Source organism: Bos mutus, chromosome 8 (genome assembly GCF_027580195.1).
Source record: "Bos mutus isolate GX-2022 chromosome 8, NWIPB_WYAK_1.1, whole genome shotgun sequence".
Taxonomy (NCBI): Eukaryota; Metazoa; Chordata; class Mammalia; order Artiodactyla; family Bovidae; genus Bos; species Bos mutus.
The window spans coordinates 42,600,902-42,745,080 of record NC_091624.1 but is presented as its reverse complement, the minus strand read 5'-3'; the positions used below and the strand labels follow the sequence as shown (position 1 = coordinate 42,745,080).

Below are 144,179 nucleotides of genomic sequence, written 5' to 3'. Positions count from 1 at the left end.
AGAGTAGCCTGGTGGGCTACATCCACGGGGTCATAACAGAGTCAGACATGACTGAGTGACTAAACAACAACATTATTATTTAGATATGACAAGGCCAACAGAGCCAGAGATGACTGCCATTGAAAAGAGAGTTTGTTATTCCCAGATCCCAAGAGAAGGGGCATGTGACACCGTGGATGGACACAGGGGTGAACACAGTCAGTCGGAAGGCAGAATGAGTAGGGAGGATGTGGGCCAGAGCCTCGACGGTGTGTCAGAGTTTTCTCTGTACCTCCTGTAAAGACATTTGTCACTGGATTTAGAGCCACCCAGATAATCCATGATGACCTCGTTGTCTCAAGATTCTTACAGTAACTGCATCTGCAAAGACTCTTTGTAAATAAGGTAACACTCACAGATTCAGGGACTTGATGTGGACATATCTTTTTTGGGGGGAGGGAGGGGGTCCATCATTTTGATCCACTACAATTGCCTTTTAAATACATTGCAGAGTGGGTATATGTGTGCATCTAGCTGATTCACTTTGTAAAGCAACTATACTCCAACAAATTAAAAAAAAAAATAAACTAAAAATAAACACATCACAATTCTGACCCAATCTCACCATCTTCACTGTTACCACTGTGGGCCCAGATGTCCTCACCTCTCCATAGGACCAGTGCAAATTCTCCTTACTGGGCTCTGCTTCCAATCTTGCCTCTTCACAACCTGTTCTGCAAAATATAGCCAAGATTATCCTTTAAAAAGTCAAATCAGTCATGATACTACTTGGCTCAGAACCTCCATAGGCCTCCTTCCTGTGTATAATAAAAGGAAACAGCCTTGGTCTGGGTTATGTAATTGTGCCTCTGGATTCCTCTCCAACTTTTATCTTCTGCAGTTTCCTCCTGTGACCCAACCTCTCCCAGCAAGGAAAGAGTGTTCCAAAATGCTCTCTTCTCCAGTGGGACCTCTTTCTTTCATATGTACCCCTGGCTCATTCCCTCACTTCATCCAGGTCCCTACTCACTCACATCTCACCTCCTTACAGAGGCTTCCCCTGAACACTCATCTGAAATAACACCGATTCTAATTCTCTATCCTGTAACTCTTCTTAGCACTTACGACACGTGGTGTTGGCATAAACATTCATTGTTTATTCCCTGAAGACAAGGGCTTCTTTACTCTGTAATAATGCCTGGCAAGGTAGACAATTAAGGAATATATTTATTGGGATGAATAAATGAATGGATAAATCTGCTGAGGATTTTCCTAACTAAGATCACCTTATTATATTTTCAAATTACTCCCAGTGGCTGCCCCATAAGAGCACTTTTGGACCCAAAGCCCACATAACTACTATCTGTGTTATAGGGAGAAACAAGCACATTAAAAAAAATTATTGAAGTAAAATTTTATTGTTTTTACTTATTTTTTTAAACAGAATAACAGGGCTTATGTTGAATGAACTGTGCTACGGGAATTGCATGATTTATTGCTCAAGAAATTGTTGAGCTGATACTATCGTATTCCCACAAAGACAAGGAAGAAACAGTCACAGGGATAACTCTCACTTTCCAGGGATAGAGAAATGGCCATTTCTGACAATTGCTTTGAGTTCTTCATAATGGCTAGCCTTGTTAAAACGAATTATTAACAATTTCCTGGGACTTCCCTACTGGTCCAGTGACTGGGACTCTGCACTCCCAATGCAGGGAGCCTGGGTTCAATTCCTGATCAGGGAACTAGATCCCACATGCTGCAACTAAGACCTGGCACAGCCAAGTAAATTAATATATATTTTTTTAATTCCTGAGCATTTAGGGGGCTTCTGCTGTAGCTCAGCGGGTAAAGAATGCCTGCAATGCAAGAGACACCAAAGATGTGGGTTCAAGCCCTGGGTTGGGAAGATCCCCTGAAGGAGGAAATGACCCACTCCAGTATTCTTGCCTGGGAAATCCGATGGACAGAGCAGCCTGGCAGGCTACAGTCCATGGGGTTGCAAAAGTCAAACACGACTGAGCACAAGCACACACCCCTGAGCATTTACTGAAAGGGGTGTGTATGTGTGTGGGGGGGTGTCTTGCTAGACAAATAGTTATATAAATAGCATGCAAATTAAAGTAATAAAACTAAGTGATAGAGTCGGAATAATTAAGGGAAGCAGCTGGAGGTCAGCTGCTCAGATCCAGGTAAAAGTGTTGAATATTATGGAATGAAGGACCCAGTGGCTTGCCTGAGACCCAGATCCTGCCCTGCCATTCTCCTCTGTTAGGGCCCTGCATCCTTGTTCACATTACCCCAGCTCCCAGGGTCTGACCAAGAATAGGCACAATTGTTAGTCACAAGGTACTTCCACTTTTCGGCTCTCTTAATCATCCACTGCTTGGAGTCCCGAGCCAGCTTCCCCACTGGCTGGACTGGCTTCCTGAGGTGCTTTTCTGAGCCATGCCTGAGCTTGACATCCACCTGGATGAGGCCTGGGGCTCTGACTGCCTATGCTGGGACTGGCCTCTCAATCATATCCTCTCCCTGGCTCTTCTACGTTCCCTGCTCCCCAACAGGAGGGGTTCTGTCTCCATCTGCCTTTGTCCTCCTCCTCCCAGGTCCCTCCACTTCTCCTACGGGTGTCACGTTCCTGACTCTGAGCAGAGCCAAACTCCCTCTTGGCTGTGGACCCAGCCAGTCTCATGTGTTTCCAGGAACTTGGCCAAGCCCTGGAAGTCCCTCTTCTCCATGTATCCAAGACAGACCCACAGGCAGACTGCAAGCTGGCCATGCCCTGGGGCATGTGGGGTATGTGTGTGCTCAGTCGCTCAGTCGTGTCCAGCTCTTTTTCGACCCCATGGACTGTAGCCCGCCAGGCTCTTCTGTCCTTGAAATTTTCCAGGCAAGAATACTGGAATGGATTGCCATTTACGACTCCAGGGGATCTTCCCCACCCAGGGATCGAACCCGTGTCTCTTGAATCTTCTTCATTGGCAGGTGGATTCTTTACCACTGAGCCACATGGGAAGCCCCTAGAAGTTTCTATTCATAGCATGGATTGATGTGTGAGTGACTCAGGGCAGGAATAGACATAGAATTTCCACTTGCTCACTTCCTTTTCACTTCTTAAACCTCTCCTCTGGAATACCCCTTGCTAAGACCTCTAATGAACTAAAAAAAAACAAAACAAAACAATAACTCAGTGAGTCAAACAAGAAATCTTCAGAATTTACAAATTTTTTTAACAGTTTATGAGACCCCAGATCTGAAATCAAGGTATCAGCAGGGTGACTTCCTTCAGGAAATCTGAGGGAGAGTCTATTCTACGCCTCTCTCCTCACCTCTGGTGGTTGCCAGGAACATGAATCCTTGGAGTTTCTTGGTGTGAGCAGCACCCTCTGATCTCTGCTTCTGTCTCCACGTGGACTTTATCTCTCTGAGACTCTTTATGTCCTTCCCTTTTCCCATAGGAACACTAGTCATTGGTTTTAGGTTTCATTTTAACCCCATACGATCTCATCTTAATCTTTGACTAAATGTACGTGCAAAGACTCTGTTTCCAAATAAGATCTCCTTCCGAGGTTCTGGGTAGATGTGAATCCGTGGGGCATGGGGGAACACTCTTCAACTAACTACATCTTCTTAATCTGTTAAATGTTTTTGCTGTTGTTCAGTTGCTAAGTTGTGTCTGACTCTTTGAGACCCTGTAAACGGTAACCCACCAGGCTCCTCTGTCCACGGGATTTTCCAGGGAAGGATACTGGAGCAGGTACCATTTCCTTCTCCAGGGCATCTTCCTGACTCAGGGATCAAACCTGCATACCCTACATTGGCAGGCAGATTCTTTACCACTAAGCCATTAGGGAAGCACATTTTAAACTTTGTTAAAAACACACTTTCCCCATTCCTTTCCCTCATCTTTTTGGACAGTCCTTTCAGTATTTCCTCTATCAATAAAAATCACTTTAAAAATTCACACATACATTTCTCTGAAAAATCACTGAGCATATATTTTCTGTAGCTGCTCCCTTCAGATGATGGCTTCCCCCTTATGTACAGTACCTGCCTGGTCCTAGAAGATTTTGAATTTGTGATTCCATCACATGTAGAAGGTTTTCTGTGGTCAGAATAAAATTGACTGAAATAGTAGTAACCTATTGTAATTGTAATTTCTACCATGCTGGGCAAATCTACTTATTGATTTCTTTCATCTATCAGACAACACTTGAAAAATGAATGCCCAGACCCCTCTGGTGGTGCAGCGGATAGGAATCTGCCTGCCAATGCGGGGGACATGGATTTAATCTCTGGTCGGGAAGATTCCACATGGCTTGGAGCAACTAAGCCCGTGGGCCACTGCTACTGAGCCTGTGTGCTGCAACTACCGAAGCCCCAGTGCCTAGAGCCTGTGCACCATGAGAAGATAAGCCACCTCAGTGAGAAGCCCACAACTAGGGAGAAGCCTTTCATAGCTAGAGAGAGTCCAAGCAAAGCATGAAGACCCAGTGCAGCCCAAAACAAATACACAAATAAATAAAAATTTTAAAAAAAGAATGCCGACTCTAGGTTAGGCAGTATTCTTAGCAATGGGAATACAATTTTGAACAAATACACCTGCTGTTATGGATATTACTGACTAGTAAGAAGAAAAAAAAAAAAGATGTGACTCACACAACTAAATGAAAAAGATAATTATGCTAAATCTTACAAATGAAAGGTCCATGGTACTGAGAAGACAGAAGGGGAGTTAGGGAAGGCCAAGATATAAAGGATGACGGATTTAACTGGACAAGGGAAAGGAACAACCTATGCATAGGAACAGTATGTGCAAAGGTCCTATGGCTGGAGGCATCATTATATATTATAAGACTAAAGGAAGAATCATGTAGTTGAATGCGAGGAAAGTTTGATAGAAAAAGAGGGAGAGGGGCAGCAGCCAGACCAAGCAGAAGCTTGTCAACTGTGCCGAGTTTGTCTTTATCCTAAGAGCAATGGGACATATTAACATGTTTTAAGAGACAAAGTGTTCCCAACCCAGGGATCAAACCCAGTCTCCTGCATTGCAGGCAGATTCTTTATCATCTGAGCTACAAGGGAAGCCCTATTAAAGTCATTACCCTGGATGTAATTTGCAAAATAGATTTAAGCGGTGTAAGAATAGACAGGAGCAGACCTATTAGGAGGCTTTTGCTAAAATCTAAGTGAGAAATGATAGTATTTTGGATGAGGATAATTTGATAGAGATGGAAAAATATGGAAAGATCTGAGAGAGGAGGTAGAATGTTGGTGATGGATGGAATGTGGGGAGCTAGGAGAGCTGCGGAGAAGAGTCAAGGGTAAGTTCTCGGTCCAGGAAGTGTAAATACATGCTGTTGTCTGAGGCAGGGAGCTGCTGCACTTCCCAGGTGGCGCTAGTGGTAAAGAACACACCTGCCAATGGAGGAGTCATGAGTGACACGGATTCGATCTGTGGGTCAGGAAGATCCCCTGGAGAAGGGCATGGCAACCCACTCCAGTATTCTATCGAAAGAATCCCATGGACAGAGGAGCCTGTTGGGCTATAGTCCATAGTCCAACTCGCAAACAACTGGACACGACTGAACCAACTTAGCACACACACACACACACACACACAAGGCAAGGAGTATGCATCTGAAATGGAGGGGAAGAGGTAAATAGGTAATTTGCTTTAGGAGTCAAGGTGCTGCTGAAATACTCAAGAGGAGATGTTGAAGTGGGGGATGGTAATCTGAGTCTGGAGCTCAGAGAAGTTTGGTTAAATTACAGCACATTATAAAATGCTTCGAAGAAGGCAATGGCACCCCACTCCAGTACTCTTGCCTGGAAAATCCCATGGACAGAGGAGCCTGGTAGGCTGCAGTCCATGGGGTCACTAAGAGTCAGACAGGACTGAGTGACTGACTTCACTTTCCCTTTTCACTTTCATGCATTGGAGAAGGAAATGGCAACCCACTCCAGTGTTCTTGCCTGGAGAATCCCAGGGACGGGGGAGCCTGGTGGGCTGCGGTCCATTGGGTCGCATAGAGTTGGACACGACTGAAGTGACTTAGCAGCAGCAGCAGCATAAAATGCTTAACTCAGCATCTGTTCGTAAGTGCTAGCTAATGCTTATTATTTTCCAACAATATTGTTAATGTGGTAGAAATTGACATGATAAAATTTATAGGATTAAATGTGTTAACACATTTTAAAGTACTTAAAACAATGCCTAGCATATAGGGAAAGCTTAATAAAAAATTAAGGAAGAAATAAAAGACCTTATCTCTGAAAACACTTTTTCTGGTTTTTTATTAAATTTATTTATTTTAATTGGAAGATAGTTATTTTACAATATTGTGAAGTTTTTGCCATACATCGGTATGAATCAGCCTTAGGTATACAGGTGTCCCTTCCCTCTTGAACCTCCCTCCCAGCTTCTTCCCCACCTCGTCCCTCCAGATTGTCACAGAGCACCGGCTTCGATTGCCCTGCATCATACATCAAACTTACACTGGTCATGTATTTTACATATGGTAATGTATATGTTTCAATGCTATTCTCTCAAATCATCCTTCTCCCACTGAGTCCAAAAGTCTGTTCTTTACATCTGTGTCTCTTTTGTATACCCTGAGGAAACCAGAATTGAAAACACTTCTGATTTCTGTGTATCAGTCAGTATAAGAGATTACGATGTACTCAAAGTCTGACCCAGGGTTTTAGAATTTCACAGAAAAGGAATGGATATCTGCACCTATTACTTTGAAAACCTGACTTCACTTTTCAGAAATGTCACATTTCTGAAAACGGCCCTTCACACTGTTGCCAGTGAAAGCACTGAACAGAGACAAGCGACCTGTTCTAATTCTTGGTCCCAACTTCCCTACTTGTGTGACCTCCCTTGGGCTTCCTGAAGGGATTGAATCAAATGACCCCTCTCCATTTTAAGATTTCAGAGCTGATGTCTAAACCTCTTTGCAAAAGACAGCCTCTCACCCCTGGAATGAGAAGCCCACAGGAGGGTCACAGAGAGGCTGGAGTCCAGCAGAGAGCCTGACCTGCATGCTCTGTTACTACATCTGAAGCTGGACGGTCACACAGAGCAGGCATGATCATCGAATTCACAGGAGTCTTGGAAGCCTCACTCAGTATTTCCATTTAAGTCAAAGGTCAGTGATTTCCCCACTTTCTGCCTCTGAGACTTGGGAAGATGAGAAACACAGAAGCAACAGGGTTTGGGACACTGGCTCCTGGGAGCGAATCCGTTTAGGGAGCAAGGAAGTGGGCGTATTGAGTTTGGGTTTCTAAACCCTTGGGACCCTTCAGCCCTGAGAAACAGATGAGAAAGCTGAGTAAACTGATGAATGCATATTCCACCATAAAACCCCTTCTAAGAGGAAGCACACACTTAGAAAGATGCTTGGGGACATGTATTGCTCAGAGCAACTACTGTGTTTCAGAGCAAAGCTATAAGTCACAGAACGTAGGAGGGAGGAAAAGTCTGTTTGGGGAAGTATGAGTGTTAGTTGCTCAGTCGCGTCCAACTCTTTGTGACCCCATGGACTGTAGGCCTCCAGGCTCCTCTGCCCATGGGATTCTCCAGGCAAGAACACTAGAATGGGTTGCCCTTCCCTTCTCCAGTGGATTTTCCCAACCTAGGGATCAAACCCAGGTCTTCCACATTGCAGGCAGATTCTTTACTGTCTGAGCTACCAGAAAAGCCCTTCCCTGTTTGGGGAGGAGATGAGTATAAACTCCAGCTCTGGGACTTCTCTGGTAGTCCAGTGGCTAAAACTCCTACACGCTCAATTCAGGAGACTTGGGTTTGATCCCTGGTCAGAAAACTAGATCCCACATGCTACAACCAAGACCCACTGCAGCCAAATAAATAATTATATAAAATAAATATTAACATTTTTTTAAATTAGATAGAAATTAAACCCCAGCTCTGCCACCAACTCTGCAGCCATAGACAAGTCACTTTCTGAGCCTTAACTCCCTCATCTTTAAAATCTTCATTTCTTCCCTGACTTACCTCATGGGATTGTCATAAAAATATTACAATGAAGAAAGCAAAGCACAGTACCTAGGACATAGTAAGGACTAATTTCTCAACATGCCTACCAGATTCTTTCCAAAGCAGACATAAACTAGGTTTTGTCCCATTGCATGCAGCAAGAAAGTTCACCATGCAAGGAACTCATCAGGGAGAAGGTAGGACATGTTCTTCTCACGGTCCTCATTCCCCTGAAGTGATCCTCTCCCGGAATCAACTATGGGATCAATTATGGAAAAGAAGTAAAGCAAAGAGGCAGAGAGAGACAGGCTCTGAACCAGTAAACACTCAACCCAGGGGAACTCGAAATATCTGAGCTCAGTGGAAAGTTTCTTTGTGTGCTCTGCCTGTGCTTTCAACCAAGTTGTTATTCAGTTGCTCAGTTGTGTCCAACTCTGTGCAACCGCATGGACTGAGGCATGCCAGGCTTCCCTGTCCTTCACTGTCTCCTGGAGTTTGCCCAAACTTATGTCCATTGAGTCAGTGATATCATCCAATCATCTCATCCTCTGTTGGCCCCTTCTCCTCCTGCCAAGCAGGGTCCCAGAAATGTTTTCTGGATCATGGGTCTTTTGGAATGTATCTGTAGGAAACTTGTTGCTCCACACAGAGCTAGTCTGAGAGGGTGCCAGATCACAGAATCTGACCAGGGCCCCAAGAGATCCAGGAAAACATATCTGATCGATAAACAAAGTGATTTTGTCAATTGCGTATAATCTTTGAAGACAATTTCTTTCATTGATACACAGAAGGGAAAAAAAGTTGTTTTCAGAGACATCATTTAAAAAAATTTCTCCTTAACCTTGACTAAGCTCTTGCTACATGTAAGGTATTATTTTAAGTACTTTAAAAGTGTTATGTATTTATCAAGTACATTAAATCATGTTTCCATAACCACACTCCCTTGTCCACTATTATTAGAGTAAAAGGGCAAAATGTTTCCCCTTTCTGACAGAAAGCTCCCTGTATTTCCTGTGCCAACCTCACAGCTGTGAGAGTGGCTGAGGGAAAGATCCAGAGAGCTCCGTGAGCCTCTGTCAGGACCCCTGCCCCAGCACCCACAGCTAATCTCCTCACGGCCCATAAGGTCAGCTTGCAAAAACTCAAAACCACTTACTACCATACCCTGTGCCCAGATGACCCTCACCCCTGCAACCTGGCCCAGTGCCCTCTGCAGCAGCTGCTGCTCGTCGGGAAAATGCCACTTCAGCTCATCCTGAACTTTACTCTCCCTTTCTTGATTTTACTTAGTGGGTTTCATCCCTGGTTGCACATTAGAATTGCCTGCAAAGCATGCATTTTTGTTTTTAATTTAAAAATACATACTCTGTTCTCAAATAATTAAATCAGAATTGGTGCAGGGTAGGGTGGAATGGAGTTAAGACTTTTTTAAGGTCAAACAGAAAGAGGATTATTAACAAGTTTTAGGTAGTGTATAGGGCCTCTAGGAGAGTAATACGATATTACTTACATGTGGAATCTAAAAACAAAAAATGATACAAATATGTGTGTGTGTGTGTGTGTGTGTGTGTGTGTGTGTGTGTGTGCACGCGCATGCACGTGCTCAGTTGCTGTGCTCAGTCATGCCCAACTCTTTGCTACCCTTTGGACTGTAGCCCTCCAGGCTCCTCTGTTCATGGAATTTTCCAGGCAAGAATACTGGAATGGCTTGTCATTTCCTCTTCCAGGGGTTCTTCCCAACCCAAGGATTAAAACTGCATCTCCTTCGTCTCCTGTATTGCAGGCAGATTCTTTACCACTGAGCCATCAGGGAAGCCATATACATATACATATACATATATATATACACAAACATATATGCTATGCTATGCTAAGTCACTTCAGTCGTGTCCGACTGTGCAACCCCATAGACAGCAGCCCACCAGGCTTCCCCGTCCCTGGGATTCTCCAGGCAAGAACACTGGAGTGGGCTGCCATTTCCTTCTCCAATGCATGAAAGTGAAAAGTCAAAGTGAAGTCACTCAGTCGTGTCCAACTCTTAGCGACCCCACGGATTGCAGCCTAACAGGCTCCTCCGTCCATGGGGTTTTCCAAGCAAGAGTACTGGAGTGGGGTGCCATTGCCTTCTCCGACACAAACATATATAGATAGATAGATTTACATAAAACTGAATCACTTTGCAGCTCACCAGAAACTAACACAATATCGTAAATCAACTACACCAATTTTTTAAAAAAGGTCTCCCCCCAAAAAATCCATATTCTCTTCCCAAATATTTAAGTCAGAATCGGGGAGGATAGAGTTAAGGCCTTTATTTTAAGATCAAACAGGAAGGGGTTTGTTAACAAATATTAGGCCATGTACAGGGTCTTGAAAACAGCCAGAACTCCAGCTGGGTCAGCGGGGAGGCCAGAACAAAGCTCAGCCCTCCTTCCTGGGGGCTGCCCTGGGTAGAGGGAGGTATCCACTGCGACTTTCACCAGGCATTGGAGTCTGTTCACCACACATTCCCTATGTGGTCCTCATTGCCAGAAGGAAGTTTGGGTTTTGTTTCTGATAATTACCACACAGTAAAATTTACTTTTTCACTTTTTATTTATTTATTTATTCTTGGCTGTGCCGGGTCTTCATTGCTGGGCAGGCTTTCTCTAGTTGCAGCAAGCAGAGGCTACTCTTCTAGTTGCAGTGCATGGGCTTTTCATCGCATTATGTTCCTCTTGGTGCAGAGAATGGCTCTAGGACACTCAGGCTTCAATAGTCGCAGTTCCTGGACTTTTAAGCACAGGTTCAACAGTTGTGGCATACAGGCTTAGTTGCTCCACAGTATGTGGGATCGTCCCACACCAGGGATTGAACTCATGTCTCCTGCATTGGCAGTCAAATTCTTTAACACTGAGCCACCAGGGAAGCCCAAAAATTTACTTTTTTTTTTTTTATTATGTACGATTTTGTGTTTTAACACACATAACTGAACAGCTCCATTGTCCTGAATAACTCAGGTACCCCTCTCTAGTTAAACCCTCCTCCCATGACCAGTCATCAGTTTTCCATCACTGTAAATTTGCCTTTGGGGCAACGTGATATAAATGAAATAATACAGTTCGTAACCTCTTCAGACTGGATTCTTTCACTCAGCATAAGACCCTTGAAATCAATCCAAGTTGCTGTATTTACAGTTTGTTCCTTTTCATTGTTGAGTCCTGTTCCGTTGTACAGATGGACCAATTTATTTACCTGCTGAAGAGATATTTAAATTGTTTCTGGTCTTCAGGTACCAGTAACGGAACTGCTGTGTCTAGGTTTCGCTGTGAACATAAGTTTTCTTTTTCCTGGGTCAATACCTTGGAAAGGGATTGCCAGGTCTGACAGGAAACAAACTGTTTTTCCAAAGAGGCCATCCAGCCTCCCCGTCAGTGCATGCTAGTTTCTGTTGCTCCATATCCTTGCCAGAATTTGGTATTGCCATTATATTTCATCTTAGCCATTTTCACAGGTGTGTGGTTGGTTTTTTGATTTTTTTTTTTAATGTTTTGGCCACCCCATGCTGCTTGTGGTATCTTCCCTGACCAGGGATCGAACCCAGACCCCATATGTTGGAATCATGAAGTCTTAACCACTGGACCACAGGGAAGACTCTGTATCTTCCATTTTTTAATTTTTATTAGAGTATAGTTTCTTTGCTGTAGTTGCATCTTACTGTGGGGTTTTTTTATATGCATTTCTCATTGGTATTTTTTTAATGTCTTCACGTGACTCTTATTACAGTTGCTAATAGGTAGCTAGAGTTGCAAACCATTGAAAAAACTAAAGCATGGCTGTCCAATGAGGCCGAGCCTCTACCGCTAAATCTACTAAAGTACCTTCATATTTATGCTGTGTTCCTACCTGTTACAGGGGGTGAGCCTCCTTGTTCTCACCAGCAGTTCTACCTGAGTTCTGTTTCCACATTGAATTTTGTCCCCTCTTCCCAGGCCAGTGGAACTGTTTGTGGAATTGTTTATTCTCTTTCATCATTTTTCCTTCCCCTGGATATTATTGTCAACACCATATTGTAGTAAAAAAAAAAAAATTCTTTAGCCTACATCCTTCTCTGGCAATCACCATTTCTCTGCTCTTCCTTCAATTATTAAAAAAAGCTGTCTAGTTTAGTATCTCCACATCCTTCCCCGACTCCAGCTTTTGCCCTCCCATCTTCTTTTATATTTACTCCAATCAGACTTTCACCTCCATCAGTCCATGAAAACTGTCCTTACAAGTTCACCAATTGCCTTCAAAAGTCAAATCCAAAGTTTAGACACTCTCAGTCCTTAACTTCTTCAACTATAATCCGCAGGCTTGATCAGTACTTCGCTTTCTTAATTTTCCTTTGGCCTAGCCTCAAGGTTATCCTCCCATCTCAGTAGCTCATTTGTCTCAACTTCCTGGCTGGTTCCTCCTCATCTTTCTGATTCTACAACTTGGAGTGGTCCTGGGCTTGGTCTTCAGATAGCTTCTCTTTATACTCACTTCCTGGATGATCTTATTCTATCCCATAGCCCCAGATACCATCTACATAGTAAGTGACTTTCAACTTTCTATCTCTGATCTAGACCTCCCCACTAAATCCAGAGTCCTATAGCAAACTTTCCACTTGGCCTTAGCATTTGCAATTCTAATAGGCATTGAAAACTGCATGTGCATAACTGAATAAATTCCAGATTATCTATTACCCATCTGATCTTCCTCATCTCAGAAAACACCAATTCCATTCTTCCAGCTGTTCAGGCTAAAAACCTTGAAATTATGCTTGATTTCTCTTTCTCTCCGATGCTACATCCACTCAACCAGCAAATCTTTTTGGCTATTTCTTTGAATATATCCAGAAGGCAAATAATGCCTTCAATTCCTCCTGCTGCATCCTAGTACAAGTTACAATCAGCTCTCACTGAATTATTGCAATACCCTATAAATGTCTCCCTGCTCCCACCTTCCGCCATCAGTTTATTCTGCATACAGCTCAAGAGTAAACATTCAAAATGTTCAAACCAAATTAATCGAGAGATATCACTCCATTTAACCAGCTGCAGTGCCTCTCCCACCTCACTGTGAAAGTAAACTGAGTCTATGCTGGTATTTCCAGAATCTTTCCCTGGCTGCCTAGCTGACCGCATTTCTTGTTTCTTTTCATTTTAATGAAATATAGTTGATTTACAATGTTGCATTGAATTTCTGCTGTACAGCAAAGTGACTCAGTTACCCACATTTGTACATTGTTTTCCATATTCTTTTCCATTATGGTTTATCATAGGTTATTGAATATAGTTCCTGTGCTATACAGTGGGACCTTGTTGTTTCTCCATCCTACATATAATAGCTTGCATCTGCTAATCTCAGATTCCCACACCATCCCTCCCCCACACCTTGCTTTGGAAACCACAAGTCTGTTTTCTATTGTCTGTGAGTGTATTTCTGTTTGGTAGATATTCTCATGTGTGTCATATTTTAGATTCCACATCTAAGTGATATCATATGGTATGTGTCTTTGTCTTTCTGACCAAACTTCACTTTAGTATGATAATATCTAGGTCCATTCATGTTGCTCCAAATGGCATTATTTCATTCTTTTTATGGCTGAGTAATATTCCATTGTATATATACTACATCATATTTATTCATTCATCTGCCTTCTGACCTCATTTCTACCCCTCATCCACCTTGGGCTCATCCTGCTTCAAGCATGTATGCTAAGTTGCTTCAGTCCTGTCTAACCCTTTGCACCCTATGGACTATAGCCCTCCAGGCTCCTCTGTCCAGGGGATTCTCCAGGCAAGAATACTGGAGGGGGTCTCCATGCCCTTATATCTCCTGTACTGACAGGCAGGCTCTTTACCACTAGTGCCACCTAGGAAGCCCCTCTCCTCTCATAAGTATTTACTATGGCTGGTGGCTTACAACACACAGAACTGCAGTTGTGTTCTCAGTGGTATGATTTGGGAGAACGGACATGAGAGAGTAGTGTAATCACTGGTGATTTGGAGCAAGCTTCCACTTTGGAGCCCTTCTCCTTGCTCTTCCCTCTGCCCAGATACCCTTCCTCTGAACATCTGCCTGATTCTTCCCTCCCTTTATTCAGGTCTCTGCTGGAGGCCGTCTTGCCCACTGTCTAAAACAGGATTTCTCCCTTGTCATTCTTACTCTGCTTAATTTTTCTTCAAGGCACATATCACAAGATCACCTAGAATTAACTCATTTATTTATCGTAGGTCCCCCTCCGCATCCCCCTGGAACATGAGCTTTGTGTGTCAGGATCTTTCTACTGAATTCCTTGCTGTATTCATGTGTCTGCAACAGTGCCTACAGCACACTGAAGCAGTTCACTAGGGGTTGGATGAATAAGTAAATGAATCTTCCCTTACACAACCATTAGTGACATTTTTCCTTTCTAAAGCTTCCCTAAATATCTTTTGAGCTGGGTTTCCTCTGGATAATAACTCCTGGAGGGCCCCAGTACATGTTTTTTTTTCCTAACCACATTTCCTAGCGATGACTCTGAGACTCTGAAGGCCTCTGGTGATGTCCTGCTCTAAATCAGTTTATAATAGTATCACACACTATTTGGAAATGTCATATGAGTGGAAATTAACCATAAATGGAGTGCCCTGGAACAAGGGTTCACATACACAATCTATATATAAATATTCACACATACTTTCTTGAGTGCATGCATAATCACACACACATACACAAACAAACTGGCTGCTTTGGTATATTTTCTCACCAAGTCGAAAATATGTTCTGTTTATCCTCTGGAACATGCCTTTTAGCTTTTAAAATGTTTTAAATAAAAACCAAGAAGTTCAATTCCATAGAGTTCCTTACAAAAACTAATTGTCAGCCTCAGTCTCTAAAACTAGCTCATTCACAATGTAGAAATGACTAAGCACAAAGTAAAACAGAATAAGACCCAAAATTTGTGCATTTGTATAACAAATCTGCACTTTTAGGGTATAACTTGATACAATTTTAATTACCTTGATTTTTAAAATTTTCGAAGTTCTAAGATGGTATCATAACAAGCTAAAAGTTAGCTGCCTGCAAACGCATGGTATGTAGGTAACAATGCCATCATTCAACTGATGCTATCATTTTGACATATTCCTACATGGAGTTAAATTTTATAAATTAAGCGCATCTTGGAACTCCACATTTACACCATCACTCAGCAAACTTATTCTAGATATAATTACAGTTGTGTCTACAGTATTTACGTTTTAGAAGAATGAAGGTAAAAGTAAATTTGCCTGAATATTTGCACCTTTCTCTTGTTTGAGGTTTTTTTTTTCTTTTTTTTTTTTTTTTTGCTAAATTGTTCAAGTATCCTTAATCAAGACTGAAGCCTTTCCAACAGCCTTATTTCTTCCTGCATCCACTCCATAAATACCTGTTCTAGGAGTTTGGGATATATCAGAGAACATAATCAGATGAGATCTCCGGCCTCATGGAACTTGTTTTTTATTAAGGAGAGACACATAATAAAATGTATACATTTTCTACTGTTGCCTAAAAAATATCTCAAATTAGCAGCTTAAACCAAGCACATTTACTCTCACAGCTTCTGTATCTCATGAGTCAGTGCATAGTCTTTGTTTTCTAGGAATTTTCAATGTAGCTACAGAAAAGAAACATGTGAAAAGATTACTAATGATTTGAGACATTAGATACTGAAATCATCAACTGAAGAAAACCCCCAAAAAACTTAAAAAATAGTTATGTCAACTTAAGGTCATTTAGTTTTAGTCTAGGGACAAAAAGATAATCTCCATTTTCTAGGAGTTCCATTAATTATCCAGTATCCATTGGACCTCCCTGATTTCTTCAGTATCCCTCTTATTTTCTTTCTCTCTTTTTTGTTGTATAAAAAAACAACAAAAAAAGCTATTGGATTTGATTTGTTAGCTATTGAATTTGACTTTTAAAAATTCATTCTAATTGAATAATAATTTGTGATGGTTTTTGCCATACATCAAAATAGAAGGAATTTATCAGATCTAAAGGATATGAGCATCAAGCATAATCAACGAAATTAGGAACAATCAATAGACAGTTCATTAGGAAATTTCAAAATGTCAAGGATAAAAAGAATCTCTTTGATCTTTTAAAGCAGAAGTAGGCAAATTACGACTCATGTACTGAGTCTGGCCTGCTGTTTGTTTTTGTAAGTATAGTTTTATTGGAAAAGAAAAAAGAAAAGTCATCTCTGTAATTTCAACACCCTTCCTTAGTCCCTGACTGGAATCAGTCTTGACACAGCAACCTAAAAGGAATCCTATTTCTGGTGATGACTCTTAGTCATGGGGGAAGACTTGAGTGTGTTCCATGTAGTCTGTACAAAAGACTGCAAATATGATATATTTTAAGCTGATTTCTATCCAAAACCAGGCAGCTCAGTGGCAAAAGAATCCACCTGCCAATCTAGGAGTTGAAGGAGACATGGGTTCGATCCCTGGGTCAGGAAGACCACCCTGGAGTAGGAATTACAACCCACTCTGGTATTCTTGCCTGGAGAATCCCATGGACAAAGGAACCTGGCAGGCTACAGTCCATAGGGTGACAAAGAGTTGGACATGACTGAGCACACACGCATGCATAAATACATACATCCAAAACAGGTAGAATGTGTTCATATTTTGGTGTTTAAAGGCATAGATCCTCAGGTATTAAAATACAATTAGGTAATAAAATAAAATGGTTAATTTCCAGAGGGGAAAGATAAATTAGGAAGTTGGGATTAACAGATACATACTACTACATATATAAAAAAGATAACCAACAAAGACTTAATATATATTAATATATTATATATCTATATATTATATATTATAATATAATATATATTATATATTATAATATATATTATCTTATATAAGATTATTATAAGATACTGAGATACATACTACTGTATGTAGTATGTATATAAGATACATACTACTATATATATAAAAAAGATAACCAACAAAGACTTACTATATAGTACAGGAACTAGACTCAGAATCTTATAATATATATATTATATATAATATATTATATATTATATATAATATATAACTCAGTATCTTATAATATATATATTATATATTATATATATATAACTCACTATCTTATAATATATATATTATATATACTATATAATATATAGATATATAATATATTAATATATATAATATATAATAATATAAATATATAATGAATAAATATATAATATAATATATAATATAATTATATTATATATTATATTATACAATTATATAATATATAATAATATAAATATATAATATATAATATAAATATATAATATAATATATTATTATGTATAATAATATATTATATAATGTAATATACATTATATATAATTATACATGTATTAATATATAATAATATACTATAATAATCTTATAATAAGACTCAGTATCTTATAATAAAAAGAATCTGAAAAATACATACATATAAAACATATATATTTATATATATACATACATATAAAGATATATAAATTTATATATATACACACACTGTGTGTGTGTGTGTGTGTGTATATATATATATATATACATACAAAAACTGAATCACTTTGCTGTACACCTGAAACTAAACAACATTGTAAATCAGCTATACTTTAATTTAAAAAAATGCTTAAATTAAAAAAAAGAAATGGCTAATTTCCGAAGATTCTTAGGAAATATTAAATACTTAAGTATTAAGTATGGCTCAGACAGTAAAGAATCTGCCTGCAATGTAGGAGACCTGTGTTCCATCCCTGGGTTGGAAAGATCCCCTGGAAAAGAGAATGGCAATGCACTACAGTATTCTTGTCTGGAGCGTTCCATGGACAGGGGAACCTGGTGGGCTACAGTCCGTGGGGTCACAAAGAGTCCAACACAACTGAGTGATTAACACTTTCACTTTCATTTTTCTTCACTGCAATTGGGAAGGAAAGGTCCAGAAAGGGTCCTTGGAGAAATGAATAGTGAGGAGTTTCCTTCAGTCCAAGTAATCAAGTTTAGCCTGTAACCTCTCTCTCCCAATTTCTGACTGACACATGTAGGTTTGAGGCACTACTTCCTCTTTTCTCCTTATATTATTTGTTTTTGTCCATTAGCCTTGGCAGCATGATTCATGCAAGTACTTCCCCCTCCTACTATGCCTTAGAAAAGGTCTTCTAGATGAGAAAAAATGCTTCCTACAGCAATTAAGTGATAGGCCAAAATTAGCTTATTGACTTGCAAAACTTTCCCCTTCCCTTTTCATTCCGTATTTTTATTCTAAAATGGGAAGAGCTGGGTGGAATTTATGTAAGCATTTATATTCTGCTCCATATCCACCCCCAGTTGATTTCCTCCCTCATGACTTAAAGAATGGGCTTGTACACAGTGGTACAGTTATTAGTGGCAACTTTAATTAGGATTCAAATAGTTTCCTTTCTAATTGCAGAAGTGAATAATGATCATGAGTTAGATTATGAAAGAGATAAAGATATATTATTAGTAAAATAAATGTTGGGAACTTCCCTGGTGGTCCAGTGGCTAAGACTCCGCCCTCTCAATGCAGGGGTCCTAGGATCAATCCATAGCTGGGGAACCAGATCCCACATGCCTCAATTAAAGATCTCACTTGCCACAACAAAGATCAAAGATCCTGTATGCCAAAAGTAAGACCCAGCACAGCCAAAATAAATAAAATTTTTAAAAAGGAGTGGATGTTCATCAACAGGTGAATGGATAAAGAAGATGTGGTATATATACCAATGGAATATTACTCAGCCATAAAAAGAATGAGATAATGCCATTTGCAGCAACATGGATAGACCAAGGGATTATCATACCAAGTGGAGTAAGTCAGCTAGAGAAAGACAAATACCATATGATATCACTTGTATGTGGAATCTTAAAAAATGATACAAATGAATTTACTTACAAAACAAAAATTGACTCACAGATATAAAAAACAGACTTGTGGCTGCCAAGAGTGAAAGATGGGGGAAGCAATAAACTAGGAGTTTGGGATTAAAATATACATATTGTGCATATGTGCTAAGTCGCTTCAGTTGTGTCTGACTCTTTGCCACCCTATGGGCTGTAGCCCACCAGGCTCCTCTGTCTATGAAGTTCTCCAGGCAAGAATATTGGAGTGGGTTGCCATGCCCTCCTCCAGGGGATCTTCCTGATCCAAGATTCCAATCCACATCTCTTATGTTTCCTGCATTAACAGGCAGGTTCTCTACTAGCACTACCTGGGAAGCTGAAAATATACATACTACCATATATAAAATAGATAGCCAACAAAGACCTACTACATAGCAGAGGACACTGTATTTCATATCCTATAATGGAAAAGAATTTTTTAAAGAATATATACCTGTATATATAATTCCTTGGAAGAAAAATTATGACTAACCTAGACAACATATTAAAAAGCAGAGACATTACTTTGCCAACAAAAGTCCATCTAGTCAAAGCTATGGTTTTTCCAGTAGTCATGTATGGATGTGAGACTTGGACTATAAAAAAAGCTGAGCACCAAGGAATTGATGGTTTTGAACTGTAGTGTTGGAGAAGACTCTTAAGAGTTCCTTGGACTGCAAGGAGATCCAACCTGTCAATCCTAAAGGAAATCAGTCCTGAATATTCATTGGAAGGACTGATGCTGACACTGAAACTTCAATACTTTGGCCATCTGATGCGAAGAATTGACTCATTGGAAAAGACCCTGATGCTGGGAAAGATTGAAGGTGGGAGGAGAAGGGAATGACAGAGGATGAGATGGTTGGATGTCATCACCGACTCAATGCACATGAGTTTGAGCAAGCTGCTGGAGTTGGTGTTGGATAGGGAAACCTGGAATGCTGCAGTCCATGGGGTCACAAAGAGTCAGACATGACTGAGCAACTGAACTGAACTGATGTATAATTGAATCACTTTGCAGTACACCTGAGATTAACACAACATTGTAAATCAACTATATTTCAATAAAAAAATTTAAAAGACATAATGTCCCCCCAATAAACAATATTCAACAATGAAAAGAAATGTTGGAGCTCAGAAATATCACTCTGTGGTTAAGGGACAGTCACCTAAATTCAGTGAGGCTCAGGTTCATCACCCATAAATATTTTACAAGCTTACTTTGAGGGTGAAGTGAACAGGATTTTGTAAGAATTCTTAATTACAAGAATTACTTGAGTTGCTTATTTAAAAAAAAATTGTGATTATCCAGATTCCTATTCTTTTCAGAGAATTATGTAATTCTTATCATGAGATAAGTTTGGGAGACAGTGAGATAACAGAAGTAGAAGTACTTATGAGCTGAGGAAAATGAAAGAAATAGAAGATTGCTTTTCTATTAGTACCTTACAGCTGTACCAAAAAAAAAAAATCCTTTTAAAGCTATTTTGTTACTTATTACTTTTAAATTATTTGTCTTCATCTTCTTGAAGTAGAGATTGGTTTGCTATAGCTAATGTTGTGGTTTGAGACCTGGTTCCTAGTCTCAATCCTACCACTAATTAGTTGAGTAAATTGGGGTGACTCATTTCTTTCTCTGGGGCTCATATTTTTATCTGCAAAGTGATGAGATGGAAACTGTGTGGAAATAAAAATCACTCTTAAAAAAGTGATGACTCTCCTATATTCAATACAGATAACCAATAAGGACGAATTGTATAGCACATGGATCTCTACTCAATGTGATGTGCCAGCCTAGATGGGAGGGTATTTGAGGGAGATACGTGCATGGCTGAGTTCCTTCACTGTTCACCTGGAACTACTACAGCATTGTCAATCATATATACCTTAATACAAAATAAAATGTTTAAAGTCTGAAAAAAAGTGACTAGATGTTTTCCATGACTGTTATTCTATCTTTCTTTGATAATCTACTTTTCAGTTCCAAGTACCTAGTACTGTAAAGTATTTGACTATCTAAACCTCTCATGTGAGGAATTATTTTTAAGACTCTACATCAGTATTGTAGAGAATGGAAAGGAATTAAAGACATCCAACAGTTTACTAGGGGACAATAGAGATGTATAAGTAATTATATGTGAAGTCACCAAAGGACTCTTTTTCTTTTTTCAACTATCATGACTATTTTTATTTATTTATTTTTAATTAATTTATTTATTTTAATTGGAGGCTAATTACTTTACAATATTGTAGTGGTTTTGCCATACACTGACATGAATCCGGGAGAAATATCAATAACCTCAGATATGCAGATGACACCACCCTTATGGCAGAAAGTGAAGAGGAACTAAAAAGCCTCTTGATGAAAGTGAAAGAGGAGAGTGAAAAAGTTGGCTTAAAGCTCAACATTCAGAGAACTAAGATCATGGCATCTGGTCTCATTGCTTCATGGGAAATAGATGGGGAAACAGTGGAAACAGTGTCAGACTTGATTTTTGGGGGCTCCAAAACCGCTGCAGATGGTGACTGCAGCCATGAAATTAAAAGACGTTTACTCCTTCGAAGAAAAGTATGACCAACCTAGATAGCATATTGAAAAGCAGAGACATTATTTTGCCAACAAAGGTCTGTCTAGTCAAGGCTATGGTTTTTCCAGTGGTCATGTATGGATGTGAGAGTTGAACAGTGAAGAAAGCTGAGAGCTGAAGAATTGATGCTTTTGAACTGTGGTGTTGGAGAAGACTCCTGAGAGTCCCTTGGACTGCAAGGAGATCCAACCAGTCCATTCTGAAGGAGATCAGCCCTGGGATTTGTTTGGAAGGACTGATGCTAAAGCTCAAACTCCAGTACTCTGGCCACCTCATGCGAAGAGCTGACTCATTGGAAAAGACTCTTCTGCTGGGAGGGATTGGGGGCAGGAGGAAAAGGGGACGACAGAGGATGAGATGGCTGGATGGCATCACTGACTCGATGGACGTGAGTCTGAGTGAACTCCGGGAGTTGGTGATGGACAGGGAGGCCTGGCGTGCTGTGATTCATGGGGTCGCAAAGAGTCGGACACGACTGAGTGACTGAACTGGACTGGACATGAAAGCGCCATGGGTATACATGTGTCCCCCATCCTGAACCCCCCTTCCACCTCCCTCCCCATCCCATCCCTCAAGGTCATCCAAGTGCACCGCCCTGAGTGCCCTGTCTCATGCATCAAACCTGGACTGGCGATCTATTCCACAAATGGTAATATACGTGTTTCAATGCTAGTTTCTCAAATCATCCCACCCTCGCCTTCTCCCACAGAGTCCAACAGTCTGTTCTTTACATCTGTGTCTCTCTTGCTGTCTCTCATCGTTAGGGCCATCATTACCATCTTTCTAAATTCCATATATATGCATTAATATACTGTATTGGTGTTTTTCTTTATGACTTACTTCACTCTGTATAATAGGCTCCAGTTTCATCCACCTCATTAGAACTGATTCAAATGCATTCTTTTTAATAGCTGAGTAATACTCCATTGTGTGTATGTACCACAACATTCTTATCCATTCATCTGCTGATGGAAATCTAGGTTGCTTCCATGTCCTGGCTATTGTAAACAGTGCTGCAATGAACACTGGGGTACACATGTCTCTTTCAATTCTGGTTTCCTCAGTGTGTATGCCCAGCAGTGGGATTGCTGGGTCATATGGCAGTTCTATTTCCAGTTTTTTAAGGGATCTCCATACTGTTATCCACAGTGGCTGTACTAGTTTGCATTCCCACCAACAGTGTAAGAGGGTTCCCTTTTCTCCAAACCTTCTCCAGCATTTATTGTTTGTAGACTTTTTGATAGCAGCCATTCTGATAGGCGTGAGATGGTACCACAAGAGGACTCTTGATTATTAAAATTGAGAGATAGAAGTGAATGTGCCATGAACAAAATATTCAGCAAAAAGAAATCTCAGAGATGAAAAGAGTGTGCTGTGGGCAAGAGCAGTCACAAAAAGTTTTATCAAAGCTTTATTTTTCTTCTTTTTTAGTTTTGTCTGATGAGAAAAATTTTATTATTTTAAAGAGACTCAGGAGTCACAGGTTCAATTCCTGGGTTAGGAAGAGGAAGATCTCCTGGAGGAGGAAATGGCAACCCACTCCAGTATTCTTGCCTGGAGAATCATGGACAGAGTAGCCTGGCAGGCTATTGTCCATGGGGTGGCAAAAATGGGACATGACTGAGTGCACACACACACACACACACAGTCCTTCAGAGACTATCCTTGCACAGATGTCTTTGCATGTGTCATATGCATTATCTGTAGGATAAGTTTCTGTAAATGGAAGGACTGGATATGTGCATGAAATTTTGAAAGATGTTTCTAAATTGTTCTTCCTTGAAGTTGTATCGGTATTAAAGTGTGCTAGTTCCCTACACTCCAGAAATTCCATTTATTAACAATTTTTGACCTTTGACATTTTGATAGATAAAAACGGAGTCTCATTGTTCTTCTTCATTTTTTTTGTAATAAAGCTGATTTTGAAACTATTCTGAGGTTTTTACTTCCTTGTGTTCTCCAATTCATGCCTATTTGTCATTTTTCTATTTGATTCAATTCTTATTTAATCATAAACTCTTCATTATAAGAAATTAATTCCTGTTGATGTATGGCAGAAACCAACACAATATTGTAAAACAATTATCCCTCAATTAAAAGTAAATAAATTTTTTAGAAAAGAAATTAACTCTGTTCAACCACATGTCTTACAAATATCACAGCTGGTTATTTTTATCTTTTTCTTTAATGATGATTTTGGTGATGCACAGCTTTTAGTAAGTATAGTTATCAATCAATATTTTTCTCTCATGGTCCTTGGGTTTTGCTTCTTACTTACAAATTCCTAACAAACGATCCCGTTTTTTCTTAGATGTCTATAGGTTTTTCCATGTTTACATTTATGGACTACCTGGGAAATAATTTCAGGTAAAAATTAATGTAGGGATTTATTTTTTTCCAGATGGCTAGCTTGTTTATGGAATAATCCATCATTCAATGATTTGAAATGCCCTCTTTATCATATGTTAAATTCATGCTTATATTTAGTCATATTTTTGGAATATCTACTTTATTTTATTATTTTATTAATTCATCTGTAATTATACAACACCATCATGATTCTTTTTTAATGATTTTATTTTATATTTTAATAACTAGTAGAATTTGTACCTCAATATTCTCAAAAATTTTCTAGTTGTTCTCACATGTTTATTTTCTATACTAACATTTGGAAAAAACTAGCCTAACTTTTCAAAATAATTCCTTTACCAGGATCATATTAATTATAAATTATTTAAAAGAGACCTGATCTATTTACAATATTGAATCTTCCTACCCCAAACCAGGTTACATCTTTCCACTTATTCAAATATTCTTTCAGTGGTTGGAGAGGAGAGAAATGGAAATTTAAGACAGAAAAGTGGTGAGACTGAAGAGCTGTGAAGCACTCTGGGAACCTGGGCAGATCCATTGTTTGGAGTCCAAGGCAGAGTAAGTAAGACTGGGGGTTACAGAAGGAATCAGGTTGTTGAAGAGTCTTGAAAACCAAGAATGTGCACTCTTTTCACTCTGGCGAAAGGCTTGCTTCAAGAAGATTCTTTAGGGCTATCAGTGGTCCTCAGCCAGGGGTGATTTTGCCCCCAGGGGACATTGACAACTTCTGGAGACATTTTTGTTTGTCCGAGGGGAGAGGAAGGTGCTCCTGGCATCTAGTGAGTACTGGCCAAGCGTGGTACAAGGCATGCCCTGCAAGACACAGGAAGCTCCCACAATAAAGAATGATCTGACCCCAAATATCAGTAGTGCCAAGGCTGAAAATCCTTTCATTAAAAGGTTTGAAAGGCAAAAAGGCTACAAACAGGGAAACAATTTAGGAGCCCAGTGAGGGCACAGTGAGCTCTGAGTGTGCCCTTAATGTAGCTCCAGTTGGCCTCCCCTCTCAGCATCAGCTGTACAAAAGCAGAACAGAGTCAGTGAAGCCTACAGCCTCTTGGGTTGGCTCTCATACCACTACCTTGCAAAGGAATCATTATTCAGTGGTTTGCACACATCATACTGGGCTTCCATCATAACTCAGCTGGTAAAGAACCTGCCTGCAATGCAGGAGACTCCAGTTCGATTCCTAGGGCAGGAAGATCCCCTTGAGAAGGGAGAGGCTTCCCACTCCAGTATTCCTGGGCTTCCCTGGTGGCTCAGATGGGGAAGAATCTGCCTACAATGCTGCGTTCAATCTCTGAATTAGAAAGATCCCCTGGAGGAGGGCATGGCAACCCACTCCAGTATTCTTGCCTGGAGAATCCCCATGGACAGAGGAGCCTGTCAGGCTACAGTCCATGGGGGTCACAAAGAGTCCAACACAACTGAGTGACTAGCATACACATACAGCACAGCTTACATCGTACTACAAACAAATTAAAACAAACACAGAAAGACCTCAATCCTGTCATCCAGAAAGTGTTTTGAGAAACACTTCTGCAAAAATTTCTTTGAAAATTAAAGTTTGTTTTGAGTTTTAAATGCTCAGAATTAGGGAAACCACATTGGGTTGATTTTAGAAAGGCCATAATTCAAGTAAATACTGGTGGCTTTTCTTCTCTTGAGAAAAATGAATAGCATTTCCTTCCAGGGAACCACATCCCTGAAAACATTATACCTCCCACTTCTCTGAGTGGTCTCTATCCCTGGCCCCTAAAGCAACACTCAACATAATGCCTGCAGATAGTAGGCACTTGATAAATAAAAGTAAGTGAATACATAATAAGGGGGAAATAAACATGTAAGTGTTTATATGAGGGCTTCCCCGGTGGCTCAGACGGTAAAGAATTTGTTTGCCAATGCAGGAGACACAGGTTTGATCCTTGTCAAGAAGATTCCATGGAGAAGAAAATGGCAACCCACTCTAGTATTCTTGCATGGGAAATCCCATGGACAGAGAAGTTGGCAGGCTACAGTCCATGGGGTCGCAAAAGAGTCAGACACAGCTCAGCAATTAAACATTTTATTTGAAGTAACTGTAAAAATATGAGTAAATAGCAGCAACATTTATTTTGCACTTAATGTGTGCAAACACTCTGAGTGTATCATCTCATTGACTCCTCAAGATAATGGGGTGATGAGGTAGCTGTCATCATTACACATAAGGAGACAGAGCTCAGAGGTAAGTGGATTACCCATGATCACCCAGCTGGTGAGTGGACCGCAGGGATTGAGGCAGTCCATCACAGAACCCATCATTTAAACCCATCATGTGAATGTTGCTTTCACTCTTTTTTACTAATAACACATTCCTACCCTCTATCTTATTTAATCCTCACATTGACCTTGGGGTATGAGTATATAGGATCCCATTCTGTAGTCATGGAATTTGAGGCTTGGAGATGGAAACATGCCTGGCGCCCCATATCTAGTCAGTCACAGAGCTGGGTCTAGAGCCCCATGCTTCTTGTAACATGCCAAGGTCTGTGTCAGTTATCAACTTATACCCTTGGCTCAAAATCCACCCTCATTTCTCTGTGTAAATGGACCTAGATCCTATAAATATTTCTCCTCCACCAGCTGGCACAACATTAACCTTTGTTAGTAGAGGATGCTAGAGGTATGCTGACAGAGGAAGGAGTTTTTCTCTCCTTGGTTCCGGAGCACTCCCTTTTCCAGGCACAGTTACTGCGTGGTCTGTCCAACATCCGACTCCCACAGTGAGCATGCGTGCTCTGCTGCCTCCAGCTCCTGGAGGGCTCAGTGACCAACTGTGGTCTTCAGAAAGCTTTGCAGTGAGTTTTGAGACGTGGCACACCCCAGTGGCTCACCCTAGTGGCTCAGTGGTAAAGAACTCATCTGCAATGCAGGATATCCCTGGGTTAAAGTTTCGACTCCCTGGGTTCAATACCCTGGAGAAGGGTGTGGCTTCTCCATTCCAGTTTTCTGGCCTGGAGAATTCCGTGACAGAGGAGCCTGGTGGGCTACAGTCCATGGGGTCAGTAAAGACTGCCTGCAATGTAGGAGACACAAATTCAATCCCTGGAGGGAAGATCCCCTGGAGAAGAAAACAGCAACCCATTCTTTATGCTCTTAAAACAAGTCAAAAGATTTTTTGAAATAATTTTTTCTTTCTCTTTTTATTTTATTTTTATATTTTCAGTTGAACTGAGTCTCATGTCTCGCGTCTCCTGCATTGGCAGGTTCTTTACCACTAGCACCACCTTTGTTGTTGTTCAGTCACCCAGTTGTATCAGACTCTTTGCGACCCCACAGACTGTAGCACATGAAGCTTCCCCATCCTTCACCATCTCCCAGAGCTTGCTCAAACTTACGTCCATTGAGCTGGTGATGCCATCTAATCATCTTGTCCTCTGTGGTCCCTTTCTCTTCCTGCCTTCAATCTTTCCCAGCAGCAGGGTCTTTTCCAGTGAGTCAGCCCTTCACATCAGGTGGCCAAAGCACTGGAGTTTCAGCTTCAGCATCAGTCCTTCCAATGAATATTCATGGTTGATTTCCTTTGGGATTGACTCATTTGATCTCCTTGCAGTCCAAGGAACTCTCAAGAGTCTTCTCCAACATCACAGTTTAAAAGCATTAATTCTTTGGCACTCAGCCTTCTTTATTGTCCAGCTCTCACATCCATACATGACTACTGGAAAAACCATAGCTTTGACTATAGGGACCTGTGAAGGTAAAGTAATGTTTCTGCTTTTTAATATGCCATCTAGGTTTGTCATAGCTTTTCTTCCAAGGAGCAAGTGTCTTTTAATTTCGTGGCTGCAGTTACTGTCTGCAGTGATTTTGGAGCCCAAGAAAATAGTCTGTCACTGTTTCCATTGTTTATCTATTTGCCATGAAGTGATGGAATCAGATGCCATGATCTTAGTTTTTTGAATATGGAGTTTTAAGCCAGCTTTCTCACTCTCCTCTTTCACCTTCATGAAGAGACTCTTTAGTTCCTCTTCACTTTCTGTGATAAGGGTGCATATCTGAGGTTATTGATATTTCTTCCAGCAACCTTGATTCCATCTTGGCAGCCTTGTCAATGCTTGACATCCAGCCCAGCATTTCTCATGATGTATTCTGCAGATAAGTTAAATAAGTGCCACCTGGGAAGCCCCCCCAAAATAGACATTCCCCCCTCTCCAAATAAAGTGTTATTGTGATGATCTAGAATATCCATGGTTTGTTTGCTAGAATTCATTCTAAAGTATGTGTTGCTAGAATTGTATTTCCAGGCTGGAGATGGAACAGAGCCTCTCTGCAGAGAACTGGTAAAAGAAACAAATCCTATGAACTCAGTGTGCATGCTTAGTTGGTTAGTCATGTCCTACTCTTTTCGACCCCATGGATGAGCCTGCCAGGCTCTTCTGTGCATGGGATTTCCCAGGCAAGAATACTGGAGTGGGTTGCCATTTCCTACACCAGGGGTCATTTCCATCCCAGGGATTGAACCCACGTCTCCTGTGGCTCCTGCGTTGGTGGGCAGATTCTTTACCACTGAGCCCACGAGAAGCCTAATAAGAGAAATGAAAACATGTCTTCACATTCTGCCCACCAGCCCCTTCTTCCTCTGGACAGTGCAGTCTTGAGGGGGCATGTAAGTCAGCTTTATTCAGGCAAATGATTTCAGAATGGTTCCAGGTATGTTTTGAATATCTAGGATAAACATACAGGAGTTGATGGATAATTTTGATAGCAAGTAGAAGAGTGAAGGAACAAATGAGCTTAGCTACAGTTTAGCACAGTATTTCTCTTTTTTCCTCCTTCACCAGCCTGCATTGGAAAGAGCAGAAAATCTGGTGTTTATTGGCTTTAGACATAAATGATGATTGTCAACCAGATAAAAATCAGGTAAAACATTTATTATGAGTGATTATTATTACCACTATTGTTACAGATCACCTGCTCAGAAAATGCACCAGGTTCATTTTTCAGAGCCTTTTTTTTTTTTTTACTGTTCAAGAAGTCCTGTGACAAGGACTTCCCTGGTGTTGCAGTGGTTAAGAATCTGAGTTCTAACGCAAGGGACATCTGTCCGATCCCTGGTCGGGGACTAAGATCCCACACGCCTCAGGGCAACTAAGCCCACCAGTCACAACTACTGAGCACGCTTACTCCAGAGAAAGAGAAGCCTATGCCCGCCACAACTAGAGAAAGCCCTGTGCCCCAACAAAAAGCCCACAATGAAGACCCAGCACAGCCAAAATAAAAACAAAGAAAGTCCTGTGGGCAGAAGTCAGGAGACCCGTGTTTCTGTTCTGACTCTGCCATCCACTCGTTAAATGACGTGGGCATTACATTGAACCTCACAGGTTTGTGTCTCCACCTACAAAGTAGAGTGAATAATACCCATCTTGTTCATAGAGGATCAAATGAGAGTTCTATACGCTGCAAGGTGCCACATAAATTTAAGATGATACTATTATTATTAGTGACCACTAAAGGCTTTCACTTATATATCCTACACTAAATTTTCATCTCTCCCAAGACCAGAGGAGAACATTCTGTGGTATAATGTTGTCTCAGACCCACAAGGAGGTAAGTGGTGGCCAGAATGTGCCCCTTCTCTCTCCTCAAGACGTGCTGTGTGGATCAAGATGCTTCAGCAGAGATGGCCAGAAACGGAACCCTCTGATTGTCTGCACGCAACTTGACACATATTATAACGTTATTGGTCTGACAGACACAGTTTCCAGCCAGGTGGCTTGCCAGCCAATTTCTGGTCCTATGGCCTTGCAGTTCAACCATAGATCTCACTCTCCAGGAACCGCTGGACTCAGAGGCAGGAATGACGGCATCTGGACCACACCTAAGCTCTGAAGTAACAGCCTTGTTGGATCAGTCAAAGCAGGTACTGCTTGCTGTTGGCTTGGACTTTTTCTAGATTCGGGCTTACGGAATGGTGTACAGAGTCTGGCTGATACAATTTTTATCATGTCCTCTTTCACCTAAAAGGATTTATCTGTAGCTTCATGAAATTCCTTTACCAGGGCTCTCAGGGGAGGAATGGTCATATACTCGAGGAGCATTTGGCCCAGCAATGTGAATTGTGAAATGATTTCCAGAGAACTATCCAGTAATATCTGGTTTGGGTAGAAAATGAATATCTGTTATTATTGTTGGGTTTTTTCCATTGTTTGTTTTTTTTTTATAGTGGAAAAGTGAGTCTTACAAAACCAGACCTATTCCCTATTCTGTCTCTAGTTCACTGCCAATGTGGATACGGGAGAAGGCATAGGAATACCATTGTGTCTTTGTGCTTCCTAATAGACAGGAGAAAATAGATTTTTACCAGTGAGTGCTTTGATTTTGTGATCCCATAGTAATCCCTCTTATTCAGTCTTATTCAGTCCCTCCCATCCAGAGGATGGCGTGTCTCTAACACCTTGAGGTGTTCACTCGTGGTGTCTCTGAGCTGGAAGATTCTTCTTGGCACTGCTCCTGAGGCTCTAGTATTTCCTTAGTCCAAATAAGACAAAGATTTTTAAAGAGTCCCTTGAGCATCTGCACACTCCACTGCATTGTGCAAGCTTCTAACTCTGAGCCAGGAATCGCCAGTGGCAACATGGCAAGAGAAATGCCTGGTTCAGGCTCCGGATCTCTCAAGTTCAGGGCAGTCCTGCAGCCTCCTCACCTCCCTGCCTCCCACCTGCTGCCCCTGCCATCAGTCCTACAGAGCTGGGACAAAATATTCTTCCTGGATCTGCATTTGCATTGGGCCTCTCTCCCTACTACCAGGAAGTATGAAAGGCAGCTCCCCCGACACAGTCTTTGAGATTTCTCATAACACAGGCCAAGTGGGTCTCTCTTTCTTAGGTCCCACTTCTGCTCAGCATGAAATGAACTTCCAGTCCCCCTGCCACCTGTTGCTTTGCTCAAGGTGCTGGTTTATGAGCTTCTCTGCAGTTAGACATTAGTTCTTTCTTGGGAGTGCTTCAGGAATTTTCTGTATTTTTCATTTTAATCAGTTAATCTCCCACAATTGCAACCTTCAATAATGTTATGGATTGAATGTTTTGTGTCCTTCCAAAATTCAGATGTTGGAGATTTAACCCTGTGTGATGGTATGTGCAGATGGAGCCTTGGGGAAATAATCAAGGTTTGATGGGTTCATGAAGGCAGGTGCCCTGGTCTGATAAGATATAAGAGAAGACACCAGAGCATTCTCTCTTTCTCTCTCTCTCTCTCCCTGCAGACAGACAGGCACCAAGGAAAGGCCATGTGAGAACAAGGAGAGATAGCAAGAGATAGCAAGCCAACCATCAGAACCCAACCATGCTGGCACCCTGATCTCATACTTCCAGCCTCTAGAACCATGAGAAAATAAACATCTGCTATTTAAGACACCTGGTTTAGAGTATTTTGTTATGGCAACTTGAGTTGACTAAGACAGATAACATTTCAAGTCTTTTGCTGAATAATTTTTTTCTCTTATGTTACTTTCTACCTTTCCAACAGGATAGCTCACTGTCCTGGAGATTAACATCTTAAACAACTCAGCATCCCCAAGGGGTTCAACATTCAAAATATGAATGATTCTCATTTAAATTCAACTTCACTTTTCAGGCCACTTGAAGAAAGATTTATCTACATTTACAGAAGTATACCTTTTGAAAATAGTTGAAAATTTCCCATTTTTTAATAATTTTATGTATTTATTTTTGGCTGTGCTGGGTCTTCACTGCTGCATGGGCTTTTCTACAGTTTTGGGGAGTGGGGTCTCCTTTCTAGTTGTGTTACTAGGGCTTCTCACTGTGGTGGCTTCTCCTGTTGCAGAGCACAGGCTCATGGGTGATGGGATTACAAACCTAGAAAGCATATTAAAAAGTGGAGATGTCACTTTGCCAACAAAGGTCCATCTAGTCAAACCTATGGTTTTTCCAGTAGTCATGTATGGATATGAGAGTTGGACCATAAAGAAGGCTGAGCACCAAAGAATTCATGTTTTCAAACTGGTGCTGGAGAAGACTCTTGAGAGTCCCTTGGGCTTCAAAGAGATCAAACCAGTCAATCCTAAAGGAAATCAACCCTGAATATTTATTGGAAGGACTGATGCTGAAGTTGAAACTCCAATATTTTGGCCACCTGATGCAAAGAACCAACTCACTGGAAAAGACCCTGATGCTCAGAAAGATTGAGGGCAGGAGGAGAAGGGGGCAACAGAGGATGAGGTGGTTGGATGACATCAATGACTCAATGGACATGAGTTTGAGCAAACTCTGGGAGATACTGAAGGACAGGGAAGTCTGGCATGCTGCCATTCATGGGGTCACAAATAGTCAGACATGATTGAGCGAGTGAACAATAGCAAAACAAAATATGCATTTCATAAAATAAAAAATATACATTTTATAAAATAAGGTCTATCCCCCAATCAGTCCACATTTTGCGAAGGCTTTATCTTTTCTTAGTACATTCAGTATTATATGGGAAAGGAAAAAAAGCCAGAAAATGTTTCTGAGAACTGATTTCCCAGTCCTCCCGTACATCTGAGATGGGCTTCTGGCTCTTTATCTGAAATGTGTCCTGATTAGCTCTAAGAAGAACAAGAAGGAGGGACCAGCTTCGGGACCTCACTCCACCTCCGCCTAGAAATTCAGCAGCTGATGAAGGGAAGTGTGTGGACGTGTTAGATAAGTGATGTGTTCAGTGAGGCTGCTGTATCCTCATTAGGAAACAGGATCACAGTTCATTTCCTGCCCTCAGGTGGACGTTAGTTTGTCAGATATTATTCACAGAAAGTGTATTATTAACATGCAGTTTATTATCCCAGAGGACCTCAGCTGGGTTGGAGTGCTTGCTTATTCTTCCAGGTCCCTTGCAGTGGGTGCCTTCTGGTGATTCTGTCTCTTGCTTCATTCTCTCCGACTAGTGCTCCCTCCTTCCCCTCAAGTAACTGGCCCCAAAGACTGTGCTCAGAAGCATTTGATGGTCCTTTAAGTACCAACAATAAATACTATTGTATTTCAGGATAGTATAGAAAGCCCTCCACAATCTCTCCGCTTTCTAAACTTTTCAGTTCTCTCTATCTTATTACCATTTCTCATACATGATATTTATAATTTCTCCCCCCACTCCCACCACCCACCCCACCTGCCTTGGATCTGAACATACTTTGGTGCCTCCTGCCTTTGCTCAGATATGCAGATGACACCACCCTTATGGCAGAATGTGAAGAAGAACTAAAGAGCCTCTTGATGAAAGTGAAAGGGGAGAGTGAAAAAGTTGGCTTAAAGCTCAACATTTAGAAAACTAAGATGATGGCATCCCATCACTTCATGGCAAATAGATGGGGAAACAGTGGAAACAGTGGCTGACTTTATTTCTGGGGGGACTCCAAAATCACTGCAGATGGTGACTGCAGCCATGAAGTTAAAAGACTCTTGCTACTTGAAAGAAAAGTTATGACCAACCTAGACAGCATATTAAAAAGCAGAGACATTACTTTGCCAACAAAGTTCCGTCTAGTCAAAGCTATGGTTTTTCCAGTAGTCATGTATGTATGTGAGAGTTGGACTTTAAGAAAGCTGAGCACTGAAGAATTGATGCTTTTGAACTGTGGTATTGGAGAAGACTCTTGAGAGTCCCTTGGACTGCAAGGAGATCAAACCAGTCCATCCTAGAGGAGATCAGTCCTGAATATTCATTGTAAGAACTGATGTTGAAGCTGAAACTCCAATACTTTGGCCTCCTGATGTGAAGAGCTGACTCATTTGAAAAGACCCTGATGCTGGGAAAGATTGAGGGCAGGAGGAGAAAGGGACAACAGAGGATGAGATGGTTGGATGGCATCACCGACTCAATAGACATAAGTTTGGGTAAACTCGAGGAGTTGGTGATGGACAGGGAGGCCTGGAGTGTTGCGGTTCATGGGGTCGCAAAGAGTCAGACACGACTGAGGAACTGAGCTGAACTGAGCCTTTGCTCAAGCTCTTCCTTGTCCATACGTCCTCCCTTCCTTCCCAACCTGGCCAGGGCTGTGCTGTGGCAAGCCATATTGGAGCTGAAGCAAAAGGAAAACTACATGCCCCCATGTATACTTATCAAAATATGCTGTCATATTTGGAATCACATATAAAGTTAACAAAAATCTCCCAGTTTAAAAAAAAAAAATGACTGTCTATAAAGGTTGATAGGGACTTCCCTGGTGGTCTAGTGGTTAACACTCCATGCTTTCAATTCAGGAGACACAGGTTTGATCCCTAGTTGAGGAACTAAGATTCCACATGCCTCACAGCCCTGCCAAAAGATTAAAAAATCATAATAATAATTCTTTTTAAACTGTGTGCTGCTCAGTGTATTCTCAGCTCGCTGTCAACCCTCAGAAGCTTTCCTGATAGGAGACTAGGAACAGAGAAGTGATTAAAAACAACTGTTCAGGGCTTCCCTGGTGGTTCAGTGGTAAAGAGTGCTTCTGCAAATTCAGGAGACAACGTTGGATCCTTGATCCAGGAAGATCCCACATGCTGCAGAGCACTACAACTACTGACCCCGTGCTCTAGATCTCGGGAGCCACAACTACTGAGTCCTCGTGCTGCAACTACTGAAGCCCGGGTGCCCGAGAGCCTGTGCTCAACTAGAGAAGCCTTGGCAATGAGAAGCCTGCATACCTCAACTAGAGTGTACCCCCACTCGCTGTGACTAGAGAAACGACTACACAGCCACAAAGACCCAGCACAGCCAAAACTAAATAAATAAGCTTAAAAAAAAAAAGAAAACTGTTCCCATTCTATAAGAATGCAGGGTCACAAAACAAACATTGTGTCTCTATTAAAATTCTATGTTCTGCTCATTGTATGTTTTTGTGAGTCAATTTTTATAGCTATTTTGTTTAAATATTAATATTTATATCAATATGATTAATATTAGTGTATGAACCTAAATGTATCCATATTAATCATATTAACATAAACATTATTTATTGTATTAATATTAATGTCTTGATTATGGGGTGTTTTTTTTAGCACTTCTTTACATTTTGCACCTTAGTCAAAAGCCTCACTTGCCTCACCCTCACCTCCACCTTAAATCTGGCGAAACAGGGAGTTGAGAATCCTGTTGAGATGCTATTTCCTCTAAGCCTCAGGGTTTCTCTGGTAGCTCAGTCAGCAAAGAATCTGCCTGCAATGCAAGAGACCTGGGTTCAATCCCTATGTTGGGAAGATCCCCTAGGGAAGAAAATGGCACCCCACTCCAGTATTCTTGCCTGGAGAATCCCTGGACAGAGGAGCCTGGTGGGCTACAGTCCATGGGGTCGCAAGAGTTGGACACAACTTAGCGCCTAAACCACCCAACCACCACTGAGCCTAAGCAGGTATATCCCTCCATGTCTCCACCATCCACAGCATGCTGTTTGGGCCCAGATCTTGGTCTCACTGCTCTGTTCTTTACTGGGTTAGTGATGAGTGTGTCTTCCTCTCTTCCCAGGGAAGGGCTCTTGGGGAGCAAGGAAGGCTCACACCTCTTTTCTCTCCATGCCCCTTACTGTGCCCAGCACCGTGCTCTGCATCCACGAATGTGCTATAGGTATTGATTCAGTGGGTCTTGGCTTGACTGGATAACAATTCCAAGCCCCTGCCTTGGAATCTCAGTTGTTATTTGTTGTAAAATAGAATTTAATGTAAGTCTTTCTCTTGCAGATGAGGGAGATTTGGTTCTTGAAGACCTGAGGACACTAGATATAAAGTAACCCCACTATACAGAGGCTGGAGTGGAAATGGATAGCACTGAAATGCCTCACGGTGGCCTCCTGATCTTCTTCTTCAGTGTCTCTTTCAAATGAACCTCTTTGTATCTCCCTGCTAAATCAGCCAGCACTTCCCCTACAATGTGGGCTGCCAAAATTCCTTACTCTGGGGACTTCCCTGGTGGTTCAGTGGCTAAGACTCTATGCTCCCAATGTAGAGGGGCCCAGATTTGATTCCTGGTCAAGGAGAAGGAAATGGCAACCCACTTCAGTATTCTTGCCTGGAGAATCCCATGGACAGAGGAACCTGGCAGACTACAGTCCATGGGGTCGCAAGAGTTGGACACGACTTAGTGACTAAACCACCACCACCACCACCAAGGAATTAGATCCCACATGCTACAACTGAGAGTTCACATGCTGCAAGCAAGACCCAGAACTAATACAATAATATAAAGCAATTATACTCCAGTAATAATTTTTAAAAAAGACCGAGGGGGCTATGCTGGTGACTCAGTGGTAGAGCATCCACCTGCCAATGCAGGAGACATCAGTTTGATCCCTCATCCAGGAAGATCCCATGTTACAGAGCAGCTAAGCTCGTGAGCCACAACTGCTGGGCCCACGTGTCCTAGAGCCCGTGCTCTGCAGCAAAAGAAACCACTGCAATGACAAGCCTGCACACTGCAACTACTACTCTCTAAGTAGTCCATGCACAGTAACAAAGACCCAGCATTAAAAAACTAAATAAAAAAAATAATCCTTACTCTCCTTGATATAGGACCAGGTATGGGATTCAATGCTTCAAATATTTCTCATATTCATACTTATGCCTGACTCTCCCAATAAATCTCTCTCTTTCTGGGCTCTACCTCTCATGTGGGCTGGCCCACTGTCTTTACAAACCACTGGGGAAGAAAGAAGTTTTCATCTTTCTTGCTGAGGCTTATTGAGCTTCTTCTTGGAATTCACTCTGCTACAGAACAGGCTCTGGGATGGAGAACATAAGGCCCCCAAGACCCAACTATTCCTTGGGTCTACTGGCATTTTTCCTTTGGTAATTTGAAGACATGTCCTCATGCATTTAATGGCATACTTTTACATGCTTAAATGAAGTTGCTATGTATAAGAATTAAAGCAACTCATAACAGTGAAAGCGTATTTCTAAACTAAGAAAATGATTTAGCAGCTTAGAAAGCCAAAGCTAAGAAACCTCAGTGACTTCTTTACCTCCTTGAAGGTAAAATATCCTAGACTCTCGGAGGCAAAAGAAAGGGAATGTGGGCCCAGTTCTTTCCAGGGTATGAGGTTTTGCAGGCTACTTCTGAAAAACCTCATTGGTCAAAGCTACAGAAGAATAAAATTGAGGACGAATTCCCCAAAATCAGTAATGCCGATTGGCCTGATTCTCCTGGGAGCCCAAGAAGCCCACTAGCTGTTTGAGGCTCCTTCTAAACTCTGTGACCTGTTTGGGCCAGACACCCATTACCAACTCTCTTGGCTGTGTGACACAGCTTCTTGCCGGCCTTCAGCCACCAGACACACAGCCCAGTCCACTGAGCAGAGCCTGGAACTGTCTCAGGGGAAACAAACCACAGCCCCATAAACGGATTATGGTAGCTTTTAACTTGAGTTAACACCATGCTTGTTCTATTCAAACTTCGCAACAGTCAGTTCTGCAGACTCCCAGAGAATGTCACAAGGATGCTCTCATTCTCATTCTAGGTTTAAGTGTCCCAGTTGAGCAAGCCCCAGGGGTGGTTTTGGTAGAATAATTCCCTATTGGCCTCTCCAAGCCAGAGACAGGAGCTGCAAAAATTCTCTCTAGGAAATGATTTTCCCAGCATTCTAAAATCCACTTTTCCTGCATTGCATTAATGGGTGTGGAATGAAAGCGACACAAGGGGACTTCCCTGGTGATCCAGTAGCTAAGAACCCACCTTGCAATGCAGGGGACACAGGTTCAGTTCCTGGTCTGGGAAGACACCACATGCCACAGAGAAACAAAGCCCAAGGGTCTCAACTGCTGAAGCCCATACGCCTAGAGCCTGTGCTCCAAAACTAGAGAAGCCGCCACAATGAGAAGCCTGCGCACCACTACAGAGAGTAGCCTCTGCTCGCTGCAGCTAAAAAGCAAGCCCGAGCATAACGATAAAGACCCAGTGCAGCCAAAAGTAAATACAGAAGAAAGTGAAGTGAAGTCGCTCAGTCGTGTCCGACTCTTTGCATCCCCATGGACTGTAGCCTATCACACTCCTCCGTCCATGGGATTTTCCAGGCAAGAGGAGTACTGGAGTGGATTGCCATTTTCTTCTCCAGAGGATCTCCCCAACCCAGGGATTGGACCCAGGTCTCCCGCATTGTAGGCAGACGCTTTACCATATGAGCCACCGGGGACATAAGTAAATACAATTTAAAAAAAGAATGCCCACTCTAGGTTAGGCACCGCTAGAGAGTCCATGTGCCACAGTGGAAGATCTGACGTGTCACAAGTAAGACCAGATGCAGCCATATAAATAAATAAATAAAAATAAATAAATAATGGACATGAGTTTGAGCAAGTTCTGGGAGTTGGTGATGGACAGGGAAGCCTGGCGTGCTGTAGTCCGTGGGGTTGCAAAGAGTCAGACACGACTGAGCAACTGAACTGAACTGAAGAACAAAAATTATGCAACAGAGACCTTGTTTTAAAAACAGAAAAAGAAAGAAAGTGACACAGGCATTTGGAATGCTATGAAGTTGTGGCTGCCAGCTTCCAAGGCTGGAAGGTGCTTTAAGGACACAATGAAACATACAAGCTGGTCCACGTGCTCGCCCTGCCCCCAACACTGTGTGATCTACTGGTTTACCTCTTCCCAGGACCATTTGCACTGCTACCCCACGTTCATTTCAACCTCTTGAGTAAATGAGCCAAATCCATTCATTCATACTCTCCTGTGTGTCATTTACTCATCAGATGCTTTTTGAGCACCTCCTAAGTCCAAAGTACTGGCCAGGCGCAGTGAGGAACTCAGGGTGACCCCCCAAGCACCAGAGAGTCCTGCCAGCTTCACCATCTCCTCCCTATTGGGCTGCAACACAGCCAGCACCATACCCCCGCTACAGTCCACAATTCCCTGCCTGGATTAAGTTTATCTTTGATAGGAGTTTTAGAGACTTTATCCTTTCCAGAAGGGTAAAAGGGGGATTCCTAAAATCAGCAGAGTGCTGTTCTAGGAAAATAAAAGTCCAAGTTAGCTAAATGCTGCTAGGTGTCAGGAACTGTGCAGGTAGAGAAATTACCTGGAGGGGAATATGCTCCTCCGCTGTTCACAGGAGGTCAATAGAGGCCCATGTGCTGACTTACCAGGTGGGCTTTCCCTTTTTTTAAAAAAAATATTTATTTAATTGGCTGTGCCGGGTCTTAGGCTTCCCAGGTAGCACTAGTGATAAAGAACTCACCTACCAATGCAGGAGATGTAAGAGACTCAGGTTCGATCCCTGAATCGGAAGATCCCCTGGAGAAGGGCATGGAAACCCACTGCAGTATTCTTGCCTGAAGAATCCCATAGACAGAGAAGCTTGGCAGGCTATAGTCCATGGGGTCACAAAGAGTTGGACACAATTGAAGTGTCTTAGCATGCACGCATGCCAGGTTGCAGCATGTGGGATCTAGTTCCCTGACTGGGGATTGAACCCATGGCCTCTACATTGGCAGCACAGAGTTCTAGCCACTGGACCACCAGGGACCTCCTTAGAATGGGCTTCCTAAGAAAGATGGTGGGGCCAGGAATTTTCAAATCGGACGCATGCTGTTTGTTCCAGACCTGACTTCCCCAGCTCCTTCTCCTGAGCCCACTGGATGACAGAGCTATTTGACTGTTTTGGGTTTTTTTTTTTTTTTCTTTTAATTGGAGGATATTTGCTTTATAAAATTGTGTTGGTTTCTGCCACACATCAACATGAATCAGCCAGAAGCATACATATGCCCCCTTTCTCTTGAACCTCCCTGCCACCTCCCACCCCATCCCACCCCTAAAGGTGGTCACAGAGCACCAGTTTGAGTTCCCTGCATCATACAGCAAAGTTCTATTGGCTATCTAATTTTACACATGGTAATGTGTGTGTTTCAGTGCCGCTCTTTCAATTCACCCCAGTCTATCCTTCCCCCACTGTGTCCATGTGTCTGTGTCTCCACTGCCACCCTGCAAACAGGTTCATCAGTATTGTCTCTCTAGATTCCATATATATGCATTAAGATATGATACTTGTCTTTCTCTTTTTTACTTCACTCTTCATAATAGGCTCTAGGTTCATCTACCTCATCAGAACTGAGTCGAATGTTCCCTTTATATTATTTTTTATGGCTGAGCAATATTCCATTGTGCATATGTACTACAACTTGTTTATCCATTTATCTGTCGATGGACATAGAGGCTGCTTCCATGCCCTAGCTATTGTAAATAGTGCTTCGATGAACATTCGGTTACATGTGTCTTTTTCAAATATGGTTTTCCCAGAGTTTATGCCCAGTAGTGGGATTGCTGGGTCATATGGTGGTTTTATTCTTAGCTTTTTAAGGAATCCCCATACTGTTCTCCATAGTGGCTGTACCAGTTTGCATTCCCATCAACAGTGCAAGAGAGTTCCCTTTCCTCCACACTCTCTCCATTGGCTGGATTTTTGAGTGCTCAGGTTATCTAGCTCTAAGCTAAATACCAAGAAAACGTCAGCAATTAGAAGTCCCATTTCCAGGCTGGGAAGAGCCCAGACAGTGATGTGTGCAGAGAAGATCCACAGGTACATATAAATTTACAGTCAAACACGGGGGCTGCCAGCAACCCCAAGAAGAAGGAAATCTCATTGTCAGGAACCCTTTATTAAGAGTAACTGCAAATAAAAAACTTAGAATTCACTTGGGACCGCTGAGGCAACACCTTGGGTGTTTTTGCATGTATGATACCATTAAACCCCATCACATGGCCTGAAGGAAGATGTTACCCCTTTTCCTCAGGAGAAAACTGAGGTGCAGGGGACTTCCCTGGTGGCCCAGTGGTTAAGAATCCACCTTGCAATGCTGGGGATGTGGGTTCAATCCCTGGTCAGGAAGCTAGGATCCCACATGCCGCAGGGCAACTAATCACACACACCGCAACTGCAGAGCCTGTGTGTTGAAAATAAGATTCGACACAGTCAAATAAATTAAAAACAGAAAAACCTACAAACTGAGGATTAGAGGTGATCTCACTTGCCTAGTGTGATAACTGGCGGGACACGGGTGGGGGCCTAGTTCTGTCTAATTGCTCCTCTCAGGCCTTTCCCAGAAATCAACGCCCCACAATTCTCTCCTCTGAGACATACAAGAGGCAGGGCTGCCCATTCGGGCAAGGGGGAGACCGAGGCCAACTGAGTAGAGCTTTGCAATGCTGCCAACTGAAAAGTTCCCCTCAAAATCTACCCAGCAGTGCCTGAAATTCAGACCAAAATTGTTTCCCTGGTTTGAATTGTTAAGTACATTTATCTATATTTGCTCTCTCCCTTTTTGCTGACTTCCCCTCAGCCACCACAAAACATTCAACTCTAAAATTTCTCAAAACCTTTGACACAGACGGGGAAGGAGAGGGTGCGACAAATGGAGAGAGTAGCACTGAAACATATACATTACCATATGTAAAATTAGATGGCCAGTGGAAATGTGCTAAATTGACATGGCAAGCTTAAATCCGGTGCTCTGTGACAGCCTAAAAGGGTGGGAAAGGGTGGGAGGTAGGAGGGAAACTCAAGAGAGAGCAGACACACATATACCTATGGCTGATTCAAGTTGATGTTCGTCAGAAACCAACATAATATTGTAAAGCAATTATCCTCCAATTAAAAATAAATTTAAATTAAAAAAAAAAGTTTGCACATTTCTGTCTCCATACTTATAGCCTTCTCTTCAACAGTCCAGCCCTGAAAGAGAAGCATCAAGATGCTGATGAGTTTCTTCATCATCCTGTAGCCCGTCCCCATGTCCACTAAACCAAGCCGTCATACGGTCCTGGTGACCCCAACATGTCCCTATAATGATATCCTTTGGCTCTTCTTCCTGCCTGGCCTTTCCATGACATCCGATGTCCCGACTACCACTTCCTTAAACTGTCTTCTTTCTCAGCTTCAGGCAAACTCCATTTTTTCAGGGCTCACTTATGCTGTTCTATTTCTCCCTCTTCTTTGCCTGTACGACTGACTGGCCACTAAGGTAAAATTCACACCGCCCCCTCATCCTGCTCCTCCTTTATTTTCACTCTTGGTCAAAGGCTTCACCATAGAAACCATCTTCCAAATTGAAGACACACAGCCACATTTTGGGACACCTCCTTCTATTCCTCACTAACGGTGTTCATCTTAACAAAGTCCCATAATTCTCCTTTCACTCATCCCATCTCCTCTGTTATCTTTGCTTCTTCCCCCTTTCAGGTCCTTTCCCTTTCTCAAATGTAATGAAGAGATTCCAAGCAGGTATTCCTGCTCAGAGGGTCTCCCCACCTCATAGAACCTCCACATGTTTGTCAGAGAGATCTTTTAAAAATGTAAACATGGCCATGTCAGGATATGTATAAAACCCCTAAATAATCCCAACTGACCTGAGCAATTTCACTTTCACTTTTCACTTTCATGCACTGCAGAAGGAAATGGCAACCCACTCCAGTGTTCTTGCCTGGAGGATGCCAGGGACGGGGAAGCCTGGTGGGCTGCAGTCCATGGGGTTGCTAGAGTCAGACACGACTGAGTGTTTTCACTTTCATGCATTGGAGAAGGAAATGGCAGCCCACTCCAGTGTTCTTGCCTGGAGAATCCCAGGGACAGGGAAGCCTGATGGGCTGCCGTCTATGGGGTCTCAGAGAGTTGGACACGACTGAAGCGACTTAGCAGCAGCAGCAGCAGGCCATGGATTATGTCCAAACTCCCTGGTCTGGCCTTTCAGCCTCTTGACAAAGGAATCCCCCTGTGCTTTGCTGGCTGCCTCTAGCCTCTCCCACCACTCACCTGGCCCTCCAGACCATCAGAAGGACCTGACCCTCCTCAAAAGCCATGCCCTCTTTCTCTGCTGCTCACCTTCCCTTTATGAGAAACACACTCTTAACCCTCTCCCAGGGCCAACTCAAACATCACCTCCCCTGGCCAAGTCTCTCTCCTTCTCCAAGGATGGTGGAACTTAGGTGCCTTTCATGATCCCATAGCACTGTCATCCTTCTGCTAATAGAGCCCCACTCCAAACTCCTCTTTAATATTGAGTCAGTGGTGGGACTTCCCTAATGGTCCAGAGGCTAAGACTCCAAGCTCCCAATGCAGGGGGCCTGGGTTCAGTCCCTGATCAGGGAACTAAATCCCACATGCCGCAAAGAAGACTGACGATCCCTTGTGCCACAATTAAGACCCATCAGAGCCAAATACATAATTTAAAATAATAATAATATTGAGTCGATGGACAGGTAACAGCCAAGTTTTACCTAACATTGTTTTTCTAGAACAGTAACCAATACCAACTTGAAAGCGAAAGTGTTAGTCACTCAGTCATGTCCAACTCTGCAACCCCATAGCCCATCAGGCTCCTCTGTCCAGGGAATTCTCCAGACAAGAATACTAGAGTGGGTTTCCATTCCCTTCTCCAGATGATCCTCCCAGCCCAGGGATCAAACCTGGGTCTCCTGCGTTACAAGAGGATTCTTTATCGTCTGAGCCACCAAGGAAGACTGTTTTTGTTTTTCTAGAACAGTAACCAATACCTCATAGGAGTTTAATAAATAATAATGATGACCATGAAAATATATCCAGGGGATATTCCCAACCCAGGTATCCAAAACAACATCTCCTGTGCCACCTGGGAAGTCATAAATTAGCTTATTATAGCTTATAAATATGGTTGTATAAATACAGCTGGATCTCCAGCTATATTTATTTTGTATTGAACTATAATTGATTTACAATGATGTGTTAGTTTCAGATGTGTAGCAAAGTGATTCAGTTATACATGTGTTTATCTATGCTTTTTCAGATTCTTTTCCTTATAGGGCATTACAGAGTACTGAGTAGAGTCCCCTGTGCTATACAGTAAGATCTTGTGGTTTATCTATTTTATGTATAGTAGTGTGTATATCTGGAGAAGGCAATGGCACCCCACTCCAGTACTCTTGCCTGGAGAGTCCCATGGACGGAGGAGCCTGGTAGGCTCCAGTCCATGGGGTCGCTAAGAGTCGGGCACGACTGAGCGACTTCACTTTCACTTTTCACTTTCATGCATTGGAGAAGGAAATGGCAACCCACTCCAGTATTCTTGCCTGGAGAATCCCAGGGACAGAGGAGCCTGGTGGGCTGCCGTCTATGGTGTCGCACAGAGTTGGACATAACTGAAGAGACATAGCAGCAGCAGCAGCAGTGTGTATATGTTAATCTCAAACTCTTAATTTATCCTCCCCACCATTTCTCTTTGGTAACCATAAATTTGTGCTCTATGTCTGTGGGTCTATTTCTCTTTTGTACATAATTTCATTTGTACACTAGTCTTATTTAGATGAAAGTGCTGCTGCTGCTGCTGCTGCTGCTGTCACTTCAGTCGTGTCCGACTCTGTGCGACACCATAGACGGCAGCCCACCAGACTCCTCCGTCCATGGGATTTTCCGGGCAAGAGTACTGGAGTGGGGTGCCATTGCCTTCTCCAGATGAAAGGACTAGTAAGGTTTTATTTGGTGGATTGCTGGCTGGCAGTGCAGCCGCTTTGGGCGCTGTCTTTGGATCCCCAGGTCAGGTAAAAATCAGCAGTGAGCAGACCCCACCTTGGACGTGGGGAGGGGCTATTCCTGCCCTCCACAAGGCCTTTGCATTCTGACCTGAAAGGGATAAAAGAATGATCAAAATTTCCACTTCATAATTTTCCCTTGAACCTTTTTGTGGGGTAACAGCTTTTTGTGCCTGAAGAAAACTCCCTGCGATGGAAAAAAACGAGGCGCTTCCGAAGAGAGGAGCTGTTTCAATAGTGTCGTTAGAGCGCCACCTAGTGGAACTATATACAAACGAACCGTTCAGTCAGTTCAGTCTCAGTCGCGTCGGACTCTGGGACCCCATGGACTGCAGCACAGCAGGCTTCCCTGTCCATCACCAACTCCCCGAGCCTGCTCAAACTCATGTCCATCGAATCGGTGATGCTATCAACCATCTCATCATTTGCCGTCCCCTTGTCGTCTTGCCTTCAATCTTTCCCAGCATCAGGGTCTTTTCCAATGAGTCAGTGTTTCGTTATCGGGTGGCCAAAGTATTGGAGTTTCAGCTTCAGCATCAGTCCTTCCAATCAACATTCAGGACTGATTTCTTTTAGGATGGACTGGTTTGATCTCCTTGCAGTCCAAGGGACTCTCAAGAGTCTTCTCCAATACCACAGTTCAGAAGCATCAATCCTTCGGCTCTCAGCTTTCTTTATAGTCCAACTCTCACATCCACACATGACTACTGGAAAAAACATAGTTTTGACTAGACAGACCTTTGTTGGCAAAGTAATGTCTCTGCTTTGTAATATGCTGACTAGATTGGTCATAACTTTACTTCCAAGGAGCAAGCATCTTTTAATTTCATGGCTGCCGTCACCATCTGCAGTGATTTTGGAGCCCAAGACAATAAAGTCTCCCACTGTTTCCATTGTTTCCCCATCTATTTGCCATGAAATGGTGGGACTGGATGCCATGATCTTAGTTTTCTGAATGTTGAGTTTTAAGCCAACTTTTTCACTCTCCCCTTTCACTTTCATCAAAAGGCTCTTCAGTTCTTCTTCACTTTCTGCCATAAGGGTGGTGTCATCTGCATATATGAGGTTATTGATATTTCTCCAAGCAATCTTGATGCTAGCTTGTGGTTCTTCCAGCCTGGGATATCGCATGATGTACTCTGCATTTAAGTTAAATAAGCAGGGTGACATATACAGCCTCGACGTACTCCTTTCCTGATTTGGAACCAGTCTGCTGTTCCATGTCCAGTTCTAACTGGTACTTCTTGACTTGCATACTGATTTCTCAGGAGGCAGGTAAGGTCATCTGGTATTCCCATCTCTTGAAGAATTTTCCACAGTTTGTTATGATCCACACAATTAAAGGCTTTGGCATAGCCAATAAAGCAGAAGTAGATGTTTTTCTGGAACTCTCTTGCTTTCTCAATGATCCAACAGATATTGGCAATTTGATCTCTGGTTCCTTTGCCTTTTCTAAATTTAGCCTGAACATCTGGAAGTTCATGGTTCTCATCTGTTGAAGTCTGGCTTGGAAAACTTTGAGCATTATTTTGCTAGCTTGTGAGATGAGTGCAATTGTGCGGTAGTTTGAACATTTTTGGCATTGCCTTTCTTTGGGATTGGAATGAAAACTCACCTTTTCCAGTCCTGTGGGCACTGCTGAGTTTTCCAAATTTGCTGGCATATTGAGTGCCGCACTTTCACAGCATCATCTTTTAGAAGTTGAAATAGCTCAACTGGAATTCCATCACCTCCATTAGCTTTGTTCATAGTGATACTTCCTAAGGCCCACTTGACTTCACATTCCAGGATGTCTGGCTCTCAGTGAGTGATCCCACCATCGTGGTTTTCTGGGTCATGAAGATCTTTTTTGTATAGTTCTGTGTATTCTTGGCACCTCTTCTTACTATCTTCTGAACAAAGAAGCCTAATTCTCTCATTCATTTATTCAACTTTCTCTTCATCAGTTTTTGTATCTGTATTTGTTTTCTATTGATGAGTTACAAGTTATGACAAACTTAAGGACTTAAAACAACATAAACGTTATGTTGTGGTTCTATAGGTTAGAAAGTCAAAATGAGTCTCGTTAGGCTAATATCAAGGAGTTGAAAGGGCTGCCTTTCTTCTGGAGGCCGGGAAATTTTTCCCAGTTGAAATGGATTAGGGGTAGCATTTCCTGAATGCTTTATCCAGGACTAGAGCCTGGCCTATCACTCTTTATAGACCATTTTGCCATCTCCTTTCCAGAGAAGAAGGAATGCTATTTAAAAAGCAGGGGATGCTTAAATGTTCACAGAAAACTGTCATTTCTAGAAGGTACGGCAGCCATTGGAAACATAGGTTTTAATTTTTTAAGTGATGTTTATCCTCAAAAATTTTACCTGGATATTCAATAAGCAAAACAAATGAAAACAGAGCTTCCTCAAATAATAGTACCACTAGACTGGTGGCTCAGACAGTAAAGAATCTGTTGGCAATGAGGGAGACCCAGGTTCAACTCCTGGGATGGGAAGAACCCCTGGAGGAGGAAATGGCAGCCCCCTCCAGTATTCTTGCCTGGAGAATCCCAAGGACAGAGGAGCCTAGCGGGCTATGGCCCATGGGGTCAAAAAAAGAGTCAGACACGACTTAGTGACCAAACAACAACAAAATAATGGTCACCCTTGGGCTCAACTGACTGAGTAGGGCAAGAGGGAGCCTTTTGGGGTGCTGCAATTTCTTTATGTCTTGATCTAGGGGTGGCTCCCCATGTGCTAGTGAAAGTCGCTCAGTTGTGTCCAACTCTTTGTGAGCCTACGGACTATACAGTCCATGGAATTCTCCAGGCCAGAATACTGGAGTGGGTAGCCTTTCCCTTCTCCAAAGGATCTTCCCAACCCAGGGACTGAACCCAGGTCTCCCACATTGGAGGTGGATTCTTTACCAGCTGAGCCACAAGGGAAGCCCAAGAATACTGGAGTGGATCTTCCCGACCTAGGAATCGAACTGGGGTCTCCTGCATTGCAGGTGGATTCTTTACCAACTGAGCTATCAGGGGTGCATATGTAAAATGGTTGCATAAAAACCCTGCTTTGGGACCCCGGGACAATACTGCAGAAGCCTTTGTCTTGGAACGTGGTTTGAAGTCCACCAGCTTGTTTTGAACATAAACTTTGGAGAAGGCACCCTATGCAAGATACAGAGTGGGTCCACATTAAGTGCAGATCCAAGCTCTTTGATGTGATTAGGTCTAGAAGGGAGAACACAGCCCAATCTCTTCATTCCCTCTTAAGTAAACATCTAAATAAAATATCATATACACACAGAATAGTGAATAAAACCTAAATGAATGCAGCCATGAATCTGCTATCAAAATCAAGAAATAGAGCATCACACACACACACACACACCATGCCCCACCCACTGTTCAGCCACGCCTTCCTTCTAGAATAATCACTGACTTCTAACCCCATAAATCAGCTTTGCCTGGTTTTGAACTTTATATAAATAGACTCTTACAGAATATATTCATTTCCATCTGGTTTTTCTTTTCTCTCAATATCATGCTTTGGGATTGATCTATATTGTTGAAGATAACAGTAGTTCTTTTATTCCTAATGCTGCGTAGTATTTCTTGTGTAAGAATGGTGCTGTTTATTTATTTATTTTTGCTAATGATTTATATCTGGATTGTTTTCAACTTTTCTATCCCCCCCTGAAACCTACAGAAAGTGATGCTCTTGAGAGCATCAGGTAGTAGAAGCATGTATATGTAACTGAGTCACTGTGCCGTACTCCTGAACCTAACACGACGCTGTAAATCAACTACACTTCAATTTAAAACATGGAGCAGGTAGGACTGGAAGCTGAGTCCAGCATCAGGCTTCCACAGCACCCTCAGGCCATATGATAGCCACAGCATCAGACACAACTTACTGACGTAATGTATCCACCTGCGCATGTAAGTACCCAGACCTCCCCAGCCAGCCTAAGAGCCCCTGGAGGACCAGGTCAATTTCTCTCTCTGTCACACCAGCTCCCAGCACAGTGCTGAGCACCTGTTGACGTTCACGGGTGTCTGTCTAATGAAGGCCTGTTCCCCACTACTTCCCATGGCAGGCTTAGGATTGATCCCTTTGCCTTCCAACTTTCTCCTGCCAATTTGCCAAAAAAAAAAAGGAAGATAAATTTCTGTTATTATAATGGCAGAGCCTCAGAAGGAGGCCCTGAAGCTGTCTGCAATCCCTTGCATCTCAGTGTGATGGTTGATTTACAATGTTGTGTTAATTTCTGCTCTATGGCAAAGTGATTCATTTATACATACATACATTCTTTTTCGTATTCTTTTCCCTCATGATCTATCACAGGATATTGAATATAGCCCCCTGTGCTATACAATGGGATTTTGTTGTTTACCCAAGTGCAAATGAAGTTGCTCAGTCGTGTCCGACTCTTTGCAACCCCATGGACTAACCTACCAGGCTCCTCCGTCCACGGAATTTTCCAGGCAAAAATACTGGAGTGGGTTGCCATTTTCTTCTCCAGGGGATCTTCCCAACCCAGGGATCAAACCCGGGTCTCCCACATTGCAGGCAGATGCTTTACCATCTGAGCCACGGGGAAACTGTTTACCCATCCTGTATGTAATAGTTTGCCTCTGCTAAAATCCCAAACACCTGTGGATGGACATTTAGACTGTTTCCATTTCTTGGCTATGATAAATAGACTCAGCGTATTTATCAGAGAGCCCTCCTCCCTACAGACAGCTCCCTGAGACCCTTCTGAGAGGCTCTTGTCTACAGCCCTCGCTGTAATCCAGACTTCACTCTGCCGCATGGCAGCCACTCTGCTGTAGGACATCCCCTCACTGTAAAAATGAGCCATGTCTCTGCCTGGACAGGCAACCTGATCTGGGCAGTGTCCATCTCTATTGCTTCCTCCACCATCCCCGAGGGGAGCATTTAAGAGGCTCACATGGAGCCCAGAGACTGTGTAGGGGAGTGAGTCCCAACTTTGTGTCTTTGGTCTTTAAGCAACATAATCTTTTGTTGAAACAAGATTTTAGGTGAACATTTTGGGGAAACACTGACTGTACCTACCCATCTTTATAGATTGTCCTAGAGCTCTGGGAGGGCAGGTAAAAATCTCTACTTTCTTTGACCAAACAAAGAAGTTAACCAAAGTCTAGAGAGTGACCAGTGGACTTTGCTGGTGGCTCAGATGGTAAAGAATCTGCCTGCAATGCAGAAGACCCAGGTTTGATCCCTGGGTCAGAAACATCCTCTGGAGAAGGGAATGGCTATCCACCCTAGTATTCTTGCCTGGAGAACTCCATGAACAGAAGATCCTGATGGGCTACAGTCCATTAGTTTGCAAAGAGTTGTACACAACTGAGCGACTAACACATACATATGCACATAGAGAGTGACTGCTACTCCTGTGGATGGTACCATAATTCTTCCTCATGTTAAAGCTTGGGGCACATTCGAGGGCTGGACCAGAGGAATGTGTTATGCCTTGTGTAACAATCCTGAAAGGAAAAGATGCACAGAACTTAATTCCAGAGGACTCTGTTAACAGGCTTGCCCATCAGATTCCCTCCAGTGAAGATTAGTGAAATTCTTCTAATTGGAGCTACAGAGAAATTCAAGACCTTCCACTCACAAGAAGATTGCTCCTCTCTGATTCTGAGGGTGCCAAGAGCTTTCTTGGACCCAGAGCCTCTTCTGAGCTGTGGGGAGGTCGGGGTGCCACCTGCTGGCCAGACTACCACAGAGCACTCTGGATTTCCTACAAACGACAAAGGAACGGAAGGGATGAGCTCTTTATAGCCCCAAAGCTTCAAGCTAAGTCTGGAAATTAATTTCTAACAAATTGGCAGGAAGTGTTTTTTTCACTCTTGGTTTATTGTAAAGTGCATGGATTACAAAAATATTTCTTGCAGAGTGGGCCACACACAGCCATGGGACAAAAGAGGGGCCATGGGTGAAGTGTTTCCACGCAGGCCTTCTCTGATGCCCCCCATGAATCAACCTCAGAAGACACTTCTGGGTGCAGTATGGTTTGGTGCACCCATCACCTATTCATAATGCAGATTCACGGAAGAGCTATAAAACAAAAAATTTCTTGATTGTTTTCATGGCCACAACTATTGAGGCCATGACCTGGAGCCCAGGTGGTGCAACTACGGAAGCTCGTGAGCCCTAGCCCATGCTCTGCAACAAGAGCAGCCATTGCAATGAGAAGCCAGGGCACCGCAACTAGAAAATAGCCCCAGCTTGCCACAGCTAGAGAAAGCCTGCACGCAGCAATGAAGACCCAGAACAGCCAATAATAAGTAAGTACATATATTTTTTAACCAGTGAATTTGTTTTGAAAAAAATAAAAATAAAAACACATGGGTAAAGTGTTTACCTTTTGATCCTATCACTCAGAATTATTCTGCACTGCAGTTCAAGGAAATCTATGTCCAATACTTTGATCTAATGGCTGGAGATGCTACATGGAAAGCAAATGAGGCATCTGGCAGTGAAATTTTGGATAGAAATATAGAAACACTGTACCAGGTTTGAGTGGAAATGCACCACACATCACACCAGCAGTCAAATACTTCCTGTTTCTGAATTTTAAAAGGCATCAATCTTGTTGGGAGATGTACATTCAAGCCTTTCAAAAGATATAGCGATGCGCACTTATTAAGAATACATTTCCTGGGACTTTCCATATTGGCCCAGTGGTTGATCCCACACTTTCAGTGCTTCCACTGCAGGGGGTGCAGGTTTGATCCCTGGTCAGGGAACTAAGATCCCACATGCTGTGCAGCATAGTCAAAAATAAAATAAAGAAATTGATAGCACTATTAAAAAATATATGACTAGTGTTCTTGCCTGGAGAATCCCAGGGACGGGGGAGCCTGGTGGGCTGCCGTCTATGGGGTCGCACAGAGTCAGACACAGCTGAAGCGACTTAGCAAGCAAGCAAGCAAGAGTCAAATCTTAAATTTAAAAAAAAGGAAATAGATAAATGGTGCATTTAAAAAATAAATAAAAGGATACCTTTCCTGAAATCCTCCCAGGAAGGCAACTTCCATAAAACTAGTTCTAACAGAAAAGATGCACAAAGGGGAATTTCATTGCAGGGTAAAATTTTTTTCTTTACAGATCAGAAAAACACGACCCAAAGAGAGCAATGGAGTCTCATTTTCTGTTCCCTATAAAGAACACAAAAATCAGTTCTTCTGGACTCTAGCATACTGGCTTCATTTTTCAAATGATCACTTTTTTTTTTCCCTGTGAGGCAGCCATGCGTTACCCACCTTAAGTAGGGGACAGTCACACGACTTCTTCAATTAGCCCTGGAGCCTACAGCCTGAGTGGTCCTGAGGAGTCAAATAGAAAAGTTTTCTCCACAGATACACGTTCCTTTAGTGTTTGGGCTATTGAACACACACTCACTGGATAATTTGTCTTCAACGTATCCGTGTCTGTTTCTAAAGCTGTTAATTGTGCTTTCTTCTTTTTCTCTTTTTAAATTTTATTTATTTATTTTTTTAAACACCAAAAACATTTTGCATTGGGGTATAGACGATTAACAACGTCGTGACAGTTTCAGATGATCAGTGAAGGGACTCAGCCATACATGTATCCATTCGCCCCCAAACCTCCTCCATGTAGCATCTCCCTGTCGTGTTTCCTTCTTGATGAACATGCTGTCTCTGGCATTGGCAGGTGGATTCTTTACCACTAGCACCACCTGGGAAGCTCTACTGTGGGAGTTGGAAAAACAGGCCCAGAGAGGTCGTGTGATTTGTCCCAGGTCACACAGGTCTGGTCTCCTCAACTGGACTTTAAGATATCTGAGGCTGGCTCTTCTCTGGGCACTCTCCTTGCCATATTTGTTTGCTGGTTTTTTAATTTGGCTGCAATGTGCAGCATGCCGGATTTTAGCTTCCCAAACAGGGATCGAACCCTCACTCCCTACAGTGGAAGCGTCAAGTCTTAACTACTGGACTTCCAGGAAATTCCCCCCTTGCCATCTTTGGTAAAGACACTAACACTAAACACTAACTATATGATACCTGTGTGTGACTCACAGGCTATCCTCCAGCCCTGCCAATCTAGACCCTACATCAACACAGGCATGAAGTGTTTGTGCAAACACAAATCAGGCCACTGCGACTGGGCCCTGACTTCCAAACCGTAGACAGAAGGTCCCTGCTGGAAATACGTCACGTGTGTGTGTTCACTGTGTTCCTGGCTTTGTACCAACACATGCTGATCAGATGGTTCAGGCTGAGCCGGCTTCCTCTCTTCCCAGCTGGACTTATGACCAGTCAAGGAGTTTACGGGATAGGTTCAGCATTTGAATATGCCAGCTTTCCTTCTTCCTGGTCCTTGCCTCCTAAAACAAGATTCAAATGCTGAGACGCTGGCACTCCTGTTAACCCCAGTCAGTGCTGAAAACTGATGTGCTGGGCCTTCTCCTCCTCCTTCCTACAGTCATCCCTTCTGTGGGTTCAAATCCAGCCTTGGGCTTCCCTGGTGGCTCTGTGGTAAAGAATCTGCTTGCCAATGCCAGAGACACAAGTTCGATCCCTGGTCTGGGAAGATCCCACATGCTGTGGAGCCGCTAAGCCTGTGCATCACAACTCCTGAGTGCCCCCGGGTGAGAGCACGAGGAGACCAGAATCAAAACTGGAGCAGAGCTGATAAAAGCCACCCAGACAGACAGCACCTCGCACTGGACTAAAAGTGCAACATTAAACGCTCTGTGAGGGGAAGAAATGTGGCCAGATGACGGCTAGAGTCCAGCTCCATCTTCTGGACCCCTTCATCCAGTGTGACACAGCCAAGCCCCTCTTTCCCACAGGCTTTGCCCTTGGATTTCTTTCTTTGGTTTCTGGTGCCTGCAGAAGACAGGTGATGGACCCTGGTTTGTGGCTACCATCTCCTGTCGCGACCTCACCACCTTTCCATTCTTGTTGTCCCCTCTTCCCTGTGCTGAAGGCCCCTCCCACGCCCTGCGAGGTGACCTGCTCACTCACTTGCCCAAGCCAGCCTGACACGTTAGACATGAGTCTCACACTCAAGGGAGTGGGATTCAACAAGGTGAAGCCATCACCTCCTTGGGTCCCTAGGGGATTCTGAACAGGCCTTCATTTTGAAGCCCAGGCCTGTTCCCACTGTTTGACAATTATTTTAGAAAATGAACACACCAAAACTAATGTTTTGAGGTTTTTAATACCCACGAAGTGTGTCCATTACTCTTAATAAAATAATCTCTGAGCCTCACATTAAAAAAAAAAAAAACCTTTGTTTATACTTTAATTCTTTTTTCTTAACTTTTTGTTTTGTATTGGAGTGTAGCCAATTAACAATGTCGTGATAGTTTCCGGTGGACTCAGCCCTACATGTACATGTATCCATTCTCCCCTAAACTCCCCTTCCATCCAGGCTGCCACATAACATCGAGCAGAGTTCCCTATGCTACACAGTAGGTCCTTGCCGGTTATCCATTTTAAATATTGCGTGTGTACCTGTCCATCTCAGACTCCCTAACTATCCCTTCCCCCATCCTTCCCCCGCCAGCAACCATAAGTTCGTGTTCTAAGTCTGTGAGCCTGTTTCTATTTTGTAAATAAGTTCATTTGTATCATTTCTTTTTAGAGTCCACATATAAGGGATGTCATATGATGTTTCTGCTTCTCTATCTGACTTATCTCACTCAGATGACATTCTCTATGACCCTCACATTTTTCATGATCTCCTTTGTCCTTAGCATTGAATACCATTTCAAGTCTGATCAACAATGAATTAAATCTTTTAATGGAACACAAATAATGTGAAGCAATGTCATCAACTGTAAGATAACATTACATATCAGATTCACATGACATCATTGTGTTTCATAAACAAATCTACTTTTTGTTGTTATTTTTGTTCAGTCACTGAGTCGTGTCCGATTCTGTGACCCCATGGACTGCAGCACCTCAGGCTCCTGTCCTCCATTGTCTCCTGGAGTTTGCTCAAATTCATGTCCATTGAGTCAGTGATGCTGTCTAACCAGCTCTGCTGCCCTCTTTTCCTTTTGCCTTCAATCTTTCCCAGCATCAGGGTCTTTTCCAATGAGTCGGCTTTTTACATTAGGTGGCCAAAGTATCTACTTAGCGAGACATTTATTTGAATTCAGATTTTTCTTCAATTTAGCCTTATGCCAAGGAAAGCTCTGCTGATGACCAGCTCTCCTGGCCCTTTGAGGGAGCTTTGTTCGTTTCTCTGCAGCCTTTTAGTGATCTAAATGTAATGCTTCTATTGTTTCTGAAGAGCGAAGCTGACCCCAGAGCAAACGCAGAACTTCCATCTAATGTGGTTTAACCTCCCAGGAATGTATTCCACCAAACCCCCTTGTCCCCCTTCGACTTCTGAGAACTGACCTGATATTGACGTGCACCCCCGAGCACCCCCGCCCCCGCCCGCCGGCACCACCAGCTTACCCCACCAAGTAACTGGCTGCTTTCAGCCACTCAACATTTCTCTGTGCAGACCCTAAAAAAGACAAAGTAGGATACACAGAATTGCAGAATGGCAGAATGGGTAAGGATCAACCTCTCTGTTTAACACATGAGGACACCATTCCCAGACTGGGGAAATAAGAGCTAGTAAGTGCTGCTGCTGCTGCTGCTGCTAAGTTGCTTCAGTCGTGTCTGACTCTGTAGACGGCATAGACAGCAGCCCACCAGGCTCCCCCGTCCCTGGGATTCTCCAGGCAAGAACACTGGAGTGGGTTGCCATTTCCTTCTCCAATGCATGAAAGTGAAAAGTGAAAGTGAAGTTGCTCAGTCGTGTCCGACTCTTCGAGACCCCATGGACTGCAGCCTACCAGGCTCCTCCGCCCATGAGATTCTCCAGGCAAGAGTACTGGAGTGGGGTGCCATTGCCTTCTCCGAGTAAATGCCAGTGTCAGTGAAAGATTGATCCGGCAATCTGTGAAAGAAATGGAATATTTTTTTCAGGCCAAATTTGAGGATTATAACCTGGGAAGAGCATCTCAGAAAACCCTGAGAACTGTTTCAAGACACAGTTTATGTTTATATAAGTTTTTTTTTTTTAAAGACAGAAGGCTGTTAAAGAAACGTTAAACAATGTATTCAATATTGTTGACAGTTTACATAATCCAGATCTAATCCCCATTGTGGTTCATCATGTGACTCTTACAAGATCAAGAAGGAACATTATCTTTTAAGGAGTTGTCTTGGTGCTGGGCAAAGTCGCTGTTTACGGTTAAGCAGGTATTCATTCCTGTCTGTGGGGGAGGTCTGGTGATGCGTAATGCAGATACAAAATGCACAGTGCAGGGAGAGGAAGCCAAAGGGCAGAGATTTTCTGTTTAAATTTTGCTCATCTTGCCATGAAAATAGAACTTTTATTTCACGTGAGCAACAGGACTCTCCACCCTAAGTTTCAATCAATCAAGACTTTCTAAGCTAATGTACATGGAAAGTTACAAGAGGGTCAAAAATTGTGCAGCATGGAAGGATCCTTGAGGAACCCATAATCTGGCTCAGGGAGGTGCCATTCATACAATCAGAACGTGTTCGTATGTGCTAAGTCACTTCAGTCGTGTCTGACTCTACGACTCTATGGACTATAGCCTGCCAGGCTCCTCTGTCGATAGGATTCTCCAGGCAAGAATACTGGAGCGGGTTGCCACGCCCTCCTCCAGAAGATTCTCCCAACCCAGGGATGGAACCAGTGTGTCTTGTGTCTCCTGCATTGGCAGGCGGGTCCTTTATCACTAGTGCCACCTGGGAAGCCCATAGTCAGAATAGTGAAGATACACAAGGCAATGTAGACAGCAATCCAGGCAAGGGATACAGCCGTGAGGCCTATGGGACATGAAAGGCAGAAGGGGTCGATCACATTCGCTGAGGTCTGAGTGGTGGGGCAGAGGCTTTTCTCCACCGACCCCAGATGAATGGCAAGTTCGGCACCAAAGCAAGCTCTTTGTTGCTGTTTAGTTGCTCGGTCATGTCAGACTCTTTGCGACCCCATGGACTATAGCCCGCCAGGCTCCTCTGTCCGTGGGATTCTCCAGGCAAGAATATTGGAGTCCGTTGCATTTTCTTCTCCAGAAAGTAAGCTCTTAAGTTACAGGATTTAGACTTTCAGTGGTCCTCCAAGGTGTCTGACTCTTGCAGTCTCTGCATCTTGAATCTGGACTCACCCACATGTGCACGGCTGCATAGGGGCCTTCAAAGACTTGTGTGGGCACCTGGGTTTAAAAAGTGCAGGCACTTAGTAAAGGCATGATAAGTGTCAGTTATTTTTATATCTGGGCTTCCCTGATGGCTCAGTGGTAAAGAATCACCCTGCCAATGCAGAAGACTTGAGTTTGATTCCTGGGTCTGAAAGAGCCCCTGGAGAAGAAAATGGCAACCCACTCCAGTATTCTTGCCTGGAAAAATCCAAAGGACAGAGAAGCCTGGTGGGCTGTAGTCCATGGAGTCGCAAGAGAGTCAGACACGACTTAGCAACTAAGCAACAATAAAATTGCTACTTGTAGTTTCCAGGTTTTTTTAAACTTTCTTATAGATTTGGCCAATACTAACCAGATGTTAGGCCATTCATGTTGCGCTGGAGTCAGCCATTGGATGTTTGGCGGTTAGTGACTACTTTGAGGTAAGCCATAAACACAAACCGCCAAACATCTTTCTAGGACTGACTCTGGAAGAAAACAGAGCCCAGAGGAAGCAGAATCTTCTCTAATTCACTTTGCAGCTGGGAGGAGGTCAGGAGCAGGGAAAGTGAGAGGCTTCAGTACGGAAAAAGAAAAAAAGAAGAAGGTACAATCTGTTTGTAGGACATATATTAAGTTAACCTTAAAACGCATTCTAATATACATTCGTTCTTCAAATTACCTGGTGGTGAGCTTAATCCAGGAGAAGATGAAGTTGAAAGACTAAAACACTTAATGACAGAGATATTGGGTCATCAAGACGGAGTCCTGCAAGACTGGGTCATCGATGACTGCACTGGAAACTGGTGGAGACCAAATTTTGAGCCTCCTCACTATCCATATATTCCTGCACATATTACAAAACCTAAGGAACATAGGAAGTTGTTTCTGGTTCAGCTTCAAGAGAAAGCCTTGTTTGCAGTCCCTAAAAATTACAAGCTGGTAGCTGCACCGCTATTTGAACTGTATGACAATGCACCTGGATATGGACCCATCATTTCTAGTCTCCCCCAGCTTTTGAGCAGGTTCAATTTTATATACAACTGAGTTGCTGCACAGCAGAGAACTAAGAGAAGCCGTCTCTGTGAGCACAGCTATACACAGTGTAGAATAAATGTCCCTGAAGTTTTTTTGATGTTATCTCTTTCCCAGTCCTGAAATTACCACCTACTTTCTATTGTCTGAATAGTAAAGTTAATATGAAAAGCTAGATTGTGCTGTAAACAAATGTGATATTGTTTAGTTTACTTTGGGTTCTACACAAATATTTTTTGTACAACATTAAAGAAAGTGGACTTCTTTCTATTTGTTTTTTTGTTGTTGTTTTGTTTTTTAATTTCACATTAAACTTGTAAAATTCTTACAGGCGAGGATTCCTTTTCCCCAACTAGACAGGTGAATGTTAAGATATAATGGCAGATTAAGGTCAGTCAAGCCTTAAGCGAAGGCTTAAGTGGGACTCTTCGCTCTGATACCATTCTTGCGGGTATACTCCCAAGACCATGTTGTAGATTTTTGTGATGAGGATTGTCTGTTACTTTGGGGAACTACATTTGCTTGATTGAATCCAAGGTGCAACTGCTATACCAATTTTACACTCTCTACCAGTTATATCACAGCAGAATGCCAAGTGTATTACTAATGAGTACATTTTATACCAGCGTAGCTAGACCTTGGAGAAGGCAATGGCACCCCACTCCAGTACTCTTGCCTGGAAAATACCATGGACGGAGGAGCCTGGTAGGCTGCAGTCCATGGGGTCGCTAAGAGTCGGACACGACTGAGCGACTTCACTTTCACTTTTCACTTTTCTGCATTGGAGAAGGCAATGGCAACCCACTCCAGTGTTCTTGCCTGGAGAATCCCAGGAACAGGGGAGCCTTGTGGGCTGCCATCTATGGGGTCACACAGAGTCGGACACGACTGAAGCGACTTAGCTGCAGCAGCAGCAGCTAGACCTTATTTCACAAGCAACAGACGTTAACCATACAGGAAACTGTTAAAATTGACCTGGTCGGGGAAAGTCGTGGGAATTGGTATTAAAAGAGGTCCAGGGCTCAATTAAACCCCTCCCCCCATAATGGAAGTATTCATTATCTGTGCTCTTGTGAAATTATGTGTCTTAGTTATTTTTAAGGCTGTGGTGAAATGGTGATCTGTGAAGGAAGTTTCTAAAAGTGGGTCTGTTAGGTTTTGAACTCTTGATTATAAAGTTTGTTATTTCAATTAATGTGGAGTTATAGCCAATGAGATGAAAGTTTGGTTTTAAAAAGTGACATAAAGCCTTTTCAAAAATATTTTGGAATAATCAGAATTAGATCTTGTCAGCCTGAGAAAAATACCAAATTTAAGAATCCTAAAAGCACAGTTAAATTAGGATCAAATTTGAGGGAATAAGAAAAATTCTTAAGGCAAAAGAATTGGCCTTGTTATTTCTTAATAGTACATTGTGTATGCCTTATTACAAACGGTTGATTGTAGGTTTAAGGTAAAGGAAGTCTTATAAGATGCAGCTACTAAAATAGATGCTAGTTACTTTTTTCATAGATAGAAATGAACTTTCGGTTAGTTGTGCGTCTTTATGGTACTGATGACAGAGCTAGTCTCCTAAATATTGGGTGATGTGAAAGACACATCATATATTCTTCCTATTTAGGCTTGAGAAAAGGAGACCAAGAGCAACTGAGCAATTTTAAACATTCAAGTAGGTGAGGTCCTAAGAAACCTTCACTCGGTTGTGAATCTAATAGTGGCTATAACTGTGCCTACTAAGAGGTGAGCACGTGTCTCCAGGACCAAAAATGACCAGGGATCACCTTTGAAAGAGCCCGTTTCTATGGATAGTTCCCCTCCTTCAAGTGTAACAGTTCTGCTGTTCTGCTTCACATTCACATGTTTCTAGCTAACTGTAATTTTACTGTTGAGCTCACTGATGCATCCTACAAGATTGGGGAAGGCAGAGATGGACATGGCTCAGTCTCCAGCCTACCTTCCATAATTGTTTCTGGCCTCCAACTGGAAAGCTATGGTGACCACTTTGAGGTGTGTTAGCTCATGCCCTTTGGGGAAAGTGAAGAGAGGCAGACTTTTTTCTGGTGTGATTTGAAGTGTTGTCAGTGGAGGAGCCTGGTAGGCTTCAGTGCATGGGGTCGCTGAATCGGACATGACTGAGAGACTTCACTTTCACTTTTCACTTTCATGCACTGGAGAAGGAAATGGCAACCCACTCCAGTATTCTTGCCTGGAGAATCCCAGGGACGGCGGAGCCTGGTAGGCTGCCATCTATGGGGTCTCACAGAGTCGGACACGACTAACGTGACTTAGCAGCAGTAATATACATTAGGTGCAGACAAATACTGTTTGATTCCACTTATGCAAGGTCACCCGCATGTATGCTATGTCGATTCAGTCCTGTCTGACTCTGTGACCCCATGGACTGAAGGCTCCATGCCCGCCAGGCTCCTCTGTCCATGGGATTCTCCAGGCAAGAATACTGGAGGGGTTTGCCATGCCCTTCTCCAGGCAAGGTGCCTAGAATAGTCAAATTCACAGAGTCAGAAAATACATTGGTAGGTGCCAGGGGCTGGAGTCAGGTGGGGATGGAGGTGGGGGAATGGAGTGCAAGTTAATGTTTAATGGGGACAGAGTTTCAGTTTAGGAAGGTGAAAAATTGGCGAGATAGATGATGGTGAGAGTTGCCCAACAATGTAAATGTCCTTAGTGCCACTGAACTCTACAGGTGAATATGGTTAAATAGTATGCTTTGTAGTATGTGACTTTGGTTTCCCAGATGGTTCAGATGGTAAAGAATCTGTCTGTAAAGAAGATTTTAAAAGGAGACCTGGATTCGATCCCTGGGTCGGGAAGATCCCCTGGAGGAGGAAATGGCAACTCAGTCCAGTATTCTTGCCTAGAGAATGGACAGAGGAGCCTGCTGGGCTACAGTCCATGGGGTCCCATAGAGACAGACTGAACAACAAACACTTTCACTTTTCACCGCAATTAAAAGAAGAAGATAAAGTTGTGGATGAGTTCTAACCAATTTAGTGTGGATGCTGCTGCCCTCTTCTGGAAAGAATGGAGAATTGACCATTACTCTTGATGGTATATGGAGAAAGCAATAGCAACCCACTCCAGTACTCTTGCCTGGAAAATCCCATGGACGGAGGAGCCTGGTGGGCTGCTGTCCATGGGTTCGTTAAGAGTCGGACACGACTGAGCGACTTCACTTTCACTTTTTCACTTTCATGCATTGGAGAAGGAAATGACAACCCACTCCAGTGTTCTTGCCTGAAGAATCCCAGGGATGGGGGAGCCTGGTGGGCTGTCGTCTATGGCGTCGCACAGAGTCGGACACGACTGAAGCAACTTAGCAGCAGCAGCAGCTTGATGGTATAAGTTGGTCAAAAAGACTAGAAACCTGAAACATGTTGTTGCACCATGGAAATCGAGACAGAATTTGGTAGGTGTTTTGCGAGGAAGGAGAAGCAGGGTGGGAGCAAAAATGGTAATGTAGCATATTTCTCAAAATATACAGAAAAGATTCTACAGTCCCTCCAAACCTTAGTAATAATTCACTGTTGTGAAAAATGGCCCTGCACTAAATTTTGTTCATAAGTAGAAGGTGTCTGTTGAGATGCTAGTTTGTAAAGGAAAGAGCTCAAACTTTGGAGGCAAGCCAACATGAATTTAAATCTGGACTCTGCTGCTTGTTCTGTGAGAAGGTGAGGTCAAGCTGATTATTTAACCTCTCAACCTCAGTCTTTCCTCTGTAAAATGGGGACAGTAACACCTAACCCAGGAAGACGAAGTGAGCTGCCATGTTTAAAAGGTCCAATGTGTCATAGATTTTCCTTAAAGAAATGTAAGGGGCAAGATGGTGGTGTAAAGGATTAGAAGATACAAACTACAATGTATAAAATAGATAAGCAATAAGGAAATATTGTACAGCACAGGCTTCCCTCCTGGGTCAGATGGTAAAGAATCTGCCTGTAATGCTGGAGATCCAGGTTCAATCCCTGAGTCAGGAAGATCCCCTGGAGAAGGGAATGGCTACCTACCCCAGTATTCTTGCCTGGAGAACCCCATGGGCAGAGGAGCCTGGTGGGCTACAGTCCATGGAGTCACAAAGAGTCAGACACAACTGAGCAAATACCACTTTCATGGGGAAATACAGTTATTATTTTGTAATAACCTTAAATGAAGTATAATCTATAAAAATATTGAATCATCATGTTGCATACCTAAAACTAATTTAATATTGTAAATCAATTATATATTCATCAAGAAAAGGAACAAAAGGAAATTTACTTGAGGAAAATTATAAAATCATCTTGAGAAAAATAAAGAGGAAGTGGAGAACTATATATGAAGTTCAAAAACAGACAAAAACAACTGAAGGGGATAGAAGTCAGAATAGTATTTATACTTGGCTGCAAAGGTGGGTACTGTTTGAAGAAGGAAAGCCTTCTGGGGTGATGGACGTGTTCTATATTTTTATCTGAGTGTTAGTTACACAGTCATACATACATTTATCCAGCATAGGAGAGGGTGTAGACAAAAGAGAACCCTCCTACACTGTTGGTGGGAATGTAAATTTGTACAGCCACTATGGAGAATAGCATTGAAGTTCCTCAAAAAACTGAAAAGAGAGTAACAATATAATCCTGCAATCACAATCTTGGGCATATATCTGGACTATAATTCAAAAAGATACATGCACTCCAATATTAATAGCAGCACTGTTTACAATAGCCAAGACCTGGAAGCAACCTCAAGAGATGAAAGAATAAAGAAGATGGATTACTTAGCTATAACTAAAAAATGAAACAATAAAATTTGCAGCAACATGGGTGAACCTAGAGATTATCATACTAGTTCAGTTCAGTTCAGTCGCTCAGTCGTGTCCAACTCTTTGCGACCCCATTAATCCCAGCACGCCAGGCCTCCCTGTCCATCACCAACTCCCAGAGTTCACCCAGACTCATATCCATCGAGTCAGTGATGCCATCCAGCCATCTCATCCTCTGTCGTCCCCTTCTCCTCCTGCCCCCAATCCCTCCCAGCATCAGAGTCTTTTCCAGTGAGTCAACTCTTCGCATGAGGTGGCCAAAGTACTGGAGTTTCAGCTTTAGCATCATTCCTTCCAAAGAAATCCCAGGGCTGACCTCCTTCAGAATGGACTGGTTGGATCTCCTTGCAGTCCAAGGGACTCTCCAGAGTCTTCTCCAACACCACAGTTCAAAAGCATCAATTCTTCGGCGCTCAGCCTTCTTCACAGTCCAACTCTCACATCCATACATGACCAAAGGAAAAACCATAGCCTTGACTAGACGGACCTTTGTTGGCAAAGTAATGTCTCTGCTTTTGAATATGCCATCTAGGTTGGTCATAACTTTCCTTCCAAGGAGGAAGCGTCTTTTAATTTCATGGCTGCAGTCACCATCTGCAGTGATTTTGGAGCCCCCAAAAATAAAGTCTGACACTGTTTCCACTGTTTCCCCATCTATTTCCCATGAAGTGATGGGACTGGATGCCATGATCTTCATTTTCTGAATGTTGAGCTTTAAGCCAACTTTGTCACTCTCCTCTTTCACTTTCATCAAGAGGCTTTTTAGTTCCTCTTCACTTTCTGCCATAAGGGTGGTGTCATCTGCATATCTGAGGTTACTGATATTTCTCCCGGCAATCTTGATTCCAGCTTGTGCTTCTTCCAGTCCAGCATTTCTCATGATGTACTCTGCATATAAGTTAAATAAGCAGGGTGACAATATACAGCCTTGACGAACTCCTTTTCCTATTTGGAACCAGTCTGTTGTTCCATGTCCACTTCTAACTGTTGCTTCCTGACCTGCATACAGGTTTCTCAAGAGGCAGGTCAGGTGGTCTGGTATTCCCATCTCTTTCAGAATTTTCCACAGTTTATTGTGATCCACACAGTCAAAGGCTTTGGCATAGCCAATAAAGCAGAAATAGATGTTTTTCTGGAATTCTTTTGCTTTTTCCATGATCCAGCGGATGTTGGCAATTTGATCTCTGGTTCCTCTGCCTTTTCTAAAACCAGCTTGAACATCTGGAAGTTCACGGTTCACATATTGCTGAAGCCTGGCTTGGAGAATTTTGAGCATTACTTTACTAGCGTGTGAGATGAGTGCAATTGTGCGGTAGTTTGAGCATTCTTTGGCATTGCCTTTCTTTGGGATTGGAATGAAAACTGACCTTTTCCAGTCCTGCAGCCACTGCTGAGTTTTCCAAATTTGCTGGCATATTGAGTGAAGCACTTTCACAGCATCATCTTTCAGGATTTGAAAGAGCTCCACTGGAATTCTATCACCTCCACTAGCTTTGTTCATAGTGATGCTTTCTAAGGCCACTTGACTTCACATTCCAGAGTGTCTGGCTCTAGGTCAGTGATCACACCATCGTGATTATCTGGGTCGTGAAGATCTTTTTTGTACAGTTCTTCTGTGTATTCTTGCCATCTCTTCTTAATATCTTTTGCTTCTATTAGGTCCATACCATTTCTGTCCTTTATCGAGCCCATCTTTGCATGAAATGTTCCCTTGGTATCTCTAATTTTCTTGAAGAAATCTCTAGTCTTTCCCATTTTGTTGTTTTCCTCTATTTCTTTGCATTGATCACTGAGGAAGGCTTTCTTATCTCTTCTTGCTATACTTTGGAACTCTGCATTCAGATGTTTATATCTTTCATTTTCTCCTTTGTTTTTCGCTTCTCTTCTTTTCACGGCTATTTGTAAGGCCTCCCCAGACAGCCATTTTGCTTTTTTGCATTTCTTTTCCATGGGGATGGTCTTGATCCCTGTCTCCTGTACAATGTCACGAACCTCATTCCATAGTTCATCAAGCACTCTTTCTGTCAGATCTAGGCCCTTAAATCTATTTCTCACTTCCACTGTATAATCATAAGGGATTTGATTTAGGTCATACCTCAATGGTCTAGTGGTTTTCCCTACTTTCTTCAATTTACATCTGAATTTGGCAATAAGGAGTTCATGGTCTGAGCCACAGTCAGCTCCTGGTCTTGTTTTTGTTGACTGTATAGAGCTTCTCCATCTTTGGCTGCAAAGAATATAATCAATCTGATTTAGGTGTTGACCATCTGGTGATGTCCATGTATAGAGTCTTCTCTTGTGTTGTTGGAAGAGGGTGTTTGTTATGACCAGTGCATTTTCTTGGCAAAACTCTATTAGTCTTTGCCCTGCTTCATTCTGTATTCCAAGGCCAAATTTGCCTGTTACTCCAGGTGTTTCTTGACTTCCTACTTTTGCATTCCAGTCCCCTATGATGAAAAGGACATCTTTTTTGGGCGTTAGTTCTAAAAGGTCTTGTAGGTCTTCATAGAACCGTTCAACTTCAGCTTCTTCAGCATTACTGGTTGGGGCATAGGCTTGCATCACCGTGATATTGAATGGTTTGCCTTGGAAATGAACAGAGATCATTCTGTCGTTTTTGAGATTGCATCCAAGTACTGCATTTCGGACTCATTTGTTGACCATGATGGCTACTCCGTTTCTTCTAAGGGATTCCTGCCCACAGTAGTAGATATAATGGTCATCTGAGTTAAATTCACCCACTCCAGTCCATTTTAGTTCGCTGATTCCTAGAATGTCGAGGTTCACTCTTGCCATGAATAGATACCCCACGTCCAATGTAAGAGATAGTGATCTAAGCACTTTTAACTCTACCCCACCCCACCCCTCATCCATGGCCCTCCAAACATGACTGGGCAACTGAAAAACAACATCCCACTCTTCCTAAGGGCTCATTAAATGGCTGTGTCAGTCCTGGAACCAATGGGAAGATACTATGAGGAATTTCTGCTGATAATGGTGTAAGGAGATAGAGCAAAAGTAGACTGACCTATGAATTACCCAGGTGAAGGGAAAGCCTGTGCAGAGTGCAGGAAAGTGATTTCTGTAAGAAACTCCTTGGCTCATGATGGCCAGGACTGGATGCCAAGATAGACCAAGAGGCCAGAGTAGAGTTGGGTATATAAAATTGGCTGCTACCACAAGTTCTGGGGGCTTCCCAGCACTAGTGGTAAAGAACACACTAGCCAATGCAAGAGACATGAGATGCAGGTTCTATCCTTGGGTCAGGAGGGTCCCATGGAGAAGGGCATGGAAACCCACTCCAGTATTCTTGCCTGGAGATTCCCATGGACAGAGGAAGCTTTCAGGCTACAGTCCATGGGGTCACAAAGAGTTGGACACCACTGAAGCAACTGAGCACACATGCATAACTTCTGGAAAGTGCTCAGGATGCAGGGGTCAACACAGTCATTCACCCACAGCCTTGTGTCAACTACAAATTGGCACTTAGCAAGAGCATTGTCAATGACTGAACAACAAAGGCATTTGCCATCTGCCCCTATGGAGATCGAACCCCATGCTACTATAGATGTTCACCTTCAACAACCCCTGAGGGAGTTCAGGGTGGAATGAGGCACCCTGTGCTCCAAGGAATCTGGTGGGACAGGTCTTTAGATAGTTGGATATTTTTAGGAACAGATTTTATGATCTCCATCCTTGCATCTCCTCATACTAGAGAAGCACTAAATCCCTTCATGGTGATATCAGATCCTCATGACTAACAACAACAACAAAAAAAAACCTTTTTGTAAAATGAGTACTTCATGGTATTGAACTCCCCCTTCACCAAAACCTTATATATTGGCCTTCCCCCACTGCCGCTTTGGAGCAGTCTCTCAGAGCTATCTGAGATACTGCCTCCCAGGCTGCAGTCCTCATTTTGCCCCAAATAAAACTTCACTCAAAACTCTCAAGTTGTACATCTTTTTTCAGTCGACACTTGCATGCCAAAAACAAGTTCTACCGTGGTCCTGCCCCAGCTAATTGCTAACAAGAACAATCAGGCCAATTACAAAAATAAAGGGCTTAACTTCAGACTACTCCAGCAAATGTGAAAAATAAGTGCAGGCACAGACCAAACTCTCTTCCAAACTTGTCTCAACTCTGGCTCTTTTCAACGTCTTTATAAGAAAACTGAAACTATGAGCAATTTTTTCCTCCATCTTTCTTTAAATGAGCTAGAAAGATTTTAACTCACATAAGTTTCTATAGCTACCCTATGAAAGGATTCAGAAGAAAGATTTGGGAAAAGTAGATGAAACTACATGAAATAGTAAGAAATTTTGGGAAATCATTGGGATGAAAATGTTGGATAAATAAATACAGGTGGCAAACAGGCACATGAAAAGATGCTCAGCATCACTGATCATCAGAGAAATGCAAATCAAATAATGAGATATCATCTCATACCTGTCATAATGGCTAATATTAAAAAGACCACAATGTTGGCAAAGGTGTGGAGAAAAGGGATTCCTTTTACACTGTTGGTGAGACTGTAAATTGATGCAGCCACCATGGAAAACAGTATAGAAGTCCCTCAAAAAACCTAAAAATAAAACTACTATTGATAAAGTAATTTCACTCCTGGTCATATATCTAAAGCAAATGAAAACCCTAATTGGAAAAGATAAATGCACCTCAATGTTCATAGCAGCATTATTTACCATAGTGAAGATATGAAAGTAATTTAAGTGTCCATCAACAGATGAATGGATAAAGAAGACATAGCATAAATGCATGATGGAATACTATTCAGCCATCAAAAATGAAATTTTACCATTTGTAATGACATGGATAGACCTGGAAGGTATTACACTTAATGAAGTAAGTTATACAGGATAGATAAATACTGTGTGGTATCACTTATATGGGAACTCTAAAAAATAAAACAAGGTAGTGAATATAACAAAAAAGAGACAGACTCACAGATACAAACTGGTGGTAACAAGTGGGGAGAGGGAAGGAGGGAGGGGCAATATAGGGGTAAGTGATTAAGCAGTACAAACTACTATGTATAAAATAAACAGGCAACAAGAATATATCATATAGCACAGGGAATTTAGCCAATATAATAACTGCAACTGGAGTATAATCTATAAAAATATTGTATCAGTATGTTGTACATTTGAAACTAATGTAATATTGGATATCAACTATACCTCAGTTTTTAAAATCTCAACTAATGTTGACAGAGACCACCTTACCCAAGTGATCAAGGTTAAAATTGCCAATAATAAGAGATATTATGTATTCCTTGATGCGATGCATTGGGAAGAGTTGACCATTTCTGTAGTGCATGTCTCAAAAATGCAAAACCTCAATCTAATCATAAGAAAGACATCAGAAAAACACAGATTAAAGGATATGATACTAGTGACAAAGGACCCATCTGCCAATGTGGGAAACATCATAAAAGACATAGGTTCAATCTCTGGGTTGGGAAGATCCCCTAGAGGAGGGCATGGTAACCCACTCCAGTATTCCTGCCTGGAGAATCCCATGGACAGAGGAGCCTGGCAGGCTACAGTTCAAGGACTTCATGATTAATAAAGTATATTCCTATTTCACTTATTATTATCTCATTTAATCTTCGTCACACACAATAATAGTATTGCTATTATTTTCACTTTACAAATAAGGACATTTTTCTTGTCACATTGCTTCTGTGCAGTGGAGTTCTGCCACCAGCTTTGCTGCCCTGTCTCCAGATCCCCGACACTCCACTCTTCTATGGCTGATCTCGGGTGAGCGCCAGACCACCTGCACACTCTCACGTCACTCTATTACACTGCACCTGTACACACAGAGCTTCTTGCTTTCCTGCTAGGATTTGCTCAGCAATCAGTTGTGATATCCACCCTGTCTGGCTGGCCCTTCAACACCCAGGACCATGCAGTTCTCTCTTTAAGAATAATTGTTGGGGACTTCCCTGGAGGTCTTGTGGTTAAGACTCCACTTCCAGTGCAGGCAGCACAGATTCAATCCCTGGTTGAGGAGCTAAAGATCCAGTATTTCACTTGGCACAGCCCAAAATAAGTAGAATAAAATAAAACTTAAAATAATAATTAAAAAAAAAATAGTTGTCAGTTACTGATCTGGACCAAGAGTCTGAGTAGCCAAAACAAGCAAGATTCGACCCAACAACCTCAGTCTTCTCCCTTGTAACTTTGGGAGACTGTATATTGACTCAGTTTGGAGGATGAATGCAAACAGACCTTGATCAGGACTCTTGCCTCTGCTTACCCTATGCTCTTCACCCTTCAAAGAAGAACAAAGAAGAAAGGGGGAAAGGTGAGGAAGAACAGGTGGGTGAGGAGGATGGGGAGGAACAAAAAGAGGAGGAGAAGGAGGACAAACATATTCTATTTCCAATAATCTTCTGAATACAGGAACTCAAGCCTCAAGTCACATTTGTATTTCTGAGGTGCTGCTGGAGCAATGGATGGACTGAGTCTCTGACTCAGGCCCTTCACACGGGAGCCGCTCCTGGCACTAACTGCAGATGGCACCCAAAATAAGCCAGTAGCGAGATGGAACCACAGAAAGCCAGATTTGCAGGGTGAGGGCATGCCAGGGCCCAGAGGTGTGAAATGACCCGTCCCAGGACACGTAGCTGGCTAGTGGCCAAGCAGGACTAGGATCAGGTCTGTTTACTCTTGATCTGGTCTTCCTTCTATCACCTTGTGACCTCAGCATTCCTCCCAAGACCCTCACAGCAAGGGAGCAGGGTGCTGTGTGCCAAAGCCACTTGTTTCAGTCCTCCCTTCTTCCAGAGACAGTTGTGCTCCTCTCAGCAACACAGTACAAGTGAACTCAGCATGACTAATTGGTGTGATACAGCGACCCTGGTGCATCACCCACAAAGCTCAGTCTACAGATGAAGGACCAACAGGTATTGGAGATGACAGAGACAGATTCAGGCCACCCAGGAATGCTGTATGGAAGGACTATGTTACCCTTCTTCAGGTCAGCCTCAGAGAATTGACTTACATGAGCATTATAGGGTTGCCTCCAGAAACACTTAAATTTTCCTAGAAAATTTATTTTTTTTCGGTTTGGGCCATATCTTGGAGTTATGATACTCCATAAAGTAAAACAACTGAGTGGGGATAATATTCTCCAGTATTAACTCTTGCCTTAAGCTCTGTAGTGCTTTTTTTTTTTTTTTTAATAATTTTTATTTATTTATTATTTTTGGCTGCTCTGGGTCTTTGTTGCTGTGAAGGGATTACTCTCCAGTTGTGGTGCACAGGCTTCTCATTGCAATGTTTTCTCTTGTTTCTGAGCACGGCTCTAGGCCTGGGGGCTCAGTCATTGTGGCACTTGGGCCTAGTTGCTTCTCAGTATGTGGGATCTTCCTGGACCAGGAACTGAACGGGTGTCCTCTGCACTGCAAGCCGAACTCTTAACCACTGGACCACCAGAGAAGCCCTCTATAGTGTATTTGAAATAGCCCTTTATAGAAGTGTTCTGAGACTCAATGGCCACCCAGACGGGGTCTCTCTTAAAAGTTTTAGCTCTTTCACTGACTACCCTTTGGGTTTGGTCCCTCCCTAGAAGAAAGTTCCTGTCTCTCTTCACACCACTCTCCCTGCCACTCATCTATCCTCTCATGTGCCCCTTCTGTATTTTCTCCCACTTCACAGTTCCTGCCTTAATTTGTGGAGCTCTGGCTTCCACTCAGTTTTTGTACTTTGGAAATAAAATATCGCCTGATTTGTTTCCAACACTCTGAGAAACCCAGTATTTTTCTGCCCTGTTGGTGATTGGATAGCATCACTGATTCAATGGACATGAATTTAAGCAAATTCCAGGAGATAGTGAAGGACAGGGAAGCCTGGCTTGCTACAGTCCATGGGATCACAGAGAGTCAGACATGACTTAGTGACTAAACAACAAATTGAGCACAATAGTTTGAGTTCCACTGTCTCCTTTGTTGCATCTAATTGGTAGTTTGAGCTTCTCACCCTATAAATATGTTTATAGTCTCTGCCTCTGCAGCTCCTCCCTTTCATAAGACTCTTCAACCTTGCCATGATAGAGGCCATCTAAACTTTATGCTACTTACACACACACACACACACACACACACAACCACCACCCCAAACTAAAAGCCAAACAAAAAAAAACTTCTTATTGCTCATTTTTGCTGGGTTGGTATTTTCATTTTTAAAAGAATTTAGTGTCACATGTGAATGTGAACATCTACCATGAATTCTTTTCCTAATATCACTTGTAAAAGCATTAATAAAGACTAATTCATTTTCTATTTTTATGGGATTCTCTTTTTTTAAATAATCTTCCATATATAGGCTATATTATTTTTACCTATTTCTGACCTATAATTTAAAAAAAAAAAAAAAAAACGTGTCCTGACTTACTTTGTAGTGTTTGGTGTTGACTCTTATCAACATTATTTTGAAAGACTGACTAAACTGCATCCATTGTTTTTCCTTAAATGTGTTTTAAATTGCTAAATGTTAACTGGCAAGTTAAAGATGGATTACTCCTTTAAAAACTCTTCCTATTTCTTTTTTTTCTTATTTCTTTAATGTGTGAACAATTTCTGCAACAAGCCTGTCCTTTATTATAAATTGTCCTCCTTGTGGATGTGAGAATCAGCAGTGTATTGTTGTCATGCTTCCCTGGTGGCTCAAATGATAAAGAATCTGCTTGCAATGCAGGAGACCTGGGTTCGACCCCTGGGTCTGGAAGATCCCCTGGAGGAGGGCATGGCAACCCACTTCAGTATTCTTGCCTGGAGAATCCCATGGACAGAGGAGCCTAGTGGTCTACAGTCCATGAGGTCACAGAGTCGGACGCGACTGAAGCGACTTAGCACACATGCACGCACACACCACTGTCAGTGCCCCTGATGCCTCCACACCCTACCCTATTCCACTCCCACCTTGTATAAGAGTCACAGTGGCCACACACTCAGTCTAAATTTGCAGTCTCAGATTCCATATTTTTTTTTCTAATCTTATCTTTGAGCTCCTTCAAAATCTGAGATAATATCATCCTGACTAAATGTTGATATAAGTATGATGATATAAGTGGGGTTTTGCAAATCAAGTAAGTCTAGTTAATGCCAACTCCCTAAAAACACATCCATAAATCGCATACCCATTGTCCAAGTGGTACGAATTCATTGAGGTTCAGCTGGAATGTGCTCTGATGATTCAGGGCTTGCACAAAACCCACCAAACTCTTGCAGAGGAGTTCCATCATCAGAGCCAGGCACCATTCCAGAGTAAAGTCTGATCATTCCCAATCTAACATCCAGGAACCCCAAGTCTGTGCCTGTGGGTCTTTCCATTCCTGCCTCTGCCTCCATCTCCACCATTATTCCCCACCCAGACCATGAGCATCCCTGCCTCTTTATTCTGGAATATAGAGTATATACAAACTTGCAGCGCTGATCATTTTTATTTGGTGTATACCCACTTTGGAGCTTCCCAAGTGGCACTAGTGGCAAAGAATCTGCCTGCCAATGCAGGAGACAGACACAAGAGATGTGGGTTTGATCCCTGGGTCAGGATGATCCTGTAGTGGAGAAAAGGCAACCCGCTCCGGTATTCTTGCTTAGGAAATCCCAAGGACCGAGGAGCCTGGCGGGCTTCAGCCCATGGGGTTGCAAAGAGTTGAGCACAATTGAGTGACTGAGCACATACACATATATCCAGTTTGCCTAAAGGGATAGGAAGCTACTTGAAGGTAACTGCTGTGTCTCCCATCTCTTTGAAATCTTATGTTTTAGCAACTATTTCAAAAAAATTTTTGCTAAATGTCAAAATATTTATAGGACCTACTATATTTCCATCCACACTCTCCTATGCTATAAAAGTTTGCCATGTCTGCATTAGGGAATAATTTAGTCATTAGCAAATGTGAACAATGCCTCATTATAATCCTTGTGTTAGGAAACCCACCGTTGGAAGGGATTTTAGCACAGCTGCTTTACTTCTTCCCATGAAATCGCATTTTCTCTCCTCTTATATTTATTTCTCAGAATCTAAGAAATTTAAGGTAAGGCAGACAAAGCCCACAGGGGACATCATGAGAATGTCAGTAACTCAAGAATAAGAGAAGCAGATTTTTTCCAGTTCCCCTTGGTAATGAAGAATATAGGAGCCCTCCTGTCACTGAAGACAGACTGATTTCAGCAGTTGTAGGTCTGGCCACAGAGAAAACCCTCAGCTTGGAAAAAAACAGCCAAAGGATGTCCTAAGTTGGCCGTGTAGCAGCAGTACAGGGTTAAGGATGCTTTAACTCATCTAGGGAAACTCAGGGAAGACCACTTCGAGGAACAGAGAACAAAACTCTTATAGACTGTTGGGAAGTTGCCAGAGAAAATCAGATAACAGATGAAATGAGGTTTGTCAGCCACCCCGCTGGTTTCAGGGAACACAATGCTCACTGCCGCCTCCATGAAATGAGTCACTCCTTGCAGAACCCATCACAGCCTTACAGAAGCCAAGGAAGAAACAGCATTCTGTCTTCCCATCAAAGGTGGGCCAGCTGAGGCATCAAAGCTTAGAGGGAGAGCTGTGAGTGACACAGGAGAGGAGAGAACCTGGGGACAGCACCCATGAGAGGGGAGGAAAGGAGACATCAGGGGAGATAGAAGTGAAGCTTATTGAACAGTCCGTGGTGATCTAGGTCCAGGAACAAAGCGGTCACTGAAGTCTGAGCCTCATGCGACAAGGTCCAGGGGCCGGTTTCTGCAGCTACTCCTCACAGCCAAGCTCCTCATCGCTGTCATCCCCCAGAGGAAACTGCCTTGTGTGCTTCTCGGCTGCATACATCCGGGTCTCCATGGGGCAGTCCTGGCTCAGAACTGCCTGCAGCAAGAAGCAGGAAGAGAAATCACTGCCCATCTCTCACCAGCTTCCCCTTCCCCCTCTCAAACTAGCTCATCCAAGTCTAGGGCTGCTCAGAAAAGACTCAAGGAACCAGAAAAGGACCCTCGTTCTGCTTCCTATATGTGCACAGTCCACCCAAAGCACCAGGTGGAACCATGCTGGTCAAGACAATCATCTGATAAGCTTTTCATTGAATCCTAATAGCAGTAGCACAGGCTACAGCTGGGAGCCAGCTGAAATGGGCATCACCCCTCATCGGACTTTCCTGTCTTTTTCTGTTCCTTTAAGCAGCCTCCATATCCACACCCTTGGGCTTACCAGGTGGCACTAGTGATAAAGAACCCGCCTGCCAATGCAGGAGATGTAAGAGACATGGGTTCAATCCCTGGGTCAGGAAGATCCCCTGGAGGAGGGGATGGCAACACACTCCAGCATTCTTGCCTGGAGAATCCCATGGACAGAGGAGCCTGGCAGGCTACAGTCCATGGGTTGCAAAGAGTCAGACATAACTGAAGTGACTTAGCATGCAGCACACACTTCTGCCCCCAACCCACCCAGACCCTCAAGGTGTTCCTGCTGCAGTAAGAAGAAAGTATCTATTAACTAAAATAATCTGTTGTGGTTCTCTCCCCTGGGCTGTTGGTACTCTAGGAAAAGACCTGATAAGGATAATGACAGATGTGAGTGAATGAATGAATGCATGAATGTGCCCAGTGGAATTCTGTCCATGTTGTGGGCATGAGTTGGCAATTCACACTTTGCTAGTAAGTACTGCAAGCACATGATGCCTTTGATGGACCTTGACCCCAACGCATCACAAGCCTCCCATTTTCCTTCTGTACTTAGGACCCTTTCTAACTGACCAGTGTAAGAGAGAAAGTGGTTGTGTAGAGAAGGAAAAAGTAAGGAAGGGGACAAAGGAAAGATAGACATGAAAGGGGAATCAGAAAACATGGCAAAGCAGAGAGCCTGTCAAAGATGGAGGAAATAGGAGCACAAGATAGGGATTTCCCAGGTGGTCCAGTGGTTAAGACTCAGCACTCCCAAAGCAGGGGGCCTGGGTTTAATCCCTGGTCATGGAACTAGATTCCATATGCCACAACTAAGGTCCCGCATGCCACAGCTAAGACCTAGCACAGTCAAATAAATAAATAAAAACAGATATATAAAAAAAGAAGCACAGGATTAAAAGGAACGAGAGAGGCATGAAAGAAACAAATTATTTTTTCAGCAGTAGTGAGAGCCCCTTACAAGCTTCTCCTCCTTGGCAGGGGGGCTCCTCAAGTAGTAGCAGAGAGGAGCGTAGATGATGTCAGTGACCCCAGTGATGACCATGAGCCAGGGGAAGCCAATGGCCCGCACAATGGCACCCCCGGTGGATGGACCTGTGAGGAATAAAGCAAATCTGCAAGCATCTATTGATTCTTGATCGCTTGGAGGACACCATGCTAGGGGCCGAAGGTGACCCAGAGGATGCCCCAGGGCCAAATATCTCAGAACCCTAGGAGGACTAGCCTCTTGGCTCCACTTTATGGGCAGGTAAACAGCCCATAAAGGGAGATTTGGGTTACCAGGTCCTGGTGTTCTCCTGTTTCTCTGCCAACATACCTACTGCAAAGCCCATGCAAAAAGCCACATCAGCGATGGCATAGACACTGCCATAGACTGGGGCATGGCGCAGGTCCACCAAGTGTCCCATGATGGGCATCATAGAGGAATCCACCATGCCTGTGGTCAGAGCAAGTAGGGCACGGCCATGAGTCCTATACACAGCCCCCTCCCTGTCTGTAACATCCCCTTCCACCCCTTCTGCTTTACTCCACTCTCTCTGCCTGCTGTCTGTCCTCCCTCTTCACTGACACCCATACCCACCAGGAGTCATGAGCCTCTCTCTCGACACCCCTGCCGGCTGCTATCCTATCCCCCCTGCCTTTCCATGTACCCGCTCTGATCTGATCTGATCTCGAGCCAACATTCAGGGGCTTCCGGTCTCCTTTAAGGGTACTTCTTACCTATGGAAATGCCAAGCCCTGCATTGGGGCCAATGAGACCAAAAATATCATGAGCCAGAGGAACCTGCAGGAGGAAAGGAGGAAGAATTATCAGGAATCCGGTGGGGGAAGGGGGGGTCAGGTGGGACAGCACAAAAACAAAGGGTTTTCCTATGAAACGCATTTATCAACCAGGTACAATGTGCCACGTGTGTTACCTCTTGATTCTTACACCTCTGATGAAAAGGACTCTTTACTTCCATTTACAGAGATGAAATCTAAACTGGTGCCATTTGGGTTCAATGTCCCATCAAGAGTTTCAGAACATAAGCAGTGAGATTAAGTGTGAACCTCAGGTTTGACCCTGGAGTCACAGCAATGAATGGCCCATGGACTCTCCCTCCCCTTGCTCTACCCCCTCCACCCAGACACACACTTCTGTCCTCATTATACCTAGAGTGGAGTTTCCTCTCTTTTCTATCTGCAATATCATCCACAGGTGGTGGTGGTATTATTTTTTTATATTTTATATCTTTTTTTTAATTGGTGTATACTTGCTTTACAGTGTTAGTTTCTTCTGTACAATGAACTGAATCAGCCATATGCATACATACATCCTCTCTCTCTTGCACCTCCCTCCCCTCACCTCCCCACCCCACCCCTCTAGATCATCATAGAGCACCGAGCTGAGCTCCCTGTGCTATACAGGAGCTTCTCACTAGCTAGCTATTTTACACACAGTAGTGTATATGTGTCGACTCCAATCTCTTAATTCACCCACCTTCCCTTCCCCCATCCCCACCCCTGTCTGTGTCTGTGTTTCTGGACCTAGAGTCTGTCATACAGAGTGAAGTAGGTCAGAAAGAGAAAAACAAATACTATATATTAACGCCTATATGTGGAATCTAGAAAAATGGTACAGATGAATCTATTTGCAAGGCAGAAGTAGAGAAGCATACAGAGGTTTTAGTAAAACCCGACTTGAAGCCAGTGGACCAAGAAGACAAAGAGTCGCCAACAACCGATTACCCACAGCTAGAGGGGCGGGTGGCGTGGTTTGTGTCGCTGCTTCAGCGGCTTGTGACATTCATTCTCTTACCCTCCCGATCCCCAACGGAAGCCTTGTTTTCCTCTTTTGCTGGGTCCTTACCTCCCTCCCTGGGCATTTGTCTCCTACACCTGCTACACTAGCATACTCACACCTGAGAGGTTTTACATACCATTTAGATGTCACCAGCTAAAAACAGGGTCTTAGGAATGAATTGATTTTTTAATTATTTCTTTTTAAATTTTATTTATTGATTGATGTGCTAGGTCTTTGTTGCCAAGTGGGCTTTTTTTTCTCTAGTTACAGTGAGCAGTGTCTATTCTTCATTGCAGTGTGTGGGCTTCTCACTGTGGTGGCTTCTCTTGTGGAGCACAGGCTCTAAGCATGCAGGCTTCAATAGTTGTGGCACATGGGCTTAGTTGCTCCACAGCATATGGGATCTTCCCAGACCAGGGATCGAGCCACCTCTCCTGGATTGGCAGGAGGATTCTTTATCACTGAGCCACAAGGGAAGCCCATGGGGGATATTTCTATTTTATTACTAGTACTGGTTAAGATTCACAGTGGGCTCCCTATGAGCCAGACACCACTGCAGTTTTGGTCTGGGTAATCCTTCGAAATGGCATCAGGATCCCCTGTACACAGATGTGGATGCTGAGCCAAGGGAGGTGATGTAATGAACTCAGAGTCACATGAGCAACAAATGGCCAAGCTGGGACTGGACCCAGCCCCAGATCAGGACTTCCTGCCTTTCTTGAGCACTGTACTCAGGGCTTTGCGGCCATCTCATTCCCCCTCAAGCCTAGGAGGCAAGGGTGCTTCTGATCTCCATGCTGGAGAGGAGAAAATGTAGGTTTAGAGGGCTTGGAGGGGACTTCTGGAAATAGAAAAGCCCTTCTTTCTTTCTTCCTCTACCAAACACTCTGGTGCTACAGACGGAAGCACAGATAATGGTTCCTCTAGTGGCTCCTAGGATCCTGTCACTGTGAGGTATGTAAGTGAAGGCATAAAATGCACCATTCTACAGACCCCACTCCAGTACTCTTACCTGGAGAGTCCCATGGACAGAGGAGCCTGGTGGGCTGCAGTCCATGGGGTCGCTAAGAGTCGGACACGACTGTGCGACTTCACTTTCACTTTTCACTTTCATGCATTGGAGAAGGAAATGGCAACCCACTCCAGTGTTCTTGCCTGGAGAATCCCAGGGACGGGGGAGCCTGGGGGGCTGCCGTCTATGGGGTCGCACAGAGTCGGACACGACTGAAGCGACTTAGCAGCAGCAGCAGCACAGACCCCAGAAATAGATGCCAACATGTATTGCTTCACGTGCATGCATGCTAAGTCACTTCAGTCATGTCCGACTCTGTGTGACCCTGTGGACTGTAGCCCACCAGGCTCTTCCATCCACGAGATTCTACAGGCAAGAATACTGGAATGGGTTTCCACTTCCTCCTCCAGGAGATCTTCCTGACCCAGGGATCGAACTCCCATCTCTCTCATCTCCTGCATTGGCAGGCAGGTTCTCTTACCACTAGTGCCACCTGAGAAGCCCATTGCTTCATGTGGCCATCCATAAAGCCTCAGATTTCTGTCTTCAGCTGCCACCACTGCCCTCTCCCTCTCCTTCCCCACCTCCTTTCAGTGGGATGGCATAGCATCTCCCCCAGGGGTAAATTCCTACCTACACAGAAACAGTCTTTCTGACAGTCCTTGCCAAGTCAATCCTCTGCTCATTTCAAAGGAAAGTTGTCTTTAAGTGTCTGACACTCTCCCCACCCTTTGACTCTCCCCAAAAGACCTTATTATACTTACACAAAGTAAGCTGGTACCTACTACCAACATCCCAATCAGGGAGCACAGCCACCTAAAAAAAAAACAAAACAGCATTTTTCAAATAGCGCCTAAGGGTTGAGATTCCTTCCACTTGCTACCCATCACCAACTCACTGGCCAGTCCTGCTATCCCTAATTCCAGGAACCCGTTGGGATGCGAGAAGATAAACACATCTCTACAGGACCAGTTTGTACTCAGGTGAGCCCTTCCCCAGTCCCTTATTCACCCCTCATCTCTTCCCTGGCTCCACACCTCTTCCCAGAGTAGAAGCAGACAAGGAGCAATGAGACACGGTCTTCCTTCCCTTAGAAGAGGAATCAGTTGACTCAGAAGGTCCTTTACCCTTGGGAACAATGCTCTAACTTAATGTTGCTGTTGCTTAACTCAGCCTATATCTCTCATCGATACATATTCTATCTGGTCTTCAGGGTCCATCTCAAAAACCACAAAAACACACCAAACGTCCTTCCTTCTCTGATTTCCTATGGAAATGCTTTTAAAATTACTTTTCAAATTTTTACATCACACTCCAAAGGTAAAATTAAAGCTGTTCTCATTGTAGTTGGAGGAAAGAAATTCAGACTTATACCTCTTAGCCCCCAACCCTTTTTATACTTGGTGGCCTTTGGAGAGTTCCCTGGGGCTCCATGGAAGGCAGTTTGATAACCACCTGTCTCTGGGTACTGTTTTCTCCATACCTGTTCTCTGTGGAGTTTATTTTATCTCTTCAACTGGACAACAAACATCTGGAAAGTAAAGGTTGCCCCTCATATATTCACTGCATCTTCCATAGCAACAAGCTCAGGACCAATCCTTTCTCTATACTGCCCTCACCAGCTATCCATTCCCACCCTTAGAACAAGCATCTGCCGGTACTTGTTCTAAATTTTCAACCTCAGACAAGCTATCATCCATCATCCCAGGTGCAGGGAACACCTCAGAAGACTCTCCCATCTGACTTTTCCCAGATCCCCAGGCTACATACCGACCCATCTTGTTGGCCAGCACACCAAAGAGGCTGGTGCCAATGAGGTAGGACACACTGGCGGGCAAGAAGGCTAGACCTGCAGAAAGACACAGGTCCTCACCTTAGGCTGCTCTGAAACATCTTGGGTCTTACAAGACAGTGAAGTCTCCCCATTACCTTCAAGGATCCCAAACCATTGTTTTGTGGGTTAGAGATCCCTGTGCAAACCCAGAGCAGATGACATAGGGCTCCCAGGCCTCTGCTGTCCTCAAGAGCAGGGCTTTGTTTAGATTTTCTTGGGCTCCAAAATCACTGCAGACAGTGACTTCAGCTAGGAAATTAAAAGACACTTGCTCCTTGGAAGAAAAGCTATGACAAACCTAGACAGTGTATTAAAAAGCAGAGACATCACTTTGCTGACTAAGGTCCATATAGTCAAAGCTATGGTTTTTTCAGTAGTCATGTACAGATGTGAGAGCTGGACCATAAAGAAGGCTGAGCACTGAAGAATTGATACTATCAAATTGTGGTACTGGAGAAGACTCTTTAGAGTCCCTTGGACTGTAGGGAGATCAAATCAATCAATCCTAAAGGATATCAACCCCCTGAATACTCATTGGAAGTACTGATGCTGAAGCTCCAATACTTTGACCACCTGATGTGAAGAACTGACTCATTGGAAAAAACCCTGATGCTGGGAAAGAATGAGGGCAGGAGGAGAAGGGGATGACAGAGGATGAGACGGTTGGATGGCACTACCAACTCAATGGAGATGAGTTTGAGTAAACTTTGAGAAACAATGAAGGACAGGGAAGACTGGCATGCTGCAGTCCATAAGGTTAAACCAGAGTTTAACCAACTCTGGTTTAGTCGCAGAGTTAAACCAACTTAGCAACTGAACAAACACATTTAACGTCACTTCCCCCTCTAGCTTCCCTCTTAGACTTCCTGATGAATGACTTTGCTGAGCCATTCTCATGTATAAAATACCCGTGATTATCAGCATAAGAGCATGAGCTTTAGAGAAAGACATACAGTACTTACTTCCTGGGAAGTAAAGTTTCTGCCTTATTATTTACCTGCTCTTCTCTTGCTCTAACACTGCCTTTTATTTTTGGCCACACCACACAGCTTGTGGAAACTTAGTTCCCCAACCAGGGACTGAACCCATGCCCTCTGCAGTGGAAACATGGAGTCCTGGTCCAGCACTGGACAGCCAGGGAATTCCCTCTGATGGTGACTTTGAATAAGTTACTAAACCTTTCTGATCTTTGGTATCCACATCCAGTAAACACAAAGCTGTGGTTCTATCACACTAGATTACATGAAGAAGCAAATTAGATATTAATAAATGTAAAAGAATATTGTAAACTGAAGCCCTTGTCCCATTGTTTTTTGTGAAAATAGAGTCAAGCACCCTGGAGCATGGGCTTTGCTGCTGGGTTCAAACTGTGGCTTAACCACTCTGTGACCATGGGAAATTTATCCTCTCTGATGAGTCTTATTTTTTATTTCATTTTTTCAGTATTTTAAATGAGCTTTTACTATGTAGCAGGTATTCCAGGAACCAGGATTAGAAGAGTGAATAAAATAGACAAAATCCTAGCCTCCAGGGAGCTTACATTCCAAGGGAGGGAGATAGACAACAAACAAGTAAATAAATAAATGAAAAAAGATGACTTAGACAGTGATAAGTTCTGTGAAGAAAGTTTAAAGTGGTGATATGCAAGAGTGACCAGGAATAAGGGATAACGTAGATTCAGGGGGTTAGGGAAGACTCCTTTGAGGAGGTAGTATTTAAACTGAGAACTGAATAACCAAAACAGGTTTTTTTAGCAGGAAAAACAAACAAAAACACCTAATGCAAATAGGAGGAGGCTTATTGAATGGACAAGTCTCCAGTTCTGAAGAGAGATACTAAAGAAAAATAAAAGGGTTCAACTAGTTGGATTATAAATTAGTTTTCTTTTTTTAATATTTATTTATTTGTCTGCGTTGGGTCTTGGTTTTGCGATGGGACATCTTTGCTGCGGTACACACTATCTTTAGTTGCAGCTGTGGGATCGAGTTCCCTGCGCTTGTGTACGTGTACTCAGTTGTGTCAGACTCTTTGCAACCCCATGGACTGTAGCCCTTCAGGGTCCTCCATCCATGTGAAAGTGAAGTTGCTCAGTCGTGTCCAACTCTTTGCAACCCCATGGATTGCAGCCTACCATAGGAAAATGAGTACGTCAAGGCTATATATTGTCACCCTGCTTATTTAACTTCTATGCAGAGTACATCATGAGAAACGCTGGACTGGAAGAAGCACAAGCTGGAATCAAGATTGCCGGGAGAAATATCAATAACCTCAGATATGCAGACGACACCACCCTTATGGCAGAAAGTGAAGAGGAACTCAAAAGCCTCTTGATGAAAGTGAAAGGAGAGTGACAAAGTTGGCTTAAAGCTCAACATTCAGAAAACGAAGATCATGGCATCCGGTCCCATCACTTCATGGGAAATAGATGGGGAAACAATGGAAACAGTGTCAGACTTTATTTTTGGGGGCTCCAAAATCACTGCAGATGGTGACTGCAGCTATCAAATTAAAAGACGTTTACTCCTTGAAAGGAAAATTATGACCAACCTAGATAGCATATTCAAAAGCAGAGACATTACTTTGCCAACAAAGGTTCATCTAGTCAAGGCTGTGGTTTTTCCTGTGGTCATGTATGGATGTGAGAGTTGGACTGTGAAGAAGGCTGAGTGCCGAAGAATTGATGCTTTTGAACTGTGGTGTTGGAGAAGACTCTTGAGAGTCCCTTGGACTGCAAGGAGATCCAACCAGTCCATTCTGAAGGAGATCAGCCCTGGGATTTCTTTGAAAGGAATGATGCTAAAGCTGAAACTCCAGTACTTTGGCCACCTCATGCAAAGAGTTGACTCATTGGAAAAGACTCTGATGCTGGGAGGGATTGGGGGCAGGAGGAGAAGGGGACGACAGAGGATGAGATGGCTGGATGGCATCACTGACTCGATGGACGTGAGTCTGAGTGAACTCCGGGAGTTGGTGATGGACAGGGAGGCCTGGCGTGCTGCGATTCATGGGGTCGCAAAGAGTCAGACACAACTGAGCGACTGAACTGAACTGAGGCTCCTCCATCCATGGGATTTTCCAGGCTAGAGTACTGGAGTGGGTTGCCATTTCTTTCTCCAGGGGATCTTCCCAACCCAGAGATTGAACCCTGGTCTCCCGCATTGCAGGCAGATGCTTTAACCTCTGAGCTACCAGGGAAGCCCTAAGATACTAGAGTGGGTTGCTATTTCCTTCTACAGGGGATCTACCCAACCCAAGAATCTAACCTGAGTCTCTTACATCTCCTGCACTGACAGGCAAATTCTTTACCACTAGCACCAACTGGGAAGCCACCTGACCAGGGATCAAACCTGGGCTGCCTGCATTGGTTGGGTGGAGCCTCAGCCACTGGATCACCAAGGAAGTCCCTACCAATTCAATTCTTAAAGCCAGGAGAATGGCTGGGATGACCCATGAAAGATCAGAGAGAGAACACGCATCTATGGTCTGAGCCTTCAGAGACTCCTTCCTTTACAAGTTAACAAAAGAGGAGGTGATTGCAAAGGTGATAGTAGCTAGTTAAACAGATGAGAGGAGATGGAATCCAGAAGGGAAAGGAAAAGAAAAGGAAAGAAAAAAGAAGTTTGGCCTCTAAAGGAGTTGGAACATTTCAACCATACAGAGAAGGCCCTAGATGTGCACACAGGTCCAGGGAAGTAAGTATATCTAGTGATGAGAACATGCAAGGTCCCTTTTTGTTGCTTCTATTTCCTCAATGAATGACTAGGAGTTGAGAATGATGAAGGTGAAGGGACGAGAATGTGGAGGAGGTTTGAATGGAATAGTGTAAGCCAGTCCTTTCAGAAAGTAGGAAGAATGAAACTAGGGACTTAAAAGAAAGATTATTTTAAATGTGATAGTGTGAAAACCCACTTTAGATTCATGGCCTTTTTTTTTTTTCCCTTGTCCTCTTTAAAAACTTTTCATTTCTTTTCTTTTTTTTTTAATTTTAGATTTACAGCCATCGATACAAGGTGAGACCAATAGCCAAGTATGTGTTTTCCTATATCCCCATTTCACTGCTCAGGTGCAGGCAAGGAGTGAGCAACCAGACAGACTTAACGAGACTTAAGGCTTCTCATGTGACAATCCCAGAGGAAGAGCAGATGGGGCAAAGGCATTAACAATGCTTTCAAAGGAGTGACATTAATGATGGATGCAGATTCATCATATGAACTACAAACTTAGTAAAGAAAGAAGTGCAGGGACTTCTCTGGTAGTCTGGAGATTAAGACTCTGTGTTTCTGATGCCAAGGATATGAGTTCAATCCCTAACTGGAGAACTAAGATCCCACATGCCTCACAGCCAATAAATAAATAAGAAAGAAGTGAACACATGAATAGTGATGTAAACAGAGAAAGAACTGAATGGACTGCTGATCTCAGTGTAGCCAAAATGTGTTAATATAAGGATATTAGAAGACCTAATACCCTGGTGGTATTGGAGAAGACTCTTGAGAGTCCCTTAGACTGCAAGGAGATCCAACCAGTCCATCCTAAAGGAAATCAGTCCTGAATATTCATTGGAAGGACTGGTGTTGAAGCTGAAACTCCAATACTTTGGCCACCTGATGCAAAGAGCTGACTCATTTGAAAAGACCCTGATGCTGGGAAAGATTGAAGGCGGGAGGAGAAGGAGACGACAGAGGATGAGATGGTTGAATGGCATCACCGACTCAATGGACATGAGTTTGAGTAAACTGCTGGAGTTGGTGATAGGCAGGGAGGCCTGGCGTGCTGTAGTCCATGGGGTCACAAAGAGTCGGACACAACTGAGCAACTGAACTGATACTGATCAGAAGACCCGAGCAGGGAATACGGAAGGTGATAACCTGGAGTTGACATTTCAGAGGTGTTTCAATTAATGTTGATTTCAAGGTCCATATTATAGAAACTTTGATTGGTTATGGTGGAGAGGAGAAGATCATTGCAAGAAAGTAGATTAAGGAATAGGCTGAGATGTTGGTAGAGTTAGCCACCTGGATACTAAAGTCAAAAGTGGTGACAGGAGTAAAGGTGAAAAGAATATGAACCAGGTGTTGGTGGATTTAATGAAAGAGAAGGGATACCTCAGGCATCAGTAGATAATTGCAATGAAGAGGGGTGGGGTGGTACAATCTGATGACATGACCTTCAATGGAATCAGGGTCTTTTTTTCTTCAAGGCTGTACCAGGCAGCATGAACCAGTGGGATCTTGGTTCCCTGACCAGGAATCTATCTAACCTCTGCCCCACGGCTTTAGAAGCACAAAGTCTTAACCATTGGACCACCAGGGAAATCCCTGGGAATCAGAGTTGAAGGAAAATGAGGAAGAAATGACTTAGAAGCAGCAAAAGAAAGCCAAGTCTGAAGGAATGTGTGTGTGTGTGTGTGTGTGTGTGTGTGTGTTAGTCGCTCAGTTGTGTCTGATGATTTGTGACCCCATGCACTGTAACCCACCAGTCTCCTCTGTCCATGGGATTCTCCAGGCAAGAATACTGGAGTGGGTTTGCCATTTCCTTCTCCAGGGGATCTTTCTGGGTTTCCTGCCTTTCAGGTGGATTCTTTACCATCTAAAGTACCAGGGAAGCCCCAGAACTTCCATCAATGGGAGCGTGGGAAAATGGTGTTCTCAGAAAACATTTAGGTCTTAGGGCAAGAAGATGAAAGAAGTGTTCAGAGAAGAGGCTGAGGGCATAGGTATCAGGGAGTGTTTGACAGGAGGATTCCTACGTGCTGTTTCTCATAAGTCCTCTGTTCCTTATCAGTGGAACAGCAAGCTGCTTCCAGGACTGAGGTCATTATGTGAGATGGGCTTGAATCTCCTTCAGTAAACATTCTCTTTATGACAAAACTGCTTAGTCTCGATCCTCTTTCTTGAGATATGGATTGTCTCCTGACCTGGGACCATTATTAATCTCTTGTTCCCTTGGTAACGGTTGTTGTACGTTTGGTTTTCTGATCTTTATCATTGTCAAAAGAAATTTCTTGTACAACAGCCTATATATACTCACAGAAAGATCATTGAAGCTCCTTTGCTCCATCAGAGCTTGGTTCCCCGTGTCTTTCTTTCTTTCTTTCTCTCTCTCTCTTTCCCTCCCTCCAGCTCTCTCTTTCACTTTCTTATCATCGACTCCAGACCACCAGGTTCCGGTCCATTAAAGGACCCCAACAAGTGGTGCCCAGAACAGGGACTCTGGCATACGTGGCATTTCTGACAGAGTGACTCAAGAGACTTACTGAGGTCGGGACCTATTGAGGTCAGTAAGTACTAAGACACAGGTCAAATGGCTGGAAAGCCCCATCATTTCTCTACTTTACTTCACTATTTGTTTAAAGCTCAGGGACTTTTGGTTTCGTGCCAATGAATAGAGGCTTGCTTTCAAACAATGGTTGAGTGTAATCCTTGGTTCCCTGATAAAGGCAGTTTTGATTTAGAAATTTGGCACTGGGTCAAAGAAAATGTTGAATGAGCTGCCAGGCAAGGAAAAAATATTCCCATTGATTTCTGGCCCCTATGGGCTCTCATTAAAGCTGTAATTCTGCCATTTCAAGGTAAATTCTAGCCCTCCCAATATTCGACAACAGACAGAACACTTATTACATGAATATAAATTAAATGACAAAACTTTACAAAAAGCCCAATTAAAACAACATAAAATATTTCAAAATTTTCCTACAAGCCCTGCCTCAGATGCTCCAAATGCTCCTCCTCTGCCAGCAGGCACAAATCCAAAAGTCTCTCCTTTGCTAGAACCTAATGATTCTAACAACGACTTTCTTGAGACACCTTTTGACACCAAAACTGGCAATACTTTTTTAGATAATAATGATAAATCATTAACACAGATTCATATTTGCAAAAAATTAGCACTTACTTGCTCTCCTCCACAACAGAGGCTCTCTGAATTACTGGCTTTGCAATCACAAGTTTCTGACACTGATGGTTTCTCCGTCTTTCCAGTTTGAAGAAATCCTGATGCTCAAGGGCACAAAATACCTCAATATGATGGTATTAATCTTTTTTACATGCAACAAATGAAAAAGGCTGTAACTATGTTTGACTCACATTTGCCTTTTACTAAAGAGCTTCTAAATGTTGTGGCATCTTCTATTGGAAACTTTATTCCCTATGATTGGTGAACTTTAATAAAAGCTCACCTTAAACCAGGAGAATATCTTCAATGGACAATGTGGTTTCATGATATAGCCAGAGATCATGCCAACAAGAATGCTCGAGCTGGCACTCCCCAAAACCAAATTACTTTTGAAATGTTAACTGACGCCAGACAATTTGATACCATAGAAGCTCAAATACAATGCCCTCCCTTGTTGCATGAACAATTAAAAACAGTGGTCCGTGAAGCTTGGGATCGAATTACTCCTCAAGAAGAGCCTACAGGTAGCTACACTAAAATATTCAGATCAGATCAGATCAGTCGCTCAGTCGTGTCCAACTCTTTGCAACCCCATGAATCGCAGCACGCCAGGCCTCCCTGTCCATCACCAACTCCCGGAGTTCACTCAGACTCACGTCCATCGAGTCAGTGATGCCATCCAGCCATCTCATCCTCTGTCGTCCCCTTCTCCTCCTGCCCCCAATCCCTCCCAGCATCAGAGTCTTTTCCAATGAGTCAACTCTTTGCATGAGGTGGCCAAAGTACTGGAGTTTCAGCTTTAGCATCATTCCTTTCAAAGAAATCCCAGGGCTGATCTCCTTCAGAATGGACTGGTTGGATCTCCTTGCAGTCCAAGGGACTCTCCAGAGTCTTCTCCAACACCACAGTTCAAAAGCATCAATTCTTCGGCGCTCAGCCTTCTTCACAGTCCAACTCTCACATCCAAACATGACCACAGGAAAAACCATAGCCTTGACTAGATGAACCTTTGTTGGCAAAGTAATGTCTCTGCTTTTGAATATGCTATCTAGGTTGGTCATAAATTTCCTTCCAAGGAATAAGCATCTTTTAATTTCATGGCTGCAGTCACCATCTGCAGTGATTTTGGAGCCCAGAAAATAAAGTCTGACAGTGTTTCCACTGTTTCCCCATCTATTTCCCATGAAGTGATGGGACCGAATGCCATGATCTTCGTTTCTGAATGTTGAGCTTTAAGCCAACTTTTTCAGTCTCCACTTTCACTTTCATCAAGAGGCTTTTTAGTTCCTCTTCACTTTCTGCCATAAGGGTGGTGTCATCTGCATATCTGAGGTTATTGATATTTCTCCCGGCAATCTTGATTCCAGCTTGTGTTTCTTCCAGTCCAGCGTTTCTCATGATGTACTCTGCATATAAATTAAATAAACAGGGTGACAATATACAGCCTTAACGTACTCCTTTTCTTATTTGGAACCAGTCTGTTCTTCCATGTCCAGTTCTAACTGTTGCTTCCTGACCTGCATACAAATTTCTCAAGAGGCAGATCAGGTGGTCTGGCATTCCCACCTCTTTCAGAATTTCCCACAGTTTATTGTGATCCACACAGTCAAAGGCTTTGGCATAGTCAATAAAGCAGAAATAGATGTTTTTCTGGAACTCTTTTGCTTTTTCCATGATCCAGCAGATGTTGGCAATTTGATCTCTGGTTCCTCTGCCTTTTCTAAAACCAGCTTGAACATCAGGAAGTTCACAGTTCACATATTGCTGAAGCCTGGCTTGGAGAATTTTGAGCATTACTTTACTAGCGTGTGAGATGAGTGCAATTGTGCAATTAACTAGATTAGAAACTGCTATTTCCCGTACTGTAATTGGAGAAGAAACCAAAAAAAGAGCTAGAGAAATTACTTGCTTATGAGAATGCAAATCTGGAATGTCAAAAAGCTATCGCTCCAATTCGTGAGACTGGGACTATTATTGATTATTTGAAGGCTTGTTGCAATCTAGGATCAGAAACTCAAAAGATGCAAATGCTAGCTGAGACATTGGCTGCTGCCTTTAGAAAGGGAAATGAAGGATGCTTTACATGTGGAGATAAAAAGCATTTGAAAAGGGACTGCCCTAAGAAGGCTAATAAAAAACTTCCAAGAATCTGCCCTCGCTGCCATAGAGGAATGCATTTGGCCAAATATTGTAAATCTAAATCTGATATTGAAAGAAAACCTATTCCAGGAAACTCCAAGCAGGGGACCCCCCAGGTCCCCTTCAACAAAAACCAGGGGCAAATTTTATCTTTTCCCTCAATCCCTCAAACCCTCAACATCTGGCAGTACTGCCGTCGATATACCAGCCTTAAATGATTTTTCCCTTTACCCTCAAACAGTCCCTTCTAAAAAACCTACCAGACTTTTTGGACCCCTATCCCCACAAACCTTCGGTCTTTTACTTGGCCAATCTAGTTTGACTTCTAAAGGAATTACTGTTCACCCTGGAATAATTGATTCAGATTATAAAGGAGAGATTCAAATTATGATGTCATCTCAGATTCTATGACAATTCAAAAAGGGGGACAAAATTGCTCAATTACTTCTTTTACCTTACATTTCTATTAACTCTTTAATAATGTATGGACAGGCAGATTTGGCAGTACAGATCAAAAACAATCCTTATGGATATCATTGGTACCTGAATATGCCCAACCAAATTTAAATATAAAAATTAATGATAAAAGATTTTCTGGTCTCCTCGACACTGGATCTAATATTAATATTACTATTATTTCCAAACACTTATGGCCCCAATCCTGGCCTATACAAAAAAATCTCTTGCCAAATTGCAGGAATTTCTCAAACCAAAGTACAAGAAATTTATCAAAATGTTCAAATCTACCCATATGAAGGGCCAAAAGGCCAGCCTGCAACATTAAGACCTTATGTGATAGATGCACCCCTTAATCTAATAGGAAGGGACTTATACAATGGCAAACTCAGATATACATTCCACATTTTTCCTAATGACCACTGCTCATCTAACAAACAAAGCAATTATTAAAATAACTTGGAAAAATGACGAGCCTATTTGGACAGAGCAATGGCCCCTTATGAAAGAAAAATTACAGGCTGCTAAAGAACTTATAGACACACAATTAGAATTAAAACATATTGAGGAATCTTGCTCTCCTTGGAATGCTCCTATTTTTGTTATAAAAAAGAAATCTAACAAATGGCATCTCTTAACAGACCTTAGAAAAGTTAATGCATCTATGAAACCTATGGGTGCATTACAGCCAAGGATCCCATCACCTACTACTATTCCTCAAAATTGGCACATTATTATTACTGATTTACAAGATTGCTTTTTTAATATACCTTTACACCCTTTAGACCGAGAGATTCACTCTCTCTCCTTTTTCCTAATCACATCGGGCCTCATAAAAGATTTCAATAGACTGTGTTATCTCAAGGTATGCTTAACAGTCCTACTATTTGTCAAAATTTTGTAGCCAAGACTTTACATCCAATGTGACAGCAATTCCCTCATGCATATATCATTAATAATATACTGTAACTACAAAAAGGAGAAATGATATTTTTGACACTGAGTAGCCATGATATTCTTTAGACTCCAGAAAAAAACTGTTTAAAATAAAATATTTTTTGAAATTGCAAAACCGGTTCTTCTTACACGTGCAGTTAAGAAAAGGTTAACTTGTTAAAATACTTTTTTGGTGCTCCAATTCTGCCTGGGAAACAAAAACAGGCCTAAGAAAAAACCTAAAATTAACTCTTATCATGTCCTTGGGATACACAGCCCACTCTATCTGTGACTCCAGCCATAAACAAATGGGTGGAACTCAGGAAAAAAAAAATTATATATATATATCAAAAAGATATTTTAAATTTCAAGAGGAAAACTATGTCTGTCTGTCTATCTAAAATTATCTATGTCTCAATGTATGTCTTTGTTTTTGGATAATATGAAGTTAATGAGCTCTATTTAAATTCAAGTTCACATGAACTGAAAAAAATATTCAATATTAAATATAATGTTTATTTAAATATAAATATAATTATTTGCTAATATAATTAAGACACGTCATAAGTCATCAACATTGTATAATACTTTTATTATGCCTAGGTTTAAGGCAAAATTAAATTTGTCAACAAAAAAGTAACTCTTTATATATATATAAATATATAAATGAGATGAAAACTTTTAGATAAACCCTATTAAAAATAATTATATTTTAAAAAATATCTATCTAAAAATAATCTCTTAGGATTGGGGTAACTTAAATTTCTAGAATTGTACTAAACTAAATGATAAAAGTTTATTAAATTGCTAGGTCATTTGCAAATAAAGTAAGATTTTAAAACATTAATTACTGAACACTAACTTCCTCTTACAAAAAAGTTTTTCTTACAGAAAAACTAAAGAGATTTTAGACTATTAATAAATATATATATAAATATATATAGAAAATAAATATGTATATATTATAATATATAATATAATAAATATATTCACCAATCTATAAAATGCTAATATACAAGACACTTCATAGTTGCTAAAGAAAAGTAAGATATATGCTTTTAATAAATATACAAGAAATGGCAGATAAAATGATGAATACAAAAATATAAAAAAGGTTTATGACAAATGAAAGAGAATCTTATGTCAAACGGATGTAACTCATTGCCCTGAACTCTCTTCCTCTTCCTTCTTACCTGTCTCGATCTATACAAATTCTTTTATATGGGCCACACCTCTCCGAGGTGAAACTACACGACATGTTATAACCCACCTGTTACCTTACTTTGCAATAATGAGAACACCTAATTCTATAAAAACAGACAATGACCCTGCCTATATTTCTAAGCAGTTCAAATAATTTTTACATTCATTCTCTATTAAACAGACTACAGACACTCCTTATAACACACAAACACAAGGCATAGTTAAATAAACACATTACACACGGAGACTACAAATAAAAAATTAAATAAGGGGGAATACACAGGAACGTGAACACTTTTATCTTCCTTATCCAGAGCAGACTTTACTAGATTCCAGAGCAGACTTTACTAGATTCCAAAGCAATATATTCTTTAAGCCCATAACTATTGTTAATATAGCTTTATTTTAAATTTTTTAAACTTACCTCAAGGAGATATTTTGACAAGGCAGAAAAACATTTGAAGACATTGAAGGACACCTCCCTTCCTCTGACCATTTGGTATCAAGACGGGTTAACTAATCAATGGAAATCTAGGAAACTAATCTTACAGGGAAAGGGAAATGCTTCTGTTTCTCCAGATGGATCCAACGAACTCACATGGCTTCCTCTTCAGAAGATTCGACCTAAGGGGGCCCCCAACATTCAAACTAGAGACGAAACAACAAAAACCCCAGGAGGAAGAAATTCCAGTATAAGCCATGGCGGCTTCAAAAATTTCCAAAAAACGCCGCACTTGACGTCATCGACCTTATGATCTCCCTACTTGGGGACAGATAAAAACCCTTACTAATCAAGCTGAAAACCTGATTTCTTAATAGGGAATGCCTCGGAATCCTGAAAATATTTTTGTCACGATGCTTGCTTTGCTTGCTTTTGTTCCCCCGCTCAGGCTGACTTGATTGATCACACTTATTGGGCTTATAGGGGGGCCTAACACCCCCTTTTTATTGTAGGTTATAGAATGGACAGATATAGGACCAATCACATCCACTAATCACTCAACACATATGCCCCCTCCATGCAGCTTGGAGGGGCCCTCTCATGCTGAGAAAGAAGGAAGACTAATTAACATTTCTCTAGGCTATAAAATCCTTCCTTTATGCACGGGCCCAACAAAATTATGTATTAATGTTAGTTGACAAACATGGGTTTTCGTCCTGCCCCCCAAAAAGGAACTTCTACACATTGCTTGGACTGTTTACTGTCCTGTCCTTTTATAAAAACCATGTCAATACTACCAAAACTCTAGGAAAAGTTAAAATGTAAGGGGTTTACTTATAAAGACTTTAAATATACTCCTGTTTATTGAGATAAATGTCGAGCTAAATCAGGGAAATTAATGTTTATGGCCAATTACATCATTGTTGACTGGGGAGCCCATGGTATGTGGGTATCAAACTGCTCAGATGATATTGGCAGCACTGTGTGTGACTATGCGACTCAAGTAGCATAGAAGACTACCAACAGTTCAATGAAACACTTCCATGAAAAGGACTCCTTGGCTGGCTTGACGGCGAAATGACACCTTCTCGCCCTCAAATCGTCCTCGATAAACAGATTGGGCCTAAACAATGGGACATCTGGAAACTTGCTGCGAGCACCGAAGAACTTGGGACTTAGACTGGACATTTCACAGGGACCAATCATAGTCATAGTAATTATTTCTTTCACTATAATCAATCATATTTCATACAAGCCTGTGTTCCACTTCCTTTTGTTGTAGCTACAGGAAATTTACAATTCAATAAAACTTTATGTTCTGTAACTTGTATAAATTGCAAATTATATACTTGCCTTAACCCTTCTGTTTCCTTAAGAAATGAATCCCTTTTGATTCTTCGATCTTGACATAGTCTGTGGTTACCAATAAATCTCCAGCAGCCCTGGGAAGAAGGTCCCATGGCTGGACTTGCTTCCTGGTTACTTACTAAATTGCTCCAGCGATCTAAACGATTCACTGGATGGCTGATTTTTGGCATTTTGGGTTAATAGCTATTTGCACCACTGCTGCCGTCACTGGTGTTGTTTTACAAACCTCAATTCAAACACATAGTTTTATCTAAAATTGGACTAAAGATGCTCATACTATGTGGGCCACTCAGGCTCAGATAGATGAGGATATTCAAGATGAAATACAGGAACTAAAAACAACCGTCAAATGGATTGGAGATCAATTAACAGATGTACAAAAACAGGTGATGCTAAAATGTGATTGGAATTCTACTCAATTTTGTGTTACTCCTGTTCAATTCAATAATAGTGCCTACAACTGGGAACAAATCAAATTTCATTTACAAAACGTACATGATAATGCCTTTCTGAATGTACAATTATTACAAAAAGAAAATTTTGAAACCTTTTCTAATAATCTGCCCTCTTCCACTAATTTGGAAACTTTAGCTGAACAACTAGCTGATCAATTATCTGGGCTAGACCCACGCGGATGGTTTCAAAGCATTACTCACAGCATCGGGTCTGGAACTGTAATTTTGGTGATTGTCTCGACAATTATATTTGTCATCTACCATTACCTTCATGCAAAAATTGTTAAAACTAAACAAACTCTAACGGTCAGAACACTTTTTACAAATATTATAAATAAATAAGGGGGAATTATCAGGGAGTGTTTAACAGGAGGATTCCTACGTGCTGTTTCTCATAAGTCCTCTGTTCCTTATCAGTGGAACAGCAAGCTGCTTCCAGAACCGAGGTCATTATGTGAGACGGGCTTGAATCTCCTTCAGTAAACATTCTCTTTATGACAAAACTGCTTAGTCTCGATCCTCTTTCTTGAGATATGGATTGTCTCCTGACTGGTGACCATTATTAATCCCTTGTTCCCTTGGTAACGGTTGCTGTACGCTTGGTTTTCTGATCTTTATCATTGTCAAAAGAAATTTCTTGTACAAGAGCCTATATATACTCACAGAAAGATCATTAAAGCACCTTTGCTCCATCAGAGTTTCGGTCCCCGTGTCTTTCTTTCTTTCTCTCTCTCTCTCCCTCCCTCCAGCTCTCTCTTTCACTTTCTTATCATCGACTCCAGACCACCAGGTTCCGGTCCATTAAAGGACCCCAACAAATAGGGACACTTGCCTATGGTAGAGACTTCCAGAGGGCTCAGGATTTGGGAGGGCAGTGGGAAATTGGTTCAGATTAAGATATCTCTGAAATATGAGAATAATAATTCCTACCAGACGGGCTAGTAATCGGGCATAAGTGACCATTAACGTAAAACAACCGTTTGGCAAGGCTCCTGGAACAGAGTAAGTGCCCCCCTGAGTATCATCCTTAACCAGCACCACCATTACCAGTGGGTAGCACGCTCAAGACTTGAACCCAGACCTTCTCCCTCTGATGGCAGGTGCTTCCTCCACCCACAGCAGCAGTGTGGCAGCACAGATGGATCTGGCATAAAGAGCTGCATGGAATCAGCAGGATGAGTTTCCTTCAGTCTTACTAGCTTCCCTCTCTCTCTCTGTATGGAGAGGAAACAGTGCTGTCTAATATAAACTGTCATGATGATTACAAATAAACCGAAAGTCAATAATTCACCAGTTACTGGCTGATGTCTTGTTTGCTTTTAATATCCTCTTCTATGGACTGGAGGCAAAACGCACCTTAATATATTTGTCTAGTCTATCTGTGCAGGTGGCAATCTGTTTCAAACTGTAACCATGTAACCATGTATTTATGTTTCATTGTTTAAAAAAAAAAAATGGTATAGCTACTCAATTGTTTGAGGCTTCCCAGGTAGCTCAGTGGTAAAGAACCTGCCTGCCAATCCAGGAAATTTGGGTTTGATCCCTGGATCAGGGAGATCCCCTGGAGAAGGAAACAGCAACCCACTCCAGTATTCTTGCCTGGGAAATCCCATAGACAGAGAAGCCTAGCGGGTTACAGTCAGGGGTCACAAAAGAGTCAGACATGATTTAGCAGTTAAACAACAACAACCACTCAATTGTTTACCTCATATCTGGAAATGGGCACCAGCAGGAAGAGCACAGGCCTGCTAGATCCATCTCCTTGACATCGTTTCAAGTGACATGGGATTTCCTGAATGATATTTTCCTCAACCAAGGTGGCTTGTTCTTTAGGATCTGAGTGTAACTGGCAATTCAGTAGCATTTTGTGCAAATGAGGTGTTCCATACTGTATCTCTACAGATATATTATATTTCACAGCATATTTTCAAGGATTGGGGATTACACAAAGCTGTGACTGCTAAAGTGATTTCAACAAAAACAATGATAAAAACAGCAATGGGTTTTATTTCCTGAGTATATACTGTATCCCAAGTGCCATGTTAATGCCTTTAGAATATGTGTGTGTGCACGCTAAGTCGTGTCCAACTCTTTGCGGCCCCATGAACTGTAGCCTTCCAGGCTCCTCTGTCTATGGGATTTTCAAGGCTAGAATACTGGAGCGGGTTGCTGTTTCCTACTCCAGGGTGTCTTCCCAACCCAGGGATTGATGAATCTCTTGTGTCTCCTGCATTGGCAGGCAGATTCCTTACCACTAGCGCCACATGGGAAGCCCTTAGAATACATAAGTCTATTTAACCCTGAAAACAACCAGAAAAGTGCCTCCATTTTTACAAAAAAAAAAAAAAGTGGAGTTTGAAGACATTAAGTAACTTATCCAAGGACACATCCAATAAGTGGTTGAGTCAGGATTTCAACACAGGTGGGCATATTTCCAAAGCCTGAGCTTTTTGCTCCACTGGGTGAGAGTAGTGGACACACAGCGGGCCACTTGGAGAGTGTTCAGCCACAGGCTACAAATTGTTCCTCCCAACAACTTGGAGAGGGGTCTGCATGGAGGGCAGTCTTTTTCTGTGTGGTCACTGCCGCCATATCAGCATCATCAGGAAACTTACCAGGAATGCAACTTGTTTCTACTGAATCGTTGGAAGGGAACTGCAATCTGAATTTTAATACACTCTCCAGGAGAGAACCTCTGTATTTAGACTTACAGATGCAGAGGGCACTGAAGAAAGTTGTAAGGGATGGTGGAGGACAAGGCCTCCTCAGTCTCTCACTCACTCTCCTGAGCACTTTCTACTGCAGCCTTGCCTGCTCAAGGCACTGTCTGACATCAAGCCTGTGCACTTCATCGGGTCTCACCAGCCTCTCTCTCTGTTTCTTTGTATCCTGAGCAGAAACAGTGCACCCTAACAGAAACTGTCAGGGTGATTAAAAATAAACCCAAAGTCAGCAATTCACCAGTTACTGACTGATGGCTAGTTTGCTTTTAATATCCTGTGGGGTGAAGAAGGGCTGGGGAGGGCCCATTCTGAGCTATGGTTGGTGGCCCGTCTGCCCAAGAGCCCAAGCATCTTGGGGCAGGGGATGTTTATTTGCATTGAGCACCAACTCAATTAACTGTCATGGTCAGAGGCAGCTGCAGCTTGGAAAAATCCAATTTGGTGCTAAGAGTGCAGCTGGGAGCCTTGCTTAGCATGGTCCCCTAAAAAATTAGATTTAGTGCTTGTCATTGCACATTAAGCTATATCAGGTCCTTATCAGTTCCCCCTCTGGCCACATAAGTGCTCCTCCCAGCAGTGACTGCGCAATTTGCACATAACCTTCTCTGTTGACTTTCCTTAGGCTTCCTGGAAAGATCCAGGGCCTCCTCCCTCAGATGACTCATGAGGACATCTGTCCGTGGAGCAGAGGGGGCTGGAGGCCCCCCTCACAGTACAGTGTACTCCATTAGCAGCTTTCTAGAGGTAAAAAAAAAAAAGCAAAAGGGTAATCTGGGGGACAGTGAGTGGGAAAGATGAAACTGTAAGATTGGTCAAAAAGTCCATTTGAGTTTTTCCATAACACAGAAAAACCCAAACTAACTTTGTGGCAAGCTCAACATCAATGATGGTGATGGTGGTAGTTGCTAATATTCTACAGGTAAAAAGCATTTTCACAGATTATATCACTTATTCCTCAGTTGTTCAGTTGCTAAGTCGTGTCCAACTCTTTGTGACCCCATGGACTGCAGCACGCCAAGCCTCCTTGTCCCTTACTATCTCCTGGACTTTGCCCAAGTTCATGTCCATTGAGTCAGTGATGCCAACCAGCCTTCACATCCTCTGCCGCCCTCTTCTTCTTTTGCCTTCAATCGTTACCAGCATCAGGGTCAAATTTACCCTCTGAACTCTTAGTACTCTGATAGCCATTTTAGTGATAGGAAAGTGAAGCTCAGAAAGCTGACGTGATTTGCACAAGTTTGCATAGCAAATTAATGGAGCAGAAAGGAAAAGCCAAGGTCGTCTGACGGGCAGTCATTCATCCGTACAGCTAGGTGAGTTGCCCCTCTATCACCCCTGTCAAGCCCTTCCATTCTGTGTACTGGGGACTGCTTCTTGAAGGAACTGCCTACCCAATCAGGCTAGACTCACAGATGCAGACAGGAGAGATAATTTGATGAGGGAAGAATGCTGTCCCTCTATGACTCTCAAGATCTGGCCCTGATGATGCTTACTGATGGCCTCAGAAAGGGTCCCTGGCCCATACCTCTGCCAAAATTCATGTTGAGGACCAAGGTCACTTACCTAGCTGCCACTCAGGAGCACACATGGTCTGCAGCATCCAGATAGGCAGTGTGGGCTCCAGCATGGCCACCCCCATGTTGGCAAGGCAGATGGAGCCTGGGGACACAGTCCAGTGAGCCTCTGAGGCAGTCCTGAAGCTCAGACCCACCCTCCCAAAGTAAGGCAATGTCAGCTTACCTGCAGCCACCAGGATATAAGGGTCTCTGAGAAGCGTGAGGAGTGGAGTCCCCTTGGCACTCTGAGAACACGGAAAACAAAAAACTTCATCTATATAGTGTATATGCCTCTCCTGTTTCACAGAATCCGAGAGCATGTAGGCAGGACCTTAGAGACCACCTACATCAGCTCCCTTACTGCAGAGATCAGCCACCCACAGGTCACAGAAGGAGAAGTGATGTACCCAGTGTCACAGAGTAAGCTGGTGGCAACCACATGGCCCCTGTGTGAAAGGCAGTCACAAAGGGTGGAACAACATATTCCAGACATAAGTCCTGCCTTCAAATGACCACCAAGCAGATCAGAATGGGTTGTCAGCAAGGCTGCCACTGGGCAACAGGTGTCTGGATGCCTAGCCCCTCCACTGATCTCCCCAGCACTGACATTTATCCAGGGAGAACCACAGGCAAATCACTGAGTTCCAGAAGTGAGCCCAGAGGTGACAACTCACAGAGCTGCTCAGGCCTTCTGAGTGCTTTGTTCTGACAATGCGGAACCACACTGGACTGGCATTACCAAAGCCTGAACATATAGATTAAAATGTCAGCCTGAATGTCCAATGATAACATGCCTGTCCTTCAAAAAACTCCATTCCAGCTAAATTTAGTCATCTACCTTCCTTCCAAGCACACCAGCAAGCCCTTTGGTCATCATGGTTACCTTTCCCTAAACTCCCTTCCTCCTTTTTCCAATAGGTCCAAACCTCAGGCATTCATCAATGTCAAGCTTAAATGGCCCCTTCTTATCCACAGTGTTCCCTAACTCAGTAGCTGGAACTTTTCTCTCTTAAACTTCCTAAGCACTATGTCCTAATCCATGGTATTTACCACTTTCTATCTTGATTTAGTGGTGAGGAGATACCCCTCGTCCAAGGTAAGGAGCAATGGCTGTGCTTTGCTGGAGCAGCCGTGAAGAGATACCCCATGCCCAAGGTAAGAGAAACCCAAGTAAGACGGTAGGTGTTGCAAGAGGGCATCAGAGGGCAAACACACTGAAACCATACTCACAGAAAACTAGTCAATCTAATCACACTAGGACCACAGCCTTGTCTAACTCAATGAAACTAAGCAATGCCCGTGGGGCTACCCAAGACGGGCAGGTCATGGTGGAGAGATCTGACAGAATGTGGTCCACTGGAGAAGGGAATGGCAAACCACTTCAGTATTCTTGCCTTGAGAACCCTATGAACAGTAAGAACTGGACATGGAACAACAGACTGGTTCCAAATAGGAAAAGGAGTTCGTCAAGGCTGTATATTGTCACCCTGTTTATTTAACTTATATGCAGAGTACATCATGAGAAACGCTGGACTGGAAGAAACACAAGCTGGAATCAAGATTGCCGGGAGAAATATCAATAACCTCAGATATGCAGATAACACCACCCTTATGGCAGAAAGTGAAGAGGAACTAAAAAGCCTCTTGATGAAAGTGAAAGTGGAGAGTGACAAAGTTGGCTTAAAGCTCAACATTCAGAAAACGAAGATCATGGCATGCGGTCCCATCACTTCATGGGAAATAGATGGGGAAACAGTGGAAACAGTGTCAGACTTTATTTTTCTGGGCTCCCAAATCACTACAGATGGTGACTGCAGCCATGAAATTAAAAGACGCTTCCTCCTTGGAAGGAAAGTTATGACCAACCTAGATAGCATATTGAAAAGCAGAGACATTACTTTGCCAACAAAGGTTCGCCTAGTCAAGGCTATGGTTTTTCCTGTGGTCATGTATGGATGTGAGAGTTGGACTGTGAAGAAGGCTGAGCGCTGAAGAATTGATGCTTTTGAACTGTGGTGTTGGAGAAGACTCTTGAGAGTCCCTTGGACTGCAAGGAGATCCAACCAGTCCATTCTGAAGGAGATCAGTCCTGGGATTTCTTTGAAAGGAATGATGCTAAAGCTGAAACTCCAGTACTTTGGCCACCTCATGCGAAGAGTTGATTCATTGGAAAAGACCCTGATGCTGGGAGGGATTGGGGGCAGGAGGAGAAGGGGACGACAGAGGATGAGATGGCTGGGTGGCATCACTGAGTCAATGGATGTGCGTCTGAGTGAACTCTGGGAGTTGGTGATGGACAGGGAGGCCTGGCATGCTGCGATTCATGGGGTCACAAAGAGTCAGACACGACTCAGCGACTGATCTGATCTGATCTGATCTTGATTTAGTAGTTTATTTACTCCAGTGTTCATCTCAGCACTATTTACGATGGCCAGTACATGGAATCAACCTACATGCCCATCAGCAGAGGAATGGATAAAGAATATGTGGTACATATATACACAATAGAATGTTACTCAGCCATAAAAGGGAATGAAAAGATGCCATTTGTGGCAATATGGATAGACCTAGAGATTGTCAGACTAAGTGAAGTTAAAAAGAGAAAGACAAATACCACACGATACCACTCACATGTAGAATCTAAAAAAGGATACACATGACGCTATCTACAAAACAGAAATGCAGTTACAAATGTAGAAAACAAACTTATGGTTACCAGGGTATAAGGGGTGGGGGAGAAATCAACTGGGAGATTGAGAGTGACACATATACACTACTATATATAAAATAGATAACTAATAAGGACCTACTGTATACCACAGGAAAGTCTACTCAATACTCTGTAGTGACCTACATGGGAAAAGAATCTAAAAAAGAGTGGATATATGTATATGTATAACTGATTCACTTTACTGTACACCTGAAACTAACACAACATTGTAAATCAATTAACGTAGCTTAATCGTTGACTTGATAAATAGGTTTAATAGTTTTGATATGATAACCCTTTCTGCATACACACAGGGATGGATTGTACTATTCAGAGATACTACAACTAAAAAGATCATTCCCTCTCCCATATATAATTCAAAGTAAAGAGGCAGATCTAAATCATAAAATGTACCTAAAGAAGTTCAATAAACCTGTTGACTCAACAATCTTACTTTTTGAAATTTACTCTAAAGATTATCTCCAAAAAAAAAAAAAGATTATCTCCAATTTTAGAAAAATACATATATACAAGATTATCAGCAATATGTGAACACTGAAATTCCAGATGTTCAAGCTGGTTTTAGAAAAGGCAGAGGAACCAGAGATCAAATTGCCAACATCTGCTGGATCATTGAAAAAGCAAGAGAATTCCAGAAAAACATCTATTTCTGCTTTATTGACTATGCCAAAGCCTTTGACTGTGGATCACAATAAACTGTGGAAAATTCTGAAAGAGATGGGAATACCAGACCACCTGACCTGCCTCTTGAGAAACCTGTATGCAGGTCAGGAAGCAACCGTTCGACTGGACATGGAACAACAGACTGGTTCCAAATAGGAAAAGGAGTACATCAAGGCTGCATATTGTCACCCTGTTTATTTAACTTATATGCAGAGTACATCATGAGAAACGCTGCGCTGGAAGAAGCACAAGCTGGAATCAAGATTGCCGGGAGAAATATCAATAACCTCAGATATGCAGATAACACCACCCTTATGGCAGAAAGTGAAGAGGAACTAAAAAGCCTCTTGATGAAAGTGAAAGAGGAGAGTGAAAAAGTTGGCTTAAAGCTCAACATTCAGAAAACGAAGATCATGGCATCCGGTCCCATCACTTCATGGGAAATAGATGGGGAAACAGTGGAAACAGTGTCAGACTTTATTTTTGGGCTCCAAAATCATTGCAGATGGTGATTGCAGCCATGAAATTAAAAGACATTTACTCCTTGGAAGGAAAGTTATGACCAACTTAGATAGCATATTAAAAAGCAGCGATATTACTTTGCCAACAAAGGTCTGTCTAGTCAAGGCTATGGTTTTTCCAGTGGTCATGTATGGATGTGAGAGGTGGACTGTGAAGAAAGCTGAGCGCCAAGAATTGACGCTTTTGAACTGTGGTGTTGGAGAAGACTTTTTCGAGTCCCTTGGACTGCAAGGAGATCCAACCAGTCCATCCTAAAGGAGACCAGTCCTGGGTATTCATTGGAGGGACTGATGCTGAGATTGAAACTCCAATACTTTGGCCACCTCATGCAAAGAGTTGACTCATTGGAAAAGACCCTGATGCTGGGAGAGATTTGGGGGCAGGGGGAGAAGGAGATGACAGAGGATGAGATGGCTGGATGGCATCACCAACTCGATGCACATGAGTCTGGGTGAACTTCGGGAGTTGGTGATGGACAGGGAGGCCTGGGTGCTGCGATTCATGGGGTGGCAAAGAGTCGGACACAACGGAGCGACTGAACTGAACTGACAAGATTATTGGGCTTCCCTGATAGCTCAGTTGGTAAAGAATCCGCCTGCAGGAGATCCCAGTTTGATTCCTGGGTTGGGAAATCCGCTAGAGAAAGGATAGGCTATCCACTCCAGTATTCTTGGCTTCCCTTGTGGCTCAGCTGGTAAAGAATCTGCCTGCAATGCGGGAGACGTGGGTTTGACCCCTGGGTTGGGAAGATCTCTTGGAGGAGGAAAAGGCTACCCACTCCAGTATTCTAGCCTGGAGAATTCCATGGACTGTATAGTCCATGGGGTCACAAAGAGTTGGACACAACTGAACGACTTTCACTTTCACAAGATTATTAATTGCACCACTATTCATATCTACAAAATATTGGAAATTACTGAAATGCTCAAACATAGAAGACAGCATAAAACATGGAATGTATACAATGGTATGCCAGCCAGAAAAGGAACCACTTTTTTAAAATATGTAGAACATTACCATCCAAAAATCAAAATTATTCAAAAAAGTACTAAAAGGCAATCATTTCTCTAGTCATACTTTTGATACCACAGGGGTGGGGCTTTCATACCAAGGAATTCTCCAGTTCTCTGGACCAACTGAGTGTCCTGACAATTCAATTCAATTCCAATACTAATTACTTGCCTGCAATGCAGGAAACCCAGGTTCGAACCGTGGGTCAAGAAAATCCCTGGAGAAAGGAATGGAAACCCATTCCAGTATTCTTGCCTGTGGAATTCCACGGATAGAGGACTCTAGCAGTCTACAGTCTTGGGTGTTGCAAAGACTCGGACATGACTGAGCAACTAACACTTTCACTTTCACGGTGTGGACCCCACAGACTGAACCCCACTTCAGACACCAATCACAAGTAGCGTGGAGAAATCAAAAGCTTTACAGACAAGCAAAAGCTGAGAGAATTCAGCACCACCAAACCAGCTCTCCAACAAATGCTAAAGGATATTCTCTAGACCAGAGAAGGCAATGGCATCCCACTCCAGTACTCTTGCCTGGAAAATCCCATGGACGGAGGAGCCTGGTAGGCTTCAGTCCATGGGGTCGCTAAGAGTCAGACACAACTGAGCGACTTCACTTTCACTTTTCACTTTCATGCATTGGAGAAGGAAATGGCAACCCACTCCACTATTCTTGTCTGGAGAATCCCAGGGACAGGGGAGCCTGATGGGATGCCGTCTATGGGGTCACAGAGAGTCGGACACGACTGAAGTGACTTAGCAGCAGCAGCAGACAGGAGACACAAAAACAGTGTATAAACTCGAACCCAAAACAATAAAGTAAATGGCAACGGGATCATACTTATCAATAATTACCTTAAACGTAAATGGGTTGAATGCCCCAACCAAAAGACAAAGACTGGCTGAATGGATACAAAAGAATACCAACAGTATTGTCTGACTTGGCTACAAAATCAAGATCTTTGGATCAAACTTTCCCATATTGTCTGTACTTTCTTATCTCTCTTCATGGTCTGATATGAATGTCTCAGAGCCATCTCTGTTTTGGAGTCAGATAAAGACCAACTCTGATTTTAACTGCTACAGAATGACAGTCTGTAAGGCTGCTCTGGGGGGAAATGTTATTTGGATGGCCTCCAAGGTCCTCTTTACCTTTGAGACGTTAAGATGTTATAACTATGAATACTCAGGTCCCAGTGTCATTGTCATCCTGGTTCTGAATTACTATATATGACTCAGTAGTAGTGGTCGTCGTCGTCAAAGGTTTCTCTGACTCTTTATAAGGCCCTTCCCCCATCTTGGTCCAATATCAAGCCAGACTTCCTCCCTCGCCCCACACGATCCTAAATATGACCCTCTTGGGAATCCAGGACAGTTCTAGCTTTCTCCAGCTCCACTCCCCTTTCTTCTTGTGGCTTAATAGGGATGGTCCAGGCAAGCCTGGGTCACTGCACTCAGCCGTTCTCTCTCTATCAGCAATGGAGCTTGGTATTCACTCACCTCAGGAGAGACTTTAGAAGGCTGTAGGATGCAGAGTTGGAGTGCTAAGAAAGGAAGAGAGAGAGAACTAGTTCAGTGTGTCCACTTACTAGTTGGAAGATCCAATGATGGCCACGTTGTCAGTACTCTGCTCCTTACAGAGCTAATTCCCTGAGCTGCTTCCCTCTTTCTTACAATGGGGCAGCCCCGATCCACCCAGACATGTCTACCCGGACACCACAACATAATCCATTTCCAACCTGACTCTCACCTGTCTGGTGCCTCTTATGGTGACTCACCTCCATCCAGAAGAGCCAGGAAGGCCAAGATGAGGAAGGGTACAGTCTTCCCCCAAAACACGTATGTCACACTTCCAAAGGGAGCCCCTACTGAAAAGGAAAACAGCCATGGATTCCAGAGGTGAGGACCAGTTCCCAGGGAGCATGACCCATTCATGTTAATCCAGTGAGCACTTCATGAGGGCCTGCAAGGGGCTGAGCTTTGCAGGAGAACATGAGCCTCTGCAGATTCAGAGATGAAGAAGACCTACTTTCAAGGGGTTCAGTTTCTAGTGGAAGAAATGTGTGAGTAGGCATAGCGGCGGGGGGGGTGACCCAAATAATTAGAACATGATGAAAAGTAAAGGTTCCATGTAAAGAAATTAAACTCTAATAATAAAAATAATAATTAAAAATTTTAAAAACTGGGGAAAGAAAAGTAAAGTTTCCATCTGCAAAATGCCAAGTAATCATAGTGCATATGTGCTCAGTTGCTTCAGTCATGTCTGACTCTTTGTGACCCTATGGACTGTAGCCCAACAGGCTCCTCTGTCCATGGGATTCTCCAGGCAAGAACAATATAATGTGTTGTATTTCCTTCTCCAGGGGATCTTCCCAACCCAGGGATCAAATCCACATCTCCTGCATTGGCATGTGGGTGTTTACCACTAGCACCACCTGGGAAGCCCATGTAATCACAGTAGAGTGAGTTCAAGTGGTCATAGGGGCTTTGTTAAGTAGTTAATACAGGTGAGCATAAAGCATGTATGAAGAACACAGAGGTGTCAGGAAAAAGAAGTGTGGATCAAGAAGCAATATAAGAAACTCCCTGTCATTAGAATAGGACTATTTGGGAGACCAGGAGAGTGGGAACTTCTGGTGGCTCAGCGGTAAAGAATCCACCTGCCAATGCAAGAGATGTGGGTTCAATACTTGGGTCAGGAAGATCCCCTGGAGAAGGAAATGCAACCCACTCCAGTATACTTGCCTGGAGAATCCCATGGACAGAGGAGCCTTGTGGGCTACAGTCCATGGGGTCACAAAGCATCAGACACAACTTAGCAACTAAACAACAACCCCGTTACTAAAACAGGAGTGTTTGGGAGACAGGAGAGTGGGGAAGGTCGAGACTGAAGAGCCAAGAGCTCCATGTGTGCAAATAAAGCATGTATTTGGTCTTGTGGGCAAGAGAGAAGCACCAGTGCTCTTCTGGTGGGGGAGGACCACAAGCTCTGGGCATAGGAAGCTTCTTCTGGAGGCACCTTGGAGGAAGGAGGCAACATACAGATTGGGCAGGCAGCTGATGCCATGTTCTAAGTGAGACGTGAAGAGGAACTGGCCTTGAGCAAGGAGGATATAGGGGGCTTATTCATTTGGGAGTGGAAGGTGATAAAGGAGACAAGGAGGCACCCAAGTTTTAGCTTGGATGTTTGGGGAAGCGGATACTAACACAGAGTAGAACTTTGGTTCCCTGTCCTCACCATGGGGGTAAAGAGTAGGGCCAGGGGAGAGATGCTTGGTGTCTTCTTCTCAATTAGCTTGCAAACTCTTAGAGGGCAGGAACCACATCTGAGACTTCTGAGCTATATGCCCTTTGTGCTAGCAGTGTACTTGGCATGTACATAATGCCCTAGGAAAGACTGAGGGCAAGAAAAGAGGTGACAGAGGATGCGATGGTTGGATGGTATCACTGACTCAATGGACATGAGTTTGAGTAAACTCAGGGAGATAGCAAAGGACAGGGAAGCCTGGAGTGCTGCAGTCCATGGGGTCACAGAGTTGGACACAACTTGGAGACTAAGCAACAACACAGGGTATATAATATGTACTCAGTAAAAGTTTGTGTCTTGTTGGACTAATCGAGTAAACTAGATTTCGAATGAACCTCAAAGAAAGTATAACCTTAGGATTTGGAGCTTTGGATTCGAGCCTAGAAAATCTGAGTCCGTATTCGGGCTCTGGCATTTCTTGGCCGTGTGACCTCGGATGGCTGTGAACCTTTTTAATCCTCATCTGTGTAATGGGGACAATCATTCCTCCTTCACACTGTGGTGGTGAGGATTTACAAAAGATTATGTATATATTTAGCACAAAATCTGGCAAATAGCATGGTCCCCAGTTGAAAGCACTGGCCATATATGGAAGCAGAGATGAGGCAGCAGCTGCTAACATGTGAAGATTCACTTCCTTGAGTAGACTAGGTGTCTGGACCATTCCCAGCCCCTTATGGGCTATTCAGCTTCTTAAAGGGAAAGAGATTCTGCTTTCCCTGGGCAGAATTTCAGAAGGAATCAAAACATGGTTGGACAGAGAAGGCAGGAAAATACTGTTTCCTTAAAGACCTTAGAAATATCTGCCTCCTGGAGATATCTCCCAGGTGCCACTCACCCAGCACTCCCAAGGCCAGGCCCCCCAAGGCAATTCCCATGGCCCGCCCTCTCTCGTGGTCATCAGTGTAGACACAGGCCAGCATCCCAAGACCTGAAAGGAGAAAGGCAGCAGAATTAGCATACTGTCTCTGCCAGTCTCACGGAGTCCTTGGTTTCGGCCCTATTATATCTCCAGGAGTCATCTTAACTAGAGTTGGAAGGGTTTTACAGAACCTAACTCATAGTGCTTTACACATACTGTCCCCAAGGGTCCCCCAAATGCCCACATGACTCACCCCTCTGCTCAGAATATTATTGGAAGTGCAAACATCTCTGAATGCAGAATACCATTATCCAATGATCCTGTATTTCATATCACTTTATCATTTCCTGGTACATTTCCCTGAATCCATGGATAGGGAGTAGGTCAAGGGAAGGAAAACCCATGGACACAGAACACTGCTCTATTCAATGAAGGTGCCCATGGAAGAGTATGAAAGCACCTAGGAGTGTGGGCTGGGCTCTTACTTCCATTTATTTACATGTACAATGGCATAAAATCTCTGCTTCATAGGATTACATGAAGTCATGTATTTGATAATACTTTGCAAACTGGGATGTTGTTACCAATAGTATCAATATTACTGTTTCTATAATACTGTTCTCCATTAAGAGGGGAACAGAGAAAAGACCACAAAGTGGCATTAAATTAAAACCTTGCCGACTGCACCTTTTGCCTTGGGCTTGGTCTGACCTGAGTTAACTCAACCTAAATATTACCAGAGAAAGTTACATCAGGCTTAGGGATTTACAGGCCCTGACAGCAACTCTATAATTATCTTGTTTTTAAATCACACTTTCTGCATTTTCTGATGATAGTTTCCTTAATTTCTTCATATAAATTGTATAGGGTCTGAAGGTATTAATAGTAAGAGATGGTAAGAAATGTGTGTGTGTTTAAGATGTCAGCATTACCTGCAACAGATGAAAATGAAGATCCAATGCCTTGAAGAGTTCGGGCCACAAAAAGCAGAGTATAGGTACCAGAAAAGGCAAACACTGGGCAAAGAGAATAGCAAGAATTCCCCAGTTAGCAAATGGCCTTTGATGGTCTGGCCACCAGTAGATGGGCTCATGATATTACAGACATGAGCCATTATGCTCATGTTTTAATACAGAGGGATTACTGCTCCTTGTTTTCAGAGCTGCTCTTCTAATCCTCTCCCTTAATTAGGATTGCATTATAATTGACATAAAGACTGAGAAACCAAAGAAGCATAAACTGATGCACCACATGGTGGACAGATGGCTGGGTGCCCACATTTCCTGCTGAAAGCCCAACATCCTGCCCACTGGAGTCACGGCTGAACATGTAACCCAATGCCCTGGACTGAGAACTAGTCCCTAGACCCTACTTTTGGATTCTCCATATGCAACAACCTGATTTGATTTTTGCCATAGCTGGGTCCTATTGGGTCATCTGGAGTGGGAAACAAAAGCTTTGTGTACTTGAAGGTCCATGGGTATTGGGTAGACAAGAATATCTTGTGATTCAATCGGATCCTTCCCCTCATATTGGAAAATCTTTTAGCCAAGTCAGATCAGTGAGTATTTATTAAGTAATACTGACCATGCAGCTGTGCTGGACTCTGCAGCAATGTGAAACAGAGACCGCCCAGTTCATGCCCTTGAAGAGATGCAGTCTACTAGAGACTAACAAGCACGCGTGAAACTGAGAGCCAAACAGGAGTATGTTATCAGAGACTAAATTACAGAGTGTTAGAGGTAAGGTTGATGAGTCCAGACATGTCTCATCCCAGATTCTAAGACAACACCGCAGAAAGGGAGAAGACTTGCTTCCAAAATGTTTGCATCAGCAGTGTTGAACCCCTTTGCCCATTCATTACAATGGCTGTGCTTATAATCTTCCCCCATTACTTCCCCACATGATCACACCGTCTCCCAAACATGCAAATGATTGGCCTCTTCCCGGCCACACTTCCAATGATCTCTCCCAGGCTTTCTGATTTCAATCTGTTCAAGGTCTGTTACCCCTGTGTCCTCTGAAAATAGTTAGACCAACTCATCCCTGTTTGCCCAGGACCTTCATGATTTTATTTTATTTTTATTTATTTATTTTATTGGTGTATAGTTGCTGCTTTACAATGTTGCGCTAGTTTCTGCTGTACAATGAAGTCAATCAGATATATATAACACACACACACATGTATTTCCTCCTTCTTGGACCTCCTTTGCATCCACCCATTCCACCCATCTAGGTCAAGAGGCATGTGAAAAGATGATCAACATCACTCATTATTAAAGAAATGAAGATCAAAACTTCAATGAGGTATCACCTCACACTGGTTAGAATGGCCATCATCAAAAAATCTACAAACAATAAAGGCTGGAGATGGAGTGAAGAAAAGGGAATCCTCTTGCGTTGTAGGTGGGAATGTAAATTGTTACAGCCACCATGGAGATCAGTATGGAGATTCTTTAAAAAACCGAAAATAAAACTACTTTATCTTATTTTTTTGGCCACATCTCACAATATGTGGGACCTTAGTTCCCTAACCAGGGAATTGAACCTGTGCCCCTTGCAGTGGCAGCATGGAGTCCTAACCACTGGACCACCAGGGAAGCCTCTAGGACCTTTTTTTTAGGTTTTAAAATCAAGTCTCACATCCTGGGAAGCCCCTCAATCCCAGGCAAACTGGGTGGTTGGTCCCCCCTGTTTAGAAGACCAAAGTAATTTTGTACCCCTAACACAGGCCACCATTTAACTCCTAATTACATTGTTTGTTTTCCAGCTAGGGACCCTTAGGGAGAGTGATGGGCATCAGCAACCTCATTTAGTATTTAAAAACCCTGAAGGGGACTTCCCTGGTGACACAGTGGATAAGAATCTGCCTGCCAATGCAGGGAACATGAGTTCAGTCCCTAGTCCAGGAAAATTCCACTTGCTGCAGGGCAACTAAGCCGGAAAGCCACAACTATTGAGCCTGTGCTTTAGAGCCCTGGAGCCGAAACTACTGAGCCTGCGCGCCTAGAGACTGTGCTCCACAGCAGAAGCCACAGGCATAAGAAGCCTGAGCACTGCAATGAAGAATAGCCCCCTCACTGCAGCTGGAGAAAAGCCAGTGCAGCAATGAAGACCCAGTCCAGTCAAAAAGAAAATAAATAAATACTTAAAAAAAAAAAAACGACAAAACCCTGAAGGAATGCTACATGCTGCTGCTGCTAAGTCGCTTCAGTCGTGTCCAACTCTGTGCGACCCCATAGACGGCAGCCCACCAGGCTCCCCTGTCCCTGGGATTCTCCAGGCAAGAACACTGGAGTGGGTTGCCATTTCCTTCTCCTATGCATGAAAATGAAAAGTGAAGTGAAGTCGCTCAGTCGTATCCGACTCTTCGAGACCCCATGGACTGCAGCCCACCAGGCTCCTCCTTCCATGGGATTTTCCAGGCAAGAGTACTGGAGTGGGGTGCCATTGCCTTTTCCGGAATGCTACATAGGATCCCCTAAACACCAAATGTTTGCTAGAGTTAGGCCAACTCAGTATAGCAATACTGGTTATGGCCTAGAAATAATAATTATTACTTAATACACACAGTTTGGTAGATAAGAAAGCTTTCAAAACCTGAGTTCTTGTCAGAGAATCAGGCAAGGACCTTATGCTAAAAAGTATGGGATCCACCAGCACACTGCATTATCTTATTTTGCAGCGTGTTTGTCGTGTCTTTCAGGCAGGCATCAAGTGCCGAGAGAAGCCCCTGGGATCCAGTGGTCAAGAATCACTTGCCAATGCCGGGGGCGTGGACAGGATACCTGGTCCAGAAAGATCCCACATGCTGTAGGGCAACTAAGCCTACGCACCACAACTACTGAAGTCCGTATGCCCAGAGCCTGTGCTCTGCAACAAGAGAAGCCACCGCAACGATGAGATTGAGAGAATATCCCCCATCCACCACAACCGGAAAAAGGCCGTGCACAGCAACGAAGACCCAGCACAGCCAAAAATAAAGCAAATAAATAAATAAATAAGTTTTTTATTAATGGAGTTTATTAAAAAAAAAAAGAATCTGCCTTCCAATGAAGGGGACAGGGATTCAATCCTTGGTCAGAGAACTAAGATCCCACATGCCTTGGGGCAACTAAACTCATGTGTGGCAATGACTGAACCCATTCAGTCCTCAACTAGAGAGCCCGTGTGCTGCAAACTAGAGAGCCCATGCACTCTGGAGCTCAGGCACCACAGCTGGAGAGAAGCCCACACAACACAACGAAGGATTCTGCTTGCCACAATGAAGACTCAAAGTAGCCAAAAATAAATAAGAAATCTTGGAGTTACTAGAACTCCAAGACGTGTAGAACCACATCTTTTTATTCTTTACATTCCCTCAGTGACTTTTCACCATCAAGGCATACATATGCACCATAGAAATGAATTATATCTATCTCATTTGATGAAACAGAGCACCTTCTTACTTGTTAATTTACTGCTTAGCATAGGTTGGGGCTTCCCTGATAGCTCGGTGGCTTCCCTGATAGCCACTTGCAATGCAGGAAACTCCAGTTCAATTCTGGGGTCAGGAAGATCTACTGGAGAAGGAACAGGCTACCCACTCCAGTATTCTTGGGCTTCCCTTGTGACTCAGCTGGTAAAGAATCTGCCTGCAATGTGGGAAACCTGGGTTCAATCCCTGGGTTGGGGAGATCCCCTGGAGAAGGGAAAGGCTACCCACTCCAGTATTCTGGCCTGGAGAATTCCATGGACTGTATAGTCCATGGGGTTGCAAAGAGTCAGATATGACTGAGCAACTTTCAGTTTCATCACTTTCAGCCTAGGTTGAGCTCCTAGAAGTTCAATAAAGATTTCCAACTTCAAGCTCTTCGTTTTCTGTGATTCAACTAGAATGTCGCAAGTAGGCTGATGGTCTCAGATAGAACTTCACTCATGGAGCTCCTGCACTTTGTACCTTCTAGCCCTGAATGAAACAACTTCCTGTTAGGCACTGGTAGAAAAGAGTCAAGATCTATGCTGGAAGGGATGGAAACTTCAGGAGGATCAATAGGAAAAACAGAAAAGTAATAGAAAGGTAATAAGAAACATAAGAGGGAGGGACTTCCCTGGTGGTCCAGTGGTTAAGAATCCGCCTGTCAATGCAGGAGACATGAATTCCATCTCTGGGCCAAGAGGATCCTACATGCCTCAGGGCAGCTAAGCCCCTGAACCAAAATTACTGAGCCCATGAACTCTAGAGCCTGTGCTCTGAAACGAGAGAAGCCACCACAATGAGAAGCCCTCACATTGCAACTAGAGAGCAGCCCCCACTCACCGTAACTAGAGAAACCCCACACACATCACCAAAGACCCAGCACAGCCACAAATAAATAAATAAACAAATAATGTGGAAAAGAGAAACAAGAGGGAGTATGGGTGTGTTACTTGGAGGAGAGGCAGCAGAGGCACCAAGCTGCCTTCCCCTTTATTAACCTCTCCCCACCCCCTCACCCTCACCCCATATTCATTCTTTCTTATTTTTTCAGGGTCAATTTCCAGGTATATTTTATTTCACTTAATATTCTTATTTTATCTCCATTTTATTTGGAACATTTATCTGATGCTAGGTAGACTATTTGTCTTTCTCTTTCTTGTTTCCTTAGCAAATTTATTTTCCAAATCTATAACCTTTCATGGCCTTCCTTGAAGGCTTTGAAGGCAGTAAACTTTTTCGAATTTGCCAGTTGCTATTGACCAATTTAGATTTTTTGTTGGTTGCCCTTTACCCTTGTAAATCAAAATACTATGACCTATTCTCAAAGATGGGAGGTTTGTACTAAACTCATTCAAGGGATTACTCAAACACACACACACACACACACACACTATATTATACATATTAAAACAGCCTTCACAATTTTCCCCAGCTGAATGAAGTGAACTATCTGTTCTTTTACAGTGTAATATACAGATGCCGGGCCTGCCAGTTGGCTCAGTGGTAAAGAATCCACCTGCCAGTGGAAGGAGATGCAGAAGATTCAGGTTCGATCCCTGGGTCAGGGAGATCCCCTAGAGGAGGGAATGGCAACCCACTCCAGTATTCTTGCTGGGATAATCCCAAGGGGTCACAAAGAGTCAGATACAACTGAGCAACTGAGCACAGATACAAATGCCACACAGACTAAGTTGTCTCTACTGCTCTGGTCCTCATAACAAAACTGTAAAGCATTTAAATCAGTGTCATAGGCCACTTAGTCAGATGTCTAGCTAACTTGACTCTGCTATCTTCCCTGTAATGCACGCGATAAAATCAAAGTTAATCAATGAAGTGAAGAATAGCGGGAACAAATTACTTACTAACTGTGGAGATAAACATGATAACAAAGCCAGCAAACATGGGGATGTGATATCCGATCCTAAAAGGGAATTAAAAAAAAGAGATACAAGTCCAATAGCCATCCATATATTTGCACTATATTGTTTCATGTAATTGGGAACAGAAATGTGGTTATTTGAGTGTCTCTGAATGCAGGTTATAGAGATGGAATATGATACATGAATACATATAAATAAACAGGCAAATTTACCTGTCAGCCAGGACCCAAATCCTCTTTTCCAGAAAAGATAACCTAAGCAGAGTGCATATCTTTTTGAAACATCAGAATAATCCCAACCATGAAGTATTAAGAGGCCAGCACTCTAGACTGCAATAGGCTTGTCCTATTTCCACCCTTTCCCCATTTAAACCATGTTCCAGGGCACTGAAATAATACCAATAGAATACTTCTGTTCACTGGTTCTCTTCTTGGTACTAAACAGTCATGATGTTACAAAGAAAACCTGAAACTCGTGGCATTACGCCAATATTGCGTTGTCTTTCCCAAAGAGCTGACTGCCTGGGATGCAGACAAGTAATCACCTTTATCCCTTCTAACCATCTTTATGATATCTTAGCCCATCCTCCTATTTCTGAGTCCCTGAGTCCCCTATATGGCACTGCACCCATCAAGATACCTGTTGGTAAGAGGTCCCACGAAGGGGTTGACCAGAAGTTGCATCAGAGCCTTGGAAGCAAATAGAACCCCAACCCATAAGTTCTCTTCCTTCAGGAATTCTGTGGCTTGAAAGCAGTTGTTTCCATGTGCTGGGATGGCTTCAGTGACTGGAGGGGAGATGGTGCCAGAAATGCTGCTTGTCCTTGCTATGCCACTGGGCACACTTTCTTCAACAGCCACAGTGTTGTTTTCAAAGAAGGAGAGGATGGTGGAAAAGGCGGGAGTGAGGGAAGGCTGGGTAGTTGTGGCAGAGCCGAGGTACAGAGAACCGTTGATGTCTTTGAACTCTATGGCATAGAGGTAGGTGGGCACAATGGGCACTGAAAGTGAAGTACAAGTCATGAGCGCTAAGGCCAGATTGTCTTTTGACTATTAGTCAATTCAGGGACATTACCACACAATCCAGATTGATGCTCATGGAGATGTCTAAGTGACATGATCTGAAGTCTACTCAAAGGCTGTGCCAGGACTTCCCTGGTGGTCCAGTGGTTAAGGACCCACCTTTCAACTGAGGACACAGGTTCGATCCCTGGTCTGGGAACTTAGATCCCACATGTTGTGGGGCAACTAAACATGTGTGCCACAACTACTGAGGTCCCTGTGCCCTATAGCCTGTGCTCTGCAACAAGAGAACCCACTGCAATAAGAAGTTCATGTACTGCAACTATAGAGTAGCCTCTAGTCACCACAACTAGAGAAAGCCCGGCTGCATCAACAAAGAACCTGTGAGCCACAAAAAGAACCCAGCACAGCCAAAAAAAAAAAAAAAGACTGTGTCTGCCCAAATTATCCTATTAGCCCAAGTTCTGAATTCTAACCATCATACAGCTGGTCCTTGTTATTCATGGATTCCATATTGGCTCATTCACTCACTGGCTAACATTTATTTGTAATCACCAAAATCAATGCTCACAGAGCTAGTATGGTTTTTCTCAGACATACATGCAGAAAACACTGAGTCATCAGATGTTCAGTTTTGCACCTGAGGCTGAACAAGGCCGACTCTGCCTTCTTGTTTCACTCTCACACAGATATGCGGAGCATGAGGTGGGGAGGAGCAGTGCAGGACAAGAACGTGCTGCTCTGGGGCCAGTTGCGCAGAGCTTGAATCCACTCGGCACCTGTTAGTGGAGCTGCCTCAGGCAAGTCACTTAACACTTCTGAACCTCACTATCTCTTTTGTAAAAAAAAAAAAAAAAATACAATCTACCAGGACAGATAACATTTTTTAAAAATTTAAGATTATAATCTATATGGGGTATGCATGTATATGTGTGTATTTTCCCAAGGAGCAATTATTTGTTATTAAAATATTAATTGACTAAATGCATGCATGCATGTGTGTACACCAAGTCAGTTCTGTTGTGCCCAACTCTATGGACTATAGCCTACCAGACTCCTCCATCCATAGGATTCTCCAGGCAAGAATACGGGAGTGGGTTGCCATGCCCTCCTTCAGGGGTTCTTCTCGACCCAGGGATCGAACCTGAGTCTCCTATGGCTTCTGCATTGCAGGCAACTGACTAAATATTAACTGACTAAGTCCAGTGCTCAGGGACTTTCCTGGTAGTCCAGTGGCTAAGACTCTATGCTTTCACTGCAGGGTCATGGGTTCAACCCCTGGTCAGGAAACTAAGACCCAGCATGCCCCAAGTGAAGCCATAAATAAATGTGAATATAGATAAATAAACCCAATGTTCACAGAAACTTTGTAGAGCATAATTACCACAAATAAGAACTGACTGTACTGGATCTACAATTTGCCTCGAGAAGATTCTTGTTTAGAAGCATATATTTTACCCAAGGGACTTCCCAGGTGGTGCTAGTGGTAAAGAACTGCCTGCAAATGCAGGAGACATAATGAGACATGGCTTCAATACCTGGGTGGGGAAGATCCCCTGGAGAAGGGCATGGCAATCCACTCCAGTATTCTTGCCTGGAAAATATCAAGGACAGAGGAGCCCAGTGGGTTACAGTCCAGAAGGTCTCAAAGAGTTGGACACAACTGAAGCGACACAGCATGCATGCATGCATTTTATCCGAGGGGAAATATGTTGTCAACCATTTATATACCTGCATAACTAAATGTAAAGATTAGTATACTACCAACTTAAAAAGAAGAACTGGGAGGGGATGAGCCACAGGAAAATAAGATTTGGATAAGGAGATGGAAATCTACATAGAATATGTTGGGCTTCCCTGGTAGCTCAGCTGGTAAAGAATCCACCTGCAATTCTGCAATGCAGGAGACCCGGATTCGATTCCTGGATCAGGAAGATTCCCTGGAGGAAGGCATGGCAACCCACTCCAGTATTCTTGCCTAGAGAATCCCCATGGACAGAGGAGCCTGGCAGACTACAGTCCAAGGGGTAGCAAAGAATCAGACATGACTGAGCAACTAAGCACAGCATAGAGTGTGTTATTTTGACAGAACAGACAAAAGCAACACAGTGAGAAGTTACTCACTATCCCAGAGGCCTTTGGAATAATTAGCACCCTGGAAAGGAGTAGGGGGAGGAAGAAAAGGATTTCAAGTTCTGGCTCCAGGTCAGGCTCTTTGATTTGATCAGATACTCTCTGAACCCCCTTCTCTTTGAACCTCTGGGGTCTTTCAGCAAAGGTTGGTAAGTTTCAGACTCCATTTCCTGCTGTTTCCTCCAATCCTTAGCAATCTTGGTGTCTTCAAGCACAAAAGGAAAAAGTCTCCAGTCCATTCACTGCAGAGCTCTAACAGAGCACATGCTGCCCCCTGGGGCACAGAGCAAATTAACCCCCAGCACCGAGACCCCAAACGTACCCACCACAGTGAGCAGCATGTTGTCCAGGAGCAGAGCAACAAACACCACCAGCAGCACCAGCTTCCGGGATTCTCTCCCCTTCTTCAGTAACCGCTGAGGAGCATCCAAGACTGTCCTGAGCATGCTGAGGGCTGGGCCAGGGCAACTTCTCCACCAGGTTCTCAGGGAGGATCCTGTTATAGTTACAGATCTTTGCAGAAAGAAGGGAGAAATTCTGTCCAGAAAAGTGAAACTCATGATTAAAATGAGAAGCACAAAGAGTTCAAAAGATAGGATGGTATTTGTTTTGGTTTGTTTTTTTCACTTTTTAAAAATATTTTCTTGAAGTATAGTTGACTTACAATGTTGGGTTAATTTCTGCTGTACAGCAAGGTGATTCAGTTATATCTATGTATATATTATTTTTCATATTCGTTTCCATTATGGTTTACCACAGGATACTGAATATAGTTCCCTAGCCTTGTTTGTCCATCCTGTATATAATAGTCTGCATCGGCTAATCCCAAACTCCCAAAGATCAGATGGTATTTGAACTTTTCCGTGCTCGCATCTCTGTTCTCTTCTTACACATCTCCATAACCCATTCCTGGAATGCCTTCCAAGAAAGCACTGCTTATCAGCTTTTTATATCTGGAACTTTACCCTGCACATTAAGCAGGCTTTATAGAGTATCATGGAGTCCTGTGTTTCTCAAACATCAGACATTTGCACACCACCTTGGTAGTTTATGGCATATCTGAGGACTACTTGTATTGTTATTTACTTAATCTTTTCCTCTAAAGCCACTCGTTTAAAAGCTGAAACACTATTGTTTAAAAACATAACTTTATGTGCTATATCAAAAAAATAATATTCTACATCTATGTACCACCCCAAAGTAGCCCATGTGCCACAGTGTTATTAAAACTTTTGCTGCCAGCGAGAAACACTAACCTCGACCAGCCTTTTCATCTCACAGATGAGAAATCTGAGATTCAAGAAGCTAAGAGGTTTGTCTCAGGTCACACAATTAGTGACAAACTAGAACAAAATCCCCAATTATTTTTTTTAACTTGCAGGAAAGTACCCCACGCCCTTTCCTTGTTCTGTGGTACTAGAAACACATCTATTTTTTTGTTTAAGCTTGCTCAGAAATTTGTGCTACTCTGTGTAAGTAAAATCCTAGTTTTGATGACTCATTTTCTACTTAGGACTTCACCTCTTTAGTCAGCAAGAAGTCACAGCACTATGTTAAACTTCAGGTAAGAACAGTTGCTGGGAAGAATTCCACTTTCTTTTATGTTGTTTCTGCTGTAGCATCAACAATTCCAATTTTATAATGTTTGAAATAGATTACTGTCAAGAAACATATCAGGCTCAAAAAATTGTGTTCCCCTTCATTTGAAACCTATCTTAAGAAAATAATCAGAAATACAAATATTTTCAAGTAAATAATTAAATGTTTAAAATAAATAATCCTATTTATGTTAGTGAAGAAATGATACATTTCGATGGTAGAATATAAATAGTTCTCAAAAATAATGTTTTCAAATAATTTTGATGATTTAGAAAATATCATTAATATGTTAAGAAAAAATGATATTAGACTGTATTTATAGCCTGATCTCAATTATATAAAAAATATAGATGCACCATTTTAAAAGAATAGAAAGATATACACACAAGAGCCACACAAGAGTTATTATAATCAATGACAAATTATCTTCTTTTTGAGTTATTCTATAACTTAATTATTCTAGAATTAACTAATTCCATAATATAAGAAAGAAATAATTTTAAATGATTATCATCGGGGTTCAATAGCCAACTTCACATGTTGGAAATATCCAAGCAGTGAGCTACTCTGTTCTAAGGCAAGGGCTAGAGGAAAAATACCATCCACACTACAGATCCAAGTGACTGAGGAGTGCCCATGGAACCAAATTTTCAGATCAGAAATTAAGAAATAAGCAGAAAATGCCTGCAAATCATTTAAGAACCTTCATTTCTCTGAATATAAGGAAAAGCTATTTCTAAATACAAACTGACTTAGGATATATAAGAAATGCATACATAAGAAAATAAGAAAAGACTAAAAGAAAAACAATGGAAAACTAAAAGATGTAAAATGGAATAAAATAAGTACTCTGAGAACAGACCAAAAATATATAAGTGATCAAAACCAAAGGGAACAACAAACCAAACAAAACCAGGAATTTGTCAACAAATCAGTAGTAAATTTTAAAGTCATAACTCTCTATTCAGAGACACAAATTATAAAGAAGGATTAAATGTGGCCAGAGAGAGAAACATCTTACCTTAGAGTTCACCTGGTATCAGGTACTCAGTGAGGTATTGCCAGCTGTTAACAGTTCAGCACGGACTTTTCTCATAAAGTGTGCCTTCTGGTGGGTTTATTGCCACAGGTTATCTGAGGAGGCCACGTGTGCCCTTTGTCCACAAAGATTTAATTGGAACCTTAGCTCCCTGCGTCACAGGGAGGAAAGCAGCACTGAAGAGCACAAAGAGCGGGGAGAAATCATCCTAAACAAAGATGCACTGAGCTACACTGTTTTCCATCCACGCTTATCTATCATCAAACACGTTAACTTTTGTCTCGGTCTGAATACAAATTGGAAGATACAACGGAACCAGGGTACAGATCTTGTCCCTTGTTACTTAGTCAAAGAGCTCCACATATCCAGTTGCTTTCTGGAAATCAACAAATATTAGAACACCCACAGGACCAATTAAAAAAAGACAAAAAAAACAAACAAACTGCAATTCTCAAGTATAAAAATCCAACTCCCGTGGCCTCTTTGGAGGCATCGATTGTGCACTTCCATTTTTATACCCCAATGCTAGCTCAATGCCTAGCACATAGCAGCCTCCAGTAAATACTTCTTGTGTTGATGACTGGATGGATGGGTTACATGAGAGAGTATGGCTCATTATGGAAGCTTGGAGTGGCCCTATACTTTTACGACATTGAAGAGTCATCATTAGGGCAAAGAACATGAATGCTAAGTCACTTCAGTCATGTCCAACTCTATTCAACCCCACAGATTGTAGCCCGCCAGATTCCTCTGTCCATGGGATTCTCTAGGCAAGAATACTAGAGTGGATTGCCATTTCTTACTCCAGGGGATCTTCCTGACCCAGGGATCTAACTTTTGTGACTCTTGCTTTAACAGGCAGGTTCTTTACCATTAGCACCACCTGGGAAGCTCATGCAAAGAACATAAATAATTTATAAAAGAGCAAATACAACTTTTGAGCAGAGTAGCAGCAGACTTTCCCTAACTGTGCAAGTTGTAGCCCCTCCTAATTGTCTAAATTAACTAGGGAATTTTCAACTTAGGGCTTAAAAAAAAGAGAGAGATTTAAAGAAAAACTGGAAAAAGAAATAGGAAGGAAACAACAGAAACAGGAGGAGGTGAGTATATGAGCTTGCTATTGCTGATATAACAAATTACCACACACTTAATGGCTTATAACAACACAAACATATTATCTTAGAGTTCTTGAGGTCAGAATTCCAATACAGGTCTTACTGGGCTAAAACTCAAGAAGTTGGCAAGGTTACAATTATATATTTTCAGTTAACTGTAGCCATACTACTACTTACAGACTAGCCAAGTTTGGAGTGTTCTCATAAATGCTCATCATTGTTAATAATCAGAGTGTTGTCTATCAAACAGAGGTGAGTTCTTATCTTCCTCCTGTTTAAATTTCTAAAGTTAGCGGGGGAAAAGCTGGTGTGAGTATATGCTCAGTTGTGTCCAACTCTTTGAGACCCCATGGACTGTAGCCTGCCAGATTCCTCTGTCCATGGAATTTCCCAGGCAAGAATGCTGGAGTGGGTTGCCATTTCCTACTCCAGGGGATCTTCCTAATCCAGGGATCAAACCCTTGACTCCTGCATTGCAGGAGGATTCTTTACCACTGAGCCACGTGGGAAGCTCACTATGAATAAAGGGAAATATAAATTCAAATACACTATTAGTGTGCAAATAGATACAATTCTTTTAATGAGCAATTTGGCTTTCTATCTCGTCTTTTTTCATTTTCTGCTTTGGGATAATTTTTTAAATTGATGAACAGTTAATTTACAATGTTGTGTTAGTTCCAAGTTTTGAATGACTCAGTTATATATTAATATGTATGTATAAATTTTTTCAGACTCTTTTCCATTATAGGTTATTTTTGAGTACAGTTCCCTGTGTCATACAATAGATCCTTACTATTTACCTATTTTATATACAGTAGTATGTATATATTAATCCCAAACTCCTATCTCCCCCATCTCTTGTCTTTCAAATCATAAAATATCCATATCTTTTAAGGTAGTAATTGCACTTTTTAAGAATCTATTCTAAGAAAATAAGCTAAAATATACGGGAAATATCACAGGTACAAAATTTTTATCAGCAGCGAGGGAAAAGTTAGAAACATCTCAATGTCCAACTGTAGAAAAAGATTTAAGTGTATGGATTTTAAGGACTGAAATGTTGATGCTAAAACAAGGAAAAAAGGTTTATTATGAAGGCTATATGTCAAACTGGAAAAAATATACATGTTTATACCTAAATATTACATTTATATTACCTGTGATATTTCCCCTATATTTTAGCTTATTTTCTTAGAATAGATTCTTTAAAAGTGCAATTACTACCTTAAAAGATATGGATATTTTATAATTTGAAAGACAAGAGATGGGGGAGATAAATTAGGACTTTGGGATTAATATATACATAATGCTAAGTTGCTTCAGTCGTGTCCGACTCTGTGCAACCCCATAGATGGCAGCCCACCAGGCTTCCCCATCCCTGGGATTCTCTAGGCAAGAACACTGGAGTGGGTTGCCATTTCCTTCTCCAATGCATGAGAGTGAAAAGTGAAAGTGAAGTCACTCAGTCGTGCCTGACTCTTAGCGATCCCATGGACTGCAGCCTACCAGGCTCCTCCATCCATGGGATTTTCCAGGCAAGAGTACTGGAGTGGGGTGCCATTGCCTTCTCCATATGCATACTACTGTATATAAAATATATACTACTTATATAAAGCATATAAAAAATATACTACTGTATATAAAAGTCAGGTATATATATTAAAAAACTAGGTAAACAGTAAGGACCTATTGTGAAAAGGAGAGAAGCAAAAAGCAAAGGAGAAAAGGAAAGATATAAGCATCTGAATGCAGAGTTCCAAAGAATAGCAAGAAGAGATAAGAAAGCCTTCCTCAGCGACCAATGCAAAGAAATAGAGGAAAGCAACAGAATGGGAAAGACTAGAGATCTCTTCATGAAAATTAGAGATACCAAAGGAACATTTCATGCAAAGATGGGCTCCATAAATGACAGAAATGGTATGGACCTAACAGAAGCAGAAGATATTAAGAAGAGATGGCAAGAATACACAGAAGAACTGTACAAAAAAGATCTTCATGACAAGATAATCACGTTGGTGTGATCACTCACCCAGAGCGAGACATCCTGGAATGTGAAGTCAAGTGGGCCTTAGAAAGCATCACTATGAACAAAGCTAGTGGAGGTGATGGAATTCCAGTTGAGCTATTTCAAATCCTGAAAGATGATGCTGTGAAAGTGCTTCACTCAATATGCCAGCAGATTTGGAAAACTCAGCAGTGGCCACAGGACTGGAAAAGGTCAGTTTTCATTCCAATCCCAAAGAAAGGCAATGCCAAAGAATGCTCAAACTACCGCACAATTGCACTCATCTCACACGCTAGTAAAGTAATGCTCAAAATTCTCCAAGCCAGGCTTCAGCAATACATGAACCGTGAACTTCCAGATGTTCAAGCTGGTTTTAGAAAAGGCAGAGGAACCAGAGATCAAATTGCCAACATCCGCTGGATCATTAAAAAAGTAAGAGAGTTCCAGAAAAATATCTATTTCTGCTTTATTGGCTATGCCAAAGCCTTTGACTGTGTGGATCACAAGAAACTGTAGGAAATTCTGAAAGAGATGGGAATACCAGACCACCTGACCTGCCTCTTGAGAAACCTGTATGCAGGTCAGGAAGCAACCGTTCGACTGGACATGGAACAACAGACTGGTTCCAAATAGGAAAAGGAGTTCGTCAAGGCTGTATATTGTCACCCTGCGTATTTAACTTATATGCAGAGTACATCACGAGAAACGCTGCGCTGGAAGAAGCACAAGCTGGAATCAAGATTGCCGGGAGAAATATCAATAACCTCAGATATGCAGATGACACCACCCTTATGGCAGAAAGTGAAGAGGAACTAAAAAGCCTCTTGATGAAAGTGAAAGTGGAGAGTGACAAAGTTGGCTTAAAGCTCAACATTCAGAAAACAAAGATCATGGCATCCGGTCCCATCACTTCATGGGAAATAGATGGGGAAACAGTAGAAACAGTGTCAGACTTTATTTTTTGGGGCTCCAAAATCACTGCATTTGGTGATTGCAGCCATGAAATTAAGAGACGCTTACTCCTTGGAAGGAAAGTTATGACCAACCCGGATAGCATATTGAAAAGCAGAGACATTACTTTGCCAACAAAGGTCCGTCTAGTCAAGGCTATGGTTTTTCCTGTGGTCATGTATGGATGTGAGAGTTGGACTGTGAAGAAAGCTGAGTGCCGAAGAATTGATGCTTTTGAACTGTAGTGCTGGAGAAGACTCTTGAGAGTCCCTTGGACTGCAAGGAGATCCAACCAGTCCATTCTGAAGGAGATCAGCCCTGGGATTTCTTTGGAAGGAATGATGCTAAAGCTGAAACTCCAGTACTTTGGCCACCTCATGCGAAGAGTTGACTCATTGGAAAAGACTCTGATGCTGGGAGGGATTAGAGGCAGAAGGAGAAGGGGACGACAGAGGATGAGATGGCTGGATGGCATCACTGACTCGATGGATATGAGTCTGAGTGAACTCCGGGAGCTGGTGATGGACAGGGAGGCCTGGCGTGCTGTGATTCCTGGGGTCGCAAAGAATTGGACACGACTGAGTGACTGAACTGAAATATTACATTGGGAAGTAAGAAAGTAGAGTATAAAACTTTATGTAAATTCACAGTAGTATTGTGCACAATTGTCAAAAGGGGAAAGTAAGCCAAGTGTTCACTGATGAATGAACAGATAAACAAATGTGATATTTGTACACAGTGGAATATTTTTCAGCCTTAAATATGAAGGACATTCTGACACATGCCACATGGATAAACCTTCAGGACATTAGGCTAAGTTTAATAAGCCAGTCACAAGAAGACAAATGCTGTTGATTTCACTTATTTGAGCTAACTAGAGTAGTGGAATTCATAGAATCAGAAAGTAAAAAGGTTTCAGGGATCTGGAGGGAGGAGGAAGTAAGTTTCTGCTTTGCAAGCTAAGAAACTTCCAGAGTTTGGCTGGTTGCACAACAATATGAATATACTTAATGCTACTGAACTTTCACTTTAAAATGGCTAAGATGATAATTTTTTTATTATGTGAATTTTATTATAATCAATTTTAAATTTTATGTGCGTTGCAATTTTTTAATCTATAAAAATTTCATATGCATAAGACAAATGCATGCGTGCGTGCTCAGTTGCTTCAGTCGTGTGCAACCCCATAGCCTGTAGCCCACCAGGATCCTCTGTTCATGGGATTCTCCAGGCAAGAATACTGGAGTTGGTTGCCATGCCCTTCTCCAACATAAGACAAATATACCTAAGTTATATTAGTGGTTATGCTAAATGGCATAACAGTTCCATCATCTAATTGCTAAATGGAATCCGGTCCCATCACTTCATGGCAAATAGATGGGGAAACAGTGGAAACAGTGACAGACTTTATTTTGGGGGGCTCCAAAATCACTGCAGATGCTGACTGCAGCCATGAAATTAAAAGACGCTTGCTCCTTGGAAGAAAAGTAAACAGCATATTACAAAGCAGAGACATTACTTTACCTACAAAGGTCCACTTAGTCAAAGCTATTGTTTTTCCAGTAGGCAAGTATGGATGTGAGAGTTGGACTATAAAGAAAGCTGAGCACCGAAGAATTGATGCTTTTGAACTGTGGTGTTGGAGAAAACTCTTGAGAGTCCCTTGGACTCAAGGAGATCCAATCAGTCCATCCTAAAGGAAATCAGTCTTGAATATTCATTGGAAGGACTGATGCTGAAGCTGAATGGGAAGAACTGACTCATTGGAAAAGACCCTGATGCTGAGAAAGATTGAAGGCAGGAGGAGAAGGGGTCAACAGAGGATGAGATGGTTGGATGGCATCACTGACTCAAGGGACATGAGTTTGAGTAAGCTCCAGGAGTTGGTGATGGACAGGGAAGCCTGGCATGCTACAGTCCATGGGGTCACAAAGAGTTGGACACGACCGAGCGACTGAACTGAACTGACTGATGCTAAATGGCAAAAACTATAGATTTCTTTATTATGCAAATTATTTTGAAAAGATTTAAAAATAAAAAGTCACCAGTAAAAGTAAGAGCTCAGTCTGTGTGTCATTAGACTTGTAGATGCTGAGTCCCCAGGAGTAATCCATTTCTAGGCAGATCAGCCTGTTGAGAATAATCTGGAACTGAAATAGAACTTAGAGGCTCTTTGACAGTGGTTCTGTTATCACTCCAGTTAAAGTGGCTGGAACACAGCATCATCAGACAGACAGCTTTTTTCTCCAGACCAAAGAACATATATAACCCAATTACACTTACATTTGGCTGTGGTCCACGTGGCCTGCCAGAGTAAATGGTCCTGTGACTGGGACACAGAGGGTGCTTTTGTTTCTCATTGCTTCCTCTTTCTCTTGCTTTCAGATATTTAACAATCAGTCCCAACTTCCTCTTATATCAAGTATAGGTCAGCATTCCAGCCTCAGACTGGAGAGGTTTGGTTCTTGTCAGAGGCTTCTAAAAAGGCAGCCAGGGGATTGTTGCATTAATGGCTGTGATCTACATGGCATTGTGTGTGCATGCTCAGTCGCTCAGTCATGTCCAACTCTTTTTGACCGAACCAGCTGGCCGTCAGGCTCCTCTGTCCATGCAATTTTCCAGGCAAGCATACTGGAATGGGTTGCTATTTCTTCCTCCTGGGGATCTTCCTGATTCAGGGATCAAACCTGTGTCTCCTGCTTCTCCTGCATTGACAGGCAGATTCTTTACCACTGAGCCATCTGTGGGCCCTGCAAATGGGATCTATGTCCCCATAGGAATGTCTTTGTCTTGTAAACCGGGGAAAGAGCCTGTTTCAGATAAATGGAAAAGAGACGTTTAAAACACCAATAAATAAGTAATAAACAGCAATAAATAAGTAGACTGAGGATGGGGACATTCAACCACCTCCCCACATGCCCACTAGCTTCCTTTCTCCCTCAGTGCTCTTAAGGAGAAAGCCTTGCCTATGAAGGCAGCAGACCCAGAAATTAGCTCCCTTATCCCTGCAGCCAGGTCCCTCCAGACTCAGTCTGAATTTCCTTTGGCCAGTGCCACCCAGGGGAGCCTGCAGCTGTCCTTTTACAGTGCAGAACATGGTAGGAGAGTGCCCTGGTGTGACTTGTCCGTGATGGGTGCTTCTGCCTGTTGCTTCTCATCTGCTTGTTGCTGTTGCCCAGTCACTAAGTCGTGTCTGACTCTATGCGACTCCATGCTTCCTTGTCCATCACCATCTCCCAGAGGTTACTCAGACTCATGTCCCTTGAGTCGATGATGCCATCCGACCATCTCATCCTCTGTCACCCCCTTCTTCTCCTGCCCTCAATCTTTCCCAGCGCTGGGGTCTTTTCCAATGAGTTGGCTATCTCACTCTTTTTCCTTTGATTCTTCAATACAGTCCTAAGCCTCATGTCTGTACGCTTGGCTATCTGGAACTCTCTACCTACTATCAACACCCCTTCATCTTCTCCTCTCTGGTCAGGGCCCTCCTTTCTAATTTTTTACTGCCTCTCGTTATGTCATTTCAAAGTCCTCCCTTAACCTGGCATTTCCCCCTGATGACCAGGGCGTACCAGCTCTGCCTAATTTGACTCAAGTCTGCTCTGCTCAGGACACACAGCCCCAGCTACATCTTACCAGTCAGTGTTCCCACCTCCTTTCCTTTAGTATCCATTGTGTCTATGCAGGAGTTGGTTAAGAACAAAACTGGCCAATATAGGGAGGGGGGAGGATTATTATGAGATCACATGAAATTATCTGTGTGCAACTTTTAAAAATTGTAAGAAAGAAAGAAAGTGAAGTTCTCAGGTGTGTACAACTCTTTGCAACCCTATGGACTGTAGCCTGCACCAGGCTTCTCCGTCCATGGGATTTTCTAGGCAAGAATACTGGAGTGGGTTGCCATTTCCTCCTCCAGGGGATCTTCCTGACCCAGAGATCGAACCTGGGTCTCCCATATTGCAGGTAGACACTTTACCCTCTGAGCCATCAGGGAAGCTATCCCCAAAATTGTAAAGCACTATAGAATTTTAATTATTTTATTTTCTTGGGCTCCAAAATCACCACGGACAGTGACTGCAGCTGTGAGATTAAAAGACACTTGCTCCTTGGAAGAAAAGCTATGACAAAACTAGACAGCATATTAAAAACCAGAAATCACTTTGATGACAAAGGTTGGGATAGTCAAAGCTACGGTTTTTCCAGTAGTCATGTACAGATGTGAAAGTTGAACCCTAAAGAAAGCTGAGAGCCATAGAATTGATGCTTTTGAACTGCAGTGCTGGAGAAGACTCTTGGGAGTCCCTTGGACAGCAAGGAGATTAAGCCAGTGAATCCTAAAGGAAATCAACCCTGAATATTTGTTGGTAGGACTAATGCTGAAATTGAAGCTCCAATACTTTGGCCACCTGATGTAAAGAGCTAACTCATTAGAAAAGACCCTGTTGCTGGGAAAGATTGAAGGCAGAAGGAGAAGGGGATGACAGAGGATGAGATGGTTGGATGATATCACTGACTTGATGGACATGAGTTTGAGCAAACTCTGGAAGATTGTGAAGGACAGGAAATCCTGGCATGCTGCATTCCACAGGATTGTAAAGAGTTGGACATGACTTAGCTACTGAACAACAACAATAGAATTTAAATAACCTGAGACTTCACTGGTGGCCCAGTGGTAAAGAGTCCACTTTACAATATAGAGGAAGTAGGTTCGATCTCTGATGAGGAAACTAAGAACCCACATGCCCTAAGCTTGCACGCCACAGCTAGAGAGCCTGTGCACCACAACTACGGATCTCGTGTGCTCTAGAAACTGTGCCCCACAACAAGAGAAGCCCATGGAGCACTCAATATGCCAGCAAATTTGGAAAACTCAGCAGTGGCCACAGGACTGGAAAAGGTCAGTTTTCATTCCAATCCCAAAGAAAGGCAATGCCAAAGAATGCTCAAACTACCGCACAACTGCACTCATCTCACACGCTAGTAAAGTAATGCTCAAAATTCTCCAAGCCAGACTTCAGCAATACGTGAACCGTGAACTTCCAGATGTTCAAGCTAGTTTTAGAAAAGGCAGAGGAACCAGAGATCAAATTGCCAACATCCGCTGGGTCATTGAAAAAGCAAGAGTTCCAGAAAAACATCTATTTCTGCTTTATTGACTATGCCAAAGCCTTTGACTGTGTGGATCACAATAAACTGTGGAAAATTCTGAAAGAGATGGGAATACCAGACCTCCTGACCTGCCTCTTGAGAAACTTGTATGCAGATCAGGAAGCAACAGTTAGAACTGGCCATGGAACAACAGACTGGTTCCAAATAGGAAAAGGAGTACGTCAAGGCTGTATATTGTCACCCTGCTTATTTAACTTATATGCAGAGTGCATCATGAGAAACGCTGGGCTGGAAGAAGCACAAGCTGGAATCAAAATTGCTTGGAGAAATATCAGTAACCTCAGATATGCAGATAACACCACCCTTATGGCAGAAAGTGAAGAGGAACTAAAAAGCCTCTTGATGAAAGTGAAAGTGGAGAGTGACAAAGTTGGCTTAAAGCTCAACATTCAGAAAACGAAGATCATGGCATCTGGTCCCATCACTTCATGGGAAATAGATGGGGAAACCACGGAAACAGTGTCAGACTTTATTTTTCTGGGCTCCAAAATCACTGCAGATAGTGACTGCAGCCATGAAATTAAAAGATGCTTACTCCTTGGAAGGAAAGTTATGACCAACTTAAATAGCATATTCAAAAGTAGAGACATTACTTTGCCAACAAAGGTCCATCTAGTCAAGGCTATGGTTTTTCCAGTGGTCATGTATGGATGTGAAAGTTGGACTGTGAGGAAAGCTGAGAGCCCAAGAATTGATGCTTTTGAACTGTGGTGTTGGAGAAGACTCTTGAGAGTCCCTTGGACTGCAAGAAGATCCAACCAGTTCATTCTAAAGGACATCAGTCCTGGGTGTTCAATGGAAGGGCTGATGCTAAAGCTGAAACTCCAGTACTTTAGCCACCTCATGCAGAGTTGACTCATTGGAAAAGACTCTGATGCTGGGAGAGATTGGAGGCAAGAGGAGAAGGGGACGACAGAGGATGAGGTGCCTGGATGGCATTACCGACTCGATGGACATGAGTTTGGGTGAACTCCGGAGTTGGTGATGGACAGGGAGGCCTGGCGTGCTGCGATTCATGGGGTCACAAAGAGTCAGACACGATGGAGCAACTGAACTGAACTGAAAGCATGCAGTGAAGAACCCAAAGGCCACAGTAAAGACTCAGCAGAACCAAAATTTAAAAAAAAATATTTTTTAATATTTCTTCCAATAAATAAAAATAAAATGTAAAAAAACCCTCCAAACAAAACAAACAAACAAAAAAGAATAAGGCTGACCAAAAGCCAGATGCAGAGATATAATATAACATTTGTGACATTTTTCCTTGAATTAAGTTATCTGTTTCTAGACTATAAACTACTTAAGCACAGTTTCTTTTCTTTTTAATCTTAGTCAACTTTGTATTCCACACAGCACCTGAAATCTTGCCCAGTAGAGATGCTCTGTAACTATTTATTACTATTGTCCACAATATCTATAAACATTCTTGCCTCTCTGAGCATAATACTGGCTGGGATATTGGAAGCCCCGAAGGAGTTTTGTTGTTTCCCAGAACCTATTGCTTAAGAATGAAAATAAGGAAATTCAACCTTCCATTCAGAATTCAGCTACCAAATGTACCCATCCTTGAGAATGTGAGCAGAATTCCACAACCAGGACTGAGGGTTTTAAAATCCACTGCTAACCCTTAGAATTAGAGCCTCAGTCATGGCCCCTTATTAACTTTATTAAAAAAAAAAATTTTTTTCAACCTCACTGCAAGGTACGTGGAATCTTAGTTCCCCAACCAGAAATCGAACCCATACCCCCTGCTTTGGAAGCACAGAGTCTTAACCACTGGACCACCAGGGAAGTCCCTTCTTATTAACTTTAATTCATAGACCAGAGTTGGAAGAGCTACCATCCTACAAACCATCGATCAGAGGGCCTGTGGAAATGTCCAAGCTTCAGCGTGTGTATGAAAGGCCAATTGTAATTTCTCATAGGAACAAAAGCCATGCTTTCTATAAATATCTTTCCACAAATACCAGGAAACAGAGACGAAGCACCTAGATTAGCAGAGTTTGGGTCTTACTTCTGCCATTTATTTGCTGTGAGACTTTGGAGAAACTATCTAATTTTTCTGTGCCTCAGAGAGTTTTTGGTAACTTTGCTAATTTATAGTGCTTTGTTAATTTATTGAGTTCCTGTGAAGATTCAGTGAGTAAATTAGCAGCAAGCACTTAGAAATACAGCCGGCACATGGAAGGTACATATTAGATCCTATGCACTTATCAGAAAAATAATAACACATTGACTCTGCTCTGACTGAATTCCTCTATTTGTTGGGGGAATTTCCAAACTCTTAAGTTCCTTAAAATCAATTCCTCTTCAAAATGCACTGCTGCTGCTAAGTCACTTTGGTCACATCCGACTCTGTGTGACCCCAGAGATGACAGCCCACCAGGCTCCCCCATCCCTGGGATTCTCCAGGCAAGAACACTGGAGTGGGTTGCCATTTCCTTCTACAATGCATGAAAGTGAAAAGTGAAAGTGAAGTTGCTCAGTCGTGTCCGACTCTTAGCGACCCCATGGACTGCAGCCTACCAGGCTCCTCCGTCCATGGGATTTTCCAGGCAAAAGTACTGGAGTGGGGTGCCATACTACCCACCATGAACTGCTTCAGAGCTATTACGTCTTGCTAACCATGAGAATCTATGCAACCTTACTCAACAATCACATGGGACACGCAATGTTGCTCCCTAATTCAAGTTAGCTCCAAATTCTGTCTAATCAAAAAGATCTGCCTTTCTGTGGAGACTAACTTGACCTCACTAAGTCCTAGATGACCTTTCTGTTGCCACTTAAGCATTCCAGCAAGTCATCCCATGTTCTTTTACATGTTCTCACTGTCAAATCGTACGTGTTAATCTTGTCTCTACAATTTAGCCTTTAGCTCCTTAGAAACAAGGCTTCCCTTGTGGCTCAGCTGGTTAAGAATCTGCTTGCAATGCAGAAGACCTGGGTTCAATCCCTGGGTTGGGAAGATCCCCTGGAGAAGGGAAAGGCTACCCACTCCAGTATTCTGGTCTGGAGAATTCCATGGACTGTATAGTCCTTGGGTTCACAAAGAGTCAGACACGACTGAGCAACTTTCACTTCACTTCCTTAGAAACATTCTTTATAGTAAGGTTTGTTATTGTTTAATCACTAAGTCGTGTCTGAGTCTTTGTGATCCCGTGGACTGTAGCCTGCCAGGCTCCTCTGTCCATGAGATTTCCCAAGCAAGAATACTGGAGTGAGTTGCCATTTCTTCCTCCAAGGGATCTTCCCAACCCAGAGATTGAACCCAGGTCTCCTGTACTGGCAAGCAGATTCTTTACCACTGAGCCACCAGGAAAGCCCCATAGTAAGGTTACCTTCACTTTAAAGATGTGACACAGTGTGCAGCAGAAACTAATGTAACATTGTGAAGCAATTACACTTCAATTTAAAAAAAAGACGTGACACAGGGTCAGAGAATCTGTCTGCCTGAGGTTACAGACCTTAGCCCAGTGTTCTCTAGTTCCTCAGACGCTTTCCAGTGCCTAGCACGACAGAGTGCATTATCAGTGCTCACTCAATATGCACGCACGCATGCTCAGTCACTTCAGTGTGTCAAACTCTATGCAACCCTATGGACTGTAGCCCACCAGGCTCGTCTGTGCATGGAATTTTCCAGGCAAGAATACTGGGGTGGGTTGCCACGCCCTCCTCCAGGGGATCTTCTCAACCCAGGGATTGAACCTGCATCTCCTACATCTCCAGCATTGCCGGCAGGTTCTTTACACACTGAGACACTTGGGAAGCCTCATTCGATATGCATTGCTTGCTAAAAAATGTCACTCAAGCTCTCAGCCTTAACGCCATCTTTTGAGAAACCTCTGTGATATGAGAGCAAAGTGGAGGAAGAATCGAATGTGCAGGCTGAAGCACAAAAGAAGAAACATGAGCAGAGGTCCAAGTGAACTTGTACACCCAAGGAAGCAACAGAAACAAGGGAAGCCAGAGGCCAGGGACACTGGTACTAATTGTTGGACTGCATGCCTACAATCTAGAACTTGTCTCAGTGGAACTGGAATATCTATGGCCATTCTGATCACCTCAACCACCTTTGAGAGACCCACCTTGCTCATATCAAAGTGGTCCCTTTTGGTCCTTTGCCCTGGACCTGTGATATTATAGACTAGTTCTCTTCTCAGTTGTGGCTGAGTGTAAACTGTGTACAATAAATCATCTCTTGTGCTGTCTTAGCTAAAGAAAAAAAAATGTCACTCAAGCTTTCACTGTACCTCCCATCATATCATAAGTAAGCCAGGAAATAAGGCCTTTTTCTGGCAACGGTCAGACTCTGATGTTGAGACGTACGTGCACATTGCCATGACAACTGATGGAAAAGTGGAAATGATCCAAATTAGAATAAACCCCTAGAATTTTTCCTGAGAATCCCAGATGTTCCAAGTATAGCTTGTCCCCAGGTCATCTTTGCAAGCAAAGAAGGGGCTTCAGACAGACACAAGGTCAGAGCTTGGTCTGGAATCCTCATTTCAGATCATCAGGAGCACCCACCTGTCTTAGAAATAATTTGGTCTTCCAAAGTTCCCCTACATGGATATAAGAGCAGCTCATCTAGAATTAGCCTGCATCAGAGGGAATCTTCCAGATTTATCCAAAAGCATACTAGGGGACAAAGCCAGAACTAGGCAGCTATGGATGCTATAGAGCAAAAAAAAGCATGGTCTAAAGTCTAGGAAGGTTAGGACTTCCCTGGTGGTCCAGTGGTTAACAGTCTGCCTGCCAATGCAGGGTACATCGGTTCAATCCTGGTCCTGGAAGATCCCACATACTGTAGAGTGTCTAAGCCTATGTGCTTCAATTATTGAGCCCTTGTGCTGCAACTATTTAAGTCCATGCACCCTAGAGCCTGTGCTCCAAAACAAGAGAAGCCACTGCAATGAAAAGCCTGAGCACCACAATGAAGAGTAGCCCCCGCTCTTTGAAACTAGAGGAAGCCCGAACACATCAACAAAGACCCAGTGCAACCATAAGTAAATAAAATAATAAAAAATTAAAAATAAAATCTAGGAAAGTTAGATTGTCTTCCTAGCCTGGCCACTACCTTCCTTCTGGAACTTGGGAAATCACCTTACTTCCCTGAACTTCAGTTTCCTCATTTGTAAATTGGAGAGGTTAGGTCTAGTTGATCCCCAAGCAGGAGATGCAAGAGACATGGGTTTGATCCCTGGGTCAGGAAGATCCCCTGCAGCAGGAAATTGTAACCACTCCAATATTCTTGCCTGGAAAATTCCATGAGCAGAGGAGACTGGTGGGCTACAGTCCATGGGGCCACAAAGAATCAGACATGATTGAACAACTAAACACACACACACACACAAGGTCTACAGTTTTAACAATCAAACTAGTCTCAGAGGTAAAACAACAAGTTTCCATCAAATGTTGAGTCTATGTTTTCCTTCACCACTTTCTCTGTCCCAAATTCCTTCCAGATCTCTGCAATACAGAACTTTTAATTTGCCTGATTACATGCTTATTTTACCATGAGTTGAAACTGCTGCCTATTAAAATGAAAACCATAATATTCTAAACAGGTGTATCTTAATATTCCTAATTTTATTTCTGATTAAAGAGTATAATGTACGATTATATCAATAAAATGACAATTATAAAGAATGCAAATATCCCATAACTCTGGGATAGTCACTGTTAACATATATACATATATATATATATTTCCAATATTTTCTCAAAGGGTGCATGTACATCTATAGATAATAGAGATTTTACTGTGTGACATTTCCTATAGACTTTCTACTTAACACTGTATTGTGAAGAATTTTCCCATATTTAAGATATTTTTCTGTCTGTCCAAGAGTCTGGATAATATTTCATCAAATAGATGCATCAGCATTTACAGAAATGATTCATTTTGTTTGAAACATTTGGGGTGAGAAACAGTTGTCTTTGATCTAGCAATAAAAGGAAGTCTTTGACACAGGGCACCTAGAGTGTCAAGGACACTTTTTCCCATGACCATATTATGATAAGGCCAACATCTTATTGCATAAACATTGGTGCAATATGTTTAAACACTGCTCACTCTTAAGTAGTCATGTTCTTATCGTAGGGGGCCCTCTGCTGTCTCCATCCTTTCCACAACACAACAGTGACCCTAGTGACAATGAAAGTAACATGAAGCAGAACCAGAGATCTCAGTTTTCAGAAGGCCAAAGTACAGTTTCAAGCCTATAAAGCTCACTCTGCATCTGATAGTCAGAATTAGAAAATACCCAACACAGAAAGAAAACACACACACATATATATAAATATCTATCAGTTCAGTTCAGCCACTCAGTCATGTCCAACTCTTTGTGACCCCATAGACTGCAGCACGCCAGGCCTCCCTGTCCATCAACAACTCCTGGAGCCAGCTCAAGCTCATGTCCATCACGTCAGTGATGCCACCCAACCATCTCATCCTCTGTCGTCCCCTTCTCTTCCCACCTTCAATATTTCCCAACATCAGGGTCATTTCATACAAGTCAGTTCTTCCCATCAGGTGGGCAAAGTATTGGAGCTTCAGCTTCAACATCAGTCCTTCCAATGAATATTCAGGACTGATTTCCTTTATGATGGACTGGTTGGATCTCCTTGCAGTCCAAGGAACTCCCAAGTGTCTTCTCCAACACCACAGTTCAAAAGCATCAGTTCTTCGGTGCTCAGCTTTCTTTATAGTCCAACTCTCACATCCATACATGACTACTGGAAAACCAGAAGCTTTGACTAGATGGACTTTTGTTGGCAAAGTAATGCCTCTGCTTTTTAACATGCTATCTAGGTTGGTCATAACTTTTCTTCCAAGGAGCAAGTGTCTTTTAATTTCATGGCTGCAGTCACCATCTGCAGTGATTTTGGAGCCCAAAAAAATAAAGTCTGTCACTGTTTCCACTGTTTCTCATCCATTTGCCATGAATATATATAAAAAATATAGATATATGTAAATATATATTAATTAGCTTCTTTGCCCATCTCAGGCTGAAAATTTCATATTGATGATCTTACTCTTGTTTATGCCTTGTTACATGGAAATGTATAGACCTAGTGATTTGATTTGCTGTGATTTGTCTTCATAATGTTTTCCTTGACCCGGATTTTCCAGCAAAGGGAGACACACGTTATATGGGGAAAATTAGGTCACTGGCATGAGCTTTTCTTCCCCTGCCCTTCTATTAATATAATTTTCTTCCTTTTAATTGTTTGTGGAAAAGAGTAAGTTACATTTACATTTACAGTAAATTTACATTTCTGCTTGCAATGTTGATTTCTGGAAGTCTTCTTTTAAATCCTTGAAGACAATGACATGAAATCTTCCCAACTGATATAAGGAGACTCAGAGACAAAAGGAATTGAGGACTGATCCAGGGTCACACTGTTCACAAGGGGACAGTCAACACTGAGACGGGAGCTGGTGACTCTGAGTCCCATGTTCCAACCACATTCCCTGCTGCTTAGATCCACTGGTCTTGCCTTCCTTGGGGTAAAATAAGGATAGATTTCAACAAACAAGAGGATAGTAACCAGCGTACAGTCTGACAGGGTGAGTGTTCCTTAGGAAAAACCCTTCATTTAGCAGTATAATGTTAGTGGAGAACTGTTCATCCTTAGGAAAGGAGAAACTCACTTGCATTCATCTACTAGATATTTTGGAGAAGGAAATGGCAACCCACTCCATTATTCTCTCCAAGGGTAATCCCATGGACAGAGAAGCCTGGTGGGCTACGGTCCAAAGAGTTGCAAAGAGTCAGACATGACTGAAGCAATGTAGCATGCACGCACTAGATAATTATTATGTTTATGTGCAAGTTACCTTGCACTAGGTACCACAGATAACTACTACAGAGAATGCCTACAGATATCTAGGTACTACAGATAGAATACACAAGCTATTTATAAGATGTGTGTGTGTGTGCGACTGCGTGCGTGCGTGCTAAACCACTTCAGTTGTGTCTGACCCTTTGCAGCCCTATGGATTGTAACCCACCAGGCTCCTCTGTCAAAGGGATTCTGCAGGCAAGAATACTGGAGTTGGTAGCCATGCCCTCCTCCAAGGGATCTTCCCAACCTAGGGACTGAATCCACGTCTCTTAAGTCTCCTGCATTGGCAAACAGGTTCTTTATCACTAGTGCCACCTGGGAAGCCCAATTATAAGATATAGTCCCTGCTTAATACAAACTAGTCAGGGAGATGGGCCATTTATCAAGTTGTGAGAAGAGAGTCTGAGGCAAAGTAATTAATATGCACATGATTGATCAAAGTATACAATAATAATGCTACTTAAAACATATTTAGCACTTGCTACTTGCCAAACACTTTGCAGCAATCTCTTTTAAGGCTTACAACAAGTTTATGAAGATGGTAGCATAGTGATCATTAGTTTGCAAATGAGACCTAGCGACAATAAATAAGCAAATGAAATTTTGTTCAAGATCACAGAACTAAGGAAACTTGGACTTCAGCTAAGCTGTCTGGGTCCAGAACCTGTTAAACATAACACTGGATTCCACCCCCTCCCCAGGTGATGCTCTGTGTGTGAGTGTATGTGACTTTGAACATTTAACATTCATTTTAGAACAGAAAAATAGACCTCTGTAATTTTCAATTATTTATATCACTGCACTATGTCTTCTGACTTTTAGCAGTGTACAAAAGTGTTTACACTATTGCAATTGGTCAATATCTGTGTTTAGCTCACTATTATTTTATATAAATAGTTCCATATACTTAAATTCTACCAGCTTATACATTATATGCATGCCACTAAATATAGAATCCTTGTCTAGATCACTATTGCTATTTAGGTTACTACTTCATTTTCTCTATGAGTACTCATTTTGGCATAACAAGCTATAAACATATTCTTTTGGTTAATAATCCCATTATAGAGATTGCTAAAACAAATGATTGGATCAAACACTATGAACAGTTTTATGATCCCCAACCCATATCAGGTTGCTCTCCAGAAGGACTGGCCAATTTATAAAGCCAGGAGTGATGTGTTAGTGCCCTTCTTATTCCCTAATCCTGCCAGTGCTTAAAAAAGAATCACTGGGTTAGTTTTGCTAATTTAACAAATACGATAGAACCTCATGATATTCCAGCTTGAGTTTCTTCATTATTAAGAAAGCTAGGATTTCCCTCATGATTTCCTATCTATATTTTTCTATGTGTACAATATTTGTTTCACTTTCTCTTTCTTATATGTTAAGGAAATACTTTTAAAAAATGAGGAACAGTGTTCAAATATTAATGCTCTAATAACTGGGAAATTCTCATATTCAATTCACTTAACTAAGATTTTTTAATTACTTGTACTACACAGATATCATCATAAGACTCTAAGAAATTGCAAAATAAAAATAATTGTAATTGTTTAAAAGTTGGAGATGGGACTTCCCTGGTGGTCCAGTGGGGAAGACTCCATGCTCCCAATGCAACTTTGATCCCTGGTCAGGGAACTAGATCCCACATGCCACAACTAAAGACCCAGTGCAGCCAAATAAATAAATAAATACTTATTGTTTTTTATTTTATTTAAAATCATTGATTTTATTTTAAAATAAAATTTAAAAGTTGGAGATGGTGCCAAGTAATACCAGATATCTGATACTACCATTCAGAAATATGATTCTATAAATGGAAATACCACTTTTTCAATTAATGACACTTAGCTATTTTGTTTTCTTTAAGAGTTTCAGGATTCTTTGAGATTCTGACAAAAACCTATGGGTCATCTCCATGAAAGATACCCATATGCATACATTTTGCCCAAGGTCTCATAGATTTCCATGGGTCCCCAGTTAATGATTCCTGTTTCAGCAGTATTATTTGTATAATTTTTTTCCTTCAAAATGTTTCTCCTAACTACCCTCTTCACTATATCCCATTGCCGACCCCCCTGGTTTGTATCTGGGGTTACAGAAAGGAACAGCAGTGGATACTAACCTTAATGCTGTCATGACAGCCGTGAGTTCTGTAATGGAGGTAAGGCCAGCGTGCAGTGGAGGTGTGCTGAAAGACAGCCATCAGTCTAGTTTGACTCACCACTGCTCACCCCAGACAATTTCAATAGCTTCCTAACTGGTCTTGATTTCTCCTTTGCCTTTTGCCCCAATTAACTTTTTGCTTACTAGAACAAAATGTCTTCTTAAAGCCTAACCAGATCACATTATCCCTTTGTAAAACTCTCTAATCACACTAAGAACAAAATTCAAACCCTTATCCATAGCTTCCAAGGCTCTACTTCATCTGGCCCAGTCCTCTCTCTTACTACTCTCTGCTAAGTTGAATCCATCCTAGCACCACTTCGCTTTCACCTAAGGACTTTTGCACTTCTTTCCCTACCTGAATCACACATCTCCTGGAGCTTCCATGACTTTCTTTCTCTCTTCATTTAGATCTCAGGTGGCTGAGAGGTGCATTCCCTGAACACACTGTCTAAAATCTTCTGTCAGGACTTCCCTGGTGGTCCAGTGGTCAAGAATGCACATTTCCAACGCAGGGGCTGCAGGTTGGACTCCTGATCAAGGAACTAGATCCCACATGCAGCAACTAAGACCTGGAACAGCCAAATAAAGAAAGAAAGAAATATTTTTAAAAACTAAAATAAAATCTCCTCTCCAATCTGATCATTCTTTTACTGTTTACTCTGTTTCATAATTTTTCATCATGCTTGTCATCACTGGGCACTTTATTAATATGTGGTTTGGTTTCTGATTTTTCCATTCATAAATGCCATGAGTACAGGGACTTTGTTTAGGTACTGGTGTAACTGTACCTAACAGTGTCTGCCCAGTACCCATAATAAATTGTTCCAATATTTATTAAATAAATGTTGGGACTCATACTTTGCTTATGCACTACAGATCATAACTATTTTCTGTTTACAGAGTAAAAAGTTAAAACTTTTTAAAAGTTAAAAATCTTCAACTACTATAAAAGGATAAAAGGTGTAATGATAGCAGTCTAGTATTCCTATCTTAAATGTACCTACTATTGTGAAAAATTATCATGAGAAGACCAGATTTGTAATTTTAAAAAAAAATAAATCTGTCTATAAAAAGGAATGCATTTCAGTTCTAATGAGATGGATGAACCTAAAGCCTATTATACATAGTGAAGTCAGTCAGAAAAAGAAAGACAAATATCGTATATTAATGCATATATATGGAATCTAGAAAGATGGTACTGACTATTCTATATGCAGGGCAGTAAAGGAGACACAGATATAAAGAATAGACTTTGGACACAGTGGGGAAGGAGAGGGTGGGATGATTTGAGAGAATAGCATTAAAACATATACATTACCAAATGTAAAGCAGATAGCCAGTGGGAGTTTGATGTATGACACAGGAAACCCAAAGCTGGTGCACTGTCACCACCAAAAGGGATGTGGTAGGGAGGGATACAGGACGGGGGTTCAAGAGGGAGAGGGGTTCAAGAGGGAGGAGACACATGTATGCCTATGGCTGATTCATGTTGATGTATGGCAAAAGCCATCACAATATTGCGAAGTAATTATACTTTAATTAAAAACTAATAAATAATAAAGCTGTCATACACTGTATTTGAAAAAATTCAGTGTAAACACATATTAAAGGGTTGAAACTACATAGAAAGTTTATTTAATTAAAAGTAGAATTCTCTCCTATTCATATTCAAATATCCGTGTGTGCACCAAGTTGCTTTAGTCCTGTCCAACTCTTTGTGACCCTATGGACTGTTGCCCGCCAGTCTCCTGTGTCCAAGGGATTCTCTAGGCAAGAATACCGGAATGAGTTGCCATAATCTCTTCCAGGTGATCTTCCTGACCCAGTGATGCAACCCACATCTCTTACATCTCCTGCACTGGCAAGTGGGTTCTTTACCACTAGTGCCACCCGGGAAGCCTTCATACACACACACACACACACACACACAGACTCACATATATATATTTTTTAAATGTATACAAATTAATCTATATACCATTTTTCAATTTCTTTAAAAAATGCTGAATTTATCTTGGAGGATTTTTAAGGTTTCAACACTTAAGGCTACACTAAGCACTTCCCTGATGGTCCAGTGTCTAAGATTCCATGTTCCCAAGGCAGGGGTCCTGGGTTCAATCCCTGGTCAGGGGACTAGGTTTCCCATGCTACAGCTAAGAGTCTGCTTGTCTCTAAGAGCTCAGATGACATCACCCTTATGGCAAAAAGTGAAGAGGAACTAAAAAGCCTCTTGATGAAAGTGAAAGAGAGTGAAAAAGTTGGCTTAAAGCTCAACATTCAGAAAACGAAGATCATGGCATCCGGTCCCATCACTTCATGGGAAATAGATGGGGAAACAGTGGAAACAGTGACAGACTTTATTTTGGGGGGCTCCAAAATCACTGCAGATGGTGACTGCAGCCATGAAATTAAAAGACGCTTACTCCTTGGAAGAAAAGTTATGACCAACCTAGATAGCATATTCAAAAGCAGAGACATTACTTTTCCAACAAAGGCCCATCTAGTCAAGGCTATGGTTTTTCCTGTGGTCACGTATAGATGTGAGAGTTGGACTGTGAAGAAGGCTGAGAGCCAAAGAATTGATGCTTTTGAACTGTGGTATTGGAGAAGACTCTTGAGAGTCCCTTGGACTGCAAGGAGATCCAACCAGTCCATTCTAAAGGAGATCAGCCCTGGGTGTTCTTTGGAAGGAATGATGCTAAAGCTGAAACTCCAGTACTTTGGCCACCTCATGCAAAGAGTTGACTCATTGGAAAAGACTCTGATGCTGGGAGGGATTGGGGGCAGGAGGAGAAGGGGACGACAGAGGATGAGATGGCTGGATGGCATCACTGACTCGATGGACGTGAGTCTGAGTGAACTCTGGGAGTTGGTGATGGACAGGGAGGCCTGGCGTGCTGCGATTCATGGGGTTGCAAAGAGTCAGACATGACTGAGCGACTGAACTGAACTACCAAACCCAAGCTTGCTCTGCTCACCCATCTGATAGGCCAATGAATCCAAGAGACGAAACGTTGAGAAAGGAAGAGGCTTTAACTGGGAAGGTGGCAGACCAAGAAGATAGCAGGCTAGCACCTCAAAATAACCATCAAATTGCAGCCGCCTGCGCTTTAGCGCGCCCATTGCCCCACGCCCAAGGTAAGAGAAACCCAAGTAAGATGGTAGGTGTTGCAAGAGGGCATCAGAGGGCAAACACACTGAAACCATACTCACAGAAAACTAGTCAATCTAATCACACTAGGACCACAGCCTTGTCTAACTCAATGAAACTAAGCCATGCCCATGGGGCAACCCAAGATGGGGGGGTCATGGTGGAGAGATCTGACAGAATGTGGTCCACTGGAGAAGGGAATGGCAAACCACTTCAGTATTCTCGCCTTGAGGACCCCATGAACAGTATGAAAAGGCAAAATGATAGGCTACTGAAAGAGAAACTCCCCAGGTCAGTAGGTGCCCAATATGCTACTGGAGATCAGTGGAGAAATAACTCCGGAAAGAATGAAGGGATGGAGCCAAAGCAAAAAAAATTCCCAGCTATGGATGTGACTAGTGATAGAAGCAAGGTCTGATGCTGTAAAGAGCAATATTGCATAGGAACATGGAATGTCAGGACCATGAATCAAGGCAAATTGGAAGTGGTCAAACAAGAGATGGCAAGAGTGAATGTCGACATTCTAGGAATCAGCAAACTGAAATGGACTGGAATGGGTGAATTTAACTCAGATGACCATTATATCTACTACTACAGGCAGGAATCCCTCAGAAGAAATGGAGTAGCCATCATGGTCAACAAAAGAGTCTGAAATGCAGTACTTGGATGCAATCTCAAAAACGACAGAATGATCTCTGTTCATTTCCAAGGCAAACCATTCAATATCACGGTGATGCAAGCCTATGCCCCAACCAGTAATGCTGAAGAAGCTGAAGTTGAACGGTTCTATGAAGACCTACAAGACCTTTTAGAACTAACACCCAAAAAAGATGTCCTTTTCATTATAGCGCACTTGAATGCAAAAGTAGGAAGTCAAGAAACACCTGGAGTAACAGGCATATTTGGCCTTGGAATACAGAATGAAGCAGGGCAAAGACTAATAGAGTTTTGCCAAGAAAATGCACTGGTCATAACAAACACCCTCTTCCAACAACACAATAGAAGACTCTACACATGGACATCACCAGATGGTCAACACCTAAATCAGACTGATTATATTCTTTGCAGCCAAAGATGGAGAAGCTCTATACAGTCAGCAAAAACAAGACCAGGAGCTGACTGTGGCTCAGACCATGAACTCCTTATTGCCAAATTCAGACTTAAATTGAAGAAAGTAGGGAAAACCACTAGATCATTCAGGTATGACCTAAATCAAATCCCTTATGATTATACAGTGGAAGTGAGAAATAGATTTCAGGGCCTAGATCTGATAGATAGAGTGCCTGATGAACTATGGAATGAGGTTCGTGACACTGTACAGGAGACAGGGATCAAGACGATTCCCATGGAAAAGAAATGCAAAAAAGCAAAATGGCTGTCTGGGGAGGCCTTACAAATAGCTGTGAAAAGAAGAGAAGCAAAAAGCAAAGGAGAAAAGGAAAGATATAAACATCTGAATGCAGAGTTCCAAAGAATAGCAAGAAGAGATAAGAAAGCCTTCTTCAGTGATCAATGCAAAGAAACAGAGGAAAACAACAGAATGAGAAAGACTAGGGATCTCTTCAAGAAAATCAGAGATACCAAAGGAACATTTCATGCAAAGATGGGCTCAATAAAGGACAGAAATGGTAGGGACCTAACAGAAGCAGAAGATATTAAGAAGAGATGGCAAGAATACACAGAAGAACTGTACAAAAAAGATCTTCACGACCCAGATAATCACGATGGTGTGATCACTGACCTAGAGCCAGACATCCTGGAATGTGAAGTCAAGTGGGCCTTAGAAGCATCACTATGAACAAAGCTAGTGGAGGTGATGGAATTCCACTTGAGCTATTCCAAATCCTGAAAGATGATGCTGTGAAAGTGCTTCACTCAATATGCCAGCAAATTTGGAAAACTCAGCAGTGGCCATAGGACTGGAAAAGGTCAGTTTTCATTCCAATCCCAAAGAAAGGCAATGCCAAAGAATGCTCAAACTACCGCACAATTGCACTCATCTAACACCCTAGTAAAGTAATGCTCAAAATTCTCCAAGCCAGGCTTCAGCAATATGTGAACTATGAAGTTCCTGATGTTCAAGCTGGTTTTAGAAAAGGCAGAGGAACCAGAGATCAAATTGCCAACATCTCCTGGATCATGGAAAAAGCAAGAGAGTTCCAGAAAAACATCTATTTCTGCTTTATTTACTATGCCAAGGCCTTTGACTGTGTGGATCACAATAAACTGTGGAAAATTCTGCAAGAGATGGGAATACCAGACCATCTGACCTGCCTCTTGAGAAACCTGTCTGCAGGTCAGGAAGCAACAGTTAGAAGTGGACATGGAACAACAGACTGGTTCCAAATGGGAAAAGGATTCCATCAAGGCTGTATATTGTCACCCTGCTTATTTAACTTCTATGCAGAGTACATCATGAGAAACACTCGACTGGAAGAAACACAAGCTGGGATCAACATTGCCGGGAGAAATATCAATAACCTCAGATATGCAGATGACACCACCCTTATGGCAGTAAGTGAAGAGGAACTAACAAGCCTCTTGATGAAAGTGAAAGTGGAGAGTGAAAAAGTTGGCTTAAAGCTCAACATTCAGAAAACGAAGATCATGGCATCTGGTCCCATCACTTCATGGGAAATAGTTGGGGAAACAGTGGAAACAGTGTCACACTTTATTTTTCTGGGCTCCAAAATCACTACAGATGGTGACTGCAGCTATCAAATTAAAAGATGCTTACTCCTTGGAAGGAAAGTTATGACCAACCTAGATAGCACGTTCAAAAGCAGAGACGTTACTTTGCCAACAAAGGTCCATCTAGTCAAGGCTATGGTTTTTCCTGTGGTCATGTATGGATGTGAGAGTTGGACTGTGAAGAAGGCTGAGCACCGAAGAATTGATGCTTTTGAGCTGTGGTGTTGGAGAAGACTCTTGAGAGTCCCTTGGACTGCAAGGAGATCCAACCAGTCCATTCTGAAGGAGATCAGCCCTGGGATTTGTTTGGAAGGAATGATGCTAAAGCTGAAACTCCAGTACTTTGGCCACCTCATGCAAAGAGTTGACTCGTTGGAAAAGACCCTGATGCTGGGAGGGATTGGGGGCAGGAGGAGAAGGGGACGACAGATG

The 144,179-nt window shown here is 42.5% G+C and overlaps 1 protein-coding gene across 1 annotated transcript; it reads right to left on the bottom strand.

Annotated features, from left to right (window-relative positions):
• Positions 1-71,878: 71,878 nt before the first annotated feature.
• On the bottom strand, positions 71,879-125,498 carry SLC18A1 (solute carrier family 18 member A1). Its single transcript, XM_070376098.1, has 17 exons — positions 124,997-125,498; positions 118,625-118,818; positions 116,327-116,541; positions 113,489-113,849; positions 112,832-112,890; positions 107,443-107,526; positions 106,487-106,579; positions 104,120-104,209; positions 103,842-103,885; positions 97,597-97,657; positions 97,420-97,515; positions 79,177-79,255; positions 78,171-78,222; positions 75,332-75,395; positions 74,928-75,047; positions 74,571-74,704; positions 71,879-73,298 (listed from the first exon to the last, which is right to left on the bottom strand). Exons 3-17 carry the CDS (start codon positions 116,448-116,450, stop codon positions 73,185-73,187), a joined length of 1,575 nt encoding a protein of 524 aa, XP_070232199.1. The 5' UTR covers positions 116,451-116,541; positions 118,625-118,818; positions 124,997-125,498; the 3' UTR covers positions 71,879-73,184.
• Between the last annotated feature and the right edge of the window lie 18,681 nt (positions 125,499-144,179).

What these genes read in the sequence shown, in the direction of transcription:
- SLC18A1 (XM_070376098.1), bottom strand. Translation starts at nt 116,450, where the DNA reads ATGCTCAGGACAGTCTTGGATGCTCCTCAGCGGTTACTGAAGAAGGGG. An exon ending in CCTGGCCTTGGGAGTGCTGG is followed by an intron (nt 104,210 to 106,486) that starts GTGAGTGGCACC and finishes TTTCCTTTTCAG; the next exon opens with TAGGGGCTCCCTTTGGAAGT. An exon ending in TAGGTACCAGCTTACTTTGT is followed by an intron (nt 75,396 to 78,170) that starts GTAAGTATAATA and finishes TTCCTCCTGCAG; the next exon opens with GTTCCTCTGGCTCATGATAT.